We start from the raw sequence: 125,176 nt of genomic DNA, 5'->3' as shown, positions 1-125,176 counted from the left end.
GTTACTTAGGGCGTGGTAGGCCACAGTTAGCTAAAGGCTAAGGCTAATGTTAATGCTAAATGCTGGATTGTGGTTCATGCCACATTGTACATAGCGGCTAATGCTAAAGGCTAAGGCTAAATGCTAATTGTGTTGCGTGCTACATGCTAACGTGTCCTTAGAGGTCTCATTGCGATGAGATAAGCCTCTTAAATGTGTTTGTGTGTGGGTGGAATTCAGAGTTCTACGCAAATGTGAGCTCTGTTATGTGTAATTGTCTGACTATAAGTGTAAAATAGAGAACTGAGGTAGAACGCTGGCAATCGTATGATTGTGTGGCAATCGTATGGTTAAATGGATTTGCGCATGCGCTTGATTTTACGGCGCTAAAACTACGACACGAGGTGATTTGCTAAAACTACAACACGGGATTGTGGGTAAAGGGTCATATTTCTGTGGGGTTACACTGCAGGGGGAGAAATAGCCACAGACAAGAGGTATTTGGACACGAATCTTCTAAATCGTTAAAGTGACTGTTGTTCGAACATGAAACTATTTGTTGAGATGTAGTGAATTTATAAATTAAATATATGTTGACGGAGTATAATGAATTAAATTAAATGACGGATTAAAATAAAATAAAAATGTTTTTGAGCGATCTATTTAGTCCTGAGTTCAGTCTTAAAGCGAATGTGAGTGGGGGAATATTGAATATGGTTGAAATAACTCAGTGATTTCATTAACTACAAAAATCTTTTTTGTGTCTGTTCTTTTGTCATATGAGAGGAACAATGGAGAGAGAAGGAGAGGGGGTGCTGACGTAACGTCACGTGACGCGACAGATGATCGAGTCAAAAAGGTTTTGGTACTGGTCTGTTCACAAAATCTTCCCCTACAGGATGTTTGATGTTATGACAATTTTACATAGGCTTGGCAAATGATTCATTAAAAATTGCATTTGGGAGGCTCTGTGCATCACTTGGGTTGATTTAAGTTGTGTTGGGAATCAAGGACTGACATTATTCTGTAAAATTAAGATAATTAGGTGCTTATAGAGCAAGGGGGTTATGGGAATTGTAGTGTTGTAAGGTTAGAAGGCTTTGTTTTTGGGATTGCTTTGAAGTTGACTAACTTACATTTACTTTCCTGATGGGTTGTGGTAAGATAGCCACTAATTGATAAATTGGTACTCTAGGATATATAAATAAAAAATTGGTTTTAATAATTCATAATTTTTAATTGATTTTTTAATTGATTTTTTATTTTAATTAGAAATGGTTTTTGATTTTAAAAAAAATTGAATTTTTTCATATTCATATTTTGGTTGATTGATTTTTTTATTTTTTATTTTTTTTGGGTTGTTTGGTTTATATTAATAATTAAAGGGGGGAAGCCATAGGCTATATAGGCTATATAGTCTAAAATAAAATAATTCACGATAAAGGAATATAGAAGGGTTGTTACAATGGGGAAAAACGACATCAAGGCTATGAAAGTCATTACACCGGTTGATATAGTACAAAATGGTAATCCTTTAACTAAAGTAGTGTTAGGTTATCTGGCAAATGAAACAAAAGTTGCCCTTCATTCTCAAACAAAAACTGATAAAAGATTCCAGCGATAAGATAAACAAAGGTATAGAGAAGGTGACAGGAAAACTAATGGCAGAAGTTAGTACACCTTTCTCACACACGGATTCAGCAATAAGACACCCACCTTATGAGAAGGAAGTAGAGCTTAGGGATGTTTATCCTCAGCTTCCAGGGATCATCCAGGAGGGTGATTGTTGCATCAGAGATGAAGATGAATAATAGATAGAGGACAAGCAGAAACGACCAGAAAGATGAATCCAAAACTCCAGAAGGAAGAAAATGAGATGTCTGGAAGAGAAGAGTGAGGTTAAGGAAGATGGAACTTGAAGAAGATGATGAAGATGAAGATCAGAGTGATTGAGAAGAGATCATGGGTGGATATGACTCTGTGATCAGAAGGAAGTTGGCAAGAGAGGAAAGAAGGATACTAGAGATTTGATCTCTGATGGAAGGTGAAGGAAGAAGGATACAAGAGATTCGAGTTCAGATGAAGACAGCGATAAAGAGGAGACTAAAGGTGCTGTGTATTCAAAAGGAGTTTATCCTACAAGGACTGGCACAGAAGAAATAGAAGAAGATATAGACCGATGCTTATCATGCCTGGATAAAGCGACTAGTTTAGAAGAAGTAACACAACTGGATGAACAACTCAAGAAGAGAACATTTCTAAGGAAGAAAAACTGCTGAGAAAAGGATCCCAAGAATTGGAGGAGAAGAATACATTGAGGCCAAGAAGCTGAAGAAAAGTAAGAAGATGATGGAAGATGATATTTTGAGGACAGAACTTAGAATATAAGCTTTTGAAGAATCCTGATATGTCAACAGCAAGAAAGAACAGGACCAAACTCTCAGAAAACTCAATCATACAACTGGTGGAGAAGAGAAGCTTTGGTTATGAAGAATCAGAGTGAACCAAATCAACAATCACTGTTACAGCTTCAACTGAACAAGATCAAATGCAATTGTACCAGCCAACAAGGGGGGTACCAGGTGTTTCATATCCACAGCCAGTTTCTGGACAGACACAGAATTGGAGAGGAAGAGGACGAGAAGGCTTAGAAGGAGGAGGAAGATTTCAGCTACACTTCCAGCAACTTTCAGAAGACTGTTATAATTGTGGACAGGTTGGTTACTTTACCTGTGACTGCAATAAGTCAGGAGGAAACAACAGAGAACATTTTTAAGGAAGATACAGGGGTCAGTCAAGATCACCTGTTCTCCAGGTGAACCCTAAGGATTCTAGAGTGCCTAGAAGATACAAAGGGGGGTGTCAGCTGATAGCACCGATTAGAGAAGAAGAGAAAATATCTAACAATTGAAGTAAAAACAGAGGACTATGAGAAATAATGGTGAATAGGGGAAAAACTTATCTGTGTTCAGCCTAAAGAGGTTAAACATCTCACTATGTAAAATTAACTAATTAGGATAGGGATTTGAGGTAGTAAAACAGCTAATTACTCTTAAGGAACCAATTGAGCTCTGCTATAAAAATCAAAGAGAAATTAAAATAGACATACTAATATTAGAACATATACCTATTGCATTGTTGGAAAGAGATGCATTGTGTAAATTGAACTGTACAATAAGGTGTACACTAGACGGCTGTCTGGTAGAAGATTTTAAAAAGTAGGGTTTTTGGGAATCATATTTGCTTAAAAAGATAATATCATAGGAAGGATGATAATCTATTAGACTGCCTATTAGACAATCTGTCTGAAAAATAAAGTTAAAAGGGGTGACTGTTATTCTGGGTTACATTCTTACACCAAGAGATTTCAGGCTAGGCTAAAAGGTGTTTAGTCGTTTGCCAAGTCTGTGTGTAAAGAAGTCAGAAGCATGTGGGGACTTTCCCAATCACATATTCTAAAAATTGGTGGTAAAGGGATTTTGTGAATAAATCAGTGGGAAAAGGTTTTTAAAGGTTAGGAGAAAAGATTAGATTAAAATAAGTTAGGAGAACTAGGTTGAAGGGACTCTAAGACAGTAAGCTAAGTTTCAAAGTTAGTAGTAAGAGAGAGAACAGTGGTGAAGGACATTTTAGAGTTTAATGGGAAGATATGGTAGGAGTTTAGATCTGTTAGGAGCAGATGCATTGAGAAAGTATGTGTTGCTGAATGATAAGAGAAGATTGAGGGTGATTGAGTATCTATATTTACAGTTCCAGCAGGGAGATCAAGGTAATTATAGGTGTATTTTTTATAATCAAAAGTTTGAAAGTCAGGGATTAGAGATAGGACTGAGAGTTGGAAAAAGTGACACTAGTGGTGATAGATGGGAGTACAAGCAAAGAGTTCAAAGCTTTGGGGAAAATGGATGAAGTAACTAAGGACATTAACACTTCAGTCTATTAAAACAACAGTGAGAAGCAATTTAACTCTTTCAACATTGATAGTTATTAAAGCCATAAATATATCGCATTTGATTATAAGGGAACCAATAGCTCCAGCACCAATTTTAGAGGAAAAATACTTATTAGGGTTAGGATGGGGACGTTCCTCCCACATGGAGAGATAATTATGGAGAAGAAGTATTGTTATCAGGACCAGGAGTAGAAGCTGTTGCACCTAATCAAAGGAGGTATAGTTTGTACAACAATATGAAGTGGAAGAGGGTTATGAGTGATTGTTCACTTATTTTGCGTAAATGATAAGAGAAGATTAGGGAGAATATGTGTACTTATCTAGTGCAAGCATTCAAATTTGTTCCGGTTAAGAATTAATGGTTAAAGGGCTATGTAATTCGTAAAGTGACGCTTATAATGGAAGATTTGAAGTCTGTTGAAGTTTCCACAGTCACCAAAGGAGTTCAGGAAGAATAGATTACAGTAGTCACTCCAACAGTAGATAATACACAGAGGATATCGGGAACTTTCGCACTAGAAGTAGTTAAGAGTGTTAATACATCAACTAAATCAACTACTTTAATGGTAACTTTGGAAAGGGATTAATGATACGATGGCAATAGCAAATGTAGGAAGTATGACACAGACACAAACAACAACTTAGTAAGGATAGGGTTAAAAAAGGAGAGCAGATAGTAGTAGAGAGAATATAGATTCATCTGAAATAGTGAAGGATACTATCATGGAGGTACAGGATGAGGTCTTTGATTTTAATGACAGACAAGGAGAGGTATCTGATCAGTACCGCTCGTTAGGGAAGAGAGAAACTAAATGGATGGGTTTGATTCTTCTGTTGTGAAAAATTAAAGATAGCAGGTAGGAATCTTTGGTTCCAGCAGCTCATTCTGTAAGATCAGTGAGGAATCTTGAGGGTCCATGTCTGTTGAGAATTCCAGTCAAACATTTTAGAGACGGTCGCTCGACCTCTATCAAGTATGTGTCAATCTTATGCTTTGTCATGACTGTGGTATCAGCAACAATCAGTAACCGATAAAATAATGTCGTTGTCAAGACATTTGTTTAAGCCTAGGGTTAGGTGTTATTGGGTTAAGTGAATTAACTTGTGTGCATTTGTTAGATGGGAAGGAAACTCAGGTAACAGCAAACCCTGAAGGATTGGAGGTGAAACCATTGAGGGCTAAAAGTTGTGTTTGTTCTAATAAAACATATGATGTAAAGGGTATGTTTATGGGAATATCAGATTGTGATGTTATATGATAACTTTGGGTATGCATGACCTTAAGGGTAGTAATGAGAAATATGTTATTTTTTATGTTCCAGGTAGTAGGAACAGCAGGACTTTGATGGTTAAAAGATTAGCTTTTGCCTGACAATGTGACTATGGGGAATTTTTGAGATATTTTGAGGGTTTGTGGTGATAAAGCGTATATATTCTTACCCTATGGATGGACAGGATGTTGTTACATGTCAACGTTGAAGCTTCCATATGAGGTTTCTACCATTATAAGAGGGGTAGCACCGGACACAGATAAATCTAGGGTTAAAAGGGTGAAAAGAGACATGTTATAGTCTTCAAGCCTATCATTGAAGGATAAATCTAAGGGAGAAGGGGGGACTTTTTCCATGGTATGGTGTAACATTTGGGAAGATCATATTGATAATGTTAGTTATACTTTGAGTCCAGATAGTTCAGATATTATCACTAGGGTTATATATGCATTGAAGAATATAAGGGATGCGTTTGGGAGATCTGAGGGAGCTGGATGGTCAGCGAAGTCTTGGTTGCAAGATCAGTTAGGCCCAGTAGGGGCAGTGATGGTTCAGATTTTAGTTGCAGCTTTGATAGCACTGTGTGTGATGTTTGTAATTTGTTACTGACCTTTGAGAAAGCTATGATATTGAGATAGGTTGGAGAGTGATGCCTGGAGACAACACTCGGATGCCGGTGTTGACTGTTCCTGATCTGGATGAAGATGGACAAGTGGAACTGAATGGATAAATATCATTTTTGATGATTTGATAATTTTTCAATTTTTTTTTTCAATATTAGGGTGATTTTAGTATGATTTTATGAATCAAAGGGGGGAAGTGGGTTAATGTGATTCATACATCATTTATATATAATTTTTATATTCTTAGTTGATATTGATGTTTAATTTGAAAGTGTTGTTTTGCAAAAGATACTGTTTGGTCTTTTATTTTCTTCCAGAAGCATTTGGGGGAACATGTGGGGGAACATGTGGAGATTGAAATACTCAAACAAGGACAATATGAAGGGACAATATGAAAGGACAATGACTGGAGGAGATGAAACAAGAAAGGTGTGGAGAGATTCCGATTCCATCATCAACAATCCATTGGAAGTCGAGACTACGGGGAGATGAAGTGTAGTGGACTACATTCCAGTGTCTGCAATGAAATATAGACATGTGTAATACATAATTTGTGTCATACTCTTACGTATTAATTTTTGTAGAATGATATTTGATGTTATTGAATACATGTGGGGATCTTAGATGTTTTTGTTTATTTCGTTGATGCTTAGGGACAGGGAGTCTAGGCAGGGAGAGGTCCACTGTAGGGTCCAATGGGTTGACCAGCCTTAGAGTGGATATTTTGTGGATAGTATTTTGTTTGCAGGGGCTTACATGTGTATTTAATTGCATCATAGTTTCAAATGCATTTACATTGTTTATGAGTTTATCGGGAGTACCTAGGTGGTTGCCTGGGGCAGAGGGACCGTGAGAGAATTTTACTGTCTTGATTGATGGATGGATTTGGAACGAAGGTTGCCGGACAGTTTTTCGCTCTCACACTCCATAAAGATTTGTTCATATTTCATAGTAATGTATTCACACTTCATAAACAGTTATTCATATTTCATAGAAAGGTATTTACACTCTAGAGAATAATGTTTTTGGTTTAATGTTAAAGATACTCAATAAGATAAATTGTCACTTGTCATAATCCTATTCTGTTTGTTTTCGAGACTGTTTAGTCTCGAAGGGGGGAATATCGTATATGAAGATTATGACGTTGTTAATGTTTTAAGTGGAACCGGAGAGGACGTTGATTTTAGTATCAAGAGGGAATGTTTTAGTGTAACGCCACATACAACAGACAGGAAGTGTGTTGTAGACAGGGGATTGGACAGTAGAGGGAGCCACCCACATCTTGGGGAGATTATATATACTGGGGGAAAAACGAAGAAGAGGTCAGAAGCATTCAGATTAATTTGGGACGGGGCTTCTCCAGACACCGCGGGTCTGTAACTTATGCTGTAAACGTGTGATATTAATAAAAGCCTCTAATCACGGTGCAGCCTAAGCGGACTCTTTGTTGACAGCAATAATTGCCAGCATTCACCCGATACGACAACAAGCACTTTTATTTCAACTTTCAGATACTACCTAAGTGTTGTACCTCCCAAGAAATGTGAGCCTGGCAAACTGTATGAATTGGAAGTCCCTCACAAACATCCAATACAGCAAAATGAAGTGAACTTACTGTACATACTGAAGAATTCCAGTGCCAAAGGTTTGAACATTGATGTGTAGAAGGCCCAACTTGAATACATAGACCTTTCAGTGGAGGACCTATTCAGACAGTATTTGTGTTCACTTTAGCCTCTCTGCTGTAAGCCCATTGCTGAGAATACTGCATGGATGCATGGATGAAAGAGCCTCTAACTCTACCACATTGATGCCGACCATGGTCAGCCTTTTGTCACCTTTGTCTTCTAAATGGCTTAATCGATCCGACGATCACTGGCGCCACGTGAAAAGGCTGAGAGTGTGAAAAGCTTTCACAACCCCTACTGCCATGTTTATTGGAAGCCAGTAAAGAGGCAATGTACCCTTTTGACTTCTGTGCCCACTCCAAGGAAAGGGAAAAGCTGCAATATGTGGACTTATTTTCTGAAAATAGCAGATTATAAAATATTGTTTTGTGAATGTTAGCTACAGAAAAAGATTGTTATGGGTAGACCGGTCCGTCATCAGTCAAATGCAACAAACCGAATTACACAGATCCAATTTCATTAAATAAACTTCACAGCCTTTGATTATTGAATTGGATGTAGGCCAACTGCAATTCGACAATATCAGGAAGGGCACTACTGTACAGTAAGGGTGCACACTGAGAAAGCAGAAGAACAATGATGCCACCTACTGGACAGATCCTAGACCTCTGCTTGCAGGGAACAAGACCACAGCAGCTACAGTGACAGTGACAGGAATGGTCACCTGTCGCTGTGTCCACATCAACCATTGGCTGTAACTTCTGTAGCGGGATACGCGCTTCAAAACACTTCTAATGTGCCACTTTACCATATGTACACACAAGTACTTACAGTACTGCTGCATGTATTTAATCTTAGGTGAACACAGGTAAGTGAACGTTTTTTGGGAAACTGTTGTATTATGTTATTGTAAGAAGGGCTGCATGTGCTGTGTGTGTGGTCTCTGTTGTTGCACTGAAACCATTGATGCAAAGTTAGTTGAAAATGATAAAGCATAATTATTTAAAGTTATGATATGAATATCTCAAAAGTCATAGACTGGGATATTGCAATAACCTGTTGCTACATAATGACATATATGTTACATGCAGAAGATGCATTTCTTGTAGCAGGCTTGGGGATCGAAATGTGTAGGCACAGCTGCATTGCTACAATGGTGCAGATAGACAGTTGCCATGAGAGGTTCAACATATGGATTTGTGGGAAATTAGTATAGATATCACTGTCCATTCAATTCCCCTTTCTCTTGGACTAGCAGTTGATGACTAACTCAAATCAATAACTTTGGCCTAATCATCATGTTATGAAATAGTTATGAACTTCATGTTGCAGTAATCACAATATCCAGCAGACAGCGGTAGAGAAACAGACCAATGGAAACAATGACCTCAGAACAGTAAAGCAAAATCTTTACTACAGAAGTGAACTTCTTGACAGAAAAGTTAGTAATCCCTGCACAGTGGATATAGTAATTTGAACCCATTACATTGCAAGTCAATTGAACCTCAGCCAGCTAAAATGTCCAATGATGTGGCTAAAGATGAGAAGTGGTGGAGAGGAACCAGAACTTTCAGTTAGCTGGGAAGGGACCATTGCGAAAGAGTGGGAGGGGTCTGCAGCCATAGTGGGAGAGAAAGCTTAGGAGAAAGGGTTCAGCTATTCCTTGAGGATGGATGGCAAATTAAGCATATAGAGGAAAATACTAAATCAGACTACTAAAGCCTTGGAACTGTGTTGGACTTGATGCAACCTTTGAGATACACTTCTTCATAATAAGCCAAGAGATGTTTGCCACAGTGTGTGAGAGAGGTGTCTTATGATGATTGATGACTAGTGTTGGAGTCGTGGGAAAGGAGAGGCAGATCTTAGTATGGCAGATCCACAGCAAAGGACAAGATAGTATATGAGAGAGGCGGTGACCTGCTTGTGATTGAGGAAGTCATGGAGATGGATGCTGTTGTATCAAGGGTCACTGATGTGGAAATTAGCTCCTGTTCAACTGGTAGTCTCACAAGGTCTGTGCAGCAGAGAAAGGTAAGGATGACCAGATGACAATTTGTGCATTGGCTGAGTTTGATAATATTGCATTAGGTTCTTGTCCTGTGTCAAAATTCTAGGACCTCTACAAGGCTGATTAACGAGAATAATGTTGATATTATGCGTGGTCTGCTGTATATCCAGCAGTATGTGAATCCCTGGTGCTTTTTCATCTTATATACGACTTAGTATATATGATGTCCCTATTTATTCCTGACAGTTGCATATATGTGCTTTATGTCCATACACACTACCATAACGTCATGATCTAAAAGGGGCTGCTTGGGAAACTCTACCCAAGATCTTCTTAGAAGCCAGTGAACTGAGAGACAATGCCCTGAGACCCGAAAGACAGAGACAGTTAGAGTTGACTCTCATAGAGAAGCGAGCTGGGTGGTTAAAACATTTCCATTCACCATGGTGGCAGTGACAGGGGCTAAAAGGTATCTGGACTCTCTCTCCAATCGTGATTTGTGACTCAAATTTTAGATTTGTGTGATGACTTAGCCCCTCATAGGATCTGAACTACTTTTGTCTTGGTTTTGTGTGAGACTTAACTACTGGCTGTGAGAAATACTGTAGGAAACCAGATGTGAGGAATGAATGAGAAGTGGAAAATCAGTTATAGGAACTATTCTTACACTGATCCAGTCTCACTGGGACAGAAATGCCTCCACTCTAGATGTCTGGCTAGGGATTTGATGGGCTTCATAGACAGATCTACATGACTCTAGAACTAGGATTAAGGGAATCCATAATATCAGATTTCTTTCTCTCTCTCTCTCTCTCTCTCTCTCTCTCTCTCTCTCTCTCTCTCTCTCTCTCTCTCTCTCTCTCTCTCTCTCTCTCTCTCTCTCTCTCTCTCTCTCTCTCTCTCTCTCTCTCTCTCTCTCTCTCCTTTGTGTGTAACTGTAACTTGAAACTTGTCTCTCTTTATCTTCCTGTCTCTCGGTCTCTATCAGTCTCTCTCTCTCTCTCTCTCTCTCTCTCTCTCTCTCTCTCTCTCTCTCTCTCTCTCTCTCTCTCTATACAACTCATTCAGGTTTTCTTTAATTAACGACTGTTATGTTTTTACTTGGTTGCAGAATGCTAATTTCCTCTATTTGTTTTTGAAAACAAAACAGTTCTAGATGGCTCTGGTCCAAGTGGCTCTGGTCCAAGTATGTGTTTGTTTACTGAAGCTCTGTGAGAATAGTATTGTTGGTCACAGGCCTGTCCTCATGACATTTAGGCTACCGCCAGACTAAAGACCCTGACTTTCCCATCAATGACCGAACAGACTGGAATGTTCCTTAAATGGAGTCTGTGTTGTTATTGTCTTTTTATGTTGACCAAATAGAGAATTTGAGGTCTACAAGTTTGAGGTCTACAATAGATTTTAAAGTCTAACGTCACACGTTTCAGTTGTATGTGTACTTTGAGGTCTTATTTTGCCTGAATAGAAAATTCAAGGTTGTGTTTGAGGTCTAAAAGCTTTAGTTGCCTGTGTTAACATGGTTTAGTAGCCATTGTGTTGACTACCATTTGGACTGATATTTCAGACCACTGCGTCGTGGACTGAAGAAAGGGGACAGTGCACCTACAGACCCTAACAACAGGCCAGGGCAACCAAACTGCCCCTCACCTCCCTAGACAACCTGAACAACCAGCTGGAGGTCCCAAGCATAGCAATGCAGGCTGAGAGGAACACCTTGGCTGGGGGCAGAAAACTCTCCAAACCTCCCCATGCCACCATCAAAGACAAGATCTCAAAGTGGGAAGGAAAGGAGTCTTCCCCATCCCCACCATCAACAACAACAGCTACTACTACACCCACTCAGAGTATTGTGGAAAGACCTGACTCCTTAATTAAGAGTGATTCCAAACCCACCATGGAGGACTCCAAAAGACCAACCAGCAGGGAGAAGCAGAAAAACAATGGGAAGGAGAACATAGGAAAGGATGGGGATTCAATGCCTACCTCCCCAACAGTCACTACAGTTCCTCTTGTGAAAAGAACAGAATCCCTGAAAAAGATTGATGCCAGACCCACCGTGGAGGAGCACAGGAGTAGACCAGCCAGCAAGGAGAAGCAGCAGAACCATGAGAAGGAGAATGTAGGAATAGCAGGGGATTTGAGGCCTACCTCGCTTGTGGGGCCTGTAAAGGACATTACTGTGAAAAGAACTGAATACCTGCAGAAGAAGGATGTCAGACCCTTCGAGGAGCAGCATGAAGGACACTGCAGCAGGCTGGCCAGCAGGGAAAAGCAGCAGAACATTGGGAAAGAGATCATAGGAAGGGCTGGGGTTTCTCGGCCTAATGTGGAGCCTGTGAAGGAGCAGGTGATGGGGATGCTGAAGAAAGACAACGTTAGGAGACTGGTGGAGCAGAGAGCTGTCTTCACTCTCTTCAAGAAGCTGGAGCAGACCATGAGGGAGGAGAACCCCGGTAAGAGTCCTCTAGTGCTACCTGGCAACTACTTCTGCCCTCCTAGCAGAGAAACAGAAGTAGAGGCCAAGAGAAGGGAGTTAGAATCCATTTTAGGAATACTGGACGCTGACCAGACGTTTGGGGGGTCGAGGCAAGGTGGGCAAGAGGGACGAGACCTGGAAAATGTGCACACAGAGCCAGGGACACCACCCATAAACCCAGTCCCCAAACCCCAGCGCACCTTCCAGCAAAGTACCTTCCAGCACCTCTCCAAATCTGAAGGGAGGACCCGCTCATTACTGAGACATGGGAAAGTGCAGATGAATCTGCCCCCACTACCTTCCATCTCCCCTCCACCTCTGTCCAACCAGCCTTCCTCCAACATCTACAGGAGTCCCAGGACAGACAGACAAAGAGATAGAGACAACCCAAACAGGTAAAATAGCGGTACAGAACAGACAATACATTCACACTAACAGTAATTAATTCACTCTCATATAAACATACAAACAATATATTCACATTATTTTCACCTTTCTTTCTTCTGTTCCTTCACAGGAAATCATTTGAGTTCGAGGACATTCTATCATGTCATCCGCCGTATCATCATTATGAAATCATTACAGGTGAAGAATAAAATAAAATAAAATACTAATTTAACCTAAATTCAATAGTGTTTAATTATCTTTGGTCTCTCTGCAGACTCTTCCAAGGAGAACCCATATGAGGACATTGAGGTATCCAGTCAGTGCTCATCACAACCTTCTCTACCTTCCTCTCCTGGGTCAGAATGCTCCAAGGTACATAACACTGTCTTAATCATGACATAACAAGATGTCATCAACAGTCATGACAGTTTGTGTCAATGTAGAAGATGGGGATATGTGATGCTCACTCCTCAGCCTGAAGTGTCTCCACAAGCGCTGCTGAATAGCTAGCTTTTCGGTGGCATGACTGGGTAAGATGCTTCAGGAGGACGGTCATGTGTATTTGCGAGGCAGAGGTCCTGGGTTTGAGCCTCATGAGCTAAATCAGGAGGAAGAGGTACTTGCTAAGCAAGCAGTGTGATGTCCTTTACATCAGCTTTTGACTTACTTTACTTCACAGATTGACCTGATTGTTTTTGTTATCTGTGCAGATCTCGAGGCCTGGTTTCTTCAGACAGAACTCTGGTGGGAAGTGCAGCATCAAGCTTCCAGATCTGCGTAAGACCAACCACCACCGTAGTGATAGTGGAGGAGGAGTAGCATCTCCCCCACGGCTCAGCCCCCCCTCCACTCCTCATAGCCCAGATGAGGTGCCCCACTGGCTGTCTGGAGGAGATTCCTATAACCGCACCTGCAGGAGGATACCAACGGTAAGAGACTGTGGGGGAATCTCAATAGTCTTAAGTTGTTTCCTCTCCTCATGACACAAACCGGTGCGCCTGGCACCTACTACCTTACCCCGTTCAAAGGCACTTACCCTCTATGAAGGGTTCTACCGAGAACCCTCTTATCTTTGGAGGGTTCTTCCCTACTGAATATACCTAATATTGAGTTGCACCCCCACACCCCCCACTACCATACCCCGTTCAAAGGCACTTACATTTTTTGTCTTGCCCATTCACCCTCTGAATGGCACACATACACAATCCATGTATCAATTGTCTCAAGGCTTAAACATCCTTCTTTAACCTGTCTCCTTCCCTTTCATCTACACTGATTGAAGTGGATTTAACAAGTTACATCAATAAGGGATCATAGCTTTCACCTGGATTCACCTGGTCTGTCTATGTCAAGGAAAGGTGTTCTTAATGGTTTGTATACTCAGTGTATATCCAATATTGATATTTATAACATTCATTCTTCCAACAGGATGTGCTTAAAATCAACAGCATCTTCGAGGCTCGTGTTGGAAAGAAACATCTGAGGAGGGTCTATCACATTGCTGAGACCAGCTCAGGGAGAGGTGAGTGTGAGATTATTTCAACCCCCCAAAACTTGACTAACATTATTTCAATGCTCTCCATTTTGTAACACTTTGTTTCCTTTTTGTTGCAGTCACAGATGAAAATACTGACTCAGAGAGTGAGATAGAGGACAGGGCTAAAGGTATTATGTGAACAACTGACATCTTCCACAATTCCATCAAGTGCTTTTGTCAGTATCAAATTCAATCTGACATTCATTCATCTTCACTTTTTCTACCCCTCTCCTTCTCTTTCATTACCCTCACTTTTCCTTCCCTTCCCTTTTTCCTTCCCTTCCCCCTCTCTCTCAGCCCATCGGCAGCGTCTGTCCTCAGTCCAGTCTATCCTGAGCCAGCCGGGTGAGGGTCAGTACGGTAACAAACACAGCTCTCTGGATCGCACCAGGAATCTGAAGGAACTACATCAACGCCAGCTCTTTGAGTACTTTCTGGTTGTGGCACTGCACAGCACCAAGGCTGGCATCCACTACCTGCCGGTGGTCACACAGCACTTTCCCCTCAAGGTGAGGAGAATGAAGGAGTTTGAAGATGGCGCTGCAGTGGATAGCTGCCATCTTAGAGGATCCTGACCGATTCTGCTATTTCTTTTGTTATTTTCAATACTGATCGTAATTTATTTTGTACATAATGTCTCCGCCATCATTTCCTATGACCGAAAACAGCTTCTGGACATCAGAAAAGTGATCAATAACCTCAATTTGGATGAAGATTTCTACTTTAACAAGTCGGCAGCTCTGGACGTTCTGCTTACCCCGGACCAGGCCCTGATCCCAGGACTCGAAAGAGGAAGCGGCGACGAAAAAGAAGCAAGCTGTAACGTAGACGCAGGAAGCAGGTGCAGTTAGTGAGTTTAATAACAACGAACATGGAACGATACAAAACAAGAGCAGCGTCTGACATGGAAACACAAACAATACTACCTGCTGACTGATAACAAAAGAGTGCTAAATAAAGGGTAGGTAATCAATGGAGTAATGAAGTCCAGGTGTGACTGATGATGAGATGCAGATGTGCGTAATGATGGATGCCAGGTGTGCGTAAAGATGGGTTGCCAGGAACCAGTGGTTAGTAGACTGGTGACGTCAAGCGCCGGAGCGGGGGAGCGGGTGTAGACGTGACACAAGCGTGGCAGCGTCATGAGAAGACTACATCAGCGAGCATGGAGATCGCGATTAACTCCGTAATTTTTAATACATTTCAGTAAATTATTTTTGGTAGTATTTCTATGTTAAAGAACAAATTATAATTTGGTGAATTTTTCCCCATATTCCATCCAGTTCACTTTATTTTTTATAATATATTACACTTGATCTTTCTTGAATAAGTTCCTCCAGTTCTTTTTGTTTTTCCTCTAACTTATTCTGTGCCTCTATGGGACAGTTTCTATTGCTATTATCTGTACTGTTAGTCCCTCTATTTCCTTTGTTAATATGAACTCTTTTGACCTAAATGGCTTTTGTTTTAAAGATGTTTTAAAGATGAGTATGAGATGAGCATGAGTGTTTTGTTGGTGAACGTGCACACTCAATTAGCTCTGCTCGAGACTATCCTATCAACGGGACCTGAAAAACTGTAATATCCCAGGTTTCTCTGAGTTGCTGTTATTTCTATGCATCCTCAAGACCAGACGGCAGACTCGGGTAAGGCGAGAGGAGGAGGGGGTGTGTCTTTTTGTTAACAACAGCTGGCGTGCGATGTCTAATGTGAAGAAAGTTTTGAGATTTTGCTTGCGTGAATTATAATACCTCATGATAAGCTGCAGACCATAATATTTACCAAGACAGTTTTCATCTATATTTTTCATAGCTGTCTATTTGCCACCACAAACCGATGCAGGCACTAAGACCGCACTAGACGAGCTGTATAGGGCCATAAGCAAACAAGAAAATGCACATTCAGAGGTGGCGTTTCCCGTGGCCGGTGATTTTAATGCAGGAAAACTGAAATACGTTTTACCTCATTTTTACCAGCATGTCACCTGTGTAACTAGAGGCGACAAAACTCTAGGTCACATTTACTCCACACACAGAAATGCATACAAGGCCCTCCTTCGCCCTCCCTTTGCAAATCAGACCATACCTCGATCCTCCTGATTCCTGCTTACAAGCAAAAAAACTCAAACAGGAAGTACTGTGTTGCTTGCCTCGAAGTGAGCATAGCTCAATACGTAAGTGGTCTGACGAAGCGGATGCTAAGCTTAGTCAGTCACCAGCTTCATAAATAAGTGCATCGACGTTGTCATCCCCATAAAATTAATGTTTTTGCCGTTGGTCTTACTCACGCTACTGAAGCGCGATTGACAGAGGGATAATACTTTGCTTCGGCCAACAACTATATCTTCTCAAATGTCTTTAATTGACCGGCCCATATGACCTAGTTCAAGAAATGAATACTGACCGAGTCTCCTCGCTTCTGAAACGCGAGAGACAGAAATAGTAACACGTTATGGGCAACGAGTATATTCCTCAGAATACCTAAATCGGCCGGCCCATATGTCCTGGCTTTCAGTAATCCCCTACACACTGACTTTTCGTCAGATATTCAACACCAGAGTCAATCTCTCCCTACTAGTATCTAGATGAAAAGGGACCACACACACGCCACTCTCAACAACAATCCTGCCTACAGCACTATTGGTTTTCAACGTATCTTGCTACACAATTCCTATAGACTGAATTCAACAGTAAGACCTAGTTCTATCTTAGACTCCTCGCACGGGGCTCCAATATGTCATGACGTACCTTTCATTATTGTGATGACTATTATTTATAGAATAATTACCTAATATGTTTAATTGTTACTAGATTAAATTAATCATGTAACAATTAACTCACTAGGAATTTGGGGCACCACGAAAAAAAGTTGTTTAACGAGTTACGGTTTCCCAAATTAACTTGAAAGATATCTAGATATCTCTTATCATTTACCAGTCATTTATTAATCATTTACCTCATATCAGTCTCATTCTGAAAGTCGTAGGCTCTTTAAGTCATCACGAACCCGGGTCTTACTAATCATTCCGTTCCACACAAATTGATTTAATTCTTTATTTACTAACTAATTAAAAATGATAACACAAGATACAAACACATACACGGTATAGGTAGGGATTAGAAACTTAATACAATGAAAACGGGTCCCTAGCAGACTAACACAATATGACATTTGTTACACTTTGCCCAGAACTGCCGCCTGTTTGGTAAGAAGTAATGCATGTATTTACGTGTTTGTCTTCGTCGTCTCTGTTGGACCCAGGCCTTTGTGGGAAGGGTCGATTGGGCCTTCTCTTTTCGGATGGCCTTTTTATTTAATTATTTAATTGTTTAACCTTTATTTAACTAGGCAAGTCAGTTAAGAACAAATACTTATTTACAATGACGGCCTACACCGGCCAAACCCGGACGATGCTTGCCCAATTGTGCGCCGCCCTATGGGACTCCCAATCATGGCCGATTGTGATACAGCCTGGAATCGAACCAGGGGGTCTGTAGTGACACCTCAAGCCCTGAGATGCAGTGCCTTAGACCGCTGCGCCACTCGGGAGCTCAGATGTAAGGCTCAGATTGTCCACAAGAGGTCACAATGTCCTTCTTCTTAGTCGTCTGTTTACTTTCACTTGTTCTGGAAGTGGTCTTCTGAGGATGGCTAATCAGCCGTGTCGATGATCCCCTGTGGGGTGATGAGAGCGGTGTAGTAGACGATGGTTTGAAGAGAGTAACAGGATGGTCCCACTTAAATTCACCTTCTTAGATAGAGTACTTAGAACAGCTACTCAGCCGTAACATTGATTGTTAGTGGAGGCAACATTGTCGTCTTCACCTCATGTTGATTTTCAGGTTCGGGACCAATATGGACAACAGCTGCAGCTTGAGGTCCGTCTGGTCTAGATCTGATAATTCTTATCTCAGTCTTTTATGCACTCTGGTAAAGAGGTGTGTTTCCGTCATACTGACACGCTCTCTGAGCTCCCTCGGGCGTGGCTAGTTACGAGGCAAAAGTATTATTATCACTATGATTTTGTTAGAAAGCTAAAATCACATTCCTATCTTCACGAAATCATTGTCTTCCTCCTTAATATTTTCTACACAACGTAAAGGATGTAAACCTGATAGACACAGTGTAAAAGCTCTTCAAGTCACAATGTTTTCGTTATAATGCCTTTATACAATTTCTTATGACATCACAAAATATACATACATTTTCCATATTCCATTTCCCATCATTCCCAACGTTTGGATGTTGAAATATATTGTCCCAATGTTCATTGTTGGATGTTGAAGTTTTTGGGCGCCAAAAGTCTCTGAAACAAAGGGCATTCCTTTCACCATACTAGAGGGCCAGAGATAGATTATCCTATCTCTAATTCATGGCAGTATTAAGGTGTCAAGACCGGCACAGCCCCCCCTGTAGGTAAGAGGGTCTGGTTGATGTCGGCCATTTGCCAATCTGATATGAGGCCTTTGATCCTCACCCAGGGAGAGTCATGACAGTCCCCCTAATGTGGTTCAACCTTGGACGGATTCTGCAAGTTTGCAACCCACCATTAAAAAAAAAGACCACGGGATGTCCTGGTTGTGGATCATCGTTGCGGCCCGTCGTCCGGTTGTCCAGGCTGGTAGATCTAGGCAGTAACTTACACAGATGTTAACAACGCACAACACCACAACACTCAGGCAATACATCATTACATTTCCTCCCCAAAGGGGCGGCGCTGTGGCACGAACTGGTGGTCATATGGGGAACTTGTTTGTGGCAATATCACTTCCTTAGTGTCAAAGGATATAAAAATGTAAAGAATAAAAACACAACAAAAGATATACAAAATATATTTTCCCCACCTTAATCATCTACTTGGACTCTATTCTATGTACGTCCATGGTCTTGGCTAAATGACTATCAAATCAAATCAAATTTTATTTGTCACATACACGTGTTTAGCAGATGTTATAGCGGGTGTAGCGAAAGCTTGTGCTTCTAGCTCCGACATACAGTAATATCTATCAAGTAATATCTAACAATTTCACAACATATACCCAATACACACAAAACTAGTAAAGAATGGGATTTAAGAATATATACAGTGGGGAGAACAAGTATTTGATACACTGCCGATTTTGCAGGTTTTCCTACTTATACTTATATGATTTTTAAGTAATTAATTTGCATTTTATTGCATGACATAAGTATTTGATACATCAGAAAAGCAGAACTTAATATTTGGTACAGAAACCTTTGTTTGCAATTACAGAGATCATACGTTTCCTGTAGGTCTTGACCAGGTTTGCACACACTGCAGCAGGGATTTTGGCCCACTCCTCCATACAGACCTTCTCCAGATCCTTCAGGTTTCGGGGCTGTCGCTGGGCAATACGGACTTTCAGCTCCCCTCCAAAGATTTTCTATTGGGTTCAGGTCTGGAGACTGGCTAGGCCACTCCAGGACCTTGAGATGCTTCTTACGGAGCCACTCCTTAGTTGCCCTGGCTGTGTGTTTCGGGTCGTTGTCATGCTGGAAGACCCAGCCACGACCCATCTTAAATGCTCTTACTGAGGGAAGGAGGTTGTTGGCCAAGATCTCGCGATACATGGCCCCATCCATCCTCCCCTCAATACGGTGCAGTCGTCCTGTCCCCTTTGCAGAAAAGCATCCCCAAAGAATGATGTTTCCACCTCCATGCTTCACGGTTGGGATGGTGTTCTTGGGGTTGTATTCATCCTTCTTCTTCCTCCAAACACGGCGAGTGGAGTTTAGAACAAAAAGCTCTATTTTTGTCTCATCAGACCACATGACCTTCTCCCATTCCTCCTCTGGATCATCCAGATGGTCATTGGCAAACTTCAGACGGGCCTGGACATGCGCTGGCTTGAGCAGGGGGACCTTGCGTGCGCTGCAGGATTTTAATCCATGACGGCGTAGTGTGTTACTAATGGTTTTCTTTGAGACTGTGGTCCCAGCTCTCTTCAGGTCATTGACCAGGTCCTGCCGTGTAGTTCTGGGCTGATCCCTCACCTTCCTCATGATCATTGATGCCCCACGAGGTGAGATCTTGCATGGAGCCCCAGACCGAGGGTGATTGACCGTCATCTTGAACTTCTTCCATTTTCTAATAATTGCGCCAACAGTTGTTGCCTTCTCACCAAGCTGCTTGCCTATTGTCCTTTAGCCCATCCCAGCCTTGTGCAGGTCTACAATTGTATCCCTGATGTCCTTACACAGCTCTCTGGTCTTGGCCATTGTGGAGAGGTTGGAGTCTGTTTGATTGAGTGTGTGGACAGGTGTCTTTTATACAGGTAACGAGTTCAAACAGGTGCAGTTAATACAGGTAATGAGTGGAGAACAGGAGGGCTTCTTAAAGAAAAACTAACAGGTCTGTGAGAGCCGGAATTCTTACTGGTTGGTAGGTGATCAAATACTGATGTCATGCAATAAAATGCAAATTAATTACTTAAAAATCATACAATGTGATTTTCTGGATTCTGAAAATTACAGACCTCTACATGCTTTGTAAGTAGGAAAACCTGCAAAATCGTCAGTGTATCAAATACTTGTTCTCCCCACTGTACATATATGGACAAGCAATGACAGAGCGGCATGGGCTAAGATACCGTAGAATATTATAGAATAGAATGCAGTATATACATATGAGATGAGTAGTGCAAGATATGTAAACATTATTCAAGTGACTAGTGTTCCATTTCTTAAAGTGGCCAGTGATTTTAATAGGCAGCAGCAGCTTCTAATGTGCTAGTGATTTAACAGTCTGATGGCCTTGAGATAGAAGCTGTTTTTCATTCTCTCGGTCCCAGCTTTGATGCACCTGTACTGACCTCGCCTTCTGGATGATAGCGGGGTGAACAGGCAGTGGCTCGGGTGGTTGATGTCCTTGATGATATTTTTGGCCTTCCTGTGATAGCGGGTGTTGTATGTGTCTTGGAGGGCGGGTAGTTTGCCCCCGGTAATGCATTCGGCATACCGCACCACCCTCTGGAGAGCCCTGCGGTTGTGGGTGGTGCAGTTGCCATACCAGGCGGTGATACAGCCCGACAGGATGCTCTCAATTGTGCATCTGTAAGTTTGTGAGGGTTTTAGGTGCTAGGCCGAATTTCTTCAGCCTCCTCCATCTTCGTCGGCGCCAGGATCCAGGTCGGAGTGCGGATTGCACATTTGTCTAATGTCATATCTAGGGCGATCCTACTTGAAGGTGGTAGTTAAAGCACTCTCTGAAATGACAACCTGAATGACAAAGCTTCCATTGGTGGTAGGTACAGGGCTGACCTGTAGCGAACTCTGGGGAAGAAGCTGGGGATGTGGATGGGTCACCTGATTGGGTTTCGGAATATATTGTCAGTTTCCCGAAAATCAGGATTGCTTCCGTCCCACAGGTGATCCTAGCATAAGACTTCATTAGGTCTTCCATTGCGCGTGTGTGCCTGTGTACATAGTAGGTGCACACGCCAAGGCCAATAAGACCAAGGATCTTGATAACAGTCAGGATACTGTCCGGCACCGTCCAAGAGCGGGTGGCAGACCAATCTTTTGGCTTATAGTCAATTGGGTCAACTAAAAGTACCTCATTCAGTACGCTAAGATCAACAGTCATCGGTCCCTCGTACTGAATCTGGTTTTGAAAAGCTGGTGGTAACTCAAGGGAACGTTTAGCAAAAGCGTCTGACATTTCAATATCCTGTCGTCAGGAAGTTGGTAAAGGGCTAGGTCATCTATGTGGATAATCGCCCCCTCTGGTACCGTAACAGAAATTGTCTGATTGGGGAGGTTCAGTTGGGTAGTTGAGTCATGGCGTTCGTAAGTCATAGTGGCGGACGTGAATGGGGTGCTAATCAGCCATTGATTCGCTACCACTTCCACTTGCGTGGTGGTGACTCCACCTCTTGCTGTTAGTTTGGCTCTACAGCGTTCTTCGCTGGTGATAGGCTTAAGGCCACAAAGGCGCTCAGTGTTATCCCTGACGAAGGGTTTGCTAGGACACAAGTAGTGGACGTCTTTGGTTAGAGTACACATTAACAGGTTAGGGGTGAGATAGAAATCTTGATTGTGTTCCTGATAAGCTATGACTGGAGGTGCAATGATTTTCACATGGGTGTCGTCGCGCCAAAATCCTACATTTAGAACTGTTTTCAACCAATAGATATTCTCCAGTTCAACAACCAACAGCGTCAGTAAAAATCCCACTTCATTTCGATTAACATCAACGTGTATTGGAATTGCAGACACCAGACTATAGGCCAGGTGTGACTGTAATGGCTTTATCATGGTTGTGGTAGCTGAGGTCAATATGTTGTGCACCATTGAGAGGGGCACTAGATATGAGGGGATTCTATTCATGGCCAAGTGGTCCATCGAAGATCTAACTTCACGGAAAAAATCCTACAACAACAATCGAACCAATTGGACATGGGCATAGTCATGGTTCATGACCTCTACTAGCTTGCCTACCGACAGGAGGGTTTTGTTCAGGAGAGTAGAGTGTGTTACCACCAGAATAGTGTCCTGGAGAGACCTTCCCACATGCTGCAACCTGAGTGCCTGTGATTGCATCTGTTGCTGGATAAGTGGCATCTCTTCAGTAATCTCCCTATCATTTATTTTGACCGTGGCTAGACTGATTGCGTTGACGGCAGTGGTACCTAGAGCAAATAGTGACCCTACAGCTGCACCTATTGAGAGTGGCGCCCAGAGGAATCGTTTTTCTCGCCTGGTCTCTGCTAGTTCTGACTGGATGACTGTGAACTTTTGGAGTTGGGCCAACATGTGGGCAGTGTCTAGCTGAGCATGCTTAACTGCCTGGGTGGTCCAGTCAGCCCCGGCCCAACTCATATATGCCACAGGGGAAATGTGTTGGCGGTACACGTTCTCTGCATCTAGGCGGATGTACAACCTCTGCATGTGTACTCTGCAGTTGGTTATAAGGAGTCCTGGATCATCACGGAGAACAATTCCCGTAGGGGGTCCACTCGTGAGTACATCTGCTGGATTGGTTTTGACCAGGGTACAGAGTGTCAGGATCATCCAAAGGAACTCCATCCTACAAAAACGCATAATTAGAGATATTGTTTAATTATTTCAGTTGTGTTTTGTTTAGATTTTTGTTTGTTTGAAAGAAAAACGTTTTGACATCACATTTAGCTGATTTTCCTATTTTGAACGTGATGTTCTGTCGACCTTTGCTGATTCTGATTTGATAAGCAACAGGTGACAGCTTTAACACAATATCATGTGGCCCTGTCCAGTGGGGCAGGAACTTTTTCGCAACGCCCACGGGTTTGGTGTATACGTAGCACCACACCGTATCCCCAAATTCAAACTCCTGGTGTGAGGCCTTTTTGTCGTAATGGGTCTTGTCACCTTCCACACTTCTTTCCAACTTTCCTTGAGCGTACACAAAGGTAGTCTGGAGGTGGGTTTGCAAGTCCGTCACGTATTGATGGGTCGTGTATGCGGTGGCCGCGGTGACATCTCCTGGTTGGCACAGGAGATGCAGTGGAAGCGTCATTTGCCGGCCCGTCATCATCTCAAATGGTGTTATTCCCGTAGACCTGTTGCGTGTGACTCTGATCGCCATCAATACCAGTGGGAGTTTGAGGTCCCAATCTTTGTGGTTGGCTGCCACATATTTCCTCAAGATTGTGACGATTGTTTGGTTGCTCCTTTCTACCCTGCCACAGTTTGGTCATTATAGCAGCCGAAAAATGGGTTCCTCTGTCGCTGTCCACGGTTTCTCCTGGCAGGCCGAAACTACTGAAAACGTGGTTGAGCAAAAGAACGGCGATGGTTTCCGCTGTGTCATTGGGTGCGGGCAGGCACTCCACCCACTTTGTGAATGCGCAAGTCACTGTGAGGAGATACTTGTTGCCTCTTGCCGATCTGGCAACTTGGCTGACCCAGTCGGTCTGGATCGAGCTCCAAGGGTAAGACACACTGCAAGGGTGCTCTGTGAAGTGGCTTGGAGGGTTGAAACTGGCAGCAAAGTAGACACCCCCTCACGTATTTTTCCAAATCTTGTTCCATGTGAGGCCAGTGGGCCACCTGTCGCAATGTTTCACATGTAGCCTTGACCCCCCTATGGCCCCCACATGGCTCGTTGTGAGCATGAGCTATCATTATCCCCCTCTGTGTTTTAGGAACCACCCACCTTTGTATGGCGTTGGTTTCTGAAACATAAACCAGTAGGTAATCTACAAGTGTGAGGTGCTGTTTAGATGCGTACAGCGAACGCAAGTCGTGTGAGCCTGCCAAAGCCAGCTCGGACACTGGGTGATTGATGGGATCAGACAAAAAGCCATGAAAGTGGCGAGGGACTCATCTTGGTGTTGCATTGCTACCAGGTCACCATTCAAGAGTGAATGAGATATCAACACAATATGTTTGTGCGAAGATGATTCCTGCGGTGCTACATGGCTACTGCAGACACAATGGGCGCCTCGGTTATCATTGCGTCTCGAGCATCGAACACCCAAGGGGTGCCGTGAATTGCACCAGATTTCCCCATGCTGTCAGCATGGTCGTTGCCAAGTTTGTCACGACCAGGTGATTTGGGGTGTCGCTTGACTTTTTTCCCAATACACCTGTATGTTGTGTTTGGTTATGAGGTCATCGAAGCTAGAATGAGCTCTTTTAATTTTTTTATTTCTTTGCCACTTGAAGTAGTCATGTGCTTTTGTTTCCAAAACGGCAAGTGGCATAAGCAGGTGAGTCTGGCATCGTTTGAGTCGGTGCAGATTGCCAGTTCTGACAAGTCGTGTTTTACCGCAGTTTGCAGTGTGATAAGTACACCACCTACTTCTGCGATCTGGCTGGTCTTGTTGCCTAGCTGAAATTGAAGTGGTTTGAACAGAATGTCGTTGTGCCATACCAATCCCACACCAGCTTGCAAGTGGTCTAGCTGACGGTAAGAACAGCCAACTACAAATGCCATCGGCATGCCAAGACACACGTTGTCTTCGAAGTAGTGATGGTTTGATGGCAACGGCGGCACTACGTCACATGGTGCTGGTGCGAAGTCGGTTTCATCTTCACCGCAGCGTTGACACACCGCCAAAGCCCCACCCAAAGGCAGGTTTTTCGCTTTTGCGTAGTTGACAACCACATCATGGCTTTGCAGCGTCATGAGCCAAGCCGCTATCCTGCTGTTATGTACAGCACCCTCATGGATTCTTTGGCTTTTCAGAAAAGTCACCAGCTGCTGACATGTTTCTATGACCTTTTGTCCGCTGACATAAGAGGTGAAGTGCTTGACTGCCCAGACTGTCGACAGCAGCACTTTTTCGCAGTCTGAGTACTTGTGTTCAGCAGGGTTGAGTGTTTTGCTCGCGTAAGCAACCACACGTCTGTCTTGATCGTATTTTTGGTACAACCCAGCACTAAGGCAGTGCTCTGAGAAACCTACTTCCAAAAATAACGTATTGTCTTTGTTGAGGTAGACCAGGCTGGGTGCCGCACAAAGCAGGTCTTTCAAGGAAGTCACAGCTTCGTCGTGAGTGACATCCCAAACAAACGGGGTGTCTTTCTGAAGAAGACGGGTCAAAGGTTTTGACAAGTCGGCATAATTTTCGATGAATTGACGGGAGTAATTACATAGTCCCAAGAAGTTGCGTACCTCATGAAGGTTTGCAGGCGTTTTGATGTTGCGGACTGCTTGGAATCTGCTAGATTGTGGCAGGATACCCTCTGCACCCACCAGAAGTCCAACATAGTTGACCTTGGTCCTGCACCATTGTCCTTTCATGATATCCAGCTTAGCCCCTGCCATTCCTAGTTGGTTAAGAACGTGGTCAATCTCTTTGAGGTGATGTGACCAAGTCTCGCTCCTCATGAGAATATCGTACACATAGATTATCATTCCCCTGGTGGCTGCATCTGGCATTGCCTTGTGCAGGAAGATGTTTAACTCTGCGGGGGAGTTCGAATACCTGAACGGGCAACGATTGAACGTGAAGAGCTTATTCGAGAAAGAGAAAGCCAACTTGTGTTGGTCGCGAGGGTCGATTGTCATGGTCCTGAAACCATTCGCCACGTTGACAGTGGAGAAGTATTTGGCGTTTGTCACCTTTGGCAACTCTTGGTCGAGCTGTGTCATAGGCCAACGAGACAACGGAACCAGCTTGTTGAGTTGTCTATAGTCAGTGGTAAGACGCCATTTACCCATTGGTTTCAACACAGGCCACACGGGAGCACTGTACATACTGTTACATTCCCTGATTTTCTGTTTAGCTAATAGGGAGTCGATAATATCTTGTACCGCCGAGTACGCTGCAAGCGGAATTTTGTATTGTCTCACAAACGTAGGAGCTGCTCCGGGTGCCGTAGGAATACGCACCACATGAATACCCACAATCCAGCGAGTCTGTTGACCAGATCTCTCGGTGTTTGTTAAATAAGTCCCGCAACTGATGTCTTTCAGTGTCATTGACAAGTGCGTCTGCAACCGTCAGTAGCTGTAGTACCTGTGCATGGAATCCAGGATATGGTTCAGCAGCATTGTAAAGGTCTTCATCAGGTGGTGACAGCTTGTCAATGGTGGGGGAATCATTAGCTGTTATACTTCACTTGCAGAAGAAGATGCGGTATCATCCTCCGTGACGATGGAGTATATCAACACGTCGTTGTCAGAATCGACATCCAGCCTGAAAGCTGATGTGTCGTCCAGTGGCAATATGGGAGTTATTGCGATTGCCTTTGACGGACAAGTAAAAAAACATCCCTTCCTCACCACATAGGTCTAGGGAGGAAGGAAGAGGCCCAATCATGGGAACAACAAGTTCAAAATCATGGAATGAGTAATCAATCAATGTTCCTAGCTGAATGTGCCAAGGAATGGGGATATCCGCTTGAGTCTGATTCTGCACAAAGAGGCAAGCGGATCTGGCGTTTAGCTCCAACAGCGGGTTACCATTGATAGTTAGCCCCAATTCGAATAATTGCGGCAAGGGTTTGAAGAACACAGTGGTGCCTTCCATCTGGTAGCCGGGCGCCAGGTTCAGTCTTATAGAAACATCTGTGGTTCTTGCCGGTATCACCACGGCGGACTCAGTTATCATGTTGCAAGTTTCAGAAATAGTCTGCCCGGATGCTATTCGCACAGGGTCGAAAGACAAGGCATGTTGGGCTGGCTGCGCCAAAGCAGTGTTGCCAACTCCTCAGTAAAGAAAGTAGCTATTGGCTGTCCTAAAAGTCACTAGAAGTTGCTAATTTGCATAATTGGCCATGTGCATGTAATTGTGATGGACGCTGTAGGAGAGAGGAATAACGTTGTGGGAGACACAAAAAAGTGAATAAAAAACACCCTAAATATGTTTAGAACTACAAATTAACTTTCTTCTGTCGATTCTTGTTTTTTTAAATCTCACAATTCCAACCCTCCTCCTTTATCCGGGCTTGGGACCGGCAAAAGTGACCCAAAAGAGACACTCTGGCGGAATGACTTAGTTTTTTAATTAAAAAAAGTTTGGTTTGGTTTTTAACCTTATGGTCCACTTAGGAGCCTACAACAAGTCACAGTAAAACATGAACATTTTCAACCATAACATTTTTTACATTTTTTTGTATACAATCTACATTAACAATCTAAATGGACCAAAAAGAGAAAAACTGTCAATGGCAATGTAAGGAAATGATAGTAACAAGTCTGGCCCTAATTCAGGTTAATTGTTGTTGTTTTTTAGACCCCCCTCCACACACACACAGGCTGTGCTGGCTCACAGAAAGAGTGGGTCATCGTCATTTTGGTCAAGGTTCTCTATGGCAGGTTCAGCAACTGAGGGAGCTGACTTAAATGAGTAAGCAGCTGATGTGCCAATAAGCTGCAAAACATTATCAGGCAGCTGGTGCTCATAGCAAGCCTCACCAGACAGCTTCAGTCCATATCGAATGTATAGGATGGAGTTAAGGGTCTGCAAGGACATCCAATTTCTAAGTTTGCTTTTTACCACACTCATCTGGCTGAATACTCTCTCGACTTCAGCATTCAAGTGTGGCAAGGACAACACAGACACAGCAGCCATGGCAAGTTCTTGAAACGGATTGATATAAGCTGCATCTCTGAACTTCCAAATCTCACTCCAGAAGCCCAGTGTGTTTTTTGTCTCATTCCATTTACTAAGATGGATGGCACGCCATTGCTGGACAATCTTGTCTATCTCTGCAGGGGAGTAGCCAAGGAGCTTGGCAATTTTTTCTATTTCTCCAGGGCTCTTATTGTGCTTTAGAGTTTCCTCCACATTGAAAACTGACATGCACTGCAATGCTTCGATGTTGTCCGGCAGTCTCACCCTCAACTCATTAGTGAGGGAGATGGTGAAGGCTACACACCGCTTTCAGACATTGTTTTCATCCTCAGGCGCAAGGTGGAGCTCAGCTGCCTTTGACTCAAAAAGGTAACCAAGGTATAGTTTGGGACTGATGTATCCATCTATTGGCCCTTTGAGTACATCAACATTTGCCAGGGGATTCAGCACCCTGCTGCTCACAGACTTGATCAGGCTAACCAAGCTGTCAAGTAGCTTAAGAGGATCTACTTGCTCTCCCTCAAAAGCCTTGATGGCCAACTGTACCTCACCCAGCATTGACTTCAAAAAAGTGAGATACAATATGTTTTGAGGATCACTGTACATGGAGTATAAAACCTCAGCCATGTAGCAGTGTTCACTGGACTTGGTCACTGCGAAATGCAGCCTAAGCTCCTCCCACTGGTCCAAAATGCGTGAAACCGCGGGTTCGATGGAGAGCCAACGTGTGGCACACACCTTGGTTATCTGTAAAGGTTTCTCCCCACAGTTTATGGTCTCATATATGGCCTTGTAGGGCTCCCTGCACTTTGGAGACACTGAAAACCAGTTATAAGTCTCTTGTACCAAGTACTCCACACTATGGGGGATGGTGTCATTGGAAGCATGACTTACAGCAAGCTGCAGAGAGTGGCACACACAGCGAATAAGAACCAGATCTTTGAGGCCATACTCCTCCTTCAGCACTTTATGGACCCCATTGTTAATCCCCGTCATAACAGAGGCATTGTCAGTCCATATCCCCAGGAGTTTCACTTTTTTAAGACAACACTTCGAGGAAAGCCACAACAGCACGGGCTATAGATTTGGCATCTCCTCCCTCCAACTCAACAAGCCCCAGAAATGTTGATACAATTGTCTGCTTGGTGTCACTAAAGTACCTTATCACAACCCCCAGGTACGTAGAAACACTTACATCCGTGGACTCATCGAGGAGGAGGCTGAAACGCTGGTCACCCACATCTGCGACCAAATTCTTCAGAAAGTATGGTGCTAGCACACCATTAATCATTTCTGTGCACTTTGTCCTGTGCATTTTGAAGTGGGTAGCAGAAGTGGAGTCTGAGAAAGCAGCTCTACATGCTTCTCCAATGTGATCACATGCCAGCATGGAACAGGCAGTATGCCCGTGTATCATCTCCAATAAACGGCTTCAACCAGCCTTTAAATTCAGGGTTTGATTCCCACTCCTTTCTGTATTTTTGAGTGCACAGTTTAGACTGAGACATGATGAGCTAGCCAGCTAGATGTTTAGCTTATGTCACAGAGAGGCACACACACAGTGGACGAGGTGACTGAGGCTGTGTGAGTCAAATGCAGTGATTTATTTTAGACAAAGAACATTTTACATTTACATCCCATCCTGAATGTAAGCCAGGGCGGGATCAGCCAGCGGCGGCTTCGCGCATGCGCGATTGATTTGCAGTCTGGACGCGGATGGGTGAACATCTGACTGCAGCTGGGAGGGACTGCTGCGCGAGGACTGGGCCGCCTGTGAGTGCTTTGGGTCTCCAAAAGTCTCCAATAACACCAGAAAAAGTCGCTAGATTTGTCGCTAGTCGATTTTTTGAAAATGTGTCGCTAGAGGGGTCTGAATACTCGCTAAATATAGCGACAAAGTCGCTAAGTTGGCAACACTGGTCAAAGACCAAAGAACTTGGTGTATGGTATGGTGTTTAACACCCAATCTCACCAAAATGTCCGCTCCCACATAGACTGTATGCGGGAGGTACACTACAACCAGTAAATAGTGAATTACTTCCTTGTTTCCAATGCAGATCGATAGCGCTCATACCCCTAAAGCGGTGAGTGTCGTCTGAGGAGTCGTTCCCAGTGGGAATCTGAACGTTTTCGGAACCAGGGGGTGGCAGTTAGACGCTTTTGAAATGTTGTTGAACATTTCCAAACTGATTGCAGATCTTTCGGAGCAGGTTGCCAGTATGGCATCCTCAACCATTGTGCCGTTTAGGCACACGCCGTCTATCTGTAGAGGGCGGTATGTATCGGCTGGTGATTCACCCAAGCTACATAGGAAAACCTCATGTTCGGTTAGCTTCCGAGTTGAACTAGTCACCCTGTCATCTGCCACAAATTGCGGACTCATTACCAAGTTCACTGGGGGCATGTCAGTTGATGATGCCAAACCGTCGTCGTCGCATAACGTATTGCGTGTAGCCTTCGATGAAGGTGGTGGTGTCAGCTGAGTTATTGCGATTTGTGACCAGATTTGGTTAGATTTCCAATCCATCAGTGGTACCAAACGGTCTATTAAATCCATCCCAATCAGCATCTGCTCGGTGTAAATGCTAGTCACATACACAGGGTGGACAAGTGACACACTTTCAAAGTTCAGTTTTAGTAGGATACGCTTGGTAAGAGGCGAGGTAGCCTGAGTGAAACCTCGAAGTTTAGTTTTTAACCAATGTTTCACTGGGTCCACTGCCCTTTTGAGTTCATCCAGCAAAGTCTGAGATATAAGGGAAATAGTCGAACCCGAATCTATCAGTGCATCACAGGTCAAACAGTCCTCTTAGACAGCTTTGAGGTAGGGCCTGTTGGAGTCGGTTTTTCCTTGTCATATCGCCAAGAAAGTGGAGTGGGTTGGCAGAACGGAGTGGTGAGTTATCTGTGTCAATTTTTAAGACAGATTGCTGTACTTCGTGACCCAGTGGGTCCTCTATCGGAATCGGAGAGGAATCAGCTGTTGCAACGCTGCTTAACTTGTGCGTCGCAACATCTATATCATGGTCTCTAGACAAAGCCCATGGGCTTGTGTCTAGATCGAGCGGGCACTGGACTGGGATTTGAGTGAGGTCGGGGTTAAGGTGAACGTTTCCGACCTGGCAAATGGTGTTAATTTCTGGGGACCCATTCTCCGGCAATTTCACGCCTAGATTTATCTTTTCCGTCTTTCTCCAAAAAAAAATCGCTGCAGTACATCTATTATCAGAGCTTCTAGAGAGCTTTGGGTTACGTTTTGTTCGTTATCGAACCCTTTGTTACTCTTGTTACGCTTGTTACCCTTGTTCTCTGACCATTTGTGAGGGTTAGATGCAGGAACGTAGTGGCCAGATCGACCTTTGCGGGGCCTGTTTGGTTGGGGACGTTCTTTGTAGCTATCATTACTGCGGTGGTCATCGGTGTGGTATGTACGTGGTAGCCGCCCACCTGGTGCGTCATCTTCTTCTGCTCTTGTCCCTGATGCCGCACCCTCCAACTGGAGTGATTGCACCCTCTTGAAAACCGAGATATCCGGGCTCTTAGACCGGCCCGCTTTGGATGCATCAAAAGCTGTGCTCGCAAGCTCTCGGAGTGCCGAAATTGGCAAACCAACGTGGGCAGTAGGGCCCAAGTAGTTAATGAAGTTGGGATACATGTTTGACAGAAACATTTGTTTGAATGGTAATAGCTCTTCCATTCCTGTTTCAGTGAGCATGCCAAAGTAAGCTGAATGAAGCCTATGATAGTAGGCTTGTGGGTGTTCATTCCGAGCTTGTTTGACAGTGTTAGCCAGCGAGCTGTTGTGTTTGTGAGTCGCATAACCACTGAATTCTATTTTCAAAGCTGTGGCAAGTTTAGCGTAGTTGTTTTGCACGTGTTGCTGTTGTAGACGGATGAACCTTGTCACGTGTTTGTTGGACGTTCACATCAACAGGTAAAGCCTGTCAGTATTCGTAGCGTTCGAGTAGCCATCCAAGGTGTCCTCTATGTCTGCTAAGAACGTCTCAGTGTCGTTTGGCTTACCTGGAACGGGTCAAAGATGCGGAAGTTTGACGATTTTGTCAAGGCGTTCCGCGCCAAGTGCGCTTCCTCCCATGGATAATTTTTGACTGAAGGGCCAAGAGGAAGAGCCAAATTGAAATGTTGTTGGCGAAGAGGCGCCATGTTTCTCTGGGCCGAACGACCAAGATGAAAAGACTGAGGGACCCCAAGAAAGGTGGCCTACACGCAATTCCATAATGTGGAATTATGTTTTTCAAAATGTTTACAAATTAATTAAAAATGAAAAGCTGAAATGTCTTGAGTCAATAAGTATTCAACCCTTTTGTTATGGTAAGCCTAAATAAGTTCAGGAGTAGAAATTTGCTCAACATGTCACAATAAGTTGCATGGACTCACCCTGTGTGCAATAATTTTTAATGAATACCTCATCTCTGTACCAAACACATACAGTTATCAGTATGGAGACAGTGACCGTTCCTGAATGGCCAAGTTACAATTGACTTAAATATTCTGGAAAAATCTATGGCAAGACCTGAAAATGGTTATCTAGCAATGATCAACAACTTCATAGAGTTTGAATTATTTTTTAAAGAGTAACGGGCAAGTGTTGCACAATCCAGGTGTTCAATACTTATCTAATCAAGATATTAGTGTTTTTTGTGATTGGAAAAGTGTGGTGAGTTAAGTGATTGAAAAAGGAAAATGGTTGCAAATGCCAGAGCCCGTGTGTGTCTGCAAGCAGGAGTTGTGACAGAGTTTTCAATTTTGTGCACATATGGGATATATATATTTTAAAATAAATCACAAATATAGTCTATTCATTTATTGTCCTATCATGATGGAACGTTCCCCAACCCTATACCCTAGACACCCACCTGAGTGTCCTTATCTGTTTTATAGGCCTACTGCAAGTAGTCTATACGCAGCCAAGACAGAAAGATAAACGCGGTTAGAGACCCACTAAAGCAGCACCCCCCAAGAGTCTGAGCCTGCCTGGCAGGGTTGGTCCAACAAAGCCAAAGCCCCCGGATGGGTGATCATAATATACAAGGAATTTCTCAAAGCTGCTAATAAGAACCTTGACGACCTTGTAACTAGCTGGTGGGAATTCCAGTGGAGACCCCAGGTAGTGGCAGTGCTGGCAACACTAGCTGCAGTATTTGTATTTATTATGGATCCCCATTACTACTCTTCCTGGGATCCAGCGAAATTAAGGCAGTTATACATTTTAAAAACATTTCAATACATTCATAACAGATTTCACAACATATTAAGTGTGTGCCCTCAGGCCTCTACTCTACTACCACATATCTATAACACAAAATCCATGTGTACATGTGTGTATAGTGCGTATCTTATCATGTGTTTGTATGCATGTGTCTATGTTTGTTTGCTTCACAGTCCCCACTCTTCCATAAGGTGTATTTTTATCTGTTTTTTAAATCTAATTTTACTGCTGGCATGAGTTACTTGATGTGGAATAGAGTTCCATGTAGTGACCCCAGTAATCCATGGGGAGGGGGTCACACTCGGACAATCAGAGAGGGGGCAAATTATTGTGGCCCTAGTGGCACAAAATAATCAAAAGGTCTGACTGTTCAGAGATGCTTGGGAAAATGGTCACAACATAATGCATATTATTCGTTAATTGTGAAAATATATTAAGATATGCAAAATATATATATATATATATATATATTTTAAATAACAGTATACAATACAATCGAGGTGAGGGCGTTGGAAATGCTTTTGGCTGTTAATCTGCTTCTGTTCTGTAGGTGGCACTTTGCACTCTTTTTAAAGGGTGGTTCCCAATCTCTCAAAGGCCCTAGGACCCAGGTGGACAGGGGTGGTCTGCCAGTCACTGGGACGACAACCCAACTTGGGATGGGGGGGAGGTTTTAGCAGGTGGAATAGTGGAGAACAATTGGAGGTTTACTCAGTAGTAGTGCAAATATCATGGTACCGCTATATGGACACTCAATCATCATGGTACTTTTTAATGGTACATTTACAAACATATATTATTATAAATATAATTAAAACTTGTATCTCATTATGGTAAATGGTGAAATAAGTATAGCCAGTTATAATTTTATTGGCTTAGCAGATAATAAGAAAAGACTATCATTATTTACACTGTACCTAACTAAAAGAGAAGGAATATAATCTATATTGTTTAGAGGAAATTCATTCAAACATTTTAGATAAAGTTTTGTGGAAAAAGGACTGATTTGTACTTCTCCCATGGGCAAAGAAACTCAAAAGGGGTTATGATATTAATTAACAATAATTTTATCAGAATATGTAAATTGTCCAAACAAATCCGAAAGGAGATGGATTATTTTGTGAAACATTTGTGAAAGAGCACAGCACAGTTGAAAATATATGGCAAATAGAAATCAAAACTGGATGGTCTTCAGAGGTAGATGGGAGGGGTTGAGGCTAGCTGAAGGATGGGACTAAAAACAAACAAAAGATAACTAATGTAAAATATACTGTGTCCGTAAAATGTATATAGTGTATGCATGAGCTGGATGTAGAAGCTTAAGTGTTGTAGTCCATTAGTTTACTCTATTTAGGGGAGGGGTGGTAGGGTTAGGGGAAATTAATGAAGGGAAATATATGCAATATTAAAGCTTATCCACCCCCCAATATTTTTATTTTTTTAAAGATACTGTTTTATTTTTCATTCATGTATTACAAATGTTAGAATTTTTCTTCTACTTTGACATTAAAGAGTATTTTGTGTAGATCGTTGACAAAAAACAACAACATTTAAATCCATTTGAATCCCACTTTTTAGCACAACAAAATGTGGAAAAGTCAAGGGGTGTGAATACTTTCTGAAGGCGCGTTATAGCCTGCGCACACATGCATACTGATGTCACAAACACAGACACACACTCCACATATGCTGCTGCTACTGTCTATCATCTATCCTGTTGCCTAGTCACTTTACCCCTACCTATTTGTACATAGATACCTCAAGTACCTCGTACCCCTGCACATTGACTCGGTGCTCCCTGTATATAGCCATGTCACTTTTACTCTTTATTGTTATTAACTGTGTATTTATTCCTCGTGTTACTATTTACATTTTTTGTTGCATTGTTGGAAAAGGACCTATAAGTAAGCCTTTCACTGTTAGTCTACAGCTGTTGTTTACGAAGCGTAGCAAATAAAATGTGATTTGATTTGAATGCCTGGACAGAAAATGTGTCCTGACCTAGCCCCTTCTCCTTTTCGATTTACAGATATAAAATTATGCTGCACAGGAATTCCACTTTGGGGAGTATAAATATATTTTGAATTTTAAAGGGACAGGATAGTGAGCAATCTGTTGATAGTTCCACTTAACCTTCCAATTGGCTTAGCATGGGGTAATCCTCTCAGATCTGCAATGGGTCTTCAGGAAAGAGTTTAGAAGTTAACGGCTACGCGTTGATTTGGGTCGGGATTAGACTCGGTTTTTGCTGGATTTCATCTTTTGACCCAGACTTATTCTAATCCTGTTTTGCCCTGCTCTGTCTGCAGCTGGAGCGGAGCTTCAAGTTCATGAGGGAGACAGAGGACCAGCTAAGGATCATCCCCCAGTTCTGTTTCCCTGATGCTAAGGACTTGAAGCCAGTAGAGAACTATCCCAGGTCAGCAGGATTACACTCATAATACACTAATCTAATATAGCCTACATGTCTTTGTATTCATACACAGTTCTTATGTTTGAGAAAAGTGCTTTATAGATTAAATGTATTTAGCTCGTTTTAATGATCTTGGATCTGTACCATAATTTACTCTTATTAGCCTCATAAACCAAAATACTGACCCTGGAGACTATGCGGCCCAGCAAACATGACCCCATGTCGGTATTCAGTGGGCAAGGTGGGCACGGGCTAGCCCACAGCAATCCCACATCATCCCAACACACTAAGCCCACACCAGCCCCAAACGGGCTAGCCCACAACAAGCCCAACACAGGCTAGCCCACACCAATCCCACATCAGCCCAACACAGGCTAGCCTACACCAGCCAAACAAAGGCTATCCTACTCCAATCTCACATCAGCCCAACATGGGCTAGCCTACACCAATCCTAAATCAGCCCAACACAGGCTAACCTACACCAATCCAACACAGGCTAGCCCACATCAGCCCAACAAGGGCCAGACCAAGCCCAAAACAGGCTAGCCCACACCAGCCCAACACATGATAGTCTACAACAGCACAACACAGGCTAGCCAACACCAGCCAAACAGGGGCTAGCCCATACCAAGCCCACACTGGTCCAACACAGTCTAGCCTACAACAGCTCAACACAGGTTAGCCCACACCAAGCCCAACACAGGCTAGCCCACACCAGCCCAACACGGGCTAACCTACAACAGCCCAACACAGGCTAGCCCACTACAGCCCAACACAGGCCAGCGCACATCAAGTCCAGCTAGAGGCAGGGGCTCATTTCAATATTTGTGGGGCGTGGTTTGCACACAGTTCTTTTCAGGCAAGTTTATAGTAACTGTCCAGTGAAAATCTAACTTTTAAATGTTCATATTATGTTAACTCATAACAAAATAATGTTGTTGACTCATCCTATACTTGTATTTCTGGGCAAAACATAAATTGGAGGGGGAAAAAACACTTAAAAAACCCCCACCTCAAACTTGTATCTCAAACAGACCATTTAAAAAATGCTTGCTATTTCCTCATAGATGAGCTGGCCAGTCAGCGGTCTACTCTGTTGCTGTGGAACGCCCACACCATTCCAACACAGAAAAGCTTATTTTTAACATACTTAATTATACATTTTTGGAAGGAAAACTATTTCACTCATATTATAAATATTTCATAGAAATCTGAAGACGCTGGACAGTGATTTTGTGTTCTGTTGTGTGATAAGAACATGTTTTTTGATCTTGTACACTGCCAATGATGAGGTCTATTAAAATACTTAAATAAGTGCCAAATGTGACATATGAGAAACTTAACAGTTTCTCTTTTGTTAAAATATATTTATGAAAATAACAACTTGGTTATCCTTCTGATAAAATGTAACATGATCCCTTAATACCTTTAAGTCTTGACAATTATGCAATGTATGCATGGAATTAAATTGTAATGAATTCATTATAAATAAATACAGCCTTATGAAATTGCAAAGGCATATCAACCCAATGTGGGCAGCCTACATGGGGTTAATATTTGTGTCCGCATTGGGCCCACATCGTTCTAATGTGGACATGTTTGCTGGGAAAACACTGGCTTATTTCAGGCAAAGTGAGGGCTGCCCTCACCAGATATGGGCTGCCCACACTGGGTCACACTGGGCCAATGCCTTGGGGGCCAACGTGGAGCCGTTGAGCAACGGCACAATGGCCGAATGTGGGCAGCCTACATGGGGCCAATATGTTTGCCCGCGTTGTGCCCACATCATGCCAATGTGAGCACGTTTGCTGGGAGGTTTATATCAGAATCCAATAAGCATATTATACATTAATATATTGTATTTTATTTTCCCACAGTGAAATGTTCTCTTTTGTTTTGACTGGCGAAGATGGAAGCAGGAGGTTTGGATACTGTCGTCGTCTACTGGTAAACAGAAACAGTCTAATGTATTTACCTTTAGCATGTATTCCTTCAGTACACATATACACTACATTACCAAAAGTGTGTGGACACCTCATCGTCGAACATTTCATTCCAAAATCATGGGCATTAATATGGCTTTCCACTAGATATTGGAACATTGCTGCGGGAACTTGCTTCCATTCAGCCAAAAGAGCATTAGTTGAGGTTGGGCACTGATGTTGGGCGATTAGGCCTGTCTCGCAGTCGGTGTTCCAATTCTTCCCAAAGGTGTTCGATGGGGTTGAGGTCAGGGCTCTGTTCAGGCCAGTCATGTTCTTCCACACCGTTCTCGACAAACCATTTCTGTATGGACCTCGCTTTGTGCACAATGGCATTGTCATGTTGAAACAGGAACGGGCCTTCCCCAAACTGTTGCCACAAAGTTGGAAGCACAGAATTGTCTCAAATGTAATTGTATGCTGTAGCGTTAAGATTTCTCTTCACTGGAACTAAGGGGCCTAGCCCGAACCATGAAAAACAGCCGCAGACCAATATTCCTCCTCCACCAAACTTTACAGTTGGCACTATGCATTTCGGGCAGGTAGCGTTCTCCTGGCATCCGCCAAACCCAGATTTGTCCCCCAGATTTGTCCGTCAGACTGCCAGATAGTGAAGCGTGATTCATCACTGCAGAGAACGCGTTTCCACTGCTCCAGAGTCCAATGGCGCTTTACACCACTCCAGCCGACTCTTGGCATTGCGCATCGTTATCTTAGGCTTGTGTGCGGCTGCTCGGCCATGGAAACCTGTTTCATGAAGTTCCTGACAAACAGTTATTGTGCTTACGATGCTTCCAGAGACAGTTTGGAACTCGGTAGTGAGTGTTGCAACCGAAGACAGATTATTTTTATGTGCTGCGCGCTTCAGCACTCGACGGTCCCATTCTTTGAGCTTGTGTGGCCTAACACTTCGCGGATGAGCCGTTGTTGCTCCTAGACGTTTCCATTTCACAATAACAGCACTTACAGTTGACCGGTGAAGCTCTAGCAGGGCCGAAATGTGACGAACTGACTTGTTGGAAAGGTGGAATCCTATGACGGTGCCACGTTGAAAGTCACTCAGCTCTTCAGTAAGGCCATTCTACTGCCAATGTTTGTCTATGGAGACTGCATGGCTGCGTGCTCAATTGTATACACCTGTCAGCAACAGGTGTTGCCCTCTGTAGCTCAGTTGGTAGAGCATGGCGTTTGCAGCACCAGGGTTGTGGGTTCGATTCCCACGGGGGGCCAGTATGAAAATGTATGCACTCACTAACTGTAAGTCGCTCTGGATAAGAGCGTCTGCTAAATGACTAAAATGTAAATGTGTGGCTGCAATAGCCAAATCCACTACTTTCAAGGGATGTCCACATACTTTTGTATATATAGTGTACCATCCAGACAATACAGAGTCACTGACAGGAAGTGGTTATCTATGATGTCGGCTGAGTAAATAACCATGATACTGCAAATAGAGATGGACTGGTGGGAAACAATTATTCCCTGAGATGGATTCAGCTGGAATATGTGCATGTGTGTGCGCTTATGTGTGTGTGTGCGCGTTACTGTGTGTATTGTGTTATAGATGCCTGCGTGCTTGTGTGTGTTCTTATTTTTGTGAAAACATCTTGTGTCTTTCACTCTGCTGAAAAAAACAGCATAGACCAGCATACATTTCAAGCTCGTCCATGTTGTTCTATGCTGGTCAGTGCTGTTCGGATGCCGGTCAAGCTGGTATGACCAGCATGGTCTAGCTGGTTATGCTGGCAGACAAGCCTGGTCCAGCTGGTTATGCTGGCAGACCAGCCTTCGTTGTGTTTTCGCTGGTGACCAGCCTTCATTGTGTTCTCGCTGGTGACCAGCCTTTGCAAAACCAGCATCAATTCACATTATGCTGGCTTGCAAAGTGATGTTTAATTCCTATTGGAATCCAGCCAGAGTGGATTCCCACAATCTACATTCAGAATAGAGAGCAATAGTAATGGCTTTTTTTTGTAGGCACTACATTGGCCAAAGCATATGGAGCAATTAATGTTTTTTTTTGTAGGGTTTTTGGATAAACACAGACAATAAGATCTGTGGTAAACACAGGCTTAGGATATCTTATGAGTTTTGTTCTATGAGATCATCTTCATCAGCTAACATCACTTTTTGTGAATTCTGAAGAATTTATGTAATCAAAACAAGCACATAAAACACATAAAGGCTTCATAATTCATAAAGGTCATGTTAACTGACTGATATTATTTCATAGAACGAGCCTGTGTTAAAGGTGAACTGCACTCACTGATTCTGCATGTGTTTCTTCCGGTGCTCATTAAGAAATGCAGTGGCTATTACTGAAGCCCAAACGAGTTGTCTTTGGAGTGTGGTTTAATGTGGGTGTTTCTTGGGAGTGTCTTTGCCATTCAATCACAACACACAAACAAAGGCAGTAGTGAGTAACTTAATGAGAGCGAGGTAAGCTAAGCTAGCTTTGCTATAGAGTTAAGTTTTGAAGTTGAGAACTTCTCCTGTCCTGACTGACTCGCCATCTCAAGATTATGTTGTTTTTAGCCAACCTGACAGCAGTTAGCTAGCTAGCTAGCATAGCTTGGGGATTGCTACAGCTGGATAGCCTATCTAGCTAGCTAATATTTCTCTGTCAAATCACAGGTATGCCAAGATAGCAAGAAGTACCCATGTCTGGAATGTGTTTCATGAGACACTCGTTCTACAACACCTTGTTACTAAAGTAGCTTGCAACTTGAAGTAATACCAGTCATGTAAAGATATGTTACAGTGGAAACAATATGAACTGTCAACACAATATTCTATAACTGGCTAGTTCGGTCTCATCTCTCCTTACGTCTGCTGTTAGATCTTTCCCGGGGGACAAATCCCAGGACTAATATCCCTACAGGTGTAGGCTACATGTGGACATTTCACAAATATGGCCAGCTTGATTTTGAAAGAGGAAGCAAAAGTACTTTAAGCATATGTTTTCGTTTCAGACTCCTCCATCTCCACTAACCGAAGTTAATTGTATGGATTTTTTTCTGGTAATAATGTAAAACTAACAGAAAGACCAAATTACAGAAGAGGAACTTCAGGATGCAATTAAAGCATTTAAGTCCTCTGTAGCTCAATTGGTAGAGCATGGCGCTTGTAACGCCAGGGTAGTGGGTTCGATCCCCGGGACCACCCATACGTAAAAATGTATGCACACATGACTGTAAGTCGCTTTGGATAAAGTGTCTGCTAAATGGCATATTATTATATAAAGTCCGGGAAAACTCCAGGGCTGAATGGCATACCAGTGGCGGTATGCCAAACCATTTTTGATATACTCAGAGGACCGTTATTAGCATGTTTTAACCACTCCTATAAAAATGGTAGATTATCAGATACTCAACATGAAGGTCTAATTTCATTATTACTGAAACAGGATCCAAGTGCTGAATATAAAGTTGGAGGCCACTTGCACTTCAGTGTTGAGATGCAGAAATTATGGCAAAATGCATCGCGCATAGAATTAAAAAGGTATTGTCGGATATTATTAATTCTAATCAGACAGGTTATTTACATGGATGATACATTGTCAAAGACTCCAGTCACCCTAGTCATAGACTGTTCTCTCTGCTACCGCACGGCAAGCGGTACCGGAGTGCCAAGTCTAGGTCCAAAAGACTTCTCAACAGCTTCTACCCCCAAGCCATAAGACTCCTGAACAGCTAATCATGGCTACCGGACTATTTGCACTGCCCCCCACCCCATACTTTTTACGCTGCTGCTACTCTGTTAAGTATTTATGCATAGTCACTTTAACTCTACCCACATGTACATATTACCTCAACTACCTCAACTAGCCGGTGCCCCCGCACATTGACTATGCAACGGTACCCCCCTGTATATATAGCCTCCCTACTGTCACTTTATTCTATTGTATATATAGCCTCCCTACTGTCACTTTATTTTTACTTCTGCTCTTTTTTTCTCAACACTTTTTTGTTGTTGTTTTATTCTTACTTTTTTGTTTAAAATAAATGCACTGTTGGTTAAGGGCTGTAAGTAAGCATTTCACTGTAATGTCTGCACCTGTTGTATTCGGCGCATGTGACCAATAAAATTTGATTTGATTTGATTTGATTTGACATTGGAGATAATATAAGAGAAGTACTGGAAACAATAGAACACTATGAAAAATCTGGGAAACCAGGCCTGCTATGCATAGATGAATTTGAAAAGGCTTTTGATAAAGTATGACTGGAATTTATACACTACCAGTCAAAAGTTTGGACACAACTACTCATTCCAGGGTTTTTTCTTTATTTTTAAAATGTTTTACATTGTAGAATAATAGTGAAGACATCGAAACTATGAAACAACACATATGGAATCATGTAGTAACCAAAAAAGTGTTAAACAAATCTAAATAAACTTCAAATAGCCACCCTTTGCCTTGATGACAGCTTGGCACACTGTTGGCATTCTCTCAACCAGCTTCACCTGGGTTGAGGTCAGGGGATTTTGGAAGCCAGGTCCATCACTCTCCTTCTTGGTCAAATAGCCCTTAATCAGCCTGGAAGTGTGTTGGGTCATTGTCCTGTTGAAAAACAAATGATAGTCCCACTAAACCAAACCAGATGGGATGGCGTATCGCTGCAGAATTCTGTGGTAGCCATGCTGGTTAAGTGTGCCTTGAATTCTAAATAAATCACAGACATTGTCACCAGCAAAGCACCCCCACACCATAACACCTCCTCCTCCATGCTTCACGGTGGGAAATACACATGCGGAGATCATCCGTTCACCCACACCGCGTCTCACAAAGACACGATGGATTTAACCAAAAATCTCAAATATGGACTCCAGACCAAAGGACAAATTTCCACCAGTCTAATGTCCATTGCTCAAGTTTCTTGGCCCAAGCAGGTCTCTTCTTATTATTGGTGTCCTTTAGTAGTGGTTTCTTTGCAGCAATTCGACCATGAAGGCATGATTCACACATTCCCCTCTGAACAGTTGATGTTGAGATGTGTCTGTTACTTAAACTCTGTGAAGCATTTATTTGGGCTGCAATTTCTCAGGCTGGTAACTCAAATGAACTTATCCTCTGCAGCAGAGGTAACTCTGGGTCTTCCATTCCTGTGGCGGTCCTCATGAGAGCCAGTTTCATCATAGCGCTTGATGGTTTTTGCAACTGCACTTGAAGAAACTTTAAAAGTTCTTGACATTTTCCATATTGACTGACCTTCATGATTTAAAGTAATGATGGACTGTCATTTCTCTTTGCTTTTTGAGCTGTTCTTGCCATAATATGGACTTGGTCTTTTACCAAATAGGGCTATCTTCTGTATAACCCCCCTACCTTGTCACAACACAACTGACTGGCTCAAACGCATTAAGATGGAAAGAAATTCCACAAATTAACTTTTAAGAAGGCACACCTGTTAATTGAAATGCATTCCAGGGTACTACCTCATGAAGCTGGTTGAGAGAATTCCAAGAGTGTGCAAAGCTGTCATCAAGGCAAAGGGTGGCTATTTGAAGAATCTCAAATATAAAACATATTTTGATTTGTTTAACACTTTTTTGGTTACTACATGATTCCATATATGTTATTTCATAGTTTTGATGTCTTCACTATTATTCTACAATGTAAAACATTTTTAAATAAAGAAAAAGCCTTGAATGAGTAGGTGTGTCCAAACTTTTGAAGGGTACTGTATATACTAGGTGGTGTCAAAGGAAGGCCCACAAAATTGTCAAAGCATCCAGTCACCAAGTCATAGACTGTTTTCTCTGCTACCGCACGTCAAGCGGTACCGGAGCGCCAAGTCTAGGTCCAAAAGGCTCCTTAACATTTTCTACCCCCATGCCATAAGACTGCTGAACAATTAATCAAATGGCCAACCGGACTATTTACATTGACCCCCCCCCCCCCATTGTTTTTAAGATGCTGCCACTCACTGTTTATTATCTATGAACAGTCACTTTACCCCTACCTACATGTACAAATTACCTCGACTAACCTGTACCCCTGCACATTGACTCGGTACTTGTACCCCCTTTATTGGTGTTACTTTTTTTATTTTTTACTTTTGTTTGTTTTTGTAAATATTTTCTTAACTCTGTTTTCTTAAAACTGCATTGTTGGTTAAGGGCTTGTAAGTAAGCATTTCTCTGTTGATATCACATACATTATCAAGCATTTCACACATGTTATCCAGATACTGACTGTTAGCACTATAGCAGCTTCCCACCAGAATGGGCTTTTGGTGAGGCAGATGAACCTGTAGCCATATTACTTCAAAAGTATTTAACATAAGAGCCTCTCTAAGTTTCACAGGAATGTGGTTCTGAATATAAAAGGCAACACCTCCACCTTTTGGCATTTCTGTATTTTCTGTAGATGTTATAACCATGTATTGCTACCACTATATCATCAAAGGTATTATCCAAGTGAGTTTCAGAGATTGTCAGAATATGAATGTCATTTGTTACCAGCAAATTATTGATTTCATGAACCTTGTTTCTTAAACTACATATGTTAACGTGCACTTTCCTGGGATGCTTGATTGTTTTCATTGCTTTACTGGGAAGTTTAGCAGAGGTAGACATGCTCATGTTATTTATGTTAGTGCTGGGTGAGCTGCACACAGTGGACTTCCTACTAGGGCACACCGCCTCAGTGCTAGCAGTATAACTCTGGTTCATAGGCACATGATTACTGCATACAATAGCTGTGGGATCAGCAGAGGCATTCAGGGCAGTAAGAGGGACATAAATTAGTTTACTTACATTGTGTCTTCCAACACCCCTGGGATAATGTATGTTTGCTGAAGCATTATGACAACTCAGCAACACAAATGGTAGGGATTAACTGAGCTGGGCTTGGATCATTGATACAGTGGCTTGCGAAAGTATTCACCCCCCTTGGCATTTTTCCTATTTTGTTGCCTTACAACCTGGAATTAAAATGGATTTTGGGGGGGGGTTGTGTCATTTGATTTACACAACATGCCTACCACTTTGAAGATGCAAAATACATTTTTTTGTGAGACAAACAAGAAATAAGACAAAAAAACAGAAAACTTGAGCATGCATAACTATTCACCCCCCAAAAGTCAATACTTTGTAGAGCCACCTTTTGCAGCAATTACAGCTGCAAGTCTCTTGGGGTATGTCTCTATAAGCTTGGCACATCTAGCCACTGGGATTTTTGCCTATTTTTCAAGGCAAAATTGTTCCAGCTCCTTCAAGTTGGATGGGTTCCGCTGGTGTACAGCAATCTTTAAATCATACCACAGATTCTCAATTGGATTGAGGTCTGGGCTTTAACTAGGCCATTCCAATACATTTAAATGTTTCCCCTTAAACCACTTGAGTGTTGCTTTAGCAGTATGCTTAAGGTCATTGTCCTGCTGGAAGGCGAACCTCCGTCCCAGTCTCAAATCTCTGGAAGACAAACAGGTTTCCCTCATGAATTTCCCTGTATTTAGCGCCATCCATCATTCCTTCAATTCTGACCAGTTTCCCAGTCCCTGCCAATGAAAAACATCCCCACAGCATGATCCTGCCACCACCATGCTTGGTGTTCTCGGGATGATGAGAGGTGTTGGGTTTGTGCCAGACATTTTCCTTGATGGCCAAAAAGCTCAATTTTAGTCTCATCTGACCAGAGTACCTTCTTCCATATGTTTGGGGAGTCTTCCACATGCCTTTTGGCGAACACCAAATGTTTGCTTATTTTGTTCTTTAAGCAATGGCTTTTTTCTGGCCACTCTTCCGTAAAGCCCAGCTCTGTGGAGTGTACGGCTTAACGTGGTCCTATGGACAGATACTCCAATCTTCGCTGTGGAGCTTTGCAGCTCCTTCAGGGTTATCTTTGGTCTCTTTGTTGCCTCTCTGATTAATGCCCTCCTTGCCTGGTCTGTGAGTTTTGGTGGGTGGCCCTCTCTTGGCAGGTTCGTTGTGGTGCCATATTCTTTCCATTTTTTAATAATGGATTTAATGGTGCTCCATGGGATGTTCAAAGTTTCTGATATTTTTTTATAACCCAACCCTGATCTGTACTTCTCCACAACTTTGTCCCTGACCTGTTTGGAGAGCTCCTTGGTCTTCATGGTGCCCCTTGCTTAGTGGTGCTGCAGACTCTGGGGCCTTTCAGAACAAGTGTATATATACTGAGATCATGTGACAGATTATGTGACACTTAAATAAAGTCCACCTGTGTGCAATCTAACTAATGATGTGACTTCTGAAGGTAATTGGTTGCACCAGATCTTTTTTAGGGGCTTCATAGCAATGGGGGTGAATACATATGCACGCACCACTTATCCGTTATTTATTTTGTATATTGTTTTTTAACAAGTTATTTTTTAAATTTCACTTCACCAATTTGGACTATTTCATTATTTCATTACATGAAATCCCAATAAAAATCAATTTAAATTACAGGTTGTAATGCAACAAAATAGGAAAAACGCCAATGGGGATTAATACTTTTGCAAGGCACTGTAAGTCATTGTCTCAATGCAGCCTTATAATGCTGTGAAAGGATCCAGGAACCCATATGATTTGGGTGGATCCCATCCTCCTTATAAAAACGAGCTTTGTTTCCAGAAGGTATCAAAATTGTCAATAAATGTTACACCCATAGAGCTGCAGTAGTCTCGTAGCCAGTTTTGGAGGGCTAAAAGTCTTCTGAATTGTTCAATGCCTCGATTTAGGGAGGGCAGAGGGCCAGATATTATGGTGTGTTTGCTGGTGTCAAGTAGTGACCCAATCAGTTCTTTAAAATCCATTTTCAGCTGTTCTGAGCTGCCCTTCATAATGTCATTGAATCCCACATTATCTATGATAGACTCAATTTCCTGATGCTGGTTTAAAATGTTTGGGAGCAGCTTATTGATGTCCTGTACTCGTGCTCCTGGATAGCAAAACGTTTTTGCTCCAGGGACAGAGACATTTCTCACCATTGAACTGCCCAATACAATGGCCGGAAAAGGGAATGGAGAAATCCGCCCATTCCTACCCCTCACACAATTTGTTGAACCTTTCATGGGCCCTCGAGAAGCAGGATATTGTACTCCCGCGGCTCCCGGCAATAGGTCCAGCCCTCCCACAGCAGGCATTGCCCTGCCAGATCCAGAGAGAGGGAAAGGAGCAGAACTCGACTACGAAGCCGCTGCTGGAGTCAGTGCACCGCCGTCACAGACACAGGCAATCCCAACAATGAAGACCCAGGTAGATCAGGCACCAGTGCAGCAAAGCTATTCCTTACGTCAATCTTCTCCGAACCTCTCGCAGTCACTCCCGTCCGCTTAGCAGCATGCTGCTGCCTTCGGTTTCCATGACTTGTGACATGGGACCAGCGCTGATTGGAACATTCTTCTTGCTGTTCTCCATCTACTTCACTACAGGATGGAGGAGGAGAAGCAGATGGAGATGACTTCCTATGCAGGCAAGTTCCAGGTAGCACAGGCCAGGGACAGATGACAAGGCGAGGAAACATCCATCAGGCCCAAGCGGCGTCCAGCCATAGGAGTTGAGAATGAGAAAGTTCCAATTTGCATTTTCCCCATAGGTTCGCACAGAATTGAGATTTGTTTGCTAAGCATAGGCACCTCATTCCTATAATCCTTCGCTAGCAAACAATTGCAAACAATCGCATTGGAACTCCGTATTGTCAATATTGTCCTGGACAAGAGCATAATAAACACAGTTTCTATGGAAACATTAGTTAGCTATTCCAGGCCAAGCGGGCTCCATTGCAACCTAGCTGGCTAGTTGGTAGCAGGTGTTGACACAGGTATCCGAGTTCATGAGTTCCGAAGTTTTCGCCGTCGAGTCGGTGTACCCCGACAGCAGCTGGCGGGGAAACACAAGAAGCACAATGAGGGGCTATACTGATCACAATTTGGAAACTCACTCATACAATGGAAATAAGCACTTTCCTCTGGCTCAGCAAAGTTTCAACCGGCTGAGTGGTAAGGCTGAAGCAATCCAGGGAGAAATCATCCGAGTTGAATAGTATGGCATTGACCCACAAGCGACGAAGGAGGTGAAGGAGACGGAGGCTTTGAGAAGAGTGGAAGAAAGTGTAGTTGAAGAAGTAATGGTAGTAGGAGTAGAGACACGATGATATCCTTGTCAACAAAGGGATCCTGACATGTTGCATGTTAAGAAGGTGGCCTTTATTATTACTTATTACTTTAGTAATCAACTGCACAGCGCAAATGGCTGAGCATTTTTTGGGACTCAATGATTTTTCTACACAGGCATTACAAGGAATTCTGTCGATGAATGTTCCGTCCTCACAAGCACCTGAGCCTGTGTAGGGATTTGATTTGAACTGTGACTGAGTATGTAAAAAAATATATATATATTGTTTCGTACATTAGGTGTAGTGTGCCATAAGACTTCAAAGAAGGGGCCTCCCGAGTGGCGCAGAGGTCTAAGGCACTGCATCACAGTGTTGAGGCGTCACTACTGCCTGGCGTTCGATCCCAGGATGTGTCACAGCTGGCTGTGACCGTCAGTCCCATAGGGTGAAGCACAATTGGCCCAGCGTCGTCCGGGTTAGGGGAGGGTTTGGCCAGGGGGCTTTCCTTGGCTCATCGCGTTCTAGCGACTCCTTGTGGCAGGCCAGGCGCCTGCACGCTGATTTTCGTCGTCAGTTGAGTGGTGTTTCCTCCGACACATTCGTGGGGCTGGCTTCTGGGTTAAGCGAGCAGGTGTTAAGAAGCATTGTGGCTTGGCGGGTCATGTTTCGGAGGACGCATGGTTCAACCTTTGCCTCCCCCGAGCCCTTTGGGGAGTTGCAGGGATGAGACACGATTGTAGCTACCAATTGGATATCACGAGAAAGGGGGTAAAATTACAAATAAATAACAATTTTTAAAAAAACTTTAAAGGACAAGATTAATCTTTTTAACTCTGGCAGTCATGCTGAATGCAGATTGTGGGAATCCACTCTGGTGAGATTACAATAGGAATTTAAAACCCCTTTGTCGATGACCGCGCCACCGTGGAAATCTATTTAGCATAATACAAATATCCCCCATCAAAATCTGTCAGTTTAAGTTAGAGATATATTTGTCTCAATCCACCTCATCCTCCGATTTGCCCTTCCGCATCTGCGGTGAAAGGTGGCAGAGCTAGAGCAGTGTTTGTCAGACCATGAGACATACCGAAAATTGGTCTTCTAACGAAAACCTATGTAGCATCCGAACGGTTTTGCTTATAGACTATTATGACCCCTCTGTGGAAAGCTGAGACTCTCACGAACACGATGGTGTGTTGGTGAGAGTCTACGAACCCCACAAACGTCACGGGACTCATCTGAAGTCGGTACAACTTCTGTCTGTAGCGTCCGAACAGTTTGGGCTACACACTAATATGACCCCTTGTGGGCGTGACATTCAGATAGTTCTTTTTGGACAACTGTGAGAGTTAAATGTCATTACTTTTAATCATGTTAAGTTTGTACACTGCAAATTTCAGTTTTCCTTCAATATTTTTGCACATTAAATATTTTAATAAAAAACGTATAACATTATTTAAATATTATAAGAACATGGTAACTATCTCAACATTGGGATATTCATAGTAACGTATACTCTTGTGTAAACCATATTAAAACTACCAAAGTGCCGGTGATCAATCTTAACATGGTGACAATACAACGGAACAGATTAACCGGAATTACATTTACTCTCATGGGTGGCCAAAAATAACTATGAAAGCCACGCCCCTACTAAGCCACGCATCCAGTCTTCTGATCTGACCCGGTGGATCATAGCTCAATAACCCAGCAACAACAACCCAACTTAAAGAAAATAATGGGTTGTTTGTGACCCAACTGGCTAGATCAAAATAAACCAACGTGTGTTCTATCCAATATTTACCCAAATTGGGTTGTTTTTAACCCAGCATTTTTTTTTGAGTGCAGCTGGTGTTTCTTCTACACGACTCCTGTAAGCAACAATATTGGAGACAGAGTGAACAGTGATAGAAACCCCAAGGGGTCGTATATTGAGCTGACGCCGACAAGATGCCACGTCTTGTATGTGGATGTGTTTCAACAGAGGTCTTGAATTGAAACGTGTCAGTCTCAACACACCAGTGAAATCCTGGTAAGTCATATATATTGAAGTGTAGCTCTCTGGTCACCTTGGATTCTTTCCTCTGGAATAGATACCAACACCACACAACTATTGGTAATCAATTTTAACAAGTAAAATCCTCCTTTTGACAGCATAGCAGTCAGGTCCAAACACATCAGCTCCAAAGAAAGTCTTACTGTCCTCAGTATTCTTCTTCAGCATATAGTTTGACCAGCTTTGCAACGATGTTGTACAAAGCAAATGCACCAGCATCCTGTACTCCACAGGGTCCTGTGTGACATTTCCATCAGGCCACCACAGAAAAGAAATAAAGTCGACATCCTTCTCTGACACCTTCACTTGGTGGAACATGGCGTGTATGTCTGCCATTAAAGTGACAGGTTCCTCTCTGAACCTTGTCAGGACTCAAAGGAGAGTATTTGTGAGGTCTTGACCTTGTAGCATTTGGCTGTTCAGGGATGTTCTTCTGAAAACTGCTCCAAAGTCAAACACCACATCTCTAGCTTTTACCATCGCTTCAGTTCAACTGATGATCTGGCACAACCTCAGCATACCTTTTGTCAATAATGTTAGTTAGAAAAGCTGTGTATTCTTCATGATACTCTCGTTTCTTTTAAACTTTCTCTTCAAACTTTGCACTCGCTGCTCAGAAATACAGCGGTTGTTAGGCATGGTGATGTCATCACTCTTGAATGGCAGGACCATACATTAATGGCCCTCCTGAAGTGTAACTGAACAATCCATTATTTCCATAAACTTCAGGTCCTCTCTTGACATCTCTAGTTCTTCCTCTGTGGATTTCTCATTAAAATCATGGTTATATTGCGCCACCAACAACTCTTCTATTTTGGCAACAGAGATCAACCTAACAGCAACGGTGGAGTATCCATTCTTCTCCTTGCTGTTTTTACAGTCTCTTTCATGACCCATCCCAATAGGGTCAAAACGGCATAAGGTCCATTGTCTCGACTATTAATAACCTCCCAGGGTTCCAAAGGTTTTGGCACATTGGTGCCAATCAGTAGGTCCACATCTGCATTAAGGTGTGGGATCTGGACACCAGCCATTGTTTAACATCATCCACCATTATTTGTCATTTGATATCAATATATTTGTGAACCACACATCCTGTTTTTAACCCTCATTGTCAGGTAGAGGTAGATCCATAAACTGGCCATGCATGTCAAGTGCATCATCACATAGCTTCAAAAACACTTAAAGTTGCTTTGAACCTGACACATTCCCATTGTTTTTAATGAGGTCATCCATTTAACATTATTTTACTTGCTTGAGTCAACTGATTTTCTTCCTTTCTGAAGAGTGTCAATGTACAATTCCATGCCTTTTGCTGTCAGCTTAATGGTATTTTTTTCTTTCATATGATCCATTTCAACCTTTGACTTACCATCTTTACCATTCACTTTTCTCAGAATCTTGAGCAGAAGATTCAATAGCAGCAGTAGCAACAAGATAAGTTTCTTTTTTAAGCCATATCTATTTCAATTTCAACTTCAAAATAATCACTTCCAGAATCACAAGCGCGTCAAATAATGGCATTTAAAATTGGGTTTGATTGCAATCCACAACAAGCGTATCCCAAAACATATCCAATGCATAAATCCACAAAGTCCATTATTCACAATCAAATGCTTACGAATGCCCAACGATCCAAAATACATCGGAGACACAACCAGCCCCGGTAATCACTTGCAGCAACTCAGTAGTAACCCAATGCAATGTACAGCCCAATGCTGTTCCAAACGTAGGCATATGCAATAGAGAATGAAAAAGATACACCAACCGGTTGTCTTCTTGTGTCTTGCCTTCAGCTCTGTTGGCATTCTCCTTTGTGAGTCGGCGTTTCAAATCCCAATGTTGGTGTGTTCAAACCATCCGTGTGCTGGTGCAATAAATTAATGAAACGTTTTCAGAAATCCAGCGGTACATAATTCATCCAAATCCAACGAATTCCAATAAATCGAGAATAAGTTCTTACTTTAAAGGCAGCCCACGCACCTCTCTAATTCAGAGGGGTTGGGTTAAATGCGGAATACACATTTCGGTTCAATGCATTCAGTTGTGGAACTGACTAGGTATCCCCTTTCCCTTCCCTTTTGTTGACAATTTGCTTCGGAAAATCTAAGAATTCTAAGTAGCTAATGTCACCAGGTGAGTTGATGGTAGCAAATAGACTTGTTATTTACGCCCCTCAAACATAGCAATAATGGTTACCTTGAGTGAATGAATGAATGAATGAATGAATGTTGATCCGTAGAGTTGACTGTACTAATCCTTTGTATCTTGTTTGGCGTTTCTTGCGTTTTCTTGCATTCAATTGCTTTAGTTTCACTGCGGTAAGAACCGTGAGCTCTTCCACCATCCACACACACACACACACACACACACACACACACACACACCATACAGGGCCTTCAGAAAGTATTCATACCCTTTGACTTATTCCACATTTTGTTGTGTTACAGTCTGAATTCAAAATTGTATTGAATATAATTTTTTTCTCACCCATTTTCACGACTGTCTGTGAGATGCGGTAAACGAAGTCAGGCGCAGGACACAGAACTCTCGGATACGTACTTTTAATACGAAAAGGATCCAAAAGGACACAGAAAATAACTCCACGCAGGGAGGAAATAACCCGCTCACAAAATAGACAACCGTGAAGGGGAAAACAATCACACACAAAGTACAGATGAGAGACAGGGGTAATTATAAGGGAAACAATTAACATAATGACGAACAGGTGTAAACAATACAGACAAAACTAAACAAACACCGATAACATCGAACGGCAGTAGCTAGTACTCCGGGGACGACGAACGCCGAAGCCTGCCCGAGCAAGGAGGAGGAGCAGCCTCGGCAGAATCCGTGACAGTACCCCCCCTGACGCCGACCCCGGCCTCGGGGACGGCCAGGAGGACGCGGAGCAGGGCGAGTTGGGTGACTCCGGTGGAACTCTGTCAACAGGGAGGGATCTAGGATGTCCCTCCTAGGGACCCAGCACCGTTCCTCCGGACCATACCCCTCCCACTCCACGAGATACTGCAGACCCCCCATCCGACGCCTCAAATCCACGATGGAACGGACTGAGTACGCCAGAGCCCCTTCGATGTCTAGTGGGGGCGGAGGGGCCTCTCGTACCTCATTCTCCTGGAGTGGACCAGCTACCACCGGCCTGATGAGAGACACATGGAACGAGGGGTTAATGCGATAATTAACAGGCAGCTGTAACCTATAACATACCTTGTTCAATCTCCTCAGGACTTTAAATGGCCCCACAAACCGCCGGCCCAGCTTCCGGCAGGGCAGGTGAAGGGGCAGGTTTCTGGTCGAGAGCCAGACCCGATCTCCCGGTGCATAAACCGGACCCTCACTGCAGTGGCGATCGGCGCTCGCCTTTTGCCGTCTGATGGCCCGCTGCAGATGGACGTGCGCAGCGTTCCATGTCTCCTCCGAGCGCCGAAACCATTCATCCACCGCAGGAGCCTCGATCTGGCTCTGATGCCAGGGTGCCAGAACCGGCTGATAGCCCAACACACACTGGAAAGGAGTGAGATTAGTGGAGGAGTGGCGGAGTGAGTTTTGGGCTATCTCTGCCCAGGAAATATACCCCAACCACTCCTCCTGCCGGTCCTGGCAGTAGGACCTCAGAAACCTACCCACATCTTGGTTTACTCTCTCCACCTGCCCATAACTCTCAGGGTGAAAACCCGAGGTAAGGCTGATCGAGACCCCCAAACGTTCCATAAACGCCCTCCACACTCTAGAGGTGAACTGGGGACCCCGATCAGACACTATATCCTCAGGCACCCCGTAGTGCCGGAAAACGTGAGTAAACAGGGCTTGGCCGTTTGTAGGGCTGTAGGAAGACCTGGCATAGGGATGAGACGGCAGGCCTTAGAAAACCGATCCACAACGACCAAGATCGTGGTATTCCCCTGGGAGGGGGAAGGTCCGTGACAAAATCCACCGACAGGTGAGACCACGGCCGTTGTGGAACGGGGAGAGGTTGTAACTTCCCCTGGGCAGGTGTCTAGGCGCCTTACACTGGGCGCACACCGAGCAGGAAGAAACGTAAACTCTCACGTCCTTAGCTAAGGTGGGCCACCAGTACTTCCCGCTAAGACATTGCACCGTCCGACCAATACCAGGATGACCAGAGGAGGGTGACGTGTGAGCCCAATAAATCAGTCGGTCACGGACCTCGAGTGGCACGTACCTCCGTCCCTCTGGACACTCTGGGGGAGAAGGGTCTGTACGTAACGCCCGCTCGATTTCCGTGTCGACCTCCCACACCACCGGTGCCACGAGACAAGACTCCGGTAGTATGGGAGTGGGCTCAATGGACCTCTCCTCTGTGTCATATTGTCGGGACAGGGCGTCTGCCTTAACGTTCTGTGACCCGGGGATATACTGTCATGGTTTACTAAGCCAGAACCCAGAAGCAGACCAGGACAAGGTGAGTTGAAACGAAGGTGAGTATTTATTTAACAGATTCAAAAAACGATGTAGAATAATCCAGGGGACAGAGCGGACGGCGGAGATGAGTTGGTGGAGGTGCAGTGGTAGATCCAAGAATGGCTCGGCAGCCGCCGACAACCAGGCAGGGGTTGGGTGAAGTTTCCGGGAGATTGACTGCAGATAGAAACAAAACGGAGGTAAGTACACGGCAAGCCAACAAGGTGCAAAACAACAAAACTAACGATAGAAACTCCAAGGCTGATACACTGACAAACATACTGTTCATGGCTAACGATCCGGCAGGGAATGGATGTCAGGTCAGGGCTTAAGAAGGGTGATGATCAGGACCAGGTGTGCAGACCGCTGATGAGATGCAGGTGCGGTTAATCGGGAGATCTCCCGCCTAGCAACGTCGCCCGGCAACCAGGCCGGGAGCGTTCACGAACCCTCAAGAAACTGGAGATTCCGAGCAGAAAAATGGCAACACAGGCAGGAACCGACTCAGGATGCAGGGTTCATGACAGTACCCCCCCTCCGACGAAGTCACGAAGGAGGTCAGCATCCAGGATCTGGCGCCGAGGAATCCAACTCCTCTCTTCAGGACCATACCCCTCCCAGTCCACGAGATACTGGAAACCCCGGCCCCGCCGTCTGGAATCCATAATGCGGCGCACCGTGTAGGCAGGACCACCTCCGATCATCCGAGGGGGAAGAGGAGGAGGCGGAGGGGGTAACAGAGGACTGAGGAGAACAGGCTTGAGGCAGGAGACATGAAAGGTGGGATGGACTCTGAGCGTTCTAGGTAACTTGAGTCAAATCGCCACAGGATTGATCACCTTCTCCACCACAAACGGACCAATGAACTTCGGTGACAGTTTCTTAGACTCAGTCCGCAGAGGAAGATCCCGTGTGGCCAACCAGACCCTATCTCCGATGGTATAGGTGGGGCGGGGAATCCGCGACGATTCGCCTGGAGCTGATACCGGTCAGAAACTCTAAGGAGGGCCTTTCTGGCCCGATGCCAGGTCCGGTGGCAACGACGAATGTGGGCCTGAACAGAGGGCACTGAGAGATCCTTCTCCTGAGAAGGAAACAAGGGAGGTTGGTAGCCATACAGGCACTGGAAGGGAGACATCCCAGTGGCAGTAAGGAGAGTATTGTGGGCATACTCAACCCAAGGCAACTGAGAGACCCAGGAGGTGGGGTTGGAGGAGACAAGGCAGCGTAGCGTGGATTCCATCTTCTGGTTGGCTCTCTCCGCCTGACCATTAGATTGGGGGTGAAAACCAGATGTGAGACTGACTGTAGCTCCAATGGCCAAACAGAAAGACTTCCAGACAGCAGAGGTAAACTGAGGGCCACGGTCGGAAACTATGTCACTGGGCAACCCGTGGACCCTGAAAACCTCCCTAACCAGGATCTCGGACGTCTCAGAGGCCGAGGGAAGCTTGGAAATGGGCACAAAGTGGGCGAACTTGCTGAATCTGTCCACGATAGTCAGAATGACCGTGTTCCCCTCAGAAGAGGGCAACCCAGTGACAAAGTCCAGGGCCAGATGCGACCATGGTCGCCGGGGAATAGGGAGGGGGTGAAGTAGTCCAGAGCTGGGCCGGTTGGCACTCTTATTCTGCGCACACACTGGACAGGCAGCAACAAACCTCAGAGTATCTTCTCCCATGGCGGCCACCAAAATCGTCTGCGAAGTAACGCCATCGTCCGGGCCACGCCAGGGTGACAAACCATCTTGCTGGCGTGGGACCATTGGAGGACAGCAGAACGAACCGACTCAGGCACAAACAAACGACCGGGTGGACCGTTACCGGGACCGGGCTGTGTCCGAAGGGCCGCCATAACCTCCTCCTCAATCCTCCACATAACTGCTCCCACGACACAGTTCCGGGGAAGAATCGTCTCGGTCTTGGCCCCACTCTCCTCCATCTTGGAGAACATCCGGGACAAGGCGTCCGCCTTGCCGTTCTTAGACCCAGGTCGGAACGTCAGGGAAAAATTAAAGCGTCCGAAAAACAAAGCCCACCTGGCCTGACGGGAGTTGAGACGTCTAGCCCGATTGCACGTAAGCAAGATTCTTGTGGTCGGTCAGACAATAAACGGTTGCTCCGCCCCCTCCAACCAGTGGCGCCACTCCTCCAAGGCAAGCTTCACCGCGAGAAGCTCCCGGTTACCCACATCGTAGTTCCTCTCCGCAGACGAAAGACGACGAGAGTAGTAGGCGCAGGGATGGAGTTTCCCGTCAGTGGAGCATCGCTGGGACAGGATGGCGCCAACCCCCACATCAGACGCATCCACTTCCACTGACGAACTGACGGGCCGTGTCAGGTTGAGAGAGAATCGGTGCGTTGGTGAATCGCCTCTTCAAATCCAGGAACGCTCGGTCCGCCTCAGGGTTCCAACTGAAGGTCCTGGTACTGGAAGTCAGGGCAGTTAAAGGAGCGGCCACACGGCTGTAATCCCGGATGAATCTGCGATAGAAATTCGCAAACCCCAGAAACCTCTGGAGCTGCAATCTCGTACCGGGCTGGGCCCATTCCAGAACCGCCTCTAACCTTCTCCTGGTCCATCCTGATCTCTCCCCTGGAGATGATGTACCCGAGGAAGGATGTAGTGTGGGCGTGAAATTCGCACTTCTCGGCCTTCACGAACAGGCGATTCTCCAACAATCGCTGCAGAACCTGCCTGACATGCTGGACGTGGCTGGAAGGTTCCTTCGAGAAGATAAGAATGTCATCCAGGTAAACAAACACAAAGAGACCGATCATATCTCTCAGGACGTCATTCACCATACTCTGGAACACTGCTGGAGCATTGGTCAGTCCAAACGGCATCACCTGATACTCGAAGTGACCCATCGGTGTATTGAAACCAGTCAACCACTCGTCCCCCTCTCTGATCCGGACCAGGTGATATGCATTGCGTAGGTCTAGCTTGGTGAACACAGTAGCACTCTGTAAGGAGTCGAAGGCAGAGCTCATCAAGGGCAGGGGATACTTGTTCTTGACCGTGATATCATTCAACCCCCGATAATCAATACACGGTCGAAGAGAGCCATCCTTCTTACCCACAAAGAAGAATCCTGCCCCCAGGGGTGATGATGAGGGACGAATGAGACCAGCCGCTAGGGACTCCTTGATGTAGGTCTCCAAAGCCTCACGTTCAGGTCGGGAGATGCTGTATAACCGTCCTTGGGATAGACAGCTCCAGGGAACAGGTTTATGGCACAGTCATATGGTCGGGTGGGGAGGGAGTGACAGAGCCCTCTGCTTACTGAACACTTCCCCCAAATCGTGATATGTCTCGGGAACCAGGGACAAATCTGGGGGTCTAGCCTCAATCACCTGACTGGGAACAGAATGGGGAAAGGCAGTCTTGAGGCAGTTAGCATGACACTCAAGGCTCCAACTAGTTACCTTGCCAGTCACCCAATCGAACGCGGATTGTGTTCTTTCAGCCAGGGGTATCCAAGGACCAGAGGAACATGGGAAGAAGGCAGAATGAAGAATGAGATCACCTCAGAATGATTCCCTGACAACAGCATCTTAACCGGTTCAGTCCTCATCGTGATACGTGCCAGACTACTGCCGTTCAGAGTGGTAGCTTCAATGGCTTCCGGTAATCGCTCCTTGGAAAGCCCCAGCTGTTCCACCACTTCGGCATCAATAAAGCTTCCATCGGCACCTGAATCGACGAAAGCGTTAATCGCTAGACTGATTCCTGTTCATGAGGGTAGCCGGGAAACGGGGTCTGACAGAGGTTGAAACTGGCTCGCTAAAAGTCCTCCCAACTTTAGCGAGCCGAGCAGTTTGACGACCGCCGGGAACAAGTGGACGGGCCCCATTGCTTCTCCCTCCTTCTCTCTCCTCGAACCTCGGTTATCCACCCGAATAGACAAGGCTACCAAGCTGTCCAGGTCACTAGGCTCCGGATAGGAGATCAACTCATCCTTGAGCTGCTCCGACAGCCCCTGGTAAAAGGCTGCTTGCAGAGACTCCTCATTCCACACACTCTCCACAGCCAAAGTCCTGAACTCGATCACGAAGTCGGCAACGCTGCGAGTTCCTTGGCGAAGCGAAAACAGGCGCCTAGCTGCGTCCATACCTCGGACGGGATGGTCAAATAGCTTCCTCATCTCGGCCGTGAACTCCTGGTATGAGGCCATGCAGGTGTCCTGTTGTTCCCAAACGGCTGAAGCCCACTCCAGAGCTCGAACCACGCAGCAACTCCAATGACAAAGGCTATCCTAGCCTTGTCTGTGGCATAAGAGTGGGGCTGTAGATCGAACACTAATCCACACTGCATAAGGAAAGAACGGCATCTTCCCAACTCCCCCTCATATTTATCAGGCGTCGGAACCTTGGGCTCACGGAAGGGCACAGCTCCAGAAGCGGCAGGCGAGATGGGTGAAACCGGTCGTGGATTCTCCACCGGCAAACTGAGCTGAGCCTGGATCTTCGTCAGACTGGTAGAAAAGTTCCGAACGGACAAAGCTATCTCCTGTAGCGCCGTGCTACGTTGTCCCAACATCTTCTCCTGATGGGTAATGGCATGGCGAACAGAGTCCAGGTCCGCTGGGTTCATTTCTGTCCGGATCGTTCTGTCACGGTTTACTAAGCCAGAACCCAGAAGCAGACCAGGACAAGGTGAGTTGAAACAAAGGTGAGTATTTATTTAACAGATTCAAAAAACGATGTAGAATAATCCAGGGGACAGAGCGGACGGCGGAGATGAGTTGGTGGAGGTGCAGTGGTAGATCCAAGAATGGCTCGGCAGCCGCCGACAACCAGGCAGGGGTTGGGTGAAGGTTCCGGGAGATTGACTGCAGATAGAAACAAAACGGAGGTAAGTACACGGCAAGCCAACAAGGTGCAAAACAACAAAACTAACGCTAGAAGATCTCCCGCCTAGCAACGTCGCCCGGCAACCAGGCCGGGAGCGTTCACGAACCCTCAAGAAACTGGAGATTCCGAGCAGAAAAATGGCAACACAGGCAGGAACCGACTCAGGATGCAGGGTTCATGACATATACGTGATCTTAAAGACAAACCGGGCCAGAAACATGGCCCACCTAGCCTGACGAGGGTTCAGTCTCTTCGCTGCCCGGATGTACTCCAGGTTACGATGGTCAGTCAGAATGAGAAAAGGGTGGTTAGCCCCCTCAAGCCAATCTCCACACCTTCAGGGCCTGGACCACAGCTAGCAGCTCCCTGTCCCCCACGTCATAATTGCGCTGCACCGGACTGAGCTTCTTAGAATAGAAAGCACAGGGGCGGAGTTTTGGAGGCGTGCCCGAGCGCTGAGACAGTATAGCACCGATCCCCGCCTCGGACGCATCCACCTCGACCTGGAACGCCAAAGAGGGATCTGGATGTGCCAGCACCGGAGCTGAGGTGAACAGGTCCTTCAAATGACTAAACGCCCTGTCCGCCTCAGCAAACGCACCGGGCCCCCCTTTAGCAGGGAGGTAATTTACATTTACATTTTAGTCATTTAGCAGACGCTCTTATCCAGAGCGACTTACAGTTAAGTGAGTGCATACATTTTCATACTGGCCCCCCATGGGAAACGAACCCACAACCCTGGCTCTACCAACTGAGCTACATCCCTGCCGGCCATTCCCTCCCCTACCCTGGACGACGCTGGCTAATTGTGCGCCGCCCCATGGGTCTCCCGGTCGCGGCCGGCTACGACAGAGTCTGGATTTGAACCAGGATCTCTAGTGGCACAGCTAGCACTGCGATGCAGTGCCTTACACCACTGCGCCACTCGGGAGACTAAAGGTAATGGGAGCCGCTACCTGTCCAAAACCCCGGATAAACCTCCTGTAGTAATTGGCAAAACCCAAAAACCGCTGCACCTCCTCTACTGTAGTTGGAGTCTGCCAATTACGCACGGCTGAAACGCGGTCAATCTCCATCTCCACCCCTGACGCAGACAACCGGTGTCCCAGGAAGGAGATGGACTCCTGGAAAAACAGACATTTCTCTGCCTTCACATACAGATCATGCTCCAACAGTCTACCCAGCACCCGACGTACCAGGGACACATGCTCGGTACGTGTAGCGGAGTATATCAGAATGTCATCAATATACACCACTACCCACTGTCCATGCAAATCCCGGAAAATCTTGTCTACAAATGATTGGAAGACTGAAGGAGCATTCATTAGATCGTATGGCATGACGAGGTACTCATAGTGACCCGAGGTGCTACTGAAGGCTGTTTTCCACTCATCTCCCTCCCGAATGCGCACCAGGTTTTAAACGCTCCTGAGATCCAATTTTGTGAAGAAGCGCGCCCCGTGTAATGACTCCGTCATACTAGCAATCAGAGGGAGAGGATAGCTGTATTTAATAGTGATCTGATTGAGACCACGGTAATCAATACACGGGCGTAAACCCCCATCCTTCTTCTTCACAAAAAAGAAACTTGAGGACGCAGGAGAAGTGGAAGGCCGTATGTATCCCTGTCTCAAGGATTCGCGACGTATGTCTCCATAGCAGCCGTCTCCTCCTGAGACAGAGGATACACATGGCTACGAGGAGCGCCGCGCCAACCTGGAGGTCTATCGCACAATCCCCCTGTCGCTGAGGTGGTAATTGAGTCGCCTTCTTCTTACAGAAGGCGCTTGCCAATCGGCATACTCAGGAGGAATGTGCATTGTGGGCATTTGGTTCGGACTCTCCACCGTCGTTGCCCCTCACGGAAACACCTACACACTGCCCCACACACTGATCAGACCATCCCTTGAGAGCCCTCTGTTGCCATGAAATGTTGGGGTCATGAGATATTAACCAGGGAAGTCCCAACACCACTGGAAACGCAGGAGAGTCAATTAAATACAACTGTATAGTCTCCTCATGACCCTTCTGCGTTTTCATCTTCAGTGGCGCTGTGAACTCCCTAATCAATCCCGACCCCAAAGGCCGGCTATCTAGGGCATGGATAGGGAAGGGCACATCGACTGGTAATATAGGGTTCCCTAACTTATATGAGAAATGGCGATCGATAAAATTCCCAGCTGCGCCTGAATCGACTAGCGCCTTATGCTGGGAGTAAGAAGAAACTTCTGGAAACATCACTTGGATACACATATGAACAGCAGAGAGCACTGGGTGAGTTGGGACCTTACTCACCGGGAATGACTCATCAGTGCGTTGCCTGCTGCCTCGAATCCGAGGAGACCCTCCCCAGCACCGAACCGCCGTGTGTCCTCGGCAGCCACAGTTGGTGCAGGGGACAGCCTCCTTCCTGGCCTCCCTACTACCAGCACCCCCGAGCTCCATAGTGCTCGGCTCGGAGGTGCTGGGGGATGGAATGGACGGCCCCAGCGCTGGACGTCCGCGGATAGCCAACAGGGTATCCAAGCGAATCGACATGTCCACCAGCTGATCGAAGCTTAGGTTGGTGTCCCTGCAGGCCAGCTCTCGACGAACGTCCTCCCTCAGGCTGCATCTGTAGTGGTCGATGAGTGCCCTCTCATTCCATCCCGAATTGGCAGCCAGAGTCCGGAAGTCCAGTGCGAATTCCTGTGCGCTCCTCCTCCCCTGTCTGAGGTGGAATAGACGCTCACCCGCCGCCTTCCCTCCGGGGGATGATCGAACACTGCCCTGAAGTGGCGGGTGAACTCCGCATAGTTCACAGTAGCGGCGTCTATCCCTCCCCACTCGGCGTTGGCCCACTCCAGTGCCTTGCCGGACAGACAGGAGATGAGGGTGGACACGCTCTCATATCCCGAGGGTGCCGGGTGAATGGTTGCCAGGTAAAGTTCCACCTGGAGCAGGAAACCCTGACACCCGGCTGCGGTGCCATCATAAGCCCTCGGGAGCGAGAGCCGAATCCCACTGGACTCCGGATGTGAGACGATAGGAGTAGCCGATGGTGGTGGTATCATTGGAGGAGGTGTGGGCAAACCTCCTCTCTCCCATCGTCCCAAAGTGTTCATAACGTTATCCATAGCGGCACCAAGATTTTGGAGCATCGCTGCCTGTTGTAGGACGCGCTCCTCGAGTGATCCAGTCGGTGCCGTCGCTCCTGCTGACTCCATGGTAAGGTGTGTGATTCTGTCACGACTGTCTGTGAGATGCGGTAAACGAAGTCAGGCGCAGGACACAGAACTCTCGGATACGTACTTTTAATACGAAAAGGATCCAAAAGGACACAGAAAATAACTCCACGCAAGGAGGAAATAACCCGCTCACAAAATAGACAACCGTGAAGGGGAAAACAATCACACAAAAAGTACAGATGAGAGACAGGGGTAATTATAAGGGAAACAATTAACATAATGACGAACAGGTGTAAACAATACAGACAAAACTAAACAAACACCGATAACATCGAACGGCAGTAGCTAGTACTCCGGGGACGACGAACGCCGAAGCCTGCCCGAGCAAGGAGGAGGAGCAGCCTCGGCAGAATCCGTGAAACCCATCTACACACAATACCTCATAATGACAAAGTGAAAACATGTTTTAAGAAAATTGGGCAAATGTATTGAAAATTAAATAAAGAAATATCTAATTTACATAAGTATTCACACCCCTGAGTCAAAACATTTTTAGAAGCACCTTTGGCAGCGATTACAGCTGTGAGTCTTTCTGGGTAAGTCTCTTAAGAGCTTTCCACACCTGGATTGGCAACATTTGGCCATTATTCTTTTCAAAATTCTTCAAGCTCTGTCAAATTGGTTCTTGATCATTGCTAGAGAACCATTTTCAGGTCTTGCCATAGATTTTCAAGTAGATTTAAGTCAAAACTGTAACTCAGTCACTCAGGAAAATTCACTGTCTTCCTGGTAAGAAACTCCAGGTATTTCTCTAGGAGTTAGCCTGTGCTTAACTCCATTCCGTTTCTTGTTTATCCTGGAAAAACTCCCCAGTCCATAACAATTACAAGCATACCCATAACATGATGCAGCCACCCCTATGCTTGAGAATATGGAGATTGGTACTCAGTAATGTGTTGTATTTGATGTGCCTCAAACATAACACTGTATTCAGGACCAAAAGTTAATTGCTTTGCCACATACTACTGCCACATACAATACTAACCTAATTGACAGAGTTAAAAGAAGGAAGCCTGTACAGAATACAAATATTCCAAAACATGCATCCTGTTTGCAACAAGGCACTAAAGTAATACTGCCAAAAAGGATGCATGTTTTGGAATATTTTTCTTCTGTACAGGCTTCCTTCTTTTCACTCTGTCAATTAGGTTAGTATTGTGGAGTAACTACAATGTTGTAGATCCATCCTCAGTTTTTTCCTATCACAGCCATTAAACTCTGTAACTGTTTTAAAGTCACCATTGGCCTCATGGTGAAATCCCTGAGTGGTTTCCTTTCTCTCCGGCAACTGAGTCAATAAGGATGCCTGTATTTTTGTAGTGACTGGGTGTATTGATACACCATCCAAAGTGTAATTAATAACTTCACAATGATCAGAGCGATATATATTCAATGTCTGCTTTTTTATTTTTCCCCATCTTCCAAATGGTGCCCTTCTTTGCGAGGCATTGGAAAACTTCCCTGGTCTTTGTGGTTGAATCTGTGTTTGAAATTCACTGCTCGACTGAGGGACCTTACAGATAATTGTGCGTGTGGGGTACAGAGATGAGGTAGTCATTCAAAAATCATGTTGAACACTATTATTACTAATTCATGAAACTTACTATGTGACTTGTTAAGCACATTTTTACTCCTGAACTTATTTAGGCTTGCCATAACAATAATTACTGACTCAAGACATTTCAGGTTTTTCATTTTTTATTAATTTATAAAAATGTTGAAAAACTTCATTCCACTTTCACATTATGGAGTATTGTGTGTAGGCCAGTGACAAAAAAAATCTCTATTTCATCTATTTTAAATTCAGGCTATAATGCAACAAAGTGAGGAAAAAGTCGAGGGGTGTGAATACTTTCTGAAGGCACTGTCCATTCAAACACGTGTCTTTATAGATCACCTGATGTGTGTTTACCACCACCATTTGTCTGCCCCTAGTGGTTGGGAGTGTAATTGCCTGAATTAGACAATAATATAAGATACACCCAAATTGGCTCCAACAAGTTGTCACCTAATGTTATAAGCTTTCTTGTAATCAGAAAAGTTCAGTGAAGGTACAGTGAGCTACTGGCAGCTAGTTGCAAGTATGTTACTGCGCATTTTACAATAACTTGATAACATTTGGTTGCTAGATAGATAACGCAAAATTCACAGCAACTTCAAGGCAACTAACATCCATGATGTTACTGTGAAATGCACAGTACCCTTTTAACAGTGCAGTACTTTTATGTCACATACTCTTACAAAGATTGCAGAACTTTGACAACATAACCATCAACCACTTAAACTGGTAACACTTCCACTGACGGTTGGCACAAATATACATATATTTGATCATGCCCCCAAATATGGTACATTGCCCCCACCTACATTTCAAAGCGCAGTGATGATTGTGACTTACATAAAAAATGTTGGGTAGAAAAATGTACCGTTATACTAGATTAACTAACCAGTAGCATTTTAGTTCCTATGTGTACCTTTGACCTTTTTGTACCCCAGGGAACAGCACTGTACCCTAACCGTACCGCACTGCTGAAATTTGGAGAGATGTCGTCGTACTGTATGGCTGCTTTCTTGCGTGCTCTGACCCAACTTTGCTATTTTGTAATATTTTCTGCGTTTATCTTTTAATTTGTTTTTGCAAAAAATATATCCAATATCATTTCTTATAATCGACAAGAACATTTGAACATCAGATCGGCAATTACTAACCTAAATTCCAGCTTCTACTTCGCTGGGCTCTTTATGTAATTCCGACCAAATTTTCAGGCTACCCAAGAGGAAACGCAGGCAAAAAAGAGGCAGAAGAGGGGGAGTCCTGACGAGACTAAGGCGAAGGAAAAACTGGCCACCTCTTCCCTCCATTCCCTTTGCCAATGTACAGTCACTTGATAATAAGATGGATGACCTCCGATCGCAGATTTGCTATCAATGGGACTCTCGAATCTGCAGTATTCAATATAATATTTCTGAAACATGGCTTTTGGAAATGATACCCCCAATGGCTATCCAACTTGATGGATTCTCCATTAAGCGAGTGGACAGGACAGGACAGGACAGGACATTGGATTCAGGGAAATCGAGAGGGGGAGGGATATGCCTCTTCATCAACCGCACACTGACTCTAGCGCTTTGGAAGTCTCTACCCATTGTTCACCTGTCTTGGAATACCTGATGGTCAAATGCCAACCCTACTAATGATGGAGAAACAAAGCTTCCTGAAGCATTGAGGTTTTCCAGCCAATTGTGTCGAAAATAGGTTCATTACTCAATTACAATGTACACTAGTGGCACCTGCTGGTCAAAACAATTTAGAGCAGACCAATTATTATAGATGATGTCCCACACCCTGTAGCACGTGAGCAGGTTAGCTTTTTTGTCTTGTACCAAACCAATACCAAACCAATCAGCTTCCGACGTTATTGATCATGTGCTTCTGATAAAGTGATACAGGCATTGGCAAACTGCTTCGAGGTACACTGCTAAGAGATTTTGACGCACGCCTCGGAGCTCTGGCATTAAATGTACCATCACTACCTTCTACCTCCCAAGAGTTTTCAGCTGTTATCATGACTGCTGTATATGCTCCACCTCAGGACAAGGGGGCTACAGTCCATTACGGATTACAAAGGAAGACCCAGCCGTGATCTGAACAATGATGCCTCTACCAGACGAACTCAATGCATTTTATGCACTCTTTGACAAAAAACAACACAGAGCCATACAAGAGGGCCCCCACCGACCCAGAAGACTGGGTGATCTCGCTCACCGAGGCCAATGTAAGTAAGGTTTTTAAATCAGGTCAACTCTCGCAAGACCGTAGGGGCAGACGGTACACCAGGGCACGTTTTCAGAGCATGCGCAGAACAGCTGGCAGGCATATTCACTTTCATTTTCAACCTCTACTTGTCCCAGTCTGTAATCACCACGTCTCAAGCTGACCACCATCATTCCTGTTCCCAAGAACTCTAAGGCTACCTGCCACAATGACTACCGCCCTGTAGCACTCACATCTGTAATCATGAAGTGCTTTGAAAGGCTGGTTATGGCACACATCAACTCCATCATCCCAGACACCATAGACCACATGTGCCAAACTCATTCCACGAAGGGGCAAGTGTCTGTCGGTTTTTGCTCCTCCCTTGTACTTGACTGATGAATTAAGGTCACTAAATCCTCCTGAGTGGCGCAGTGGTCTAAGGCACTGCATCGCAGTGCTAACTGTGCCACTAGAGATCCTGGTTCGAATCCAGGCTCTGTCGCAGCCGGCCGCGACCGGGAGACTCATGGGCGGCGCACAATTGGCCCAGCGTCGTCCAGGGTAGGGGAGGGAATGGCCGGCAGGGATGTAGCTCAGTTGATAGAACATGGCGTTTGCAACGCCAGGGTTGTGGGTTCGATTCCCACGGGGGGCCAGTATAAAAATATATAAAAAAAAAAAAAAAAAAAAAGATGTATTCACTAACTGTAAGTCGCTCTGGATAAGAGCGTCTGCTAAATGACGTAAAATGTAAAAAAAAAATGTAAATAGTAAGGAACTCCCCTCACCTGATTGTCTAGGTCGTAATTGAAAGGAAAAACCAAAGCCCAGCAGACACTAGGCCCTCGATGGAATGAGCTTGACACAGGTGCACTAGACCCACTTCAATTTGCATACCACCCAAACAGATCCATAGACGATGTAATCTCAATGGCACTCCACACTGCCTTCACCCAACTAGATAAAAGGAATGTGAGAACACTGTTCATTGACTACAGCTCAGCATTCAACACCATAGTCCACTGCAAGCTCGTCGCCAAGCTTGGGACCCTGGGACTGTACACCTCTCTCTGCAACTGGATCCTGGACTTCCTGACGGGAAGGTGGTGAAGATAGAAAACAACACCTCCGCCCCAGTGACCCTCAACATGGGGGCCCCACAGGGGTGTGTGCTTAGTCCCCTCCTATACTCCCTGTTCACCCACGACTGTGTGGCCACGCACAACTCCAACACCATCATCAAGTTTGCTGAAGACATGACGGTAGTAGGCCTGATCACCGGCGACGATGAGACAGCCATACAGGGAGGAGGTCAGTGACCTGGCAGTGTGGTGCCAGGACAACAACATTTCCCTCAACGTCAGAAAGACAAAAGGAACTGATTGTAGAGTACAGGAAACGGAGGGAAGAGCACACCCCCATTCACATCGACGGGGCTGTAAAAATAAAATATTAAGATGGGCAGTCTGAGATATGTTTTTTTCTTTGCAACTCTGTCTAGAAGGTCAGCATCTCGGAGTCGCCTCTTCACTGTTGACGTTGAGACTGGTGTTTTGCGGGTACTATTTAATGAAGCTGCCAGTTGTGCGCCTGTGAGGCGCCTGTTTCTCAAACTAGACACTAATGTATTTGTCCTCTTGCTCAGTTGTGCACCGGGGCCTCCCACTCCTCTTTCTATTCTGGTTAGAGCCAGTTTGCGCTGTTCTGTGAAGGAAGTAGTACACAGCGTTGTACGACATCTTCAGTTTCTTGGCAATTTCTCGCATGGAATAGCCTTAATTTGTCAGAACAAGAATAGGCTGATGAGTTTCAGAAGAAAGTTATTTGTTTCTGGCCATTTTGAGCCTGTAATCGATCCCACAATTGCTGATGCTCCAGATACTCAACTAGTCTCAAGAAGGGCAGTTTTATTGCTTCTTTAATCAGCACAACAGTTTTCAGCTGTGCTAACATAATTGCAAAAGGGTTTTCTAATGATCAATTAGCCTTTTAAAATGATAAACTTGGATTAGCAAACACAACGTGCCATTGGAACACAGGACTGATGGTTGCTGATAATATATTAATGGGCCTCTGTACGCCTATGTAGATATTCCATAAAAAATCAGCGGTTTCCAGCTACAATAGCCATTTACAACATTAACAATGTCTACACTGTATTTCTGATCAATTTTATGTAATTTTAATGGACAAAATTTTTTGCTTTTCTTTCTAAAACAAGGACATTTCTAAGTGACCTCAAACTTTTGAACGGTAGTGTACATATAGGTAGGGATAAAGTGACTAGGCAACAGGATAGCTAAAAAACATTAACAGCAGCTTATGTGATGAGTCAAAAGAGATTAATGCAAAAAGGGTAAATGCAGATATTCCGGGTAGCTATTGGTTAACTATTTAACTAACTATTTAGCAGTCTTATAGCTTGGGGGTAGAAGCTGTTCAGATCCTGTTGGTTACAGACTTGGTGCATCGGTACCGCTTGCCGTACGGTAGCATAGAGAACAATCTATGACTTGGGTGGCTGGAGTCTTTTTTTTAGGGCCTTCCTCTGACACCGCCTCGTATAGAGGTCCTGGATGGCAGGTAGCTGGGTCCCAGTGATGTACTGGGCCATACGCACTACCCTCTGTATCACCTTGTGGTCAGATACCAAACTGTTGCCATACCAAGTGGTGATGCAGCCAGTCAAGATGCTCTCAATGATGCAGCTGTAGAACATTTAGGACCTCAGGGCCAATGCCAAATCTTTTCAGCCTCCTGAGGGGGAAGAGGAGGAAAGAGGCATTGTCGTGCCCTCTTCACAACTGTCTTGATGTGTGTGGACGATGATAGTTCATTAGAGATGTGGACACCGAGGAATTTTAAGCTCTTGACCTGTTCCACAACAGCCCTGTCGATGTGAATGGAAGTGCTCGGCCCTCGGTTTCCTGTAGTCCACAATCAGCTCCTTTGCCTTGCTGACGTTGAGGGAGAGGTTGTTGTCCTGGCGTCACGCTGCTTAGTGATGAGCTTGGAGGGCACAATGATGTTGAATGCTGAGCTGAAGTCAATGAACAGCATTCTCACATAGGTGTTCCTTTTGTCCAGAAGGGAAAGGGCAGTGTGGAGTGCAATAGAGATGGTATGTGAATTGGAGTGGGTCCAGGGTGTCTGGGATGATGGTGTTGATGTGAGCCAGCCTTTCAAAGCATTTCATGGCTACAGATGTGAGGGCTATAGGGCGATAGGCTACCTTGCCTTTCTTGGGCACAGGGACTATGGTGGTCTCCTTGAAACATGTAGGTATTACAGACTGGGTCAGAGAAAGGTTGAAAATGTCAGTAAAGACACTTGCCAGCTGTTCAGCGTATGTTCTGAGTATGTGTACTGGTAATCCGTCTGGCTCTGTGGCATTGTGAATGTTAATTTGTTTAAAGGTCTTACTCTCGTCGGATACGGAGAGCGTGATCACACAGTCGTCTAGAACAGCTGGTGCTCTCATGGATAGTTTAGTGTTGCTAGCCTCGAAGCGCGCTTAGAAGGTATTTAGCTCCTCTGGTAGGCTAGTGTCACTGGACAGCTCGCGTCTGGGTTTCCCTTCGTAATCCGTGACAGTTTGCAAGCCCTGCCATATCCGACAAGCGTCAGAGCCGGTATAGTAGTATTCGATCTTGGTCCTGTATTGGCACTTTTCCTGTTTGTTGGTTCGTTGGAGGGCGTAGCAGGATTTCTTATAAGCATCCGGATTAGTGCCCCGCTCATTGAAAGCGGTAGCTCTAGCCTGTAGCTCATTGCGGATGTTGGCTGGAATCCATGATTTCTGGTTGGGATATGTACGTACGATCATTGTGGAGACAACGTCGATGCACTTATTAATAAACTCCTCAATGCCATCGGATGAATCCCGGAACATATTCCAGTCTGTGCTAGCGAAACAGTCCTGTAGCTTAGCATCCGCTTCATCGGACCACTTCCATATTGAGTACTTCCTTTTTGAGTTTTTGCTTGTAAGCAGGAATCAGGAGAGTAGAGTTATGGTCAGATTTGCCAAATGTAGGGTGAGGGAGAGCTTTGTATGTGTCTGTGTGTGGTGTAAAGGTGATTGAGTTTTTCCGCCTCTAGTTGCACAGGTGACATGCTGATAGAAATGAGGTCAAACGGATTTTAGTTTTCCTGCATTAAAGTCACTGGCCACTAGGAGCACCGCCTCTGAGTGAGCATTTTCTTGTTTTCTTATGGCCCTATACAGCTCATTGAGTGCGGGCTTAGTGCCAGCATCGGTTTGTGGTGGTAAATAGAGAGCTACGAAAAATATAGATGAAAACTCTTTGGTAAATAGTGTGGTCTACAACTTATCATGAGATATTCTAATTCAGGCGAGCAGAATCTCGAGACTTCCTTAATATTAGAGATTGCGCACCAGTTGCTGTTAACAAAGAGACACACACCCCCTCCTCTTGAGCTTCCCCGACGCAGCCGTTCTGTCCTGCCGATGAATAGAAATACCAGCTAGATTTATATTTACCATGTCCCTTTTCAGCTACGACTTGGAGAAACACAGGATATTACAGTTCTTTAGATCACGTTGATAAGATAGTCTCGAACAGAGCCTATTCAGTTTATTCTCTAGTGATTGCACGTTCGCCAATAGAACGGAGGGTACAGGTGACTTATCCACGTAGTCTTATCAGGTATTCCGCATGCCGGCCTCTATGGCGCCGTCTCCTTCTTCTTCGAGTGTCGGGGATTTGGGCCTGGTCTGCGATAATCAATGTCTTTCGCCTCCGACTCACTGAAGTAGAAGTCCTCCTCCAAATGGAGGTTAGTGATTGCTGTTCTGACGTCCAGAAGCTCTTTTCGGTCATGAAATAGAGAGCATGCTACAAAATATGATATGGTTCTATGTAGAACCCTTCTTGCTTTCCAAAGAATCCATATTGCCTTCCAAAGCATCATCAAAAGAACCCTTTCTTCCAAAAACGGTTCTAGGTAGAACCCTTTGCCTTACAAAGAATCCTTCTCTTCCAAAAGGGGTTCCTCAGATCAAAACAGTTCTTGGTAGAACGCTATCCCTCCCCAAAGAACCCTTTCGGAACCTTTTTTCTAAGAGTGCAGCCTGTGCTGGTCTATGCTGGGGGGTTTTCAGCAGGGACACGGCTTAGTTTTTCCTAGAGGGGCTATGACAAAGCATTAAAATATCCTCCTCTCTTCTCCCAGCCCAGTGGGAAAGGAAAGCGTCTCCCTGAAGTCTACTGCATCGTCAGCCACCTGGGATGCTTCCACCTCTTCTCCAAGGTATAGTATACTGTACATCAGCCTCCTGGTTGCCACCTCATCCTGTATCCCGTCAAACCCAGGATTCGAGCTGGCAACTCTTCTGTTGCTGGCCCATCTCTCTAACCTTTAGGCTACCTGCTGACCTCTCTGTCCTGCCCTGTGTATGTGTCCGCCAGGTCCTGGATGAGGTGGAGAGGAGGAGGGCCCTGTCTCCAGCCCTGGTCCAACCCTTCATGAGGGCCATTATGGAGGCTCCGTTTCCTGCTCCTGGCAGACCCATCACCATTAAAACCTTCCTTCCCGGATCTGGTACTGAGGTAAGTCCTCGATTTTACGTTAATCTCCAAAGAAGACTTCCAATAATATTACATACAGATGCCATGCAAAGTGTTTGAGTTGAAGTGTTCTATGCTGCGTCCGTTTTGTATTAGTAAAAGACATCTCACTCTCCACTCTCTTTGTCTCTCTCTCTCTCCTCTTCTCACTCTCTCTTTCTCTCTCTGTAACCCCCTGTCTGTTTATCTCTCCCCCCTTCTTTCTACCCCCTCCTCCTGTCTCAGGTAATGGAGCTGTGTCGTCCATCTGACTCTCGCCTGGAGCATGTGGACTTTGAGTGTCTCTTCTCCTGTCTGAGTCTGCGTCTGCTACTCAGGGTCTTTGGTTCTCTCCTGCTGGAACGTAGGGTCATCTTCACTGCAGACAAACTCAGGTGTGATGCCATTAGCCTGATAGGCTACTCAGCACTTTATGGCATAGTTAATAAGCAGAAATCAAAACAATTGTATGTATTATTTTACAATTATATTTTATTTCAAAGCAGCCACAAAGCATCCCCCAAAGAGGGTAGTAAAGCTGGGACTGTGGATTTTATAGCTGAGAGGAACACAAGAGACAGAATATAAGAGAGAAAATAAAATAGTGTCTCAGCCTCATGGTTAAAATGTTTTTCTTCAATGTGACAGGGAGATATTGAGTGAAGCCTGCTGTTGTGTTGATTCTGTCCCTTTTAGAAACTGTTTATTTCTCTTTGGATAAAGCCTGTGAGAGCCAGAGATGGCTAGGGCCACTGGGGTCAGTGTAGTAGAAGAGAGGTACGCAGAGTGGAATGACATAGGTCGTGGTCAAAAGTTTTGAGAATGACATAAGTATTGGTCTTCACAAAGTTTGCTGCTTCAGTGTTATGAGATATTTTTGTCAGATGTTACTATGGTATACTGAAGTATAATTACAAGCATTCCATAAGTGTGAAAGGCTTTTATTGACAATTACATTAAATTTATGAAAAGAGTCAATATTTGCAGTGTTGACCCTTCTTTTTCAAGACCTCTGCAAACCGCCCTGGCATGCTGTCAATTAACTTCTGGGCCACATCCTGACTGATGGCAGCACATTCTTGCATAATCAATGCTTGGAGTTTGTCCGAATTTGTGGGTTTTTGTTTGTCCACCCGCCTCTTGAGGATCGACCACAAGTTCTCAATGGGATTAAGGTCTGGGGAGTTTCCTGGCCATGGACCCAACATGTCTATGTCTATGTCATGGAAAGAGCAGGTGTTTTGTATACTCAGTGTATGTGATCGTATATAAATGTAAGCAAGGTTTGAAATGATTGGGTTTTAGTCAAATATTATATCTGCTTGGGCTTCTTGTGGTCAATTTCCAGTCTACATATTTATCGTAATTGTGTTCCGGCCCATGACCATCCGCTCAAAATCAAATCACATTTTATTGGTCACATACACATATTTAGCAGATGTTATTGCGGGTGTAGCAAAATGCTTGTGTTCCTACTCCAACAGTGCAGTGGTATCTAACAATTCACACAAATCTAAAAGTAAAAGAATGGAATTAAGAAATGTATAAATATTAGGACGAGCAATGTCTGATTTGTCATTGAATAAAATACAGTTAAGTACAGTATATACATATGAAATGAGTAAAACAGTATGTAAATACTATTAAAGTGACTAGTGTTCCATTTAAAGTGAACAGTGATTCCATGTCTATGTACATAGGGCAGCAGCCTCTAAGGTGCAGGGTTGAGTAACCGGGTGGTAGCCGGCTAGTGATGGCTATAACAGTCTGATGGCCTTGAGATAGAAGCTGTTCTTCAGTCTCTCGGTCCCAGCTTTGATGCACCTGTACTGACCTCACCTTCTGGATGATAGTGGGGTGAACAGGGCGTGGCTCGGGTGGTTGATATCCTTGATGATCTTTTTGGCCTTCTTGTGACAGCGAGTGCTGTAGGTGTCCTGGAGGGCAGGCAGTGTGCCCCCCGGTGATGCGTTGGGCAGACCGCACCACCCTCCGGAGAGCCCTGCGGTTGCGGGTGTTGCAGTTGCCGTACCAGGCGGTGATACAGCCCGACAGGATGCTCTCAATTGTACATCTGTAAAAGTTTGTGAAGGTCTTAGGGGAGAAGCCACATTTTTCAGCCTCCTGAGGTTGAAGAGGCGCTGTTGCGCCTTCTTCACCACAATGTGGGTGGACCATTTCAGATTGTCAGTGATGTGTACGGCGCAAACTTTTCACCTGCTCCACTGCGGTCCCATCGATGTGGATAGGGGCGTGCTCTCTCTGTTGTCTCCTGAAGTCCACGATCAGCTCCTTCGTTTTGTTGCCGTTGAGGGAGAGGATATTTTCCTGGCACCACTCCGCCAGGGCCCTCACCTCCTCCCTGTAGGCTGTCTCATCATTGTTGGTAATCAGGCTTACTACTGTTGTGTCGTCTGCAAACTTGATAATTGAGTTGGAGGCGTGAGTAGCCACGCAGTCATGGGTGAACAGGGAGTACAGGAGGGGGGCTGAGCACGCACCCTTGTGGGGCCCCTGTGTTGAGGATCAGCGTAGTGGAGGTGTTGTTTCCTACCTTCACCACCTGGGGGCGGCCCGTCAGGAAGTCCAGGACCCAGTTGCACAGGGCGGGGTTCAGACCCAGGGCCCCGAGCTTAATGATGAGGGTACAGGGTACTATGCTGTTGAAGGCTGAGCTATAGTCAATGACCAGCATTCTTACATAGGTATTCCTCTAGTCCAGATGGGATAGGGCAGTGTGCAGTGCAATGGCAATTGCATCAACTGTGGATCTATTGCGGCGGTATGCAAATTGAAGTGGGTCTAGGGTGTCAGGTAAGGTGGAGGTGATATGATCCATAACTAGCCTCTTAAAGCATGATGACAGAAGTGAGTGCTACGGGGCGATAGTCATTTAGTTCAGTTACCTTTGCTTTCTTGGGTACAGAAACAATGGTGTACATCTTGAAGCAAGTGGGGACAGCAGACTGGGATAGGGAGACATTGAATATGTCCGTAATCACTCCAGCCTGCTGGTCTGCACATGCTCTTAGGACACGGCTGGATATACCGTCTGGACCGGCAGACTTGCAAGGGTTAACACATTTAAATGTCTTACTCACGTCGGCCCCGGAGAACGAGAGCCCGCAGTCCTTGGGAGCGGGCCGCATCAGTGGCACTGTGTTATCCTCAAAGCGGGTAAAGAAGGTGTTTAGCTTGTCCGGGAGCAAGACGTCCGTGTCCGCGACGTGGCTGGTTTTCCCTTTGTAATCCGTGATTGTCTGTAGACTCTGCCACATATGTCTCGTGTCTGAGACGTTGAATTGCGGCTCCACTCTGTCTCTGTACTGACGTTTTATCTGTTTGATTGCCTTACAGAGGGAATAATTACACTGCTTGTATTCAACCATATTCCCAGTCACCTTGCCGTGGTTAAATGCAGTGGTTCGCGCTTTCAGTTTAGCACGAATACTGCCATCTATCCACGGTTTTTGATTTGGGTAAGGTTTATTAGTCACAGTGGGAACAACATCCCCTATACACTTCCTGAGGAACTCATTCACTGTGTCCGTGTATACGTCAATGTTATTCTCAGAGGCAATCCGGAACATATCCCAGTCCGCGTGATCAAAACAATCTTGAAGCATGGATTCTGATTGGTCAGACCAGCGCTGAATAGACCTTAGCACGGGTACTTCCTGTTTGAGATTCTGCCTATAGGAAGGGAGGAGCAGAATGGAGTTGTGATCTGAATTTCCGAAGGGAGGGCAGGGGAGGGCCTTGTAGCCATCCTGGAAGGGAGAGTAACAATGGTCAAGAGTTTTTGTAGCGCGAGTACTAGAGGCATTGTGTTGATAGAACGTCGGTAGAGTTTTCCTCAAATTTGCTTTGTTAAAAACCCCAGCTACAATAAATGTGGCCTCAGGTTGTTTCCAGTTTGCCCTCAAGTCCAGTGTAGTTCCTTGAGGGCCGTCGTGGTATCAGCTTGAGGGGGATATACACGGCTGTGACTATAACCGAATAAAATTATCTTGGATGGTAACACGGTCAACATTTGATTGTGAGATATTCTAGGTCGGGTGAACAAAACGACTTGAGCTTCTGTACGTTATCATAATCACACCATGAGTAGTTAATCATAAAACATACACCATGCCTTTCTTCTTCCGGGAGAGTTCTTTATTTCTGTCTGCGCAATGTACTGAGAACCCAGCTGACTGTATGGACGGAGACCGTATATTCGGAGAGAGCCATGATTCCGTGAAACAGAGTATGTTACAGTCTCTGATGTTTCTCAGGAAGGAGATCCTTGCCCTGAGCTCGTCTACTTTATTGTCCAAGGACTGAACATTAGCGAGTAAAATACTCGGAAGCGGTGGATGGTGTGCACGCCTCCTGAGTCGGACTAGAAGTCCACTCCGAATACCTCTTCTTCGACTGGCAGCGTCTTGGGGCAGCATCTGGAATAAGTTCGTATTTCTGGTCGTAATAGTCGTATTTCTGGTCGTAAACAATTCGGCCCGCGGCTGTATCTGCTTGATGATCCCTGTCTTAGAGTGAAGGAAAATGCCCCTGTGGCAAATATGGGCATTGAGAAGAAATTCGAAAATGACAGAGGAAGTTTTTGTCGAAGGACAAAATATTTGACACCACACTGCCGACTAGTGGTGAAAATACTCACATACAAACTTTTTAAAAAGCAACTGAAGGCGATAAACATCTTCTCTGGTACAAAATGGCCTATGTGGCATCAATATGAGTCATTACAATGTATTCTAGTGTCAAAATTGACTACAAAGTGTAAATAGATAAAACAGAGATTTGCGAGATAATTAGGAGAGACATTTGTTTTGTTATGGAATGAAGGGTACCATAAAAGTTTTCCTTGGGTTGGGTTTATTTCAATCCTGCTCACATGCTCGCAGCACCCAAGTAAATCATCAATTTGGAGTGCAGCTGCATGCGACTCGAACGTAATGCCCATGGTCAATTTTGTTTGACATAGTCCATATGGGGCTAGATACAGACCATCAGTAAATTACACAATGTACATGGGACAATATTTTTAAATGTCAATAGCTCCAGATTTAAAATACTTAAAAACCTCAAACCAATTATAAATGTAAAGAATTCATATAAAATATTGAAAGCATGTAGCACTTTCCCGCACTCAAATGACCTAGTGGCCTCATGGTTGGAATGTTACATTTTTTTATATTTTCATAATTAATAAACATTATTTTAAAAAATAAAACTCAGAAAATCTGGTGTTTCTATGTCAAACAGTTTTGTTATAGTTCAGTCTTCTGTGATGTATTTAAAGTGTAATATTTGGATGCAAACCAAAAATGGAATACATTTCAACTCTATATCTGACATGGTACAGGTGTTTTATTTTTTTAAGCCCATAACCATGTGTGTGAGGTGTATACTATTGTTTCAAAGTAGATTTGTTTAAGACTACCAAGAAACACTCTGTGTGACCCTGATTTAGCCCACTGCAGTAAAAGGTTATTAATGAGACAACTAAAAGGTGTGCAACCATTTACATTGTGTAATTTATTGACGGTCCCTAACTAGCTCCGAGCTAGACTGTCCAAAGTCAAACCAACTCTGCCACGGTCGCACACCAACAGGCTGAAGCTAATTGGCGAAAGAAGTTGCCTAGGCAACTTCAAGACACAAGGTTAGACTGTTTAAAATTATCTAGAAGGGTGAGAGACTGTAACTGTGTACTGTTTTGGCACAGTGAATGTACAAACGCCTGCCACGTACGAACACACACACACACACACACACACACACACACACGAGACACCCACATTAAACCACACCCTCAAGACAACTCTCGTTTGGCTACAGTCATGGCCGCTGCATTTCTCAATGAGTAAGCTAAAAAAAACTAGGCCAAATCAGTATGTTCGGCCCCCATTTAATGAACCTTTCTTAGTATGCAGCAAAGAATACAGTGAGTATAACATGAAACCTGTTGTGATTCAACTTGGAGGACAACTAACTAACTGTTAGATAACTTAAATCACTTACCATTTCTCTTCTCTGCAGTACTCTGTCTCAGTGCTGCCATGCGGTGGTGGCTCTACTCTACCCGTTCACCTGGCAGCACACGTACATCCCCGTGCTGCCACCTGCCATGCTGGACATAGTGTGTACCCCCACCCCCTTCATCGTAGGGCTACTGTCCAGCTCCCTCCCACAGCTCACAGAGCTACCCCTAGAGGAGGTGAGAGACTACAACCCCTGTCTGGGGCTCAAACCTCAACAGGAGAATATATGTACTGTTGATATGTTTTGGGTTGCTGTAATCCACAAGGAATTTTGATGGCCAGGACTCACACACCCTATCTGCTTTCCCTACTCCACAGGTGCTGGTGGTTGACCTTGGAAACAGTCGCTTCCTCAGACAGGTACTGTTACTTCACTGATTCACTGATTTAGCCTAGTCCTGGACTCAAATGCAGCTTCATTATGTTCACTTCATCGAAGTCTGTGATATTTAGCTAATCATGTATATTGTTTTTCTTTTGAATGTCCATGTCAGCTGGATGATGAGGACTCTATCCTGCCTTCTAAACTCCAGTCAGCCCTAGAGACAGTCCTGGAGAGGAGGAGAGAACTGGCGTCAGAGCGAGGAGGACACGGTCCCAATGGTACAATTATATATTAGAGAGAAAATAGTCTCCTTTGATTACTTGTGATTGGCCGACAACAACAAGCTACACACGCCATTCTTGTGAAAAGCCTGAGCAGCAGCATAAAGTGGCACTAGCATCTGGCTCTGTGTGTGCCGTGGCAAACAAGTTAGGAGATCAATGGAAGATGGAATTAAAATGACAGAATTAAAGTTAAATGAGAAGGATAGGCTACAACGACCAAGAGCCAACAGGTAGGCTGGTACTTAATACTCTGAATGGAGGAGTTGTTGTAATTGTGTAGGCCGGGGAAAGAGCAGCCTATGTAGTGTTGTGTCGAGTAAACGTTGCTAATTATGCTGTGCGACCAAGGAGAACCGCTGACGCTGTATTTTCATCATAAAGGTTTATTCATAACAAAGGGTTACAGCGTCGATTTACAGATACCTGCAGATACCTGGAGAATAATCGCCCCATCTCAAATATGATTATTCTGTCTTCCTTTGTCCTAACTGTGGTATATATCCTATGTAATCTGATATGGGTGTTCCCCTACAGACCAATCACCTGTCTCCACACAACAGACTTCCTCTGTTCTATGGGGTGTCCCCCTAAAACTGCTCCCCAGATGCTCCCTCTAAGCTGAATAAACCTCCTCTCAGGTTCCATTTTAAAACGTTAGCAAAGTCATAATTCCTCAGATACTACATATTCCCCCCTTCGAGACAAATTAAGTCTCGAAAACAAAAAGAATAGGATTATGACAAATAACAATTTCTCTCTTATTGAGTAACTTTAACAATAAACCAAAAACACATTTTTCTATGGAGTGTAAATACATTTCTATGAAATATGAACAAATCTTTATGGAGTGTGAATACATTTCTATGAAATATGAACAAATCTTTATGGAGTGTGAATACATTTCTATGAAATATGAACAAATCTTTATGGAGTGTGAGAGCGAAAAACCTGTCTGGCAGCTTTCTTTCCAAATATCCCTCCATCAATCAAGACAGTAAAATTCTCTCACGGCCCCTCTGCCCCAGGCAACCACTTAAGTACTCCAGATCAATTCATAAATCTTTATCAATGCATTTGAAACTATGATGCAATTTGAATACACATGAAAGCCTCAGCAAACAAAATACTATCAAAATGTCCACACTAAGGCTGGTCGACCCATCGGACCCTCCTGTGGATTCTCTCTATCCCTGCCTAGACCCAATATCCCTAAGCTTCCACGAAATAAACAAAAACATCTGAGATCCCCACATGTACCCAATAACAGCAAATATCATTCTACAAAAATTAATACAGAAAGAATATGACACAATTTATGTATTACACATGCAAATATGTCTATATATCATTGCAGACACTGGAATGTAGTCCACTACACTTCATCTCCTCAGCATTGTCGACTTCCAATGCATCGTTGATGATAGAATCGGAAAATTTCCACACCTTCCTTTTTCCACTTCCTCCAGTCCCTTCATATTGTCCTTACATATTGTCCTTGTTTGAGCATTTGAATCCCCTCTACATGTTCCCCCATATGCTTCTGGAAGAAAAGAAAAGACCAAACAGTATCTTTTGCAAAACAACACATTCAAATTAAAACATAATAATATAATAATATGCCATTTAGCAGACGCTTTTATCCAAAGCGACTTACAGTCATGCGTGCATACATTTTTACGTATGGGTGGTCCCGGGGATCGAACCCACTACCTTGGCATTACAAGCGCCGTGCTCTACCAGCTGAGCTACAGAGGACCACCATCAATATCAACTAAGAATATAAAAATGATATATAAAATGAATCACATTCTATTTCCCCCCTTTGATTCATAACAAAATACTAAAATCACCATAATATTTAAAACCCCTTTGAAAAATACAAAATTGATATCTATCTATCAATACTCCTTTGAGTCTTGACAGAAGGTTAAACCCTCTTATCGTTTCATTTGCAAAACCCTTCAAATTATAGGTAATATTATCTATGTTATCTTCCCAAATTTTTCACCATACCATGGAAAAATCCCCACTTCTCTCTTAGACTTATCCTCCAATGATAGGCTTCCCAGACTATGAAACTTCTCTCTTTCAGAATCAGATTTATCTCTTTCCCTTGCTTCCCCTATTTTAATTTTAAAACCTCATATGGAAGCTTCAACTTCAACATGTAACAACATCCTATCCATCCATAGGGTAAGAATATATTCTCTCACCACAAACCCCTAAACATATCTAAAATCCCCCAATAGTCACATTATCATTCAAAACTTCTCTCCTTACTAAATGAAACCTCAAAAGTTACATTATATTTCTCATTACTAACCTTATGTTCCTGCTTACCCCAAAGTCATCATATAATCATCACCATCTGATATTCCCTTAAACATCCCTTTCCATCATATGTTTTATTAGAACAAAAACAGCTTTTAGCCCTCACTGGTTTCACCTCCAATGCTTCATAAAGCGCTATTAACTGATTTTCCTTCCTATCTAACAAATTCACATAGGGTAATTCATTTAAGCAATAACACTTAAACCTAGGCCTAAACAAATGTTTCCACAACTACATTATTTTCTCTGTTAATGATTGTTGCTAATACAACATCCCTTATAAAACATAAGATTGACACATACTTGATAGAAATTTAGCTACCTTCTAAGAATCAACCCCATTTTCCTTATGCTGAAATTCTCAACAGACATTTACCCTCAAGATTCCTCACTGATCTTACAGAATGAGGTAACTCCTTGAACTAAAGATTCCTACCTGCCCATCCATCTTTAATTTTCAAACAGAAGAATTAAATCCATATGCCTTCCATTTAGTTTCTCTCTTCCCTAACGAACTGTATTGATCAGATATATCTTCTCGTCTTTCATTAAAATCAAAGAACTCATCCTGTACCTCCATGATAGTATCCTGCACTATTTCAGATGAATCTGCATCATTCTCTACTACCATCTGCTCTCCTATCTCAACACTATCCTTACTACCATTGACAGCACTCTCCATCCGTATCATAAACTCCCGAGTCACTCTTGCTACATCCTTTAGTTTCAGAAAAGTTGTTGTTGGTGTCTGTGTCATACTTCCTACATTTGTTATTGCCGTCGTACCATTAATCTCTTTCAAAGTTACTATTAAAATAGTTGCTGTAGTTGATGTATTAACACTCTTAACTATTTCCAGTGGGAAAGTTACAGATATCCTCTGTGTAGTATTTACTGTTGGAGTGGCTACTGTAATATACTTCTCCTGAATTCCTTTGGTGACTGTGGAAGCTTCAACAGACCTCAAATCTTCCATATGAGCATCACCTTACGAGATACATAACCTTTTAACCAATAATTCTTAGCCGGAACAAACTTTAATGCTTGCACTAAATAAGTACACATATATTCTCCCTGATCTTTCCATGTAACATTACTCAAAATAAGTGAGCAATCACTCATAACCCTCTTCCACTTCATATTGTTGTACAAAACATACTTCCTTTCACTAGGTGAAACAGCTTCTACTTCTGGTCTTCATAACAACACTTCTTCTCCATAATTATCTCTCCACATGAGAGGAACCTCACCTCTACACATTCCTTCTCTCACATCTACAAGGAAGATGAGCTGTATCACCCATCCTAACCCTAATGACAGTCTTTTCCTCTAAAATTGGTTTTGGAGCGATTGGCTCCCTTGTAATCAAATGTGATATATTTATAGCTTTAATAACTGTCCATTTTGAAATAGTTAAATTGCTTCTCACTGTTGTTATAATATGCTGAAGTGTTGATGTAATTGTTGTTGATTCATCTATTCTCCCTAAAGCTTTGAACTCTTTACTTGTATTTCCATCTATCACCACTAGTGTTACTACATTAACTCTCAATCCTAACTCTAATCCCTCACTTTCAACCTTTTGATCATAAAAAATACATTCATAATCACCTTGATCTTCCTGCTGGGAATTGTAAATATAGATACTACAATCACCCTCAATCTTCATTCTTCTCTTATCATTCAGCAACGCATACTTTCTCAATGCAACTGCTCCTAACAGATCTAAACTCCTACCATATCTATCTTCCCACTGAACTCTAAATTTCCCTTCACCACTGTTCTCTCTCTCTTACTACTAACATTGAAGCTTAGCTGACTGTCCTAGAGTTCCTTCAACCCTAGTTTTCTTAACTTTTTTAATCTGACTTTTCTCCTAACTTTTTCAAAAACCATTTCACTGATTTATCCACAAATTCCTTTCCCACTAATTTTAGAACATGTGATCGGATAATCCCCACCTGCTTATAACTTCTTTACACACAGACTTGGCAAACGATTGAGCATCTTTTAGCCTAGTTTGACATCTTATTCACCTCTTGGTGTAGGAATGTAACCAAGAATAACAGTCACCCCCTGTAAACATTATTTTTCAGACAGATTGTGCTCCTTCCTATGATATATAATCAATCTTTTCAAGCAAATATGATTCCCAAAAACCATACTCCTTTGTAATCTTTCCCTAACCTTAGCCTTCTTTAAAGAATCTTCACTGAGATTTCCACTCCAGAATACTCAAGACAAATCCATCTCTGTCATCATCAACCATTGGTAAACCTTTTCCTTTGGCACTTCTACCAGACAGCCGTCTGGTGTACATCTTATTGTACAGTTCAACTTACACAATGCATCTCTTCCCAACAATGCAATAGGTATATGTTCTGATACCAGTATGGGTATTGTAATTTTCTTCATTTTCATAGCAGAGCTCAATTGGTTCCTTAAGAGTAATCAACTGTTTTACTCCCTCAAATCCCTATCCTAATTAGTCAATTTTATATAGTGAGATGTGTAACCTCTTCAGGCTGAACACAGATAAAAGCTGTTCCACTATCCGCTATCACTTCCCATAGTCCTTTGTTTATTTTCACTTCAATTGTTGGATCTTTTTCCGGTCCTGATGCTACCAGCTGACACCCCCCTTTCGGATCTTCTAGGCACCCCTAGAATCCTTGCTCCGTGTCCCTATAAGGGTTCACCTGTCCTCCAGATGATCTTCACTTGCTCCTGTATCTTCCTCTGAAATTCTTTCTTTCCAGAAACTATCTATGGATATGAAACAACTTGTACCACTAGTTGTTGCTGGTACAATTGCATTTGACCTTGTTCACTTGAAGCTGTGGTAGTGATTGTTGATTTGGTGCACACTGATTCTTCATAACCAAAGCTTTTCTTCTCCTTCTTCTTCTCCCCGAGTTGTAATTCATCAAGTTTTCTGAGAGTTTCTTGGTCCTGTTCTTTCTAGTTGTTGACATATCGGTATTCTTCAAAGGCTTATATTCTAGGCTCTGTCCTCGAAATATCATCTTCCATCTTCTTCTTACTTGTGCTCTCTTTCCTTTCCTCAATGTATTCTTCTCCAATTCTTGGGATCCTTTTCTCAGCAGTTTTTTCTCCTCTTCTGTATCTTCTTGAGTTGTTCTTCCAGTTCTCTTTGTCTCTTCTAAATTATTCCCCTTATCCAGGCATAATACACATCAGTCTATATCTCTTTCTATTTCTTCTTTGCTAATCATTGTAGAATAAAATCCTCTTGAATATGAAGCCCCTTTAATCTCCAAATCTTCATCGCTGTCTCCATCTTTACTTTCATCAGAACTCGAATCTCTTGTATTCTTCTTCTTCAAACATCCATCACCCCTTCTTTCCGCTATGGCCAACCTCCGTCTGATCACAGAGTCATATCCACCCATGATCTCTTCTCAATCACTCTGATCATCATCATCATCTTCTTCATCTTCAAGTTCCATCTTCCTGAACCTCATTCCACTCTTAGTTTCCAGACATCTCATTTTCTTCCTACTTTTGGAGTTTTGGATTAATCTTTATGGTCATTTCTGCTTTTCCTCTCTCTATTATTCAATCACTTTCATCATGTTGATGACGTCAGGGTTGAGATTTCCTTCCACTAGCTATGGTTGTTCAAAGTCAGGCCAACGTTTATTCCCTTTTCCAGATAACCTTTAGTTAATGGTATTGCAAGGTTTACTATTTTCAACTATATCAACAGGTGTAATTACTTTCATAGTTCTGATGTCCTTTTTCCCCATTGTAACAACTATTTTTTTTTATATTCCTTTATTGTGAATTATTTTTATTATTTTAGACTATATAGCCTATGGTTTCCTCCCTATTTTTTTATCCTTAATTAATTAGTCAATTAATTTATTCATCAATTTATTTATTTTTTCATTTTATTTTATTTTATTTTACCAAATTATTGATTAGTGGCAATCTTACCACATCCAATCAGGAAATTAAATGAAAGTAGTCAACTTCAGAGCAATCCAAAAAAATAAAGACTTCTAATCCTACAACACTACAGTACTCACAAACCCCATTGCTTAATAAGCACCCAATGACCTTAATTTTACAGAATAATGTCAGTACTCGATTCCCCCACTCAACTCTAATCAAACCCACTCATGCACAATAACTCCAATATGCAATTACATCAATTGATCAGTCTGTTGCCAAGTCCCTGTCAAATTGTCATAACATCAATTATGATAGGCACACAAAATATCCTGTATAGGAAGGTAGGTTTTGTAAATATAACAGTACTGGCCTTAGTTACTGGATCCTGTCGCAGCAAACTCTGTCGCATCACACCCTGTCGCGTGATGTACACGTCAGCACTTCCGCTCTCTCTCTCTCTCCTCCTTCCTCTTATCGTCTCTCATATGACAGAATAACAAAGAACAGACAATAATTTAGTAGTTCATGCACTACTGAGTTATTTCAACCATTCAATATTCCTCCAGTCACATTCGCTCTAAGAATTAACTCAGGAATAGTAGAAATAGCTCAATAACATTTTATTTTATTTATTTAATTAATTATTTTTATTTATTTTATTTTTAATCCGTCAACATATCTCTAGTTTATCAATTCGATAGGTCTCAAGAAAACAGTTTAATCTTCAAACAACAGCCTATTTAACAACCAGAATACACTATTAGTCTTAACTACACCTAATGTGTTTTTAGGATTTTTGGCCTATCATAATGATCGCCTCATTACGAGGGTTTTCCATAGATTAGCAATGGTTCTAAATTGTACACATTTACCTTGGCCTTATTCCTTTCAATCTATTCTTCTTGAACTTTATTCAAGCAAAATATCCCTATAGACACTCCCCCCTTTTTGCGTTGTTTACCAGCGCAAACAAATTTAGAACGGACTCCTATCCCACAGCATATAACCAACAACGCACACACGCAAGTTCTCAACGGTGCATTCCTTCAACGCACACACACAGACACACGAACTAACCAGAGCCCAAAGTGGTGACAAAACTCACCCTTATCTGCCAGACTCCGGAGCGAAAGTCAGCTGGGCGCCCATGAATGGAACGCTGAGAAAAACGCAATTCGTCCAAATTCCTCGTTGCCATTTTGTTGTGTCGAGTAAACGTTGCTAATTATGCTGTGCGACCAAGGAGAACCGCTGACGCTGTATTTTCATCATAAAGGTTTATTCATAACAAAGGGTTACAGCGTCGATTTACAGATACCTGCAGATACCTGGAGAATAATCGCTCCATCTCAAATATGATTATTCTGTCTTCCTTTGTCCTAACTGTGGTATATATCCTATGTAATCTGATATGGGTGTTCCCCTACAGACCAATCACCTGTCTCCACACAACAGACTTCCTCTGTTCTATGGGGTGTCCCCCTAAAACTGCTCCCCAGATGCTCCCTCTAAGCTGAATAAACCTCCTCTCAAGTTCCATTGTAAGTCGCTCTGGATAAGAGCGTCTGCTAAATGACGTAAATGTAAATGTAAAACGTTAGCAAAGTCATAATTCCTCAGATACTACAGTAGCCTCAGTTAGCCTACCCTGCTAGCTAGCTAGGTAGCTAGCTAGCTTAAGTAGCTTTTCTTCTGGGTTTGATGCAGTCAAAAGAGGTACTGTACTATGTAATCAGATTGATGATAAATAACCTAGCTTTGGCAGCTAGAACTTAGTAACAAGTGCGAGTCAGCTTAGTTGCTGCTGTCTCTCTCTCCCCCGCCTGCTGCTAGAATTCCTCTCTCCCTCGGCTCTCGGCTCATGCATTAACAGCTTAAGTTAATAGCCTACCTTAAAACTTCAATTAAATGCAGAGTCTCAAATAGCCGACTGTCCCTTTTAATATCCGGGCAACGGCACACATTTCAGAAAATAAATGCCTGTTTCAAATAAACGCCGGCAATTCGCCCTCTAGTGGCGAAAGTAAAAACTGTTGAAATGCACAGTTTACATTTACGTCATTTAGCAGACGCTCTTATCCAGAGCGACTTACAGTTAGCGAGTGCATACATAATTTTTTTATTTTGACCCGCGGGATTCGAACCCACAACCTTGGTGTTGCAAACGCCATGCTCTACCAACTGAGCTACATCCCTGCTGGCAATTCCCTCCCCTACCCTGGGCCAATTGTGCACCGCCCCTTGGGTCTCCTGGTCACGGCCAGCTACGACAGAGCCTGGATTCAAACCAGGATCTCTAGTGGCACAGCTAGCACTGCGATGCAGTGCCTTACACCACTGCGCCACTCGGGAGGAGAATAATTATTCTGTCAAGGAAACGTTTTTTTTTCCCTTCTCAAAATAGAGGCATACTAAGACAAAAGAAACGTGACAGTGTGTAAATGATAACACATTAGTGCAGGAACTGATAGTCCTGTGTGGCTCAGTTGGTAGCGCATAGTGCTTGCAACGCCAGGGTTGTGGTTTTGATTCCCACAGGGACCAATACAAACATTTATGCACTCACTACTGTAAGTCACTCTGGAAAAGATTGTCTGCTAAATGACTAAAATGTAAATGAAGAAATTGATTAAAATACTGGAATAAAAATATTAAGTATGCAAATTTGCAAAACCTGTGTGCATTAAGGATATAGAAGCCGGTCTCTAATAAGTGCCTGTTGTGTTCAGTGATTTAAGCAAATAAACACCTGGGCTATTAATTGAAGTTTTAAAGGTAGCTCAAAATGGGCTTTTCTGCTGGTTCCCTCACTCGGACAGCTCAGATCAGGTCTGGACCCGCCCGGGTCTATACAGGGTTGTGTCTGGTTGTCCTCAGTGCCGTTCGGACTGGGTCTCCATATTTAAAATGTTTATTTATTCGGGTAGGGTCCAGGGAGGAAATCCCCGGGTCCGTTTCGGAACGGGGTCAAACTTTTTAGACCCTTGAGACCATTAGTTTGAGGTCAACAGACCATAGTGTTTTGCACTGTATCAGTTTTGACAGACCCTTTCTCTCTCTCAGACTCTGGCCACCTCAGCACCGTTGTGTCCGAGGCCTTTGTGCGTTTCTTCGTAGAACTCGTCGGCCACTATCCACTCTTCATCACCGAAAGGGAGGTTGACGCCTCCTCCACTTTCTCCTCCCCCATCCCCTCTTCCTTCCATCGTGAGTCCTTCCGTAAGTCTGTCTCGTCTAAGAGTCTGAGGCAGTTCCTGGAGGTCTTCATGGAGACACAGATGTTTGGCCTGTTCATCCAGGAGAGAGAGCACCACAGACAGGCACTGAGAGGTACGGGTCAAAGGTCAAAGTTCTAAAGCTTTATTGTCCAACTTTGGATAACACAAAGTGTGTTTGTTTTTCTACAGGACTGTTTGAGGTGAGGGTGCAGGAGTATTTGGACTCAATTCATGATAATGAGCATCGCAGGGTTAACAAGTTCCTCAAAGGACTGGGTAAGGATTAGACCGTTACATTGGAGAGTATGAACTGAGTGTTAATTGAGTGTGAGCAGACAAGCTGCTGCTCATATTGTTTAAGTATGTACCTGTGCTTAAAAGGTGGCATGTTTAATTGTATTTTTTTACCTCCAGGAAATAAAATGAAATTCCTGTCCAAAAAGTGATCCCCTCTCAACCAATAATCTGTTAAACCAGTAGCCTACAGCCAGATGAAGATGGGACTGGACACACTAATGACTGAAGAACGAAGAGACCGACTGACAATGAGCTTATTGGGAGTGAGGCCATGTCTAGACTTGACAGTTAATGCAGTTTTTGTATTCTGATCATGGAGTTCTGATCATGGAATTCCGAAGACATTATTTAATTGTAATTTAACCAAGGAAAAACACATTGAGACCTAGGTCTCATTTGCAAATGTGCCCTTGGAACAATACAGAAAAGAAAAGTATACACAATTTAAAACAAAACAAAAAAATCTATAAATAACAAATATTATATACACAATAAACAATCAAACACATTTATAAATATAAAAATCCCTTTCCCCTAAACTTACCCAGAGACAACAACACATCCAAATGAAACGTTACGTGGTCCTCTGTAGCTCAATTGGTAGAGAATGGCGCTTGTAATGCCAGGGTAGTGGGTTCGATCCCTGGGACCACCCATACGTAAAAATGTATGCATGCATGACTGTAAGTCGCTTTGGATAAAAGCGTCTGCTAAATGGAATATTATTATAGATTATTCCACATGATAGGGGCCTGGTAGGAAAAGGCCGATTTACCCAACTCTGTGGTGTACGGGTTGGTGTGAGGTGTGACCCAGGTGCAGTGCAGGTTAGACAGTAGGCAGTAGGCAGAGATGGTGAAACAAAGAACTTTACTGATGGTCCCGAAGCCAGGATACAAAACAATGGACTTCACACGAAAAAGAAAGGCAGAGCAAATAAGACAGCCAAAAATACAAAAAACGGACTATGACTGAAATAATAAATAAACAGGGAGAACACTTCTCACGTACCTGTCCATAAGTCCCGCGATCAGACACTGATTAGTGATTAAACGTTTGTATTCAAAAATCCACACCATACATCATCATACACATTACACACACCATTAATTCCCAAACCCAACTTCACTAAAAATAACAATACAAAACTACCCACCACAATATATATCAAACACCCACAAAACCGAACAATAACAGAAATTACACCCCAGGGGAGCACCTTCCCTCCCCCATTATACCCAGCTAAAAACACACACACAAATCCTAAATCCCTACCCCTCTACACTAACCCTAACCCTAAACCCCCCTCCACCTCTCCCGAGCAGCATGCTGCCCCCACTTCCTCTCCTCTCTCTTCATTCTCCCCCTCAAATTCTGCTCCACCCTCCTCACTATCCCCTCCACACCCCCTTCTCTCCCTGTCCTTTCCATTTTCTGCCTAGCTTCCCACAACCCCCGTTTAAAGAGGCTTATGAGAAGCCAGAGCAGAAACCTGTCCCTAACCGTCCCCCTCGCTTTCCCTACACCTCTCTCTACCCTAGCCCACGTCACAACAAAATCCCCCCTCACCCTGCCTATCAACACCTGTGCCCTAGCCCATACCACCCGGCGAAAGCACAGCCCCAAAAAACATGGCGCAATGTCTCCTCCCCGCCACAAGTTGGCCTTCGGCAGGTGGGGGATCGAGTCATGCCATGCCCGTACAAGATGGATCGTACGGGCAAGCCCTTATGGAGGCTCAACCAATTCAGGTCCTTGAGCCTGTTATCCAGACCTCGCACCTGCACTCCTTCCCAAACCACAGCCGGGATACCCAATACTGGCCCGGGACACCCTCCCCGTCTCACCTCCTCGTACAGGTGCCTGTGATCTAAACCTACTCGGGCAACTTCAACCTCGGGGTGACCACACATCCACTTGGCCGCATAGCCAAAGTGCCACGGCAGCTGTTCCGCCCGAGGACCCGTGTTAGTCCACACCATTATGCTTCTCGCCTGGTAAGAGAAGAACACCCGCAGGAAGTAACCAGACGGGTGTATTACCGGATGAGCCAGCTCAGTCAACAAATAAGAAACAAATCGAGTCCAGCTTGAGGGGAAAATGTGGTACCCCCCTACCTCCCTCCCTGATGGGACAGAGCATGCGAACCCTCGCAACACGCTCAAGCCTGCCACCCCACATGAACTGAAACACTAGCCTCACTAGAGGCCTCTTCAGACTAGCTGGCAATGGGTAGACGTACGCCATATACAAAAGAGACGGCAACACATCCACCTTGAGGACCAGGACCTTGCCTAAAAAGGACAACGACCTAGCCCTCCACATCCCCAGCTTCCTCTGTACCACTGCGATGCTCCTGTTCCAGTTCAGCGTCGCTGAGCCGGAGGTCTCAAACAAGACCCCGAGAATCTTCAGGGCCCCGACACATAGAGATAACCCCCCAGGCACATCAGTCCTCCCACGCCATCTTCCGAAAAACTTAACGGAAGACTTAGCGTGATTGAGAACCGCTCCCGACGCTCGGGTGAATTCCCCAATGATGGCAAGGGACCTAGTCAGACACAAGGAAGTGTCGTCGGCGTACTAAGTAATTTTTTATGTGCAGCCCACCGCTCCCAGGGATAAGCAAGCCCTCCACCCCTGTGTCCCCAGAGGCTCCATGTACAGAACGAAGAGGAGTGCAGAGTGCGGGCACCCCTGCCTGTCCGAGGATCTCCCCCTCCTCTTCCCTCTCTTCTTTGGAGACGCCGGCAGTGGGGAGACCCAGCCCCCCTTGATCACCAGCTCCTCCATCATCTCCCTCACCTCATCCCCCTGGGCACTCGACATCTCGCTTTCCCCCTACTCCGGCCCCCCCTCTCCCCCCTTCTCCTCTCCTCCCAGGGCTGTGGCTGGCTCCTCCCCGACCTCCTCTCCCTCCGCCGCCTCCGTCTCCGGCACCACCTCTCCTTCCAGAACTGCTACGGCAGTCCCCTGCCCGTCCCCCTCTCCTCCCACTGCTGTTTTCGGCTCCTCCTCCGTCGTCGATGGTATTGCCTCTGGCCCTGCGCTTGGGTCTGGAACTCCTCCTCCTCTTCCTCCTCCATCCCCTGCTCCCCCACCAGCTGCAGCTGCATACGACTTGTGACGAGCCGTACACTCCCTCCACAGGTGTGCTGACGATCCACACCTGTGGCACTTCTTCGACTCGTCACAGTCCCGCACCTCATGTGCCTCAGACCCACACACCCTGCATTTCTTCGCCCCACATGAGGCGAAATTATGGCCATAGGCCATGCATCGTCTGCAGAAAGGGGGCTGACGGGCATAAAACAATGTCCCCCTGTCAGCCCCAAGGGAGAACAGAGCTGGAGGATGAAGGTAACCTCCCAGGCCCTTTGGGTCTTCCCTCAACAGAGCCTGGAAGCTTCTCCTCCCTTTCCAGAACCCTAGCGAGTCTTTGAGGAGCCTTGCCGAGGAGACATTGTCCATTTACCTCCCCATAAAAGCCCTCACCTCCTCATCCTTAACATGCGGGTTATACATGTTTACTGTTATTACCCTGAAGTTGTTCTTGGCCAAGCTTGTCACCTCGTAGTGTCATATCGGCCTGGCCTTCTCCACCTCCCTCGCCTTTTTCATGACCTTGTCATGCTTCCCCTCCGTGTGAAAAACCACATTATAAGCTCCTTCCAAGGGGTTCGCCTGGAGGCACATCACGTCCTTTACCGCCAGCTTTAACACTCCCATCAACAAAGTCCTCCCAAATGTTTCCCTTCCAAAAGGCTCCATGTCCTTCTCCTTCCACGCAAACCTAACCGCATTCGTGATCCCAATCCTGGGAATCGCCCTAAAATTCGCATTTTTCGCCATCTCCGCGAGGAGAATTGCGCCCGCACCATTGCTCCGACTATGCTCTATATTAGTTGCAAACAATTTTTAACTATTTTAATTTATTTAAACGACCGCTAGCTTCCTTCTTAGACAGTCGTAGTACTGCTGAGCATCGAGAAACTAGCAGAGAAAACTTAGCAAGGGAACACAGGGAAGTGAGGGCATAAATACGCAGGTGAATCAGATAAACACAGGTGACACCAATAGGAAGATGATTAGTCCCGACTGTGTGCCTAAGGTTGTCGGAGGATGACACTTAGTGGGCCGCTCCGGAATCTGTGAACCCCTCCTGTAACACGTGAAGTCTCCAAATTAACCAACCCTGTGACCTAGTGTTGTAATCCTAGTTTCTATATTTCAACAATGACATTAAGTAAATTGGTAGTTTATTGAGTAAAGCTTTATAAACAAAAACAGAATAATGAAGTGACATACGTGTTTTTAGCGAGGTCCAACCAACTTTATGATAAAGGATGCAGTGGTGAGTGTCAAACCTGTCAGATGTTATAAATGAAGTGTGCTATGATCAATTGTGTCCAAGGGCTTCAAAACACTGGTAGCTGCATTCATGTATATAATATCGCCATAATCTATAACAGGAATAAATGTAGACTGAATTATCTGTTTTCTACTATTTAATGAAAGGCAAGCCCTATTCCTCTAGAAGAAGCCTAACTTAATTCTTAATTTCTTGGCTAACTCGTCAACATGCTTTTTAAAAGATAGCATTCGTATACACCTACACTTAAATGTGTCCACCGTGTCCACATGTGTTCTGGCTTGCATTTATGAAGCCAGCAAACACGTTCCTCACACGCTAGAAACATATTTCCTCCAATGTTATAATGAAAAGGTAGCTAGCTCTGAACACAATCAGACCACCTGTCTTTTTGATGCGATCCTCATATTTTGATAGCAGAAGTCGCATGTAAGTGTAGACATAATATAATATATGTAATATGCCGTTTAACAGACGCTTTTATCCAAAGCGACTTACAGTCATGCGTGCATACATTTTTGTGTATGGGTGGTCCCGGGGATCGAACCCACTACCCTGGCGTTACAAGCACCGTGCTCTACCAGCTGAGCTACAGAAGACCACATGCCCTCAAGGACACATGTTAAAGCTACAGGATCACATGAAGCCTACAGTGTGTATGTGATAGACACACTGCACATGATAGACTCAACAGAGATAATCCTGTATACTGGGAGACTGTATAGCACAGCATGTAGAGAGAGTGGTATTGTACTATATACTGTACTTATCCTGTCTAAAGTAGTCCACAGGAGGGCAGTAGTTCATCTTATTTTAACATGGTACTACAGCGTATGTATAATGTAATTGCTATGAGTATGGTTGATTTGATGAATACAGATACTTTCCCCTGATTGTTGTTCTTGTGAATGAGACTCTGGCCTGGATACAATCAGAGTGAGTGTTAACCGGCATTGGCCAATATCCACATAGAAAATGTTTTGGTGGTGTTGGAGGTGTAACTGCAGTATGAGCTGACATATCGGTGAATGGCTGCTCTTCTAGTGTCACAAACCACTCCATTCTTTATTATCCCTAATGCGTTAGAAGTTCAAAACGGTGCTAGAAAGTGAAGGCTCTATCGATCTTCGAAATAATTACTCTCAAATGTCAAACCATTGATGTTAGGCTAATGCATGTTTTCATGTTAATTTGGATGTGGGGATTTATGCCTATCAATCTAATTTCAGTGTTTGAACTTGTAACGCGGCTGCATGAACTTCTAACACGGCTGTATGGGATTTGTCGGATTATAGTCAGGTGTGGTTTCGTTGCATCCAATGGCAGTGTCCACAAAAAGGTAATGCAACAAGCCGCTTGTGGATTTGACAGATCTAACACAATTCCACCTCAGACACCACCAAAACAACTCTATGCGGATGTCAAGCTGATTGAATCCAGCCCTCTGACTGGAGAATTATTTGGGGACAAAACCAACGGCTTCGGTTTCCCTTGAATTCCTTTCCTCACAGTGTTCTGTACAATAAATGTCAGTACAGTGAGGATCTAAAAAAGGGACAACTTAAAAACACCCAGAGTCATGTACTGTATGAAGTGGAAGATGCATACTCACTGCGAGCATGCATGTTTGTCGTCAGCCTACTTGTTCAATAGGCTACTTATACTTAGCTAGCAGGCTCAGAGTTGGCGGGAAGACTTGTATGTGGCAGACTGAAGCTGTGCTTGTTTAGGATGGCAGAAAGGCAGGGCATTATGCCACATTCATGTCACGTTGGAAACTCGGGACGTCTGAGTTAATATGAACGTAAGATATTTGCGTAGAGCAACCTATTGGTTGATTCTGGTATTTCCCAACTCGGGATCCAACTCTTCCGCCTAGGTTAGCAAGTCGGAATTTTCATAGTTTGAATGAATGCTGCATTAGCTCTGGAGGGGTTTCAGGTCCAGGTGTTTGGGTTTCAGTTCCAGGTCCAACACAACAGCTGTATGGACATCCATCAGCTGTCACCCCATGGACTCTCCTTCTCTCCTTCTCTCCTCTCCTCCTACTCCCCACTAACATGCCCAGTCCAACACCTACAGTGAGGGAAAAAAGTATTTGATCCCCTGCTGATTTTGTACGTTTGCCCACTGACAAAGAAATGATCAGTCTATAATGAGAGACAGTGAGAGACAGAATAACAACAAATAAATCCAGAAAAACGCATGTCAAAAATGTTATAAATTGATTTGCATTTTAATGAGGGAAATAAGTATTTGACCCCCTCTCAATCAGAAAGATTTCTGGCTCCCAGGTGTCTTTTATACAGGTAACGAGCTGAGATTAGGAGCACACTCTTAAAGGGAGTGCTCCTAATCTCAGTTTGTTACCTGTGTAAAAGACACCTGTCCACAGAAGCAATCAATCAATCAGATTCCAAACTCTCCACCATGGCCAAGACCAAAGAGCTCTCCAAAGATGTCAGGGACAAGATTGTAGACCTACACAAGGCTGGCATGGGCTACAAGACCATCGCCAAGCAGCTTGGTGAGAAGGTGACAACAGTTGGTGCGATTATTCGCAAATGGAAGAAACAAAAAATAACTGTCAATCTCCCTCGGCCTGGGGCTCCATGCAAGATCTCACCTCGTGGAGTTGCAATGATCATGAGAACGGTGAGGAATCAGCCCAGAACTACACAGGAGGATCTTGTCAATGATTTCAAGGCAGCTGCGACCATAGTCACCAAGAAAACAATTGGTAACACACTACGCCGTGAAGGACTGAAATCCTGCAGCGCCCGCAAGGTCCCCCTGCTCAAGAAAGCACATATACAGGCCCATCTGAAGTTTGCCAATGAACATCTGAATGATTCAGAGGAGAACTGGGTGAAAGTGTTGTGGTCAGATGAGACCAAAATCAAGCTCTTTGGCATCAACTCAACTCGCCATGTTTGGAGGAGGATGAATGCTGCCTATGACCCCAAGAACACCATCCCCACCGTCAAACATGGAGGTGGAAACATTATGCTTTGGGGGGTTTTCTGCTAAGGGGACAGGACAACTTCACAGCATCAAAGGGACGATGGACGGGGCCATGTACCGTCAAATCTTGGGTGAGAACCTCCTTCCCTCAGCCAGGGCATTGAAAATGGGTCGTGGATGGGTATTCCAGCATGACAATGACCCAAAACACATGGCCAAGGCAACAAAAGAGTGGCTCAGGAAGAAGCACATTAAGGTCCTGGAGTGGCCTAGCCAGTCTCCAGACCTTAATCCCATATAAAATCTGTGGAGGGAGCTGAAGGTTTGAGTTGCCAACGGTCAGGCTCGAAACCTTAATGACTTGGAGAAGATCTGGAAAGAGGAGTGGGACAAAATCCCTCCTGAGATGTGTGCAAACCTGGTGGCCAACTACAAGAAACGTCTGACCTCTGTGATTGCCAACAAGGGTTTTGCCACCAAGTACTAAGTCATGTTTTGCAGAGGGGTCAAATACTTATTTCCCTCATTAAAATGCAAATCAATTTATAACATTTTTGACATGCGTTTTTCTGGATTTTATTGTTGTTATTCTGTCTCTCACTGTTCAAATAAACCTACCATTAAAATTATAGACTGATCATGTCTTTGTCAGTGGGCAAACATACAAAATCAGCAGGGGATCAAATACTTTTTTCCCTCACTGTATCCCCAGCACTTTCTCTTAGCCCCTACTACTTAAGTGGTTGGAGTCCTGAATTGGAACTGGATATCTTTTTGTTCCAATGCCCATTGAGACAGAAACAGCTGAAAGGGTTTTAGGTTGTTCTCATGGAAATAGATGGCATTGGTACTCATTCATAAACCTTGGGGAATGTGTTTGGTTGGAACTTAAAATGAAAAGTTTATAGTCTAACATTCTATTCTGGGCTTTGAGTCATTGAAACACAACAGATCCTCAGAGAGGATCAAATACTTCACTAGGGGAAAGCATTACAGTATACTGTTGTATTGTCTCAGCCTCACATCTTTACCTTTTGCCCGGTGAGCCAGCCTGTATGCCCCAAGGACATCCACATCAACACAACAAACTCACAGCCACACGTTTGCACTGTAAAGCTGTCAGAGGATAACAAAAGAGAATTGTACCATCAAATCAATCAGACAGTGATGTCCATTACCTCGCTGCAAAACCCTCCCAGGGTGCAATGAAATACCAAAATGTTTTGAAGAAGATTAATCGTCTGTTGACAGATGTTTGCCTCATTCCAGGATAATATTCTCTCTCTCTATAGCAGTTGAACCAATTTGTGCATCCATTTTAGACTCGCTTTGCCAGTGACTACAGCTAGGTAGACCTTTACTTCACCCAGAACAAACTAGGCAGAACAGACAGCCATAAAAAAAGAGCAGAACCATCATAATTTTTTTACCATACAAATCCGTGACATTGGAAAGGAATTTAACATTTTGAAAAAAGAAAGTGGGCTTTATGCAACAGTGAAGGGCCACCAACTCAGTGCTATACAAAGCACACTACTACAGCCTGTTTTCCTCACATTCCAATTCCAGCTGTGTGTGTGTGTGTGTGTGTGTGTGTGTGTGTGTGTGTGTGTGTGTGTGTGTGTGTGTGTGTGTGTGAATGGTTCCAATGTCATGGCCCATTAAAAGCACATTACTAAGGCATCCTATGCTGCTCCTGCCATACCAGAGATTTTCCACGATCAAACTTTATTTCCACAGTAAAGTCATAGGGTACGGGAGAGCCCTGCTCAAAAGTAGTGCACTATGCAGGGTATAGGATGCCATTTGGGACGCATTTTAATTGGACATTTTTATTACATAATTACTTGATTTAAGGGAGGTAGGGAAGGTAACTAATCTGCAATTACTGTATCATCAATCAATAATTATCTTATTGAATCTCTCTGTAGTGAAGAACATACAAGAAGTATGTCTCACTGTGTCTTGGTAGGTACTGTTGTAGGCCCTAAATGGATTCTGGCAATCGGAGTGTCCCTAAATGACTGTGAAATATCTTGTTACGTAGCCATAGGTGGGTCTGCTGAGGACTAAACTGACAGATGCAGGAAGGGTCTCCTTAGCCCTCGGCTTTTCTTTCACCCCATCTCAGTTCAGTAAATTAACCAGTTTACCCCAATGCCAGCCATAAGACTGTGTGACAAAGGACTGATAACAAACTCCCTGCACCTCTGCTCCCTGTGGATTTGAGCTGCTCTCTTCAAACCAGACGATATTGCCACTCCTATTTGCCATATCTTCAATTTAAGCCTACTAGAAAGTGTGTGCCCTCAGGCCTGGAGGGAAGCAAAAGTCATTCCGCTACGTAAGAATAGTAAAGCCCCCTTTACTGGCTCAAATAGCCGACCAATCAGCCTGTTATTAACCCTTAGTAAACTTTTGGAAAAATGTATGTTTGACCAGATACAATGCTATTTTACAGTAAACAAATTGTCAACAGACTTTCAGCACGCTTATAGGGAAGGACATTCAACAAGCACAGCACTTAACTGATGATTGGCTGAGAGAAAATTATGATAAAAAGATTGTGGGGGCTGTTTTGTTAGACTTTAGTGCGGCTTTTGACATTTTCTTTCATAGTCTGCTGCTGAATAAAATATGTGTTATGGCTTTACACCCCCTGCTATATTGTGGATAAAGAGTTACCTGTCTAACAGAGAACATAGGGTGTTTTTTAATGGAAGCCTCTCCAACATAATCCAGGCAGAATCAGGAATTCCCCAGGGCAGCTGTCTAGGCCCCTTACTCTTTTCAATCTTTACTAATGACATGCCACTGGCTTTGAGTAAAGCCAGTGTGTCTATGTATGATGATGACTCAACACTATACACGTCAGCTACTACAGTGACTGAAATTACTGCAACACTTAACAAAGAGCTGCAGTTAGTTTCAGAATAATGGGTGGCAAGGAATAAATTAGTCCTAAATATTTAAAAAACTAAAAGCATTGTATTTGGGACAAATCATTCACTAAACCCTAAACCTCAACTAAATCTTGTAATGAATAATGTGGAAATTGAGCAAGTTAAGGTGACTAAACTGCTTGGAATAACCCTAGATTGTAAACTGTCATGGTCAAAACATATTGGTACAACAGTAGCTAAGATGGGGAGAAGTCTGTCCATAATAAAGCACTGCTCTGCCTTCTTAACAACACTATCAACAAGGCAGGTCCTACAGGCCCTAGTTTTGTTGCACATGGACTACTGTTCAGTCGTATGGTCAGGTGCCACAAAGAGGGACTTAGGAAAATTACAATTGGCTCAGAACAGGAAAGCACGGCTGGCCCTTAAAAGTACACGGGAGAAAACATAAAAGATATACATGTCAATCTCTCATAGCTCCAAGTGGAGGAGAGATTGACTTCATTACTATTTGTTTTTGTAAGAAGTGTTGACAAGTTGAATGCACCGTGCTGTCTGTTTAAACTACTAGCACACAGCTCGGACACCCATGCATACCCCACAAGACATGCCACCAGAGGTCTCTTCACAATCACCAAGTCCAGAACAGACTATGGGAGGAGCACAGTACTACATAGTCATGACTACATGTAGCTCTATTCCACATCAAGTAACTGATGCAAGCAATATAATCAGATTTTAAAAAACAGATACAAATACACCTTATGGAACAGCAGGGACTGTGAAGAGACACACACAAAGGTACAGACACACGCATACGCACACAAGCGGTAGCACACGTACATTATAATATTGTTGTGTGGTGGTATTATACATTTTGTATTGTAGATATGTAGTCGTGTAATAATTTTATATTTTGTTTTATATGTAATGTAAGTGCCTTGATGTGTTTGGACCCAGGAAGTGTAGCTGCTGCCTTGGCAGCAGCTAATGGGGATCCCTAATAAATACAATTACAAAACCCCCTTTATAATAAAGTGTCAGTTAGTTAATTTAAATTAAAGCATTTAACCCTTTAAAGCGTACGATCACATATTTGTGATTATTGTTGAGTGGTCCCTGCAGCGTACCATCGCAAATATGTGATCAGTAGCAATAGAACGTATGATGCAACAAACGTGTCTAAACTGCATTGTTGTCTGAAAAGCATCTAAACAATGTTTTGTACTGATGGGCAATAAAGGTCTTCACAACTTTATTCCTTAATTTCACCTTTTATTGTGAAAGATAAATGCAAACCTCATCATCCAAACATCACACGGAACACATCCAAAGCCAAACTCATTCCATAAACCAGTCTAAATAACAGGTTGCGCTTACAAAAAACAAAACATAAGTTAGCAACCTAACAGCTAGACTTCTTTACAGTGTACCACATCTCTGGTGAGCACAAGGGAGAAATGTTATATCGTTTAGAAAATAGTTGAGTATCAGCTAAGCTAACAGCAGCTAAATTCTTTATGATGTCAGCCATGTTTGTTTGTTTGACAAGCAAAAAGTCAAAGATGGCTGCGCACATTGCCCGAAAAATATTTACAATTTTCTGCATATTACAAATCTTCGATGTACTTGTTAGAGTGCATACAACAACCGGAGCACATGACTTGAGGGGTAAACACAGGAGAAGTTTATAAGCTAAATAAAAATAAAACGCCTGGAAAAGGGGGTCTGAGCTGGCAACCCTGAGTAATGATAGTTACAATCTAAGTCAGTCGAGTGAACCATCCTTTCACCTCGTTTTGTTATAATATCTTTGGTCTGACAGACATTTACATGACAACCAGAATGCATTAAATGATGTCAACAAACATGACGCCACACATAGCTGGCATTTAGCTTAGCATTAGCTCATCATAATCAGTACAACCTTCCAAAAATTATGTTACACACATCATATGTGTCCATTACAATCTATGCATGAATTGGAATGCATAAAACAGTAAATACATTATGCTCCATACATACATTAATACGGTGTGGTACAGTAGAAACGACAACACGATATACAGAAACTATAATGATAACTTAATAAGGCACTTACTTTCATAGGAACGCACACATGTCCAAAGTTATTATTAGTAAGGAAAACAACAATGAAGGCAATGCGGACACCAGCCAGAAAATGTGCCAGGGGGAAAAAGTTTGTGCAGGTTGTGTTCTGATTGGAGATGAGCAAATGTCTGCATACTTGTTCTGGGGAAACACTGGGGAAGTGCTTAGTTCTCTTGTCGAAGAGTTTGTCTGGCTCAGTAAAGACTCAAATATAAATTGTCCGCAACAGTGAAATGGGATACTTCTATGTGAATTATTGGAGAGGCGGAACACACCTAAATTCAAACTGAAACATAGCCTATAGATAATTAGCAGGCAGTGTGCCTTGGTTTGAGGTCAGCACAGGTTAACTGTCCTGTTGCATAACAATCACTTTTTGGAACAGTGCATTCTGACATCACTTGCATAAAAAAACTGGGGTGACCGTTAGAGATACAGTATTTGAAACTCACGTGTGAAAAGGTTAACTGTGGGATAAATAACTTTTTGTTGGTTTGGGGTCAAAAAGGTTGTGTCTCCCCAGTGAACTATATGATGTCACATAAACTGAGTTGTTTGAATCGGCTAGTTTCAGCTAATTAAGAATGAGATCCCTATAGGCCCATAGTCACCCCTTTTTGTGTTGCATGCAGAGGCTGCAAAGCTGAAAGTTGTAAAATCCAGAACCAAAGATTTGGCTGCTTCGCTGTTTACAAAGCTCAATTAGCGTGGTGTTGGAGGGAGGGATAGAGGGAGGATGGGAAAGGGAGAGAGTCGATTGATGTATTTAGGAAAAAAGGAGGGAAGAAAGGAGGGGTAAATTCAGAGAGAAGGAGGGAGGGAAGGAGGAAAAGACAGAGCTAGAGAAGGCCAGAGAGAAAGAAAAAAAGATGCAGGAAGGAAAGAAAGAAAGCGGGAGACAGACGTCAATTCAACGTCTATTCCACGTTGGTTCAATGTAATTTCATTGAAATTACGTGGAAACAACGTTGATTCAACCAGTGTGTGCCCAGTGAGAAATAAATACATTGAGGAAAGGGTATACACAGAGGGTCATTCTTGCTCTCTCTCGCATGTTACCGGCAGCTTGTTATCCCACTTACAGAGGAACTGCAGGTGCAGCTATGTCCCGTCCAGCTGCGGAGCTGCCACACATGCTACCCGCCTGACTCATTTTCCCCTTTAAGAGGAGGGAGGGAGAAGGGTAGACACGTTTTATCTGGGTCCTTCCCATCCCTCTGGAGTTTAAACCGTATGACTGAAAGCTTGGAAAAAGACACACATAATGAGTCAGGGGGGAAAGGGTTAGTGGGTAAAAACAGTGGGGATTGTGAACTGTGCATTTTACTTCATGGCTCTCTCTTTTTCTGTTTGTCTCTTTTCTTCCAGGCCATCATTGTAAATAAGAATGTGTTCTTAATTGACTCGCCTGGATAAATACAAAATAAAAAAATCCCTTCCTCTTGTTTTTTTTTACTGTGTGGAGAGGAGGCATGCAGCCTAGTGAGGGAGAGCGAGATGGAGGGAGACAAAGAGAGAGAGAGCGACAGATACTCAGACTGACAGACATACAGTGACAGAGACCCCCCCCACACACACACACATATACAAACATACACTCAGAGAGAGAGAGGTGGCCACACACAGAGATCCTGACCCCTCAGGTTGAATCAGACTCATATATAGAGGCCCATTCTAATGTCTCTCCACACCAATGTTACGCCAGCAATTGTTAGTCATTCGATCTGCTGACAAGGCCTAAAATCATCCCCCTTTCAACTCTAAGGACCTTTTAATTGTCTCACCATAAATCACCTCCCTTTGTCTCTGTGGAGGGTGAGAGGGGTGAGTGGAAGGTGAGAGGGTTAAGACAGATGTCTGGTGAGTGGAGTAACTGGGTTATAGAGTGAAGAGTCAGGAGACTATAATTGCATGAGGGAAACCAGGGTGGTCTAGAAGTGTCAGAGAGAGTACACTCATTCTCACAAGTGTGTGTGTGTTTGTGCACATGGTATTTCCCACCAAAACCCAAAGTGTCATTCAAAAGCATTATAAAGCATATAAATATGTCTGGATTTGATTAAAGCTTTGATCAGCATGAAAATTCAAACCTGATGCTACCTGAGCCTGATGAGCCATATATTAAATACATTACGACATTTAATGAGCTCAAGCCCAAAAAAGCCCAAATGATTGTGCCGTTATCCAATACATGCCATATATTATATAGGCTACTGCACATTACGCATGACAGAAAAACATAAATGCCTATAGATGTAGAGTACACTCATTCTCACAAGTGTGTGTGTGTTTGTGCACATGCATGTACTGGATGTGCCTGCATGCATACGTGAGTTATCGTCCACAGCAAATAAAACACCATTTAGCCTCATCATTACACCAGTAGTCTCAAGATGTCCTACATTTGCCAAAAGCAACAGAATCTTATACATGATTGCAAATTAAAATCCAGTGATTATATTACCATACAGTATAGCGTACTGTGACCTCCTCCTATCTGCACAAAGGATACCTTTTAAGTAGTGAAACCTGACCGGACCAGACCTGTGAAACCACTCTGTTAGACAGTACTGATAGCTTTACAAGGGCTAGTGTGATATAAAGCAGCATGACTGACATAATTATAGGTAGACCATAATGAGACATGGTTTTTACATTATCATCAGGCTCGTTGCCTGACTGTCAAATAAGGACATATGGAAGGCTATAAAGTAGCATACTGTATTTACCCTACACACTCACACTGGCCAATAAGACTCTGAAGTAAGTTACTTTAACATTTAACATACTTGCAGTTTAATTTGAATTGAAGTCTGTCAAATGTAATTGCAAGTGTTTAAAATATAATTTATATATGTTTAACATAGCTGGAGTGTCTTCATGCCGAGTGTTCATACTTGATGAGGGAGAAGCAATATTTGCAGAGAGAGAGAGAGACAGATAGGGGGAAAGAGAGATTGAGAGAGGGAGAAGGAGGGAGAAAAGATGCAACATGCAACAATTTCAAATATTTTACTGAGTTACAGTTCATATAAGGAAATCAGTCAATTGATATAAATTCATTAGGCCCTAACCTATGGATTTCACATGACTGGGTCCACCCACTTTGGAGCCAGGCACAACCACTGGGGAGCCAGGCCCAGACAATCAGAATGGGTTTTCCCCACAAAGGTGCTTTATTACAGACAGAAATACTCCTCTGTTTCATCAGCTGTCTGCGTGGCTGGTCTCAGACGATCCCGCAGGTGAAGAAGCCAGATGTGGAGGTCCTGGGCTGGCGTGATTACACGTGGTCTGCGGTTGTGAGGCCAGTTGGACGTACAGCCAAATTTTCTAAAATGACTTTGTAGGCAGCTTATGATAGAGAAATTAACATTACATTATCTGGCAACAGCTCTGATGGACATTCCTGCAGTCATCATGCAAATTGCATGTTCCCTCAAAACTTCAGACATTGTGTGACAAAATTGCACATTTTAGAGTGGCCTTTTATTTTGTTCCCAGCACAAGGTGCACCTGTGTAATGATCATGTTGTTTAATCGGCTTCTTGATATGCCACACCTGTCAGGTGGATGGATTATCTTGGCAAAGGAGAAATGCTCACTAACAGGGATGTAAACAAATGTGTGTCAAACATTTGAGAAAAATAATATTTTTGTGCATATGGAAAATTTCGGGGATCTTTTATTTCAGCTCATGAAACATGGGACAAACACTTTACATGTTGCGTTTATATTTTTGTTCAGTATACAGTGCATTCTGAAAGTATTCAGACCCCTTCCCTTTTTCCACATTTTGTTACGTTACAGCCTTATTCTAAAATGGATTAAAAAAAAATTTTCCCTCATCAATCAACACACAATACCCCATAACGACAAAGCAAAAACAGGTTTTTAGACATTTTTGCAAATGTATTAAAAATAACAAACAGAAATACCTTATTTACATAACTATTCAGACCCTTTGCAATGAGACTCGAAATTGAGCTCAGGTGCGTCCTGTTTCCATTGGTCATCCTTGAGATGTTTCTACAACTTGATTGGAGTCCACCTGTGGTAAATTCAATTGATTGGACATGATTTGGAAAGGCACACACCAGTCTATATAAGGTCCCACAGTTGACAGTGCATGTCAGAGCAAAAACCAAGCCATGAGGTTGAAGGAATTGTCCGTAGAGCTCCGAGACAGGATTGTGTCAAGTCACAGATCTGGGGAAGGCTACCAAAAAGGTCCCCAAGAACACAGTGGCCTCCATCATTCTTACATTGAAGAAGTTTGGAACCGCCAAGACTCTTCCTAGAGCTGGCCGCCCGGCCAAACTGAGCAATCAGGGGAGAAGGGCCTTGGTCAGGGAGGTGACCAAGATCCCGATGGTCACTCTGACAGAGCTCCAGAGTTCCTCTGTGGAGATGGGAGAACTTTCCAGAAGGACAACCATCTCTGCAGCACTCCACCAATCAGGCCTTTATGGTAGAGTGGCCAGACGGAAGCCACTCCTCAGTAAAAGTCACATGACAGCCCGCTTGGAGTTTGCCAAAAGGCACCTAAAGACTCTCAGACCATGAGAAACAAGATTCTCTGGTCTGAAGAAACCAAGATTGAACTCTTTGGCCTGAAGGCCAAGTGTCACGTCTGGAAGAAACCTGGCACCATCCCTACGGTGAAGCAAGGTGGTGGCAGCATCATGCTGTGGGGATGTTTTTCAGCGGCAGGAACTGAGAGACTAGTCAGGATCGAGGGAAAGATGAACGGAGCAAAGTACAGAGAGATCCTTGATGAAAACCAAGCCAAGACAATGCAGGAGTGGCTTCGGGACAAGTCTCTGGATGTCCTTGAGTGGCCCAGCCACAGCCCGGACTTGAACCCGATCGAACATATCTGGAGAGAACTGAAAATAGCTGTGCAGCGACGCTCTCCATCCAACCCGACAGAGCTTGAGAGCATCTGCGGAGAAGAATGGGAGAAACTCCCCAAATACAGGTGTGCCAAGCTTGTAGCATCATACCCAAGAAGACTCAAGGCTTTAATCGCTTCCAAAGGTGCTTCAAAAAAGTACTTAGTAAAGGGTCTGAATACTTATGTAAATGTGATATTTCCGTTTTTGCTAAACCTGTTTTATTATGGGGTATTGTGTGTAGATGGATGAGGGGGAAAAAAACAATCTAATCAATTTTAGAATAAGGCTGTAATGTAACAAAATGTGGAAAAGGTAAATGAGTCTGAATACTTTCCGAATGAACTGTATATATAAAACTGTAAATGGGTGATGTTGCTGTCACTCATTCACTTATTAGCCCTCATATTTATTTCTGCAGATCAGAAAAGCTTTTCCCTACCTTTTGCTGGCTCTCTTTGTTATGGGAGGAGTATGGAGTGATCTGGCACTTACAAGACTTGGAGGATTTCCACCATCAGTTTTCTCTGCTGTTCTCTTCTTTATGTCTGGAGTCTCCCCCTCTCTCAGGCCTTTTTAAATCACTCAACATGCCATTATTTCTCTGTCTGAGAGTAAATAACACAACCATAAGATAATATATACCACTTAGTAGACACTTATCCAAAGGACAAAAGATGTGGCGCAGTGGTCTAAGGCACTGCTTTGCAGTGCTAACTGTGCCACTAGAGATCCTGGTTCGAATCCAGGCTCTGTCGCAGCCGGCCGTGACCGGGAGACTCATGGACGGTGCACAATTGGCCCAGCGTCGTCCAGGGTAGGGGAGGGAATGGCTGGCAGGGATGTAGCTCAGTTGATAGAGCATGGCGTTTGCAACGCCAGGGTTGTGGGTTCGATTCCCACGGGGGGCCAGTATAAAAAAAATATGTATTCTAATAACTGTAAGTCGCTCTGGATAAGAGCGTCTGCTAAATGACTAAAATGTAAAATGTAATGCTACCTGAGCCTGATGAGCCATATATTAAATGCATTGTATGAGCCCTACATTAAACAACATTTAATGAGCCCAAGCCCAAAAAAGCCCAAATAATTGTGCCGTTATCCAATACATACCGTGTATTATATAGGCTACTGCACATTACGCACGACAGGAAAACATAAAAGCCTATAGATGTAGCTAGCTATATGCTCTCTTGGGTAAATAAATGAAACTAGCTCCAGTAGGCTAATCATTTTGAGTGTGAACTGTTTTACTGTACTGTATTGTGTTCTATGGACTGGAATTAGGCACATCGTTTAAACCATAAAGCAGAGAACATTACATTATGGTGCAGCATACGCGGCCTATAAAGTTACAAGTATAGGCTAGCGAATTTGATTTTCATTTTGAAATATAATTGGGCGTATTTGTATAATTAGTAGGCTGACGCATATTTACCTTTCATAATATTTTCCCTAATGTTATTAGCCTACCTCTTTCTCTCTCTATTGTTGCTTCATTCCTTCCTCGCTTTCAACATTTAAATTAAATACGTTTCGTTGTCCTTATCTTCATCATTCTAATGACATCCTTGAATAATATAGGACTAGAATTAGATGCAGAAGGCTTTAACTTCTCTTCACGAAGATTGAATGGTTATGAGTCTGAATAAACACTGTAACTGCTATAGCCTACCACCATCACGCGTTCGCTCTTCTTTCAAACTACCTCTGAGTTCTATTGGCTGCAGTGTTTAACATTTAGCAAAAAAGAGCTTGCGTCCCTCTCGAATAGTCTATTGGTATAAGAAACGCTAAAAAATAATGATGTCCAGCAAGCTATTCTAGTCTAGCTTTTCCTTCTAGGAAAAGCTAGACTAGAATAGAGAGAGGCCAGCGGAGCACAGGTGCGTGCGTATTGCGCAAGGGACAGAGGCTATAAGTTAGAAGCTTATTATGCATAACCCATAATTAATTAGCTAAATATAAGGCTAATAAGGCATTGAAAGTAATACCTGAAAGAGGTAAGCTAGGACATCTACATATAGGGCTATATATCAATCTAGAACAGGAGTATCTATTTTGGATTTAACGACATATTCTGGGAGACGGGAAGCGAGTGCAGGGTGAGGAATAATAATACATAGACATGACACAAAGCAAGAACAGTGTCTGGACGAGAGAAACAAAACAACATCAATGCAGACACCGGGATCAAACTGAGGAACAGACAGATATAGGGGAGGTAATTAAGCAGTGATGAAGTCCAGGTGAGTCCAATGAAGCGCTGATGCGATGGCGATAAATGTGCGTAATGATGGGCAGCCTGGCACCCTGGAGCGCCAGGGAGCGGGAGCGGGAGCGGGAGCGGGAGGAGGCGTGACATTGGATGCAATTTGCATGGAGTTGATGGATAGTGCAGCTGCAATAACAAAAATAAAAAAAATAAAATAAAAAATAAGGTGACCCATGAAAGCCAGATGGAAATGGGTAAATTAGAAGCGTATTCAGTCTTTATAGTGGCGCAGTGGTCTAAGCATAGGCTATGTTGCAGCAAATTTACTCCTACCTGTCACAAGAAAAAAAGTTACCATGATGAGATGATAGGGTTACATGCATTGTGAACTACGCTCCATACTGAGATGGGCTGTCTGTCCCCACCCTACCCTGGGCCAATTGTGCGCCGCCCCTTGGGTCTCCTGGTCGGGGCCGGATACGACAGAGCCTGGATTTGAACCAGGATCTCTAGTGGCACAGTTAGCACTGCGATGCAGTGCCTTAGACCACTGCGCCACTCGGGAGACTGTTCTAGTGAAAGCGATATAAACTATAAACTATAAATTGTACAGTGTAAGACATTTTGGAACAACATATTTAATTGAAATAAAGTTAATTTGACAGGGAGAACACAGAGCTAATTAGAGATAGAGTTTTGTTCCAAGGTTTGTCTTTAACGAACTGGAGCTCTTTGTGGCCTATGACTCTTTGATTGAAAACATGCAATATTCTGGTCCATAAATTTAACTTTCCATCCCTAGTGGTCATCAGAGTGATTAGTGCTCATGTAGTTTTAACCAGCTCAAATCTGGAAAGTAGTGTGACATATGAGGAAGATTTTCCAAAGTATAGAGGATTATGAAGGGAAGGAGGTAGTGAAAGTGTTATTATTGCTCTCCTCTCCGTGTTATTATTGCTCTCCTCTCCTCTCCTCTCCTCTCCTCTCCTCTCCTCTCCTCTCCTCTCCTCTCCTCTCCTCTCCTCTTCTCTTCTCTTCTCTTCTCTTCTCTTCTCTTCTCTTCTCTTCTCTTCTCTTCTCTTCTCTTCTCTTCTCTTCTCTTCTCTTCTCTTCTCTTCTCTTCTCTTCTCTTCTCTTCTCTTCTCTTCTCTTCTCTTCTCTTCTCTTCTCTCCACTCTTCTCTCTCACTCTCACACTCCGTGCTCTGTGGATCTGGTGTAATAATGCATTTTAATAACGCTGGGCGATGTCATGCAGACAAATGCTTAACATTTAAAAAATCCATCACAGAAAATATATGCAATATGTTTTCACTTATGCGATTTCACAGATTGGAGAAAGGGTGGGAGGAGGGTAGTTAAAACTTTGTGTTGCAGGTCCCATTGCGCGTGGCAAATATAATTGTGTGTAACAGAGGGGGTTATGATGGGGCCTATCAACCTATTCTCACTTAAAACTTAGTTTTTTGTTTTTAATGTCAATGGCTTTTACAATGGAGGGGGGATGTTCAACATCCCACCATTATCTACTCCAAATATGGCATGATTTCACTATTTGTATCAGTTTGAATCACTTTCAATGGGGGACTTTTATTTTGAAGGCAAACCGTAAATTCCACTATTGTGGCTAATCCTTATAGTGTGCACGGCAGAGTTGAAAAATATCCAACACATGGTTGAGATGTTAGCTTGGCACTGTTGATCAGCACACATGTGGATTAAATTGCCAAGAAGACAGGAGAAGGAGCGTATGGTGTCCACAGATCAATTTGTAAGCGAAAATGTCAGTCGGAATTTGGTACCACAACCATGCTGGTCCCCTAAACAGGGGACTTTCCATTTAAGAAGTAAAAAAATATATTTACACTACCGGTCAAAGGTTTTAGAACACCTACCCATTCAAGAGTTTTTCTTTATTTTTACTATTTTCTACATTGTAGCATAATAGTGAAGACATCAAAACTAAGAAATAACACATATGGAATCATGTAGTAACCAAAAAAGTGTTAAACAAATAAAAAAATTTTTTTATATTTGAGATTCTTCAAATAGCCACCCTTTGCCTTGATGACAGCTTTGCGAACTCTTGGCATTCTCTCAACCAGCTTCATGAGGTAGTCAGCTGGAATGCATTTCAATTAACAGGTGTGCCTTTTTAAAAGTTAATTTGTGGAATTTCTTTCCTTCTTAATGCATTTGAGCCAATCAGTTGTGTTGTGACAAGGTATGGGCGGTATACAGAAGATAGCCCTATTTGGTAAAAGACCAAGTCCATAGTATGTCAAGAACAGCTCAAATAAGCAAAGAGAAACAAAGATCAGTCAATACGGAACATTTCAAGAAAATGTATTCAAGTGCAGTAGCAAAAACCATCAAGCGCTATGATGAAGCTGGCTCTCATGAGGACTGCAACAGGAATGGAAGACCCAAAGTTACCTCTGCTGCAGAGGATAAGTTCATTAGAGTTACCAGCCTCAGAAATTGCAGCCCAAATAAATGCTTCACAGAGTTCAAGTCACAGACACATCTCAACATCAACTGTTCAGAGGGGACTGTGTGAATTCATGTTCGAATTGCTGAAAAGAAACCACTACTATAGGACACAAATAATAAGAAGAGACCTGCTTGGTCCAAGACACACAAACAATGGACATTAGACCGGTGGACATTTGTCCTTTGGTCTGGAGTCCAAATGTGAGATTTTTGGTTCCAACCGCCGTGTCTTTGTGAGACGCGGTGTGGGTGAACGGATGATTTACGCATGTGTAGTTCCCACCGTAAAGCATGGAGGAGGAGGTGTTATTGTGTGGGGGTGCTTTGCTGGTGACACTGTCTTTGATTTATTTAGAATTCAAGGCACACTTAACAAGCATGGCTACCACACCATTCTGCAGTGATACGCCATCCCATCTGGTTTGGGCTTAGTGGGACTATCATTTGTTTGTCAACAGGACAATGACCCAACACACCTTCAGGCTGTGTAAGGGCTATTTTACCAAGAAGGAGAGTGATGGAGTGCTGCATCAGATGACCTGGCCTACACAATCCCCCGACCTCAACCAAATTGAGATGGCTTGGGATGAGTCGGACGGCAGAGTGAAGAAAAAGCAGCCAACAAGTGCTCAGCATATGTGAGAACTCCTTCAAGACTGTTGGAAAAGCATTCCAGGTGAAGCTGGTTGAGAGAATGCCAAGCGTGTGCAAAGCTGTCATCAAGGCAAAGGGTGGCTATTTGAAGAATTTCAAATATAAAATATATTTTGATTTGTTTAAAACTTTTTTGGTTACTACATGATTCCATATGCGTTATTTCACAGTAAAGATGTCTTCACTATTATTCTACAATGTAAAAAATAGTAAAAATAAAGAAAAACCCTTGAATGAGTTGGTGTATCCAAACTTTTGACTGGTACTGTATATACAGTGGGGAAAAAAAGTATTTAGTCAGCCACCAATTGTGCATGTTCTCCCACTTAAAAAGATGAGAGAGGCCTGTAATTTTCATCATAGGTACATGTCAACTATGACAGACAAATTGAGAAAAAAAAATCCAGAACATCACATTGTAGGATTTTTTATGAATTTATTTGCAAATTATGGTGGAAAATAAGTATTTGGTCACCTACAAACAAGCAAGATTTCTGGCTCTCACAGACCTGCAACTTCTTCTTTAAGAGGCTCCTCTGTCCTCCACTCGTTACCTGTATTAATGGCACCTGTTTGAACTTGTTATCAGTATAAAAGACACCTGTCCACAACCTCAAACAGTCACACTGCAAACTCCACTATGGCCAAGACCAAAGAGCTGTCAAAGGACACCAGAAACAAAATTGTAGACCTGCACCAGGCTGGGAAGACTGAATCTGCAATAGGTAAGCAGCTTGGTTTGAAGAAATCAACTGTGGGAGCAATTATTAGGAAATGGAAGACATACAAGACCACTGATAATCTCCCCTCGATCTGGGGCTCCACGCAAGATCTCACCCCGTGGGGTCAAAATGATCACAAGAACGGTGAGCAAAAATCCCAGAACCACACGGGGGGACCTAGTGAATGACCTGCAGAGAGCTGGGACCAAAGTAACAAAGCCTACCATCAGTAACACACTACGCCGCCAGGGAATCAAATCCTGCAGTGCCAGACGTGTCCCCCTGCTTAAGCCAGTACATGTCCAGGCCTGTCTGAAGTTTGCTAGAGTGCATTTGGATGATCCAGAAGAGGATTGGGAGAATGTCATATGGTCAGATGAAACCAAAATAGAACTTTTTGGTAAAAACTCAACTCGTCGTGTTTGGAGGACAAAGAATGCTGAGTTGCATCCAAAGAACACCATACCTACTGTGAAGCATGGGGGTGGAAACATCATGCTTTGGGGCTGTTTTTCTGCAAAGGGACCAGGACGACTGATCCGTGTAAAGGAAAGAATGAATGGGGCCATGTATCGTGAGATTTTGAGTGAAAACCTCCTTCCATCAGCAAGGGCATTGAAGATGAAACGTGGCTGGGTCTTTCAGCATGACAATGATCCCAAACACACCGCCCGGGCACGAAGGAGTGGCTTCGTAAGAAGCATTTCAAGGTCCTGGAGTGGCCTAGCCAGTCTCCAGATCTCAACCCCATAGAAAATCTTTGGAGGAGTTGAAAGTCCGTGTTGCCCAGCGACAGCCCCAAAACATCACTGCTCTAGAGGAGATCTGCATGGAGGAATGGGCCAAAATACCAGCAACAGTGTGTGAAAACCTTGTGAAGACTTACAGAAAACGTTTGACCTGTGTCATTGCCAACAAAGGGTATATAACAAAGTATTGAGAAACTTTTGTTATTGACCAAATACTTATTTTCCACCATAATTTGCAAATAAATTCATAAAAATCCTACAATGTGATTTTCTGGATTTTTTTCCTCATTTGTCTGTCATAGTTGACGTGTACCTATGATGAAAATTACAGGCCTCTCTCATCTTTTTAAGTGGGAGAACTTGCACAATTGGTGGCTGACTAAATACTTTTTTTCCCCACTGTATATATACATATTATTTTGAATGCTAGAAAGTGAACTCAAGTATTTAATATGTTGTATAGATCAATAAAATACCTATTTTCTCTTTGCTATTTTCTATAATGTCTGTCCATCAGTTTTATGTCACTGGTGTATGCTGCCTTGAAAATCACTGATTTCAAAGACTTGAGCATTCCCTCCAGTGGCAAAATGCTATCGGGGGAGGGGTCTATATTAAATAAAATGTTTGCTAATCACACGCCTTTAGTGTAATAAATTAGCAGATTCCATTTAAAATTGAGTGTGTCTAAATCCAAAGTATCACTTGGTCAATTTAAATGAAGGGAAATAATATTGAGAGCAAAATTATTAATCATATCACTTTAGTAAATACATTTTTATAAGGTTAATGACCTTAGATTTGAGAATCTGTGGCCTTGTGGCCTCCATTTCTCATTGACGTTACTGTCATTGGTGTTACTACTCCTACTGGTGGTACAATGTTATCCTAATGGTAAACAAATATTTTAAGTCATTGAGCTGCCATATTAGTTGATTTATAATGGGAAGATATAACCAAATACATTTAAATAAAAACTATTCCTGGATCAAAATGAACTTATTTTGTTCTAAAATGCCATGCCCAAATGCCACCGCAATTCAAGAACAACCCTGCCGTAAAAGAAAAGAAAGAACCAATTAGTATAAAGACAAATATTTATAATGACACTTTGAATCTATGTCCAATGGTAGATTAGCTAGTGGAAGAAAGCAACATGATTTGCTTCATCCTGTTTGGCAAGTGTGAGATAATTTGGCTAGGCTAATCATTCTTTTAAGAAATCATTCCTGACCAGCCAGGTCACTCGTGATACAAGTCAGTATTCGACATCCATCCATGTCTGAGGACGTGGAAACTGGCCACTAGGGGGAAAGAATGATTGCTGTTTTTTGTTTTGAAAGGTGGTTTTGGACTGGGATGGTGGATGGGCATAAGCATCTGCCTTTAATTACATAGGTGGCAAGTTCGAATCCAGCGATAGAAAGTTTGTTTTTGTTTTAAGCCTGTCACAAACCTCAGAGTTAATGCCTAACCTTAAGATTTCAGATTTAACACCTAACCTCAACCTTAACCTTTAAAATGTGGACTTAATGCCTAAACAACCTTAAACACTTTTGCAACAACTTCTACATTTGACATTTGAGAAACATGGATGAACGTCTAATTCTGACGTGAGACTGTGAGAGCTAGTTGTTCCTGACACAGTATGAAAAGTCACATTCTATTCCTGAGTAAAATTGACTGGCACTGAATCAAAGCCTGTCTTTTAAAACTAATTTACACTTCCGAATGTTGTAAAGTCAATTAGTTATTTACTTTCTTTCACTCCCTTTGTGCCTGCTCACAGTTTAATAGGTAAGTAGTTGAGACTTTGTGGGGATACGTATCATAATCTACCACTAGGTTGCGCTTTAGTATCACTCTGTGATTCAGCTATAGACATAAGGATTTTAGCACATGAATAAAACCACAATGCAGAACGTTTTAAAAAAGATTTCCAAAACCAAGCATTAGGTGATGAGCTGTATACGTTGTCACAGTATAGAGGATTTCCTGTATAGGGGATTACCTGTATTTTAGCCCCATCATATATTCATTCATCTCTGTCTGTCAATACCCTCTTGCCAGGAGCATTCTGGAATATACCTGGCCACTAGGATGACAGAAAGCAGGAGCAGAGTCAGACAGAGATTATGTCAATGTCCCAAATAGCACCCTATTCCCTATGTAGTGCACTACTTTTGACCAGAGCCCTACAGTCCCTGGTCAAAAGTAGTGCACTATAAAGGGAATAGGGTGCCTTTTGGGAGCATCCTGTCTGTCTAATCCTTCTTCAAGTCCTACTAGCAATCCTGTCTGGGCAGAGGGCATGGAAGTCATCAGAGAGTCAGGAAACACCTTCTTACTGTTGGGAAGGGAGGGTGGGAGGGGATGGAGGTGTCTGCTGGTGCTGTGGTGTTTATATAATCTTCCTTATGGGAAACAGGGAAGAGAGGGAAGGGCCTGGTGTGTATATATGTAAATGTGTGTGTGTGTGTGTGTACATTCTATTATCATCCCTCCCCTCCCCTCCCCCCACCTCAGAGCTAATGGCACCCTCCGCCCCTGGGCCAACACAGGCCATTAGTGGAAGCTGCTGAGCTGTTCCACATGTGCAGGGGGTGTCAGGTCAAGTTAACACTGACCTGACCAAGACTGGTTGTTGCATGCAGGTGTTTGACAGGAAGCTCTGGGAGGTCCTCTCTTCACACAGTACAGGCTACCTACACTTAGAAAAAAGTATTCCCAAAGGGTTCTTTGGCAGTCCCCATAGGAGAACCCTTTTTGGTTTCTACCTGTAACTTCAAAGGGTTATCCTATGGGGACAGCCGAAGAATCCTTTTAGGTTCTATATAGCAAAAACAATTCTAAAAGTGTACTAGCCAACACCAAAAAATGCTGGGTTAAAAACAAGCCAACGCTGAGTAAATAAATATTGGACAGAACACACATTCGGTTATTTTTGACCCAGCCAGTTGGGCACTTAGTGCTCTATTCAATCAGATCTGCTTAAGCCTACATCCGCATAGCGGTTGTTTTGGCGATGTCGTAGGTGGAACTGCATTAAAGCTGTCAAATCTACGTTATACCTAAAGTGGATATTGCCAAAGGCTGCATGGAGTCACATTAACAGAAAATCCCATGTAGCCTTGTTTACAAGTTTAAACACTAGAGTGTGAGATGTAATCTACACCTCGATTAGAATGATAGAAATCCTCATTATTTTGTTTAATGTTTTTTCAATTTGAGCGTTCTATATAGCCTACACTTTTTTGCTCTGAACTTCTAACGAACTTCTAACGCAAGAGCAGCTGCTCACCAATTTGATGGCTACCAACTCAGTTCCACCTCCGACACCGTCGAAACATCCGCTATGCGGGTGTCTGCTTTCGCCCGTTAACACTTGATCTGATTGAATCTAGGCCTTACTTGGGTTATTGAGCTATGACCCAGTGGGTCAGATCAGAAGACTGCAGGCATGGCTTAGAAGGGGCGTTGCTTTCCGATAGTTATTTTTGGCAAATTAAATAATATTATTAATTGTATATTAAAATGTGGAATGTGTAATAAATATTGAAGTAACGTTTTAGTTTGTAGTGTACAAACAAAGCACGATGAAAAGGAATGACATGTACTCTCACGGGTGACCAAAAATACATATCTGAAAGCCACACACCCAATAGGCCATGCCTCCTGGAAATACACTGTGGATTAGATTAAAAGGACCCATCTGCTAGTTCTTTTTGGCCACCCTTGAGAGTAAATCATTCATGTTCATCATGTTAAATTTGTATGGTGCAAATTTCAATTTTCCTTAAAACATTTTGCACATGACATTTTAATATCAAATTATTACGATTATTATTTAAATATTTTAACAAGGTGAGGGAAATGTGGATATGCATACGCTTTTGTAAGCCTTATTAAAGCTATTAACGTGTCAGTGCTCAACCTTAGCATGTATTGACAAGACAACAGAACAGATTAACCGGAATTACATTTACTGTCACGGGTGGCAAAATATAACTATCTGAAAGCCTGGCCCCAACTAAGCCATGCCTCCAGAGATACATTTTTTACAATTGTGTAGCTAGCGACTCGCAGGTAATCATAAATCCGGACGCTTACAAGAAATCCCGCTATGCCCTCAGAAGAACCATCAAACAGGCAAAGTATCAATACAGGACTAAGACTGAATCCTACTACACTGGCTCTGACGCTCGTCAGATGTGGCAGTGCTTGCAAACTATTACGGACTACAAAAGGAAATCCAGCCATGAGCTGCCCAGTGACGCGAGCCTACCAGACGAGCTAAATGCTTTTTATGCTCGCTTCGAAGCAAGTGTGGTGTCGAGACAACGATGCTGATATGCTGTGTAGACAAGGAATCCGCTGACACTGTACTTGATTATAAAGGTTTATCATATCAAAGGTTCCAGCGTCAATTTACAGATTTCTGCAGAAATCCGGAGAACAACTAACCCAATCTAAAAATGATTATTCTCCCAGTCCTTTGTTCAAACATGGTATTTATCCTATGTAACATAATATGGGTGTTTTGAATAGACCAATCCCTGGCTTCCACCTATCCAAGTCTCCTCTGTTTCAGGGGGCCCATATAGTAATGCTTTCCAGATGTTTCAGCAAGGCAAAGTAAAGTTCATCTAACACACCATTTGCAAACGTCAGCCAAAATTATAAACTGTTCAGATACTACACAAGCAACACTGAAGCATGCATGAGAGCACCAGCTGTTCCGGATGACTGTGTGATCACGCTCTCCGTAGCCGATGTGAGCAAGACCTTTAAACAGGTCAACATTCACAAGACCGCAGGGACAGAGGGATTACCAGGATGTGTACTCAGAGCATGCGCGGACCAACTGGCAAGTGTCTTCACTGACATTTTCAACCTCTCCCTGACCAAGTCTGTAATACCTACATGTTTCAAGTAGACCACCATAGTCCCTGTGCCCAAGAAAGCGAAGGTAACCTGCCTAAATGACTACAGCCCCGTAGCACTCACGTCAATAGCTATGAAGTGCTTTGAAAGGCTGGTCATGGCTCACATCAACACCATCATCCCGGAAACCCTAGACCCACTCCAATTCGCATACCGCCCCAACAGATCCACAGATGACAAAATCTAAATTGCACTCCACACTGCCCTTTCCCACCTGGACAAAAGGAACACCTATGTGAGAATGCTGTTTATTGACTAGAGCTCATCGATTAAAATGATGAGACAGCCTATAGGGAGGAGGTCAGAGACCTGGCAGTGTGGTGCCAGGATAACAACCTCTCCCTCAACGTGAGCAAGACAAAGGAGCTGATTGTGGACTACAGGAAAAGGAGGGCCAAACACAACCCCATTTACATAGACGGGGCTGTAGTTTAGCGGGTTGAGTGTTTCAAGTTCCTTGGTGTCAACATCACCAACAAACTATCATGGTCCAAACACACCAAGACAGTCATGAAGAGGGCACGACAACACCTTTTCACCCTCAGGGTCCCCAGATCCTCAAAAAGTTATACAGCTACACCATCGAGAGCATCCTGACCGGTTGCATCACCGACTGGAATGGCAACTGCTTAGCATCCGACTGTAAGGCACGGGGGCCCCTCAGGGGTGCGTGCTCAGTCCCCTCCTGTACTCTCTGTTCACCCATGACTGCATGGCCAGGCACGACTCCAACACCATCATTAAGTTTGCCGACGACACAACAGTGGTAGGCCTGATCACCGACAACGATGAGACAGCCTATAGGGAGGAGGTCAGAGATCTGGCCGTGTGGTGCCAGGACAACAACCTCTCCCTCAACGTGACCAAGACAAAGGAGATGATTGTGGACTACAGGAAAAAAAAGAGGACTGAGCACGCCCCCATTCTCATCGACGGGGCTGTAGTGGAACAGGTTGAGAGCTTCAAGTTCCTTGGTGTCCACATCACCAACGAACTATCATGGTCCAAACACACCATGACAGTCGTGAAGAGGGCACGACAAAGCCTATTCCCCCTCAGGAGACTAAAAAGATTTGGCATGGGTCCTCAGATCCTCAAAAAATTCTACAGCTGCACCATCGAGAGCATCCTGACTGGTTGCATCACCGCCTGGTATGGCAACTGCTTGGCCTCTGACCGCAAGGCACTACAGAGGGTAGTGCGTACGGCCCAGTACATCACTGGGGCAAAGCTCCCTGCCATCCAGGACCTCTATACCAGGCGGTGTCAGAGGAAGGCCCTCAAAATTGTCAAAGACTCCAGCCACCCCTAGTCATAGACTGTTCTCTCTGCTACCGCACGGCAAGCGGTACCGGAGTGCCAAGTCTAGGTCCAAAAGACTTCTCAACAGCTTCTACCCCCAAGCCATAAGACTCCTGAACAGCTAATCATGGCTACCCGGACTATTTGCACTGCCCCCCACCCCATCCTTTTTACGCTGCTGCTACTCTGTTAAGTATTTATGCATAGTCACTTTAACTCTACCCACATGTACATATTACCTCAACTACCTCAACTAGCCGGTGCCCCCGCACATTGACTATGCAACGGTACCCCCCTGTGTATATATAGCCTCCCTACTGTCACTTTATTCTATTGTATATATAGCCTCCCTACTGTCCCTTTATTTTACTTCTGCTCTTTTTTTTCTCAACACTTTTTTGTTGTTGTTTTATTCTTACTTTTTTGTTTAAAATAAATGCACTGTTGGTTAAGGGCTGTAAGTAAGCATTTCACTGTAATGTCTGCACCTGTTGTATTCGGCGCATGTGACCAATAAAATTTGATTTGATTTGATTTGATAAGGCGCTACAGAGGGTAGTGCACACGGCCCAGTACATCACTGGGGCCAAGCTTCCTGCCATCCAATACCTATATACTAGGCGGTGTCAGAGGAAGGCCCAATAAATTGTCAAAGACTCCAGTCACCCAAGTCATAGACTGTTCTCTCTGCTACCGCATGGCAAGCGGTACCGGAGCGCCAAGTCTAGGTCCAAAAGCTTCCTTAACAGCTTCTACCCCCAAGCCATAAGACTACTGAAAAATGTATCAAATGGCCACCCAGTCTATTTACATTGACCCCCCCCCCCCCCAGCAGTTTTTACACCGCTGCCACTCGCTGTTTATTATCTATGCATAGTCACTTTACCCCTACCTACATGTACAAATTACCTTGACAAACCTGTATCCCCACACATTGACTAGGTACCGGTACTGGTACCCCCTATATATAGCCTTGTTATTGTTATTTTATTGTGTTACTTTTTATTTAAAATTTTTGTTTGTTTAGTAAATATTTTCTTAACTCTATTTCTTGAACTGCGTTGTTGGCTAAGGGTTTCCATACATTTCAAGAACCTTTTAGAATTCTGAAGAACCGCAAAATGCATCACCATGAGAGTTTTTTCTCTGTACTGAAAGTGCTCTTGAAAGTTTCACTGCTGACATGCACACTTTTGGGGGATTGTATTATCAGTGGACTGATGAACAAAATACAAAAAGATAGATTTTGAGAAAAATATCCCTCTAACTTGAAGGTTCTTTATCCGTCAAGAGTTCTCCATGGAACCATAAGCTGAGGAAGAACATTTAAGAACCTTAATTTTAGTAAAGAAACATAATGTAATGTGTATATTTAGCGTGAATGCTGAAGTAGTTTCAGTCAAAACACTGCATTGTTGTACCTCTGACATTCAATTTGACTGTTTTCTGGCACTAATGTTCTGGAAAGGCATCCAAAGAGCTCTCAAAGATTGTTAGTTTTCTATTGATGTTACACAGAACATTGCACTTCCTTAACCTGCCTTGCTAAAAGTCAACTGCAGCAAATACTGTACGTGCAAATTGGCCAGTGTTGATTTTTCAGTTTAACATTTCTAGTGTTGATACAGGAGTTAAATTCACTCTGTAAGAGTGACATTAACACTCAGTGGTGTAAAATAACTCCCAGTGTTGGTGTTAATGACCAGAGTTATTGTTTTACACTGTGTAGAGTAAAACATTGCCATCAAAACCACTGCAGGTTGATTTTTTTGGATTGTTTATAAATCTGTGTTTTTGCATGAACATTGATTGATTGATTCAACTTATGCTACACAAAGATAAATAACATACATTTTAATGAACTAATCCAACCTGTGACTGAAATGGTTGTTCCGGTTTACAGTGCCTTGCAAAAGTATTCATCCCCCTTGGCGTTTTTCCTTTTTTGTTGCATTACAACCTGTAATTTAAATGGGTTTTTATTTGGTTTTCATGTAATGGACATACACAAAATAGTCCAAATTGGTGAAGTGAAATAATTAAAAAAATTACGGAAAAGTGGTTGCTATGAAGCCCCTAAATAAGATCTGGTGCAACCAATTACCTTCAGATGTCACATAATTAGTTAAATAAAGTCCACCTGTGTGCAATCTAAGTGTCACATGATCTGTCACATGATCTCAGTATATATACACCTGTTCTGAAAGGCCCCAGAGACTGCAACACCACTAAGCAAGGGGCACCACCAAGCAAGCGGCACCATGAAGACAAAGGAGCTCTCCAAACAGGTCAGGGACAAAGTTGTGGATCAGGGTTGGGTAATAAAAAATATCAGAAACTTTGAACATCCCACAGAGCACCATTAAATCCATTATTCAAAAATAGAAAGAATATAGCACCACAACAAAACTGCCAAGAGAGGGCCGCCCACCAAAACTCACGGACCAGGCAAGGAGGGCATTAAACAGAGAGGCAACAAAGATACCAAAGATTACCCTGAAGGAGCTGCAAAGCTCCACAGTGGAGATTGGAGTATCTGTCCATAGGACCACTTTAAGCCGTACACTCCACAGAGCTTGGCTTTACGGAAGAGTTGGCAGAAAAAAATAATAATCAAACACGTTTGGTGTTCGCCAAAAGGCATGTGGGAGACTCCCCAAACATATGGAAGAAGGTACTCTGGTCAGATGAGACGAAGATTTAGCTTTTTGGCCATCAAGGAAAACGCTATGTCTGGCGCAAACCCAACACCTCTCATCACTCCGAAAACACCCTCCCCACAGTGAAGCATGGTGGTGGCAGCATCATGCTGTGGGGATGTTTTTCATCGGCAGGGACTGGGAAACTGGTCAGAATTGAAGGAATGATGGATGGCGCTAAATACAGGGAAATTCTTGAGGGAAACCTGTTTCAGTCTTCCAGAGATTTTAGACTGGGACGGAGGTTGACCTTCCAGCAGAACAATGACCCTAAGCATACTGCTAAAGCAACACTTGAGTGGTTTAAGGGGAAACATTTAAATGTCTTGGAATGGCCTAGTCAAAGCCCAGACCTCAATCCAATTGAGAATCTGGGGTATGACTTAAAGATTGCTGTACACCAGCGGAACCTATCCAACTTGAAGGAGCTGGAGCAGTTTTGCCTTGAAGAATGGGCAAAATCCCAGTGGCTAGATGTGCCAAGCTTATAGAGACATACCCCAAGAGACTTGGGGTATGGAATTGACTTTGGCGGGGTGAATAGTTATGCACGCTCAAGTTTTCAATTTTTTTGTCTTATTTCTTGTTTGTTTCACACAAAAAAATATTTTGCATATTCAAAGTGGTAGGCATGTTGTGTAAATCAAATGATACAACCCCCCCAAAAATCAATTTTAATTCCAGGTTGTAAGGCAACAAAATAGGAAAAATGCCAAGAGGGGTGAATACTTTCGCAAGCCACTGTAAATGGTTTAGGTAGTGTTTTTTTATCAAGTTTCCTAACCCTGATAGTCATTCTGAATGCAGGTTGCAGGTGAATAAATATTCCAACTGTTGGATATCCTAACTCTGACTGGATTCCAATAGGATTTACTAAGCCTAATCTGACTTGCAGGCCTGATGTGGCCTGTAAATCAAGAGTTTCCTGACACCACTGTGGTAGGGTAAAACTAGGCCATTGACTAGGCCTTATGATATACACTGAGTATGCCAAACATTAGTAATACCTTCCTAATATTGAGTTGAATGGCACATCCTCTGAATGGCAATCCATGTTTCAATTGTCTCAAGGCTTAAAAATCCTTCTTTAACCCGTCTCCTCCCTTCACCTAGACTGATTGAAGTAGATTTAACAAGTGACATCAATAAGGAATCATAGCTTGCACCTGAATTCACCTGGTCAGTCTATGTCATGGTGTTCTTAATGTTTTGTATACTCTGGCCTAAAAGTACATAATAATAAAAGGCATTGGCGAATCAGCCAATGCCTTTATTGTCGACTTCTGCAACATCCTCATCAGAGCTGACCTCATCAGAGCTGTCAGCAGCCTCTGCCTCTGTAGGGACTGCAGTATGCAAGCGTACCCGCCTTCGTCTCCATCCATCTTTACCTATACAAAATATATAACGTTATACTTTAATTGTTTCATACATCCATAACACATACAGTACTATACAAACCTTTTGAGTCATTAAAGGGCTGTAGACTAACCAGAATGACTTTATTAGCATGATTAGCTAGGGTCTTCCATCAAATAGAATGTGTGGTGGATGATCATGATTGATAAGCCATCAGCTGATCAGGGACAGTGATAGTGGACCAAACACAAAATATGCCTTCCTATCTAGCAAAATTAGGATTTTAATTTTTTTTGTAATCTAGCTAGCTAACTACCTCAGTACAGTAACAGTACAATAGTAGAAATAGATATCTGCCAGGCAGGACAACCATGTCAGAAAACCTGATAGATTGAAGTTGGAGCATAGATAACCATATTTTACATGGTATATTCAGAGAGGATTCTTCTACAATATTCACAACATATTGACACAATTAAAATCTTAATAGAATAAAAATCAAATGTAATCAATTATATGTGGAAAAACCTATTTAATTTAAAATTAGCAAGCCAGCAGCAGATGAAACAGAAAGTGAATTCTCTCCTCCCCTTCCTTCTCCCCGGTTTTAGCTTGCAGCTATCACTGTCTAGCTGGCTAGGTTTAGGATATTTACTAGCACATACCAGATACAAATATAGCTATGTTATCGACATATTGCACTACACATAGAAAACCTGTCTCACTTATTTTGTCAGCTAGAAAGAAATAGCCACAAATTCATTCAGAAACGGAGGAAGAGGATAGCTAGCTAGAGCAATAGCTAACGCTAACGTACCTGCTGCCTCTTCAAGCAGCATTGCAATCAACTGTCACGCCCTGACCTGGAGAGACTGTTAATCACTAGGTAGTTTGGTCAGGGTGTGAAACTCTATGTTAGAATTTCTATGTTTAGGATCTATAATTGTATTTCTAGGTTTGACCGGGTGTGATTCCCAATCAGAGGCAGCTGTCGCTCGTTGTCTCTGATTGGGGATCATACTTAAGTAGCCTGTTTGCCTACCTTAGTTGTGGGATCTTGTTTATGTTCCGTGTAGGCTTGTACAGTGGGGAGAACAAATATTTGATACACTGCCGATTTTGCAGGTTTTCCTACTTACAAAGCATGTAGAGGTCTGTAATTTTTATCATAGGTACACTTCAACTGTGAGAGACGGAATCTAAAACAAAAATCCAGAAAATCACATTGTATGATTTTTAAGTAATTGCTTATATTGCATGACATGAGAATTTGATCACCTACCAACCAGTAAGAATTCCGGCTCTCACAGACCTGTTAGTTTTTCTTTCAGAAGCCCTCCTGTTCTCCACTCATTACCTGTATTAACTGCACCTGTTTGAACTCGTTACCTGTATAAAAGACACCTGTCCACACACTCAATCAAACAGACTCCAACCTCTCCACAATGGCCAAGACCAGAGAGCTGTGTAAGGACATCAGGGATAAAATTGTAGACCTGCACAAGGCTGGGATGGGCTACAGGACAATAGGCAAGCAGCTTGGTGAGAAGGCAACAACTGTTGGCGCAATTATTAGAAAATGGAAGAAGTTCAAGATGACGGTCAATCACCCTTGGTCTGGGGCTCCATGCAAGATCTCATGAGGGATCAGCCCAGAACTACACGGCAGGACCTGGTCAATGACCTGAAGAGAGCTGGGACCACAGTCTCAAAGAAAACCATTAGTAACACACTACGCCGTCATGGATTAAAATCCTGCAGTGCACGCAAGGTCCCCCTGCTCAAGCCTGCGCATGTCCAGGCCCATCTGAAGTTTGCCAATGACCATCTGGATGATCCAGAGGAGGAATGGGAGAAGGTCATGTGGTCTGATGAGACAAAAATAGAACTTTTTGGTCTAAACTCCACTCGCCGTGTTTGGAGGAAGAAGAAGGATGAGTACAACCCCAAGACCACCATCCCAACCGTGAAGCATGGAGGTGGAAACATCATTCTTTGGGGATTCTTTTCTGCAAAGGGGACAGGACGACTGCACCGTATTGAGGGGAGGATGGATAGGGCCATGTATCGCGAGATCTTGGCCAACAACCTCCTTCCCTCAGTAAGAGCATTGAAGATGGGTCATGGCTGGGTCTTCCAGCATGACAACGACCCGAAACACACAGCTCCGTAAGAAGCATCTCAAGGTCCTGGAGTGGCCTAGCCAGTCTCCAGACCTGAACCCAATAGAAAATCTTTGGAGGGAGCTGAAAGTCCGTATTGCCCAGCGATAGCCCCGAAACCTGAAAGATCTGGAGAAGGTCTGTATGGAGGAGTGGGCCAAAAATCCCTGCTGCAGTGTGTGCAAACCTGGTCAAGACCTACAGGAAACGTATGATCTCTGTAATTGCAAACAAAGGTTTCTGTACCAAATATTAAGTTCTGCTTTTCTGATTTATCAAATACTTATGTCATGCAATAAAATGCAAATGAATTACTTAAAAATCATACAATGTGATTTTGGGGATTTTTGTTTTAGATTCCGTCTCTCACAGTTGAAGTGTACCTATGACAAAAAGTACAGACCTCTACATGCTTTGTAAGTAGGAAAACCTGCAAAATCTGCAGTGTATCAAATACTTGTTCTCCCTACTGTATGTGTAACGCCGGAGGACTTCATGTTACGTTGTTTCTTGTTTTGTTGTATGTTTATTGAGGAAATAAACATGTACACTTTTCACGCTGCACCTTGGTCTGACCCGTCTCTTAACGTTCGTGACAGAAGATCCCACCAAACGAGGACCGTTACGGTAGGGCAATGAAGGAGGAAGCCCGGGTAGGAGAGGATCAACGGCGCCGGAGGAAGCCCGAGAAGCAGCCCCAAGAAAATAATGTGGGGGG

At 43.6% G+C, this 125,176-nt stretch overlaps 1 protein-coding gene across 1 annotated transcript; it reads left to right on the top strand.

Annotated features, from left to right (window-relative positions):
* Positions 1-11,160: 11,160 nt before the first annotated feature.
* Positions 11,161-88,063, top strand: LOC121555121 (DENN domain-containing protein 2A-like). Its single transcript, XM_041868928.2, has 18 exons — positions 11,161-12,338; positions 12,461-12,528; positions 12,605-12,702; positions 13,041-13,259; positions 13,759-13,852; positions 13,945-13,995; positions 14,165-14,376; positions 35,434-35,543; positions 37,415-37,484; positions 71,124-71,201; positions 71,360-71,500; positions 71,744-71,892; positions 77,540-77,717; positions 77,860-77,901; positions 78,036-78,144; positions 87,463-87,729; positions 87,807-87,893; positions 88,032-88,063. The coding sequence occupies exons 1-18, from the start codon at positions 11,161-11,163 to the stop codon at positions 88,061-88,063; spliced, it is 3,183 nt and encodes a 1,060-aa protein (XP_041724862.2).
* The last annotated feature ends 37,113 nt before the right edge of the window (positions 88,064-125,176 follow it).

This window comes from Coregonus clupeaformis, chromosome 40, assembly GCF_020615455.1.
Source record: "Coregonus clupeaformis isolate EN_2021a chromosome 40, ASM2061545v1, whole genome shotgun sequence".
NCBI classification, from domain to species: domain Eukaryota; kingdom Metazoa; phylum Chordata; class Actinopteri; order Salmoniformes; family Salmonidae; genus Coregonus; species Coregonus clupeaformis.
Note: the sequence above shows the minus strand (reverse complement) of the source record. Positions and strands in the feature narration are given on the sequence as shown.

Excerpts from the sequence above, each read along its gene's own strand:
- LOC121555121 (XM_041868928.2), top strand. The coding sequence starts at position 11,161 with ATGCAGGCTGAGAGGAACACCTTGGCTGGGGGCAGAAAACTCTCCAAA. Across the intron at positions 13,853-13,944 it reads TGAGACCAGCTCAGGGAGAG|TCACAGATGAAAATACTGAC; the intron begins GTGAGTGTGAGA and ends TTTTTGTTGCAG. Across the intron at positions 77,718-77,859 it reads CAGAGCTACCCCTAGAGGAG|GTGCTGGTGGTTGACCTTGG; the intron begins GTGAGAGACTAC and ends CCTACTCCACAG.